At 38.8% G+C, this 144,179-nt stretch overlaps 1 protein-coding gene and 1 long non-coding RNA gene across 3 annotated transcripts in view; both read right to left on the bottom strand.

Annotated features, from left to right (window-relative positions):
• LOC127509015 (uncharacterized) overlaps positions 1 to 276 on the bottom strand; it is a 3,780-nt gene extending 3,504 nt beyond the window's left edge. The window contains exons 1-2 of the long non-coding RNA XR_007929098.1: positions 143 to 276; positions 12 to 54 (exon numbers count right to left, since the gene is read on the bottom strand). This is a non-coding gene — a long non-coding RNA (uncharacterized LOC127509015). The remainder of the gene's footprint in view (positions 1 to 11; positions 55 to 142) is intronic.
• Positions 277 to 80,229: 79,953 nt separating this feature from the next.
• LOC127508905 (prostatic spermine-binding protein-like) lies at positions 80,230 to 128,615 on the bottom strand. Of its 2 annotated transcripts, none has more exons than XM_051887401.1 (5): positions 128,510 to 128,615; positions 116,100 to 116,194; positions 88,527 to 88,604; positions 87,868 to 88,230; positions 80,230 to 80,689 (listed from the first exon to the last, which is right to left on the bottom strand). In XM_051887401.1, exons 2-5 carry the CDS (start codon positions 116,125 to 116,127, stop codon positions 80,433 to 80,435), a joined length of 726 nt encoding a protein of 241 aa, XP_051743361.1. In that variant the 5' UTR covers positions 116,128 to 116,194; positions 128,510 to 128,615; the 3' UTR covers positions 80,230 to 80,432. The 2 variants fall into 2 exon arrangements, with proteins under 2 accessions (XP_051743361.1, XP_051743362.1); XM_051887402.1 differs by having other exon boundaries at positions 116,100 to 116,197; positions 128,510 to 128,599.
• Between the last annotated feature and the right edge of the window lie 15,564 nt (positions 128,616 to 144,179).

Here is a 144,179-nt window from a genome sequence, read left to right as displayed (position 1 = left end):
ATTGTGCTAACCTCAGATTAGAGCGATCTTGACCACATGTGAACAGGAAGTTGACTATAGAAGAAGAAGTCACACAAAGTGGCTATTTGATTTTTGAGATAGAGCCTCTAGTTTTGGAGTTATGAAGAGTGTGACAACTTACCCATGTGACAACTTACCCCGCTCTCCCCTATATTTAAATTATTTATACCTTGTACGATATGATACATGAATTAATTGAATAAGCACAGCAAGATCTCAAACAACCGCGTTTCGTCACTGTGCGGCTCTCAGAATCCAAACTACAGTGAATGCAGAAAAAAACATGTTGCAAACATAGAGGAATGTATGTCTAGTACTGTATCGTTTGTACTGTTATTAAGCCCAAAGTTCAGTGTTTTGTTAGATCAAAGCTGCCAAAGAAAACACAACTTCAATCTGTCAACATTGCATACGTTTGTAAAACATTAAGCCAGCACAATGGTATTTTTTGAGAAACAGTCATATGCTGTAGGCTATTTTGTCTGTCATTGGCTAAATTGTTAATCGTGTGCATTACTGAAGATTATAGTATAAAAGCATTCGATTTGTAGCATTCTGAGCATCCACATACAGCACACACATCTCCAACACGCTTTAGCTAAAGCATTAAGAATGAAGTTAAGAGTAGCAGTTCTTCTGCTTCTGTACAAATGTCTTGTATTCGCTCCGAATGTCATATTCGCGACAGAACCTGCCGACTCAGAATCGACTTGTCCTTTGAAAATATGCACAGATGTACTGAAGCAGCTACAAGATCTGGAAATCAGACTTGCTAAGAGTGAAGCTGAGATTGAGGAAATCAAAAAGGAAAAACAAGGTGAGTCTACCCTAGTGAAAAAATAGTATACTTAAGCACAATTTATTTATATGTACTTTAGTATAACTAAATGTACTTGTGACACGCTATAAATTGGTACACTTAAAGTCTGCTAAATTGGAACAACTAATTTTGTACTAAATGCATTTTATTTGTCCAAAAGCAGTGCTGAAGTTCAACTAAAGTTGTATTAAATATACTTGTTTGTGTTAAAGTGGAACAATTCCAAGTATACTTAAGTACACTTTAAATATACTCTTGTATTTAAGTTTTGAAATGCAGAATTCACTCAGCATAAACTTTAAATGTGTTTTGGTGACATTAGAATTGCAATTCAATTACACTGTAAGAGTGTTGAACATACATTAACATTATACTGATAACAAACTTTTAGTGATTTTAAAACACATTGCAATGGCATTCCAAGTTAACTTTAAGTGTGCTAATGGCATCATTATAGTGTGCTTCAAATAGGCTACAATAAAGTAATCTTTATAAATAAAGTTACAGCTTCAGAATATGCTTTTTACAGACAGCCCCAGTATACCAGTAACTTACTTATCCAGTGAACATCAGTGAGACAATGGGAACAGATTCATATGTATATTGAACGCAGGAAGCAGTACGGGCTGGAAATAAACGTGAAATGACCTGTTGCTATACAACACGAACGTGCATTAAACTTTAAGCTGTTGAAGAAATAAAACCAGCAGATGCAACATTCATTATTAAGAATGTTTTGTTTCCCTTTTACCTGACATGATCTGTCATTAACGCAACATGAAGCAATTTCATAAACCGGCACATTAGTTTTATTCTTGTGCATGCACTAAAACACAGACAGTTCCGTTCATTGGTGGAAAAATGTGAACGTGCAGAACTGCTTGTGTTTCCGTGTGTGCGGATGAAATATAATCATCCGTAACATTCCTCTGCCGATTGTCTCTGCGCGCTTCAACTCTCACTGCACCACAACTGCTCCTGACAAAAACTGACAAAAATCAGTTTAATAAATTTAATTAATAAATTTAATTTAATTTAATTAACTGCAGTCCATATTTTAAAGTGCAAATAAGGGCCATTAAAGTAGCATTAATGGGAAAAGTGTATTACAGTAGGTGCGTTTAAGTATATTAGAAACACACAAATGTAATAAAACTTATGATCAGGTACGTGAATTTCTTTCACGATTTCAAACTGACTATATGTTGTTTTCTTTATTTGTCATAATTACAAATATTTACTTATGTAACTTCTTTCTATATGTATGTATATGTGTTTGCAACCATGCAAAATTGTGAAAAGTGCTATTGAATTAAATTAAACAATAGCCTACCTGATATTCAAAGTGTGAGCAAATTATTAAAAAAAGTAAAGGTCATAATTATAAAACTGACTTATCATTATTTTTTGCAACTCAAAACACATTTCCTGTAAACTTTTATCTAGGCCAATGCTATTTTTTATACTAAACAAGTAGAACTCAAATACTGCTCATTGAATTGGACATTTAATCATAACAGGTCAACATAGTATTCAACAAAAATAAATTACTGAAGCAAAAATGTAACAAATGAAATCATTTTATTAGCAAATTTCTCATGGTTACGTCTGAGCTGTAGGCAAAAGTTGGATTTGAAAATTCTGCCCTTACAGCCAATTAGCAGAAACAAACTAGATGTTTCAGTTCATACCTCATGTTTTCTGTGGTTTACACAAAAAGAAAGTCTCATCTAAAAAAATTATATAGCATCATCTAAAAATAATTTGATCATTCTCGGATTTGAAATACATGATGAGATTTGTGTCTTTAGCTACAATGACTTTCTAGACTCTAAAGTTTCCTTCTGACAAATGTGCCAAACTCTGCAACACAGATTCCCAATAGTGTGTGCTCCAGCGAGTTCGGTTGTTTAGCAAAAGTACAGCAAAACCGATTGTTGGTGAATGTGATGGCATTGGCTTTATGGCGTGTTCAAAACATATCAATCATTGGTTCAACAAATAGGACGTTGGGGCAGGTCAATGGGGGTCAAGGTTTAGCTTCAGCAGTTACAGTTACAGTGAAATGTAAATGCAATTGTAGTACACTTAGCATAAAATAAATGTATTTCAAATAGATTTTAGTATATTTATTTTTCACTAGGGACATCTTGCTCGAGCTGAGTTACTCGTTCACTATGGTCTGAGAGACCCAATTCCATTTCGCTGATGGTTGCTGCCTGTGTTGTCTCTCTGGAACCGGATTGGTTCCAGAGAGATATTTAAAAGACTTGCTCATTTTGAGTATAAATTCCGTAGACGGGGTGTTTCAAACATGAAAAACGGATGTAATGAGTTTGATGTACTGAAAAAATAGGGTATATTATGAAAGGTTTACATTAAACAATCCGGAACTTAGACACCGTGCGTCCTAACGCCGCATTACCAAACCGGAAGTCTTATCAAGGATTCTTGATGCCCATTCATCATACAGAAAACATTTTACTTTTATTCATATTATATAAACTTTTTTCATTTCAAAAGCTTATAAAGTGGCGAATGAAATATCAAAGCCATAAACTGATTTATAAATCACAAATGAAAAATGAGAAATTGGTCAAAATCTCATTTTCCAGTTATTAACCCTTTGAGCGGTACGGTCCCACATATGGGATTTAGTATGTTCAGCGACATCACATAACTGCCAGATTCAAACTGTTTTCGCGCTTTGGCTGTGAGACGGACACACAATGATTCTGTGACTTGTTTAGTTGACAGAGATAATAAAACACCAACGTTTTGTTTTACTTCAGTTAATACTCAATATCAATTAACCTGTGAGCGTTTCTTAAATTTGTAATCCCACAGTCCCCCCTTTGAGAGTTCTAATAACTCTCACATAATACAAATTTAAACCTTCTTAAATCCCTTCTATAACCTATGTTTGTTAACATAGGTCCCATTTTCCAGTCATGCAACTTGCAAGTTTCAGGCACATACATCTTATTCTGTGTCGTGTCCAACATTTACATAAGTGTTTTTTTTTTTACTTAAGGAAACTGTTGACACACATATACAACGCAGGGTGTTATATGAACTACATGATGACACAGAAAACCATGTATCCTAAGTGTGAAAGTCCCAAAAATCAATGGCGCCTGAATCACTGTGGGGTCTGTTTCCTGTAGAGTCCATTTCCAACATTGTTCCAAGCTGCTCAGATGATTCTGTCGTTTCTGTTGTGATTCTCTGTCGTCATGAAGATCATTCATGGATGTCTGAGGTGATGCTTTACACCAGGGTGCCACTTTTGAACCGTCATGTCATATGCACATACCTGCAAATCAAGAAAACAAAGAAACAGCAGACCAGCAGTATTCATGCATAGACTTCATTCTTTCATTTGTCTGTTGATCATACAGTGGTATAGTTTACATCTAAATTAACACAGTAAACTTCTGGTGATCATATAGTTTTTATGTCTAACTCTTATCATAATATACTTCTAGTGATCGTTTAGTGGTTTTGTTGTTCTTGTTCTTAACCTAGTCTTAATCAATTTGACACCTATAGACCAGTAAGGTGGGGATAAACTGAGAGGGGGAAACCTATGAGGATGTCTTCACCACAGGGTTGGCCCCTGAGGCCTGTTACACTTCGGTTCTTCCCTTGGCTCCTCACTGGTCTGTTGTGTCCTATTCTCTCCCTGTAGTTAATTTGCAAACTTTACTGTTCTACATCTCCATCATCCAATGAAACATCAGTCATAGCACTTTAACAAGCTGTTGCTCCAAGAGTTTGGAGTAGAGGGGAGGGGCAGTTTCAATGTAGCAAGTAGCCTGAGTAGGAGCTGAGTAAAGCTGTTCCTTTCTCTAAATGTCTTTTTGTTTTTCCTACACTCTTTCATCCAATGTCCAGGTTTACCACAGTAATGACAACTGCCCTCTCTCTTAGGACATTTGCGTATCTGTCGATTCTCTGTGTTGACCTTAAAGGATGCTGCTGCAATCTTTACCCTTGCCTTGATATCAGAATCTCTTTCCCAAGTAGCTAACCTGTCCATGTTGTTTTGCAGAGTTCCATTGGACCATGTGAGGTCTAAGAAAGGCAGTGCATATTCTGATACAAGACCATCAAACCATGTGCGAGCTAGCGCTCAATTATCCTCTAACACCTTCTCTGTAGTGTCTGCTATTCCACTGTATGCTGCAGCTGACTGACAAAATCTTTCAGTGTACTCACTTACAGTTTCATCCTTCTTCTGTACACAACTAGTGATCTTTGACCAGTCCACCTTTGGTCCAACAAGGTTCTGTAACACTCTCAGAACTCCTTCTCTCAGTTCACCTTTGCTGGAATGCTGAAACTCAGAATTATTTACAGCACTTTCAGCAAAATCACTGAATTCTGACTCTGTCAGGATTTGTGACATTAGCTGGGTGACTTCAGCTAGGGACATATCATGGAGCTTCATTTTCCTGGACAACTCTGTCCTAAACTCAGAAAAATGTCTATGCACTGATGGCAAACTCTCAGCAAGTCCTTCTATGTCTTCAGGACCTAGAGCGGTACTGACTGCTTGTAACTGCAGTATGGGGGTTACAGATGTAACTGTGTCAACCCCTTTTACCCTACTCTGAACCTTTTGTCTTACTCCACACACTTCAACTGCATTTACATCTTTATCCATAAATCCAGTATTGCTATTGCCCTCTAGTCTACAGAAAGACTCTAAGTCAGGATAGCTTTCATCTGACTGTTGGTCTTTTGGGTCACATTTGGTTGAGGTTTGTTAAGGCCCACCTTTTTCATGAGACAGGACACTTGAGTGTGTAACGGTTTGTTCTGCTCTTTTAACTTAGCAATAAACTGAGCTTGTTCATGTGCTAAGGATAAGGTGAATTCTCTGTGGCAACAGATAATGCCTTTCATGTTTTTCTTTCTGATACATGCCAAGTACTTTTCTGCATTCTTCAATTGACCATACTTTTTCTGGGTCAATAACAAATTTCTTTGTCAAATCCAATCTGACTGACTCAGTAACTATTGAGTCCATGTGCTTTCCTAACAATGATTTGAACTCACTGTCTGTCCATAAAGGTGTAGCTAGTCCACCTTTCTCAGTTGTTGGAATCAGCTTAGCATTCCTTCTCACCATATTGTAATGTCTTTTTGTCACAACAGGACACTTCCAACACTTCTCTGACAAAACAGAGGGTAACCTAGTGGCTAATACACGTTTTCAAATTTCCCTGGCAAAGCAGAGGGTAAACTTGTAAATTTGTTAACACAGATCGAAGGTTAACCTTCCCACAGAACAGAGGATACACAAATTATTAGCACTTTACGCTAATTCTTCCCTGCCTAAACAGGATAACAAATATTAGCATGTGATGCTAATCTTCCCTGCCTAAACAGAGGCTAATCTTCATCTCTAAAATAGTCCATGTGACTACAGTGGTTCAACCTTAATGTTATGAAGCGACAAGGCCTTTATCACAATTCCTATATCCGGTAAGTGAAACAGTGTGTCGCTACTTTCGGTCCCATTGCAACGCAATCAAAACTAATGGCTGAATCCTTTTGCCGGTGTTATGCAGCGATCCGGCTGCTCTAATTCTAAACAACGATACCCTTACCTCCGTTTTCACAATTTACTGACAAAAAGATTTGAGGAAAGCATGGGTGAAACTGGTACGACGGAATGAATGTCCTTCTTCTACAATTATACATGGGAGTACGTTCGTTTGTAGTAGGCCTTTCGAAACTGAGGATGTTTACATCTCATATCTTCAACCTGCTGAAATGTTCCCTTCCAAATGTGCATTCTGAATAATAAACAAGTTTATTTCCAAACTACACTCAAAAAAATATTTTGGTCTAAATTTGAATTTTATGTAATTGAATTACATTCCAATTTTCCATCCATTTGGATTACATAATTTTAACAAACTAATAAACTTAATGTGATTCATATTTGTCAGTCATACGTAAATGAAATGGATAAGATTTATGTAATAGTACGCAGAAAAATGCCCAGGTTAATAAACACTGCTTAGTGTTCATGTGTGTGCACACTACTAAGTTAAAGCACCATTGAAGCAGTGTTGGAGTTAATGAGATTAAGTGATGATTGAGCATACCTAGCTTACCTATCCTGTTAAATCTGGGGAGGGCAGGTTTTGCAGACAACAACACTTAGCCCTGAGTTTTCTGCACACACATACACTTCAGGTGGCTGCCGTGTATTGATTGAATCCTGAAGCCTAGCTCACCACATCTTGAGCTTTTACACATTGCAACACAGTAGGCACCACATACAACTAATAGTTGTACCAAGACGAAAAGCATTGGGTGGGAGGACTAGGATCCTGTTGCTCACTCAGTCTGCCCACAAGGCAGTGGCATATTTCCCTCCGCCACATATGGCTTATTAACGCACAGTTATCAACTAATGGCTTAAATCAGGGGTGGGGAACGTTGATCCTGGAGGGCCATTGTCCTGCAGAGTTTAGCTTCAACCCTTAAAAAAAAAAAAAAACACTCACCTGCCTGTAACTTTAGTAATCCTGAAGACCTTGATTAGCTTCAGGTTGGAGCTAAAATCTGCATAACAATGGCTTTCCAGGATCAACTTTCCCCTCACCTGGCTTATCCTTTAAGCCCGAAGTGTCCCGCTGGCAGGACACCACCCCCGTGAAAAAATTCACTAAGCAACCACTGACAGGAATAACACAGCTTAGACACTAAGCTTTTTAATGCATCCAAACATTTTGTTCAACTCTTAACGGGAGCTGAGTCATCACTCTAAAATGGAGTGTACCGCCCGAGGGTACGTGAAACTTTGCAAGACCTATATGTAAATAATAAACCGATGCAGCATTTATGTCACGTTTAGGCTCATAACTTCGTGAAACATGTTCCGATTGTGGAATCTGAGAAATTGACATCATTATTTACAGCAAATTCTCATGATTAAAATGAGTCTGCAAAATCCAGGAAGCCAATCACGAGATATTGCTTACGCAATTACGACACATAAAACCCCAGACGCACAGATGCTAATGTAGCGCTCTTTTGACTCTTTGAAAGAGACAGCGCCCTGAGTTCTAGTCAAATAAATTATTTACCGTTAAATGGTATTCTCCTCAGGTTTCCTAACTTCTATTAAAGTATAACAAAAGTAATGCTATTTTTATCAACTGCAACTAATAAATATAGTAATGAATAAATTATGTTATTCACCTCTATTCAAAAGAATCAAAGTAAATCACTCAGAAAATTTAGTAGATCAAAATAGGATGTATTAAAAATGAAATATTTAAAATGAAAAAAATGTGTTTCTGTTCACAAAAGCACTGTAGAAAATAAACACTACAGTTTCACATATACGGGTATTAAACTCTTCAAATAATAGTGAAACCCATAGTCTTTATAACCATTTCAACCTCGTTGGGGCCCATAAATGAAGATCTGTTCCATTCAGACAAAAAAAATTAATAAACAAACTGTACCTCCAGGTGACTCAAACCAATCAACCAATCAACCGCCGTTCCTGTAGATGATGAGGAGAGCAATGACGTTCATGAATCGGAGCGATGATAGTGAAATAGTTGCTTCGATCTAGTTGAACAGGCCTCCTCACTTGCACAGACAATCGATGACTCAATGACAACGACCAGAGAAATCCCTCGCCTCCAGCGGAACTCCGAGCGTTGCTGGGTAACTCAGAGCACTGTCCGATGTCCTCACTTGGGTAAAGTTGGTTTTATATTCGCACATTTGGACTTCCGCGTTTAAGAACGTTCTAATAATGTGCAATAAAGTTAATGTTTGCAAATTCTAAACAGCGACATGATATTTACAACCAACGATTGTAACCCTACAACATTTTTCACAATCGATCAAAATGGGCAAGTATTATTTTAATGGCATACTTACTTGCGAACGTCCACTGAATGTCCAATGTAGTGTACAAAGTTATTGTAGCCTATGCGGAAGTCCGAATGTGCGAATATAAAACCAAATTTACCCAAGTTCCTCGCGCTATCCTCGTTCGTCGGTAAATAGATTTATAGTCTCTGCGCAACACTCTGCCTTGCGCATTCACTGGGTTAGATCATGCTAACAGAGTATCTGATCAGAACGCACGAGCTGCGTTGTCCACACGAACTCCTGAAATAGGGAGAAATTGTAGAAACTTTGTTTTAAAGTCCCCTCTCCCCTTTCACATTATAAATTAGTTACTCGGCTTTCGTTTTGAAAACCACTAATCTATAATTTCAACACACAAATCTATTCGTGCAATATACAGTTCACCAGCTCACGCTGTCACGTTCTTTCTCATACACCTTCTTCCTTCTGTTCCCTAGCTCCTCCCCTTCACCTCTGCCCTGGACATTCGATTGGCCAAACACAAGGTAAGAAATAAAAATAAAACAAACTAAACACATTTACACTTAATAATTGAAGGTTTTAACATATAATAACAATCATAACAAATAAACAATGAATAAAGAAATTGACAAAAGAAATTTAAACCACATTTTTCCATTGGGTTACACCCTCCCCCTTTTTAATTGTCTAGATGTCCTCACTAGACATTTAACTTAGAATAGGAACAAACTAGAAGAGGATGAACTATCTCATTTCCTCATCAGGACAATCTAAAGAGATCTGATCTTCTTCCACACTTGGATCATTATCATCTAGGCTTTGATCATCCAGCTCTTCTGGACTTAAGGTAAAAGATCTTTCTCATGACACCCTGTTCTGCAATAAATGATCAATGCAGGCCCTAAAATGGCGGTCTGGTCTTTCACCCTCTGACTCAGAAGAAGACTCTGACAACTCAGGTAAGGATTCTGTTTGCCTTTGTGTTCTCTTGTGTCTTTTTTCTAATTGTGACCGTGTTTTCACTCCTTTCAGCGGTTCAACATCAACTGTACTCTCCGGCATCCTTACCCATTGCCCAATGGGTAGGAGGTTATCACGATGGAGAGACCTCACTCCTCCCTGGCCCTGCTCCGGTTTCACCTTGTAAACAGGTAAGTGAGGCATTTTTCCTACAACAACATGGGATATAGGACTCCAGCGGCTCTGGAGTTTGTGCTTACCCCTCAACCCAAGATTTCGGAGCAACACTCAATCACCAACGGCTAGGTTCTGAAACCTCACCTTACTATTGTAATCCTTTTTTTACGTTGGTGCACTTTATCAGCTGCGTTCGATGCCAGCTGATATGCTTCCTGCAAATCACGTTTCAGTTTTGTCACATACTGTGGATGCTGTCTCTCCTCTTGCCCATCAGAGGAAATGGGAAAGCACACATCAACAGGAAGTCTCGCTTCCCTCCCGAACATTAGGTAATAAGGAGAAAATCCCCTAGCGTCAGACTTGATGCTATTATAAGCGTGTACTACACGACCTACATGTTGACTCCATTGCTGTCTTTTCTCCTGTCCCAATGTTCCCAGCATAGAAAGTAGGGTGCGATTAAAACGCTTGGGTTGGGAGTCACCCTGAGGGTGATAGGGAGTGGTGCGAGATTTCCGTATACCCAACAGACTCAGGAGCACTTTAATCAGTTTGCTTTCGAAATCCCGCCCCTGGTCTGAATGAATTCTAGCTGGCAAACCATAGGCCGCATTTACACTGCAGGTCTTGATGCACAATTCTGATTTGGTGACTATATCCGATTTTTTTGACGACCCGCTTACATCATCTTTTAAAAGCGACCCGTATCCGATATTTGCATTTACACTGGGGAAACAGTGTAACAGATGCAGACGAAATGATTATTCAATGTTTTGCTTTCCGCACTATCCTTAAAGGTCAGCAAAACATTGCTCTGAATGCTCTCACAAGGCAGAGAAAAATGAGGAGAGCCCTTGTTGCAGCCTGGGCAAATTTTGCGATTATCGCTGCAACATTGGTTCAGAGGGATGTGTGGATGCAGCAAAGGACTCAAGATTGGTGGGATCGAGTTGTTGGAACCTGGGGCCAGGAACAGTGGGTCAGCAACTTCCGTATGAAACGAGAAACTTTTGATATGTTGTGTGAGCGGTTGTCACCGAGGCTTTCTCACGAGGACACAACTTTTCGCCAGGCAATCTCAGTGCAGAAGCGCGTTGGAGTTGGATTATGGTGGCTTGCGACAGGAGCTGGTTATAGAACACTGGCACATCTGTTTGGCATAAGTGATGCATCAGTATGCCTAATAGTCCGGGAGTTTTCACATGCCGTACGAGATGAGATGATGCGCGAGTACATCAAGCTGCCAGAAGGTGAGGAGCTCCAAACCATCCTTCTTGGATTCAAGAATCGCTGGGGTTTCCCTCAGTGTGCCGGTGCTATTGACGGGAGTCATATCCCGATCATCGCTCCACCTGAGAACCACTAAGATTATTTCAATCACAAAGGGTGGCATTCAGTGATCTTACAAGCAGTTATGGACCACAAATACTGGTAAGGACAGATATGTGTGTGTGTGTGTGTGGTATTAACTTGCGTTTTGTCTCATTTGTTTTTTCACTGTCTTTACTCGTGTATCGTGTTTTTCTCTCAAATAATGAGAAACCTAGGTGGGTTAACCTGATCTGGGTAATAGCTTGACCGGTGGCATGGCCTGGGTGAGGGTGTGGCTGGTACGGTTGTCTTCCTGCAAGAAACTTTGTAAACATTGTCATCATTTTTAATTCGTGGGCGTGCTGGGCTGCCTGAAGTTTCAGCTGTAGCTCACTATCATCTGCCTGGCTGAGGGCTTCTTTGATGTTCTTTGCAAAAATATCCATTGTGGATTCTATCTTATTTTTTCGCTTCCTACGTGTGGCAGGTGCACCTGTAAAAAGACAGTTTTTACATAATGAGCAATTTGTTTATTGAGTACAATATGATTTACTGCACTATGAGTGTGCACCAATATAATTTTAACCGTCTTGCTCTAATATTTATTTTTGGGAAAAAGGATGTCATTTACACCTTGAAAGGATGAAATTACCTATTTGTAACCATTGTAACCAAACATTACATTAATACAAATGACTATTAATTCTACCTGTTAAATTACGCTCCTGTTGGTTTGAACCAGGTGTTGGTGTTGAGGCCCTTGTAGAGACTTCTCTGGTGCTCACACTGGATGAGGCGGTCTCATTGAATGAAGTGTTGGATGAACCACTGCTCTCACTCAAGGCCGTCTGTGGCCTGTCAGGGGGATCATCTGTTTAGGGACAAATGTTGACATGTAATAACTTGTGGCTGATATGAACTAAAGATATTAGAAATTACTAGTATTAGTAGTATTACTAACAGTTAAGTCAGTGTATGATAAACAATGTAATATAATAGACAACTGAAGTACTAGCCTATTGCATATTATCTACACTATTGTAGCATTCATCAAATTAGAAAGTCATGTTAGGTATCATACTTTGTAATGATTATAGCTAGGTAGCCGGTCATATCATACACCCTTGTATCGAATGCTGTATCCTAAAATAATATATAAACTTTTTTAATCTGGTGATTGCTGAAAGAACTTTTGCTAATATATAAGAAAAAAAATAAGTTTATCCTTACCTGTAACGTTAATGTTCTCCGGCTCTTCAAAGTCCAGTGATGACGCGACATCATCTTCTCTGAAACTATCCAGTATTTGAGGTGGTTGGCAGCTCAGCTTGTCCCCTAATATGGCATCCATTTGATCATAAAATGGAAAAGAAATACGGTCATTGCCACTTTTGTTATTGTGGTCTTTCACTGTTTTGTACTTGCATTTTAGGCTTTTGATCTTTTGTTGGCACTGAAGCCACGAGCGCTTAAATCCGCGTCTCCAAAGGCTTAAAAGACATGAAACCTCCGCATTACTCCACTGTGTCGTGCTTTCGTCTTCCATCGCGCCCCCGCCATTAGTATCATGTGATTGCAGTTCATGTCCACCTGAGTTGACGTCATTTGCCTCTGTCCCTTTTTCAATGACATACGACTCGCATTTACTGGGAAATATCTGATTTGACCGCTTACATGGCAGACGCAAATGCACGTATCTGAATCATACCCGATTCATTACCACATATGAGTGAGGCCTGAATCCGATCTGAGAATTTTGGAATTCATGCGTTTTTTTCCTGCTTACACGTTCACATGTCATATCCGATCTGTGCCACATGAGAGGAAAAAAACGGAATTGGGTCACTGGAACCATGCGGTGTAAATGGGGCCATAGTGAACAAAATATTTGTCCACTAGAATTTTGGCAACAGTGAGAGCGGTTTGATTTTTGGACGGAAAGGCCTGTGCGTATCTAGTAAAATGATCAGTAACCACTAGTATATTACTGATCCCCTTGGAGTCAGGCTCCATCGACAAGAAATCGATACAGACAAGATCTAGAATTCCATTACCGGCAATTTGATATATATAGGAGCAGACTTCTTGCAAGGAGTTTTGTATGTAACACACTGTCCACAATTCTTGATATACTGCTCAACATCTTGAGCCATCTTAGGCCAGAAGAACCGATTCCTCACCAGGTCACCAGTGCGTTCCACCCCCAAATGACCCATATCATCATGTAATGATCTCAGCACAGTCTCTCTGAATTTCGATGGCAACACCAACTGCCAAGTCTCTTTACCAGAAGATGTTTTATTACTTCTATAAAGTAGTCCCTCCTTCATGACTAACCGTCCTATCTCTCGCTTCATCAGTCCTAACTCTGACTTTCCTTCTACTTCAACAGGCCATTTTCCATCTTCCAATGCAGAAATTACAGGACCTAAGGTAGCATCATTCTTCTGTGCATGGATCAACTCAGCACGTGACTTCTGCTCCATAGAATTGCAACTCAGGTAGGAAATGCAAAGACTTTAGGAATGCATTCTGGGGAGGCTCCAAATTGCTCAACATATCTAGGTGAACCATCAGAGGAAATGACTGCACCAACCCTCTGGCATATTGATCTGATCTCAACTCCTCTGTGAGACAATAAATCAGCATCAACACTGGTTTTCCCGGGTCGATACTGCACATCAAAATCATACGTGGTTAGGGAAGCCAACCAGCGATGTCCCGTGGCATTTAACTTTGCAGTGGTAAGCACGTAGGTGAGTGGATTAATATCGGACTGTAAATTTAGCTCCATACAGATAATCTTGAAACTTGTCCACGATAGCCCACTTCAGTGCCAGGAACTCTAGCTGGTGGATGGGATACTTCTGTTCAGAATTACTCAGCTTCCGACTAGCAAATGCCACTGGATGCAGACCAGAGGGATGTTCTTGATATAAAACAGCTCCCAACCCATCTAAGCTAGCATCGACATGCAACACATAGGGTTTACTCGGATTGGCGAAAGCCAGGATGGGTGCGGTAGTCAGACACAGAATAATTTGATGAAATGCCTCAGTACAAGATGGGGTCCACCGGTCGCCAAAAGGTTCTGACTCCTTCAGGTAAGTATTGGATTTATGTGCCTCAGCTTTCTTTTTTTTGCTGTGTGGGGGCATATCCCTTAGTGAGCTCTGTAAGGGGTTTAACAATTCTCGCATAGAACCCTAAAAAGGATCTCAAAGACTTCAGGTCTACAGGCTGAGGCCAGTTTGTGACAGCACTAACCTTGTCCGGGTCGGTGGCAATGCCTTCCGCAGACACGATATGCCCAACATATCTCACTTTGGCTTGACAAAACTGACATTTGTCTAATGAGATTTTCAGCCCGACCTCCTCCAGCCTGTCCAAAACCCTAAAGAGCCGCTCCTCATGCTCTTCCAAAGACCTTCCAAAGACCTTCCAAAGACGATGAGATCATCAAGATAGACCAAAACCTGAAGAAGGTTCATATCTCCCACTGCTTTCTCCATCAATCTTTGGAAGGTTGCTGGGGCCCCGGTGACACCCTGAGGCATCCTCTCAAATTGATAAAACCCCAGGGAACATATAAAAGCGGTTTTCTCTTTATCCTCTGGGGCCATAGCAATTTGGTAGTAAAGGCCCCGGTATACTTCAAATGAAGTTCTTTTTCGTTCTTCATTTAGGGGTAAAACGAAGTTCGAAATGCGTGACCAGCGATATACTGTAAACGAACATCTGATGCCGCCCACACTGCTGAGATCGACGTTTAAATGAATATGTAAATATGTGCCGTGCACTTTCTTCTCAGTAACAAAAACAAAAACAAAACAAAAATGAGAAAACAGCAAGGATTTATTATAGTAAGCATAAGAAAAGCGTCTGATCATAACATGGGTATGTTAGCACGAGCTCTGCAAAGTAGCACTCCAGTCACGTCACGTCTTCATATAGCACTTTATTTAATATATTCCTGAAAATCAAGCAGCTTTACAGTATCAAAACGTGAAAAACAGTGTTAGTGCCTCATTTTTTTACGAGCACAACTTCATTTTGTACTATAAAGCGGCTATCCAGTGTGTTCATGTTTTCAACCGCGGAGATCTTACCGCGACAAACTCAAACATACGAAACGAGTCAAAGACGCGTCCCACACGAGTGAAGGCGGAGCCTCAGCGCACACCTCCTATTACGTTATCGTCACTGACCAATGGTAGTACGAAGGTGTTTTGCAGCTGGAGTGAACTTTTCCTGAAAGTTCGCTTTGGCATGCCGTTTCGAACTTCCAAAAAGAACACAAAACGAACTTCGTTTTGGCCTGATTTTGTTCAAAATGACGTCACATCAGTTCGTTCTTTGATTTCGTTTGAAGTATACCGGGGCCTTAACCGCTTCTGAGATCTAGAACTGAAAACCATTGACTCCCAGCTAAACAGTCCAAAGCGTCATCAATACGTGGAGTGGTATATTGGTCTGGAGCTGTTCGACTATTCAAAGTGCGATAATCGATACACATTCTGACACTCCCATTCTTTTTGCGAACTATCACTATGGGGGAAGCATACGGGCTTCGGGATTCTTTTATAATCCCAGCTTTCAGAAGGTCCTGTAAATGCATCTGCCAGAGCTAGCCTTCTCGACCATTCCCGGAAAGGCGTAGAGTCTGACATCCTAATATGATGTTCTACCCCTTTGGCTAAGCCAAAATCCCACTCATGCAAGGAAAATACTCCTGCTCGCTGTGATAACTTCTGTCGAAGCCTGTCCTTCCAAATCTCTGGGATGGGAGAATCACCAAAGTTAATGAGATTGGGGTCAAACTGTTCGGTAACCTGCTCAGCTTTTGCCATTGGCTTCACCGGATCAATTGGATACAAATGTCCCACAACTGTCCCTGCCGGAATTACCGTGCTTCTCTTAGATTCGCTGTGTATCAACACTGTGAAATTGTTTACCTCCACCCCATTACTAGAAACCACCATCGGTTGCAGTAATACCCCTACGGACAGTGTCACGGATGGTGATGCCTCCACCATCAAAACCTCACTTTCCAACGGCACAGTTAACTCCACACTACATATGGCACAACAGTCTCTGTCAGCCGGTAAGTTCAGAGAATCCGGGCCCTGCCAGATGACACTACCCACATGATCTTCAGCAGTAGTACACTCAGAGGTAAGCTTGGCTGTATTTAGCAACAGGTCCTCTGCTGCTGTATCTACAGCAATGCCCAATGTCTGAGCAAGGTCCACCCCCGCCCTGTCCTTACACAGCTGGGCCAACCACTTGAAAAGATTGGCATTTGTACCCAAGATAACAGGAGTCCGATCGGGGCTAGACGGTCCTGGGCAGATTAGGGCAAAGACCGAAATGGTTTCATGAGTTCTGCTGATTTTTTCTGGAAACTCCAGATCTACCATTACATAGCCCAAATAGGGGTAATTGGATTCACTTAACCCCCAAATGGCTAATCCAGTCACTGGATGGATTTTGAGGTCAGACAGATACCGTCTGTACCAATCTTCAAATATTATGGTCACCTGTGAGCCACTGTCCAGTAAGGCATCATATGAATGTCCGTTAACCCTCAACAGTACCACGGAAGTTGGGCCTATTAATCCTTTGAGAATCAGCCTATCTCCCCGTACTTCTACAACACTCCTCTTTACAGAACAGTTAGCTGTCCCCGGATCAACATCTCCTGAATTTGAGTCTCTCCATTTTGCCCTCCGAAGGGATTGTATCAGTTTCTGTATGACTTTGCTCAAATTTTCAGGACTTTTACATTTAGATGAGAAATGTCCATTCTCCCCGCATCGATAGCAATAAAACTCCTCGGAACTGTTGTTAAGCTTGTGGTACTTTACCATTGTATGACCTGTTCGTGATGCTTCTACTGGTAATGTAGTCGCCGGAGTACTTAAACCTCGGACTGTGGCTTTTTGCTGCAGCCTTTTCACTTGTTTTTTAAGACTTACCACTTCAGGATCCAAACTCCCCCTGAACTGACAGGTTTTGGAGTTGGCTCCCCTGTCCCAGTTACAGCAGTTTGCTGCTGAGTGGTAGTCATAGCTGCAAACAAAGCTTTCAACTCTTTGACCTCATTTTTCAGAGCTTGAACATCATGCTGCTGACTGTCTTTATCGGTTCTAGCATGGATTTTGTTCATTGATTAGTTCAATTTAACCCTGGAGGCTTCATATTCCTCCTCAGTACGAATTTCTCTCAGTACGAACCCTCCCAAAAAGTGGGAGGGTGTTCTTTCCTATCTCTTAGTTTGAGATGGACTAGCATCATATCAGAAGCGACAGCACCATGGAGAAGTTGCTCTACTCTGGCTCGATCTACCCCACTCATGGGCAATCCATCTCACTGTACTACTTTGTTCAGGGAATGCTCCAGTCGCCAAAGAAAATCAGATAATTTTTCCCCTGAATGTTGTTGCATCAAGCGAAATGCGAAATACAACTCTTCGCCAGATTCAGTGGGACCGAAGGCACGCTCAATTGCCTCTAAACACTTTTTGGGCGAAATCTCAGTCTGCAGTATGCACAGCTTTAACCACAGCCAAAGCTGGTCCCAAAGATTTTGAGACGACGATAACTGCTACCTTCACCTGGTGGTTTTTCAATCCTAGCCAGCAGATCACCTACTGCACGAATAATAGCTTCAGGGGAGCCCTCAAATGAACCCAACAAGGTTTTAAGACAACCCTCCCTCTCACTCTCATCAGACACAGTGTCACTTCGTACATCTGTTGTTGTGACCTCTATAGGAGTTTCTGATACTATCACTATAGGCCATGTCTGTGTGCCACCTATGGGCAATATTTCAGAGGGCATTTTGTCAATGTCTACTTTCTCTTTGCTTTCACACAACACCGCTAAGCTATCTAGCTTACGATTGTACATTCTTCCACGTACTCGCACGCGCCCTAAACATTTAATGGTTTGTAGATTTTCTTCAATCTGAGCTATCTCCATATCCTCAGGTACAATCAACATTAAGGCATGAGTCACGTCTAAAGCCTCTCCTCGACACCACCCTCGGAGCTCATTTACAAGCTCGGGATATGCACTTTTAGGAACCATCATCACTACCCTTAGACTTCACTTTAGGATATCTTACTATTTTATTTACAGAGGTACAGGATATACATATAGTGGGAAACCAAAAGATCCCAGCAGTGCCTCCATTTTATGTAGCGCTCTTTTGACTCTTTGAAAGAGACAGCGCCCTGAGTTCAAGTCAAATAAATTATTTACCGTTAAATGGTATTCTCCTCAGGTTTCCTAACTTCTATTAAAGTATAACTAAAGTAATGCTATTTTAATCAGCTGCAACTAATAAATATAGTAATGAATAAATTATGTTATTCACCTCTATTCAAAAGAATCAAAGTAAATCACTCAGAAAATTTAGTAGATCAAAATAGGATGTATTAAAAATGAAATAAAAGAAAATACAAAAAATGTGTTTCTGTTCACAAAAGCACTGTAGAAAATAAACACTACAGTTTCACAAATTTGGGTATTAAACTCTTCAAATAATAGTGAAACCCATAGTCTTTATAACCATTTCAACCTCGTTGGGGCCCATAAATGAAGATCTGTTCCATTCAGACAAAAAAAATAAATAAACAAACTGTACCTCCAGGTGACTCAAACCAATCAACCGCCGTTCCTGTAGATGATGAGGAGAGCAATGACGTTCACCAATGACGAAACCACTAATCTATAATTTCAACACACAAATCTATTTGTGCAATATACAGTTCACCAGCTCACGCTGTCACGTTTTCTCATACACCTTCTTCCTTCTCTTCCCTAGCTCCTCCCCTTCACCTCTGCCCTGGACATCCGATTGGCCACACACAAGGTAAGAAATAAAAATAAAACAAACTAAATACATTTACACTTAATAATTGAAGGTTTTAACATATAATACCAATCATAACAAATAAACAATGAATAAAGAAATTGACAACAAAAGAAATTTAAACCACATCTTTTCCATTGGGTTACACTAACTAAAACTAAAATGTAGCTTTCATGTGGAATTTGTGCTTATAACTTCAGGAAACATGCATAGATTGTAGAAAATGGCACATCATTACTTACAGTGAATGCTCCCGATTGAAATTATTCCAAGATCAACATACTCCCATGCGTCAATCACGGGGCGCCAATGGCTAAACAAAAAACTACCTTGGTTCCTAATGCTGTAACTTTTGATTTCTTTACGCGATCACCATAAAATTTGACCCCGATACAGCTCACATATAGAGGAACATCACCACAAGAATTGTGCTCCTACCTTACCTCTGCACTCAAAAAAATGATACGTTGGATTTACTTAATTTTTTTATGTCAACAGGTTCCACATAATTTGGTTATGTTGCATTTAATTAACATTATTTATTTCAGTTAACTTAAATTTATTACATAAGGTTAACTCAATGCCATTTAGTTGAATCAGACTAACATTCTTAATTTTGTCCAAAACCATTAAGTTTAATTATCCAAAAAATTAATATCAAACAGAAATTAAAACAAGTAATCCTGTTTAATTGATTAGTTTATTTAGTGGATGTGACCTAACAATAAGACTCTTATTGTTAGGTATTAGCCAGAAGATGGTTTTATTCTATCTATAGCATGTCCAAAATAGTTGTTTTTATTGTTAAAACAACTTTAATTGTTGTTAGCAGGTCCTCAATCCGAGCACATGTTCTACACTTCACCACAATGGTAACCCCAAAACTATTAACCTAACAGAAAGTTTTAAATACCAATATAATAGAACAGTAAACATTAAAAAGTCTCTCCGTTTTCTCATGTTGCTAAAAACTGCTTAAAATAACACTTTATTTCAACATTTACTCTCCCAGATCAGCCCCTTTGCAAAGCATGATAGGAAGTGAAAGTCCTGTTTGATTGAGTCCTGGTTGAGTTTACTTGATTGAAACATGTTATTTTAATATGAAAACATCAAGTTAAGTCAAAAAGTAATTGTTTCATGTCAATTTAACAAGAAGCAATTAAATTTGAATCAGAAACCTAATACAGTGGTGTTGAATCAAAATAAGTTGTTTAAATAAAGTGAACAGCATCAAAAAATATTTTTTTTGAGTGTGGGTTATTGCATGTCAAATATGAAATACATGTAAAATTTTACTTGAGAAAACATTTTTTTTTTTTTGTCTTTATCAGCAGTTTCTCAGCATGAGAATGTCCAAATTTATTTATTTATTTATTTTTTTTTTTAAATAAGTTTTCTTTCAAATGGTACCAACCTTTTGACTCTCATTGCTAGATATTTGGAGTAATGAGTCATTATTTTTGTGCATGTCACTCAGAAAACTAAAAAATTAAAAATGCCTACCTTTGTTTCAAATGCTGTAACTTTTGATTTCTTTATGCGATCACCACAAAATTTGATCCAAATACAGCTTACATATAGAGGAACATCACCAAAAAAGAATGATCCCACTAACTTATTTCCTTTTTTGCTGTTTATTTGCAGTTTCTCAGCATGAGAACGTCTAAATTTAATCTAGTTTTAGAGTTATGGGTCTTTACTTTTTTGTGTCACTCAGAAAAAACAAAATCTGAAAATACCCTCAGGGCTTGAGGGGTTAAATGAAGGACTACTAGTCGACTAGAAAAATCTTTAGTTACATACAGTGAAATGATTATCAAAATGAAAAATTACAGAATAATGACTAAAATATTTAATTCAAATAAATAAATATGTTGACTCTGATCTTATTCATCAAGTCTCACACACACTGCAGCATTACAGACATTAGTTTAGACGAGCACTGACACCGTGTGGTGAAATAATCGCATCTGTTTACGAGCCACGGCTTTGTCAGATAATTCTGTACAGAGCAATCATCAGAATATCTCTTCTCCTGTCTCTGAAAATGTCCTGATTTTGAAATTATCCTGAGAGGAACTAGGAGTTAACAGCGCATTGAAAATATACATAAGCGGAAGAATCGATGCACTGCTTCAACGAGTACTTCCAGTAATCATTTCTGCTGTCATAAAGGTCTATTAAACTGCCATTCTATGTACTATTTAAAATATGCTAGCAATGTGTTAAAACATGCTAATTTATGTTAGCAATGTTCTAAAACATGCTCATTCTTACTAGCAGTGTGTTAATACATGCTAACAATGTGTTAAAACATGCAAGCAATGTGCTAATTCATGGTAGCAGTGAGCTAATTCATGATAGCAACATGTTAATTAATGGTAACAATGAGTTAAATAATGTTAACAATATGCTAATTCAAGCTAGCAATGTGTTAAAACATGTTAGCAATGTGCTAATTCATGCTAGCAATGTGTTGAATTGTTAAAATCTATCTATCCACAATGACTTGAGTGATGCAACAATTGTCTTATTATTTCATGCATATTTTTATACAGTTATGCAAGTAAACATTTGAACTTGACTAATGCTTGTAATTCAAGAATGCTTTGGAATATAGACATTTGCTCTTGTTTTAAAGAAGACAGTCAGCAGATTATTGCTGAAATCACTTCAAAGAATGAACGTTTGAAAAAGATATGGAAGTTTAAGGGTTAATTATATCATGACATTTCGAGTGTCAAATATGTGGGAGTGAATGTGTTTTGTCATTTAAAAACCTTTATAATGTTGGTTTTACTTGATCTATAACGCTCTATGGGACCGATGTGTTAGTTTGCACCACAATTAAGAGAATCACATCTGTCAGATTTAAATGATTTATTTTCATCAATTTCTCCAGAAATACATAAAAGTAAGTGGCTGGTGAAGTGGGAGAAGAATAGAGTCAACTTTATAGTTTCCTGCACAATGTGTATCTGATATGAATAAAACACTTTGTCAAATTATAATTGAAAGGATCATTATTGCAGCTTCCATCAGTGTAAGAAACTATAAATATCTTTTTTATTGTAATTCATTTAAATGTCTGAAAGCTGAAATATGTGGTTAAAAACTCTGAATAGTTGTGATATATGAAAAGCACATCCGTCTCTGGCTCAGCGCCAATATAGCAGTGACACACTGAGCATTCTGATCACACCGGTGTGATAATACACATCAAAGGGTTCAAATCAATCTTTTCAAGGGTGGAGGAGACAAATTGAAACTGAGGGGGAACACATCAGATCTGAAGGGGCAATGCCCCTTTTTGCCCCCTCATGGTGCTGGTCCTGGCGCAGAGCCAAAGGGCTGACAGGCAGGGTTGGAGAAATGGACCTGGAGACTGAAGATGTAGCTAGATAATCCACTTCACAGAGCTGTGCTGGTGGTGAAGGGTCCCGAGGTGGAGCTAAAGAGCTGGAGAGAGTCAGCGGTGCAGGGCGGAGCCGGGGAGCTGTGAGGCACCAGCGAAGCAGAAGTGAGTCCAGGAGACTGAGTGGAGTGTGGAGTGTGGAGACAATGGGTGGGACAGGGTTATCAATGACAGTGACTGCACCGGGTTAAGAAGAGAAGAGTTTGGGGGTGGGAGCTGCTCCATGTCAAAGTTGATGAGCCAGAACTCCTCGACTGGCTCACGAACAGACTATACCAGTGCTGAACCTGCAGTTGAGAGTGACGCTGCTTCCCACAGACTCTTGATTCACGGATGGACAGAGTCTGAGTCAGAATGATCTCAGCAAAGCCACCTGCCATCACAGCACCATCAGTCAGCGTTACAGTCAAACACGTGATACATGAGAAGAATGTTACAACATTTATAAAGCAGTAGAAAGCAGATGATCAGACCGTTTTCAGTCATTTTTGCTAAGAACGAGTGAGAACAGACGAGACCTGCTGTGTACAGTCCTGACCGGCGGACAGTCCGTCTTAAACACATATTCAAAGCTGCTACCTTTCAGGAGAAAATCTGTGACACTGATTTTTTAAAATTAAATGTAAAAAGTTATCAAATGTAAATTTTCCACTTATTTATACTCCATTATCTGCTGATATTCTTCAAGAGTGATTTCTAATAAACATTCAGCAGTTGACCATCAGTGAATCACCTGGAGTTTAGATTGTAATGTTTAGGTTATATATCATCACCGTCATCTGAAAACATCCTGTGGCACTATATACAAATATGTTTTAACTATTGAATAAGAAATATAAACTACAAAAGAAAATCCTACTATAACATTGCAATTTATCATCATCAAAGAATTATTAAATGCAGTTTTGAATGGTCAAATACAGGTGGTGACAGCATTCGAATGAAGTTAGAATAATTTATTATTATTAAAAGGTTATATGTTAAAAGAATATTTAAGATACAAAAAAATCGATAATAACAAACTTCAGAATGCTGTCTATTAGCGCACAACATTAGGCTATTTATGGCTTATATTACATTGCACGTGAGAGTTGATTATATAGACAGCATTCAAATAATATATTAATATAATCATTTCTTAATTCCGCCCTAATTTTATCATTCTTAATTAAAAATAAATATTATAGGCCTATCCATTTCTGATAATTCCAGGTTGCCATGGTCGCGCAGGTTGTTTATGCATTTAACTCATGGCCATGAAAAATAATGTCATTCCCTCAACATAATGAAGTCATGGCCACGAGAAAAATATGTTGTTCCTTCAACATATGATCTGGGGCCACGACATAAGGATGTCCCTACCTCGACAAAATGATCTCATGGCCACGACAAAGCTAAGTGAACCTAACATGTCCTCTCCTGGTCACCGTAGTACATACATTTATAGTGTATTGATAAACATATGGTAAAAAAAAATATATATTTTCAAATATATTTCAAAATGGCCAAAAAATATATTCGCTAAAATATATTTTCAAATATATTTACATAAATATATTTTGCCCTACATATAGTTCAACCCAAGAAAATACATTCACATGTCACATTTGAAAAACTTTTATTTGTTGTCTATAACACGTGAACATTTGACAGGGTTCCCACTCTTTCATGAACACCAGATTCAAGAACTTTCAAGGACTTTTTAAAGCACCGTTTATTTTATATCAAGCACCTTTCAAATTCACATCACATATGGAGCGTCATGAAAGACCTCTTACAGTTCTTAACATTTTAATCCTCCTATTGCATTTGTATCCATTTTAACCTGGAAGAGGTACAGAATCATTTGTACATTAATTTTGGAAATATATTAAAACCGTTTGCAGCTTTCTTATCCCTAATGTTAACAATTATTCCATACTAGTTTTGGTTTTCATTTTTTATGAATCATTACTTAAGTAAAAACATTATAATATAGAGAGAATATTATAAAAATACATTTTGCAATTGAGTGAAAAAGAAAGGAATATATGGATCATAATTGTGGCTTAAAGTCAAAATATATACAATACATTATAAGTATAAGCTTGCAATTCTGAGAAAAAAAATCAGAATTGCAATTTATATATCACAATTCTGACTTTATAAGACACAATTGTGGCTTTATAATCATGCAGTTCTGGCTTTTTAAAGGGATATTTCACCCAAAAATGAAATTCTGTCATCATTTATTCACCCTCAAGTTGTTCCAAACCTGTTTGAATTATATTGATCTGCTGAACACAAAGAAAGATACAGTGGTATGCGAAAGTTTGGGAACCCCTTGCAGAATCTGAAAATGTGAATAATTTTAACAAAATAAGAGAGATCATACAAAATGCATGTTATTCTTTATTTAGTACTGTCCTGAGTAAGATATTTTACATAAAAGATGTTTACATATAGTCAACAAGACAAAAAAAATAGCTGAATTTATGAAAATAACCCTGTTCAAAGGTTTGTGAACCATTGATTCTTAATACTGTGTGTGGTTACCTGGATGATCTACGACTGTTTTTTTGTTTTGTGATGGTTGTTCATGAGTCTCTTGTTTGTTCTGAGCAGTTCAACTGAGCTCTGTTCTTCAGAAAAATCCTCCAGGTCCTGCAGATTCTTCAGTTTTCAAGGATTTTTTGCATATTTTAACCCTTTCCAGTATGATTCTGAGATCCGTCTTTTCACACTGAGGACAACTGAGGGACTCAAACACAACTAATAAAAAAGGTTCAAACATTAACTGATGCTCCAGATGGAAACACAATGCATTAAGAGCCGGGGGGTGAAAACTTTTGAATTTGAAGTTTAAGGTATATTGTACTTAATTTGTCTTCAGGGAAACATAAAGTATCTTCTGTTGCTTCTGAAGGGCAGTACTCAATGAAAAAAATGATATTTCAACAAAAAAAGAAAAATTTGGACATCTGCATCCTGTTCAAAAGTTTTAACCCCCCGACTCTTAATGCATCGTGTTTCAAATGAAACTCTAAATTCTTTAGAACTTGAAAATTACATAAAATATTCAATTGTTGCATCAGAATTGTCTGACTATAAAACCATTGTGTATCTAATGGATCCTCTGACCAGAGTGTTAAATCTCATTTATATACAATTTTAGTAGATGTGTATAATAAATTATTCATTTATTATTTTATTTCGAATAAATGTATTTTGTTCCAACATGTTTATTGTCTAAACTCATTCATCACAAATCAGCAACAACTAACTCTGTATGTCCATCTCTGGGTCTTGAGTTCAAACAGCACAAAGGCTGTTTCAGACTGCATACTGTGTTTTTCCAGGAAGCTGGTCCGTCATGCTCTGGGCCAGAAATGCATCTTCTCCAGGGCTTTGAGGAGCAGATGAAGGTAAAGAGGGCACAGGCAGTGTGGGGTTAGGGAGGACTGGAGGTTTGTTTGTTACCACTAAGCCCTTCTTTTGCATCTCGTCTAACAACCTGAGGAAATTAAACAGTAGTGAATACACAAACATTTGAATAAATATTGAATATTGTCCTGCAACATGACAAAGCAGCGAAGCATAACATGTAATTTACACACCTGGCAAGAGGATCAGCAGTTGCCAAAATGTCTTGAATACGCTGGTACTCCCAGAAACGTTCCCTGTGGGTAAATTCAGACATCTCTTTCTTGGCTTCAATCACAGTGGCCTGTATCTCTGCCTCTGCGCGGTCGTGCATGCACGCCGTCCTGAGGTGCACAGGAAGAGAGCGTGGAGCCTTCTTGCAGTGAGGGCAGAGGAAGTAGATCCTGCTGTGGAAAGATCTGTGTGAACAATAAGAAGACAAAATAGTTATATAATACATATCGCTAAGTTAAATAACAAGTAGGCATCATGTCGTGAGACTCTTATTCTGCAGCACAACTTTCAAAAACAGCAAACGGCATCAGATTACACAAGGTCGAAGGAGCTTTCCAAACAAAGGAATATACGTAGAAAGACCTGTAGTGCTACAGTAAGTTATAGAGAAAAGTGCATTGTTCCCAATAGATTATACTACATTTTCTAGCCAATACGAAATGACATTCAATAAGGCAGAAACCATTATTTTATTCCAAGAAACCTCTACCCATCAATTTTAACAGACTTGTTATTTACTCGTTCACAAAGACTATTTTGACTTGCTATCTACAAATTGAGCTGACTCCACTGACAACAAGCTATATAAAAACTTTTAGGTGACTGCTACACTGCAAAAAACAATGCTTTTCTCACTTATTATATTTGTCTGGTATCCAGTCCAATAATATTTTTATTTTTTTTTTAAACTAAGAAGCATTTACTAGATGAGTAAAAAGTATTGTCTTGGTTTCTGATGACCCAATAAATCAAAATAAGCAAAATAATCTACCAGTGGGGTAAAAAGAAAAATATTGTTTTCAGTTTGAATTAAGATCTTAAACCATTGGCAGATAATTTAGCTTGTTTTAAGCAAAAACTCTCTTAATTTGGATTTATTTCTTCAGAAAACAAGACAATACTGCTTATATATCTAGGAAATGCTTCTTTGTTTAAGAATTTTAGATACTTGGACTGGAAACAAGACAAAAATACTAAGTAAAACATTCTTGTTCATAAGGCAAACAGATAGAAAGTTAGATAATAGATAGAAAGTATGTACCCTTGGGAAGCCATTTCAAATGCTGAATATCCAAAACAAGCAGTGACTGGTCACAAACAATAGATGATCTCCAGATGATACTGAAAAACAACTGTAACCTTTCACAGCAGACAGGCTCCTTTAAACAGACCTCAGGTCAAACAGCCAATCAGCTCTCAGCACCCAAGAGCCCCCAGATAAAACAACCAATCAGGCTGAATCCTGCAGCCCCTGCCCAGGTGTTGATGGCCCATCATGCTCTAGTGCTGTAGTTTAGCTTAGCTTAGTAAGAAACCAACAACAACAAAAATCTCTTCACCTCCTTAACTGTTTTAAAGTATATGTAGATACCATAAATAAATGAAGATGGAACTTAGTTTATATATATATAGTGTCAACATGTAATGTATATAATTATATAGTTTGACTGTTGTCTTAAATACTTTATCACAAAGCTTTTTGAGTGTTTCACGTATTTTGATGTTATTCCATTACTTTGACTGTAAACAGTGTTTTGAGTTATAGCTGGTCAAAGTTGTGCTACTTTAAAATGACAGAAACATGTTTTGTGAGCTGGTTTATGTGTGACTCATTAACACTGCAGTCATCATTAGTACAGGTCCTGTCGTTTACACATTAGAGATGATGTGCTGTAAATCACTGCATCATGTGATCATGACAGTCACATGATCTGCTGCTACATAACAAAGACTTTATGTGACTCCATTAACACTGCAGTCATCATTAGTACAGGTCACTGTCGTTTACACATTAGATGTGCTGTAAATCACTGATCATGACACATTCAGATGCTCTGCTTCTACATAACAAAGGCTCTTTATGTGTGAAAACATCATCTGTTTAATTAATCATCTATACTGAGGATATTTTCAACTTAGTACAAACTTTGAAAACAATGTTTTCTTACCTCAAGTGGCAGATAATTTAGCTCGTTTTAAACAAAAAGACTCACTTAAGGTTTTCCCCCACAGAAAACAAGACATAATATCTTATGCAATTTTACTTATCTAGTAAATGCTTCTTGATTTAAGAATTTATAGATATTTGGATTGGAAACAAAACAAAAATACTGAGTAAGAAAAGCTTTTTCTCCCAGTGTAGACAGTGTCTTGGATTGGATCTCTAATTCATGTATGATGCTAACTGCAAATTTTAAACTATTAAACATTGCAAATAAAAGATAAAAGCTATCATGATCGTCTATTCAGTTTTTTTTTGAAGCCTTAGAAAACAGTAAGTTCTGTAGTATGAGCTTGTCCTATCTAGCGAGTGCTGATCAGTCTTACTTTTCTTATTCAAATTTGACCGATCTACGTTTTCATGTAACTGAAAAAGTCACTGGGAACTAGGGTTGCAAAGGGGCAGGAAGTTTCCAGTAAATTTCTGGAAACTTTCCGGAAAATTTCCATAGGAACTTAACCTGGGAAATTTTGGAAATATTCCAATTTGGAACCTTAACCAGAATTTATGGGAAATTTATATAAATTTGATATAAATCATATACAAACATAAATATAATAACATGAAATAACAGTTATTTCTCTTTTTCGCATCCAATTAATTCTAATTTAGTAAATATGTAAAATAAATATATTTTTACTGCAGCAATTGTTATGTTATTTATTTCAGTGTCACATGATCATTCAGAAATCATTCTTAATATGCTGATTTGATACTCAATTATCAATGTTGTGCTGCTTAATTTTTTTTGGAACCTGTGATTCATTTTTTTAGGATTCTTTGATAAATGAAAATTGTGTAAGAGAACAGCAATTATTTAAAATAGAAACTTTTCTAGCAATACAAATCTTTAATATACTTTTTTTTTTAATCAATTTAAAATATCCTTGCTGAATAAAAGTATTAATTTCTATTTAAAAAAAAAAGAAAAGAAAAAAAAAAAAATTACTGGCCCCCAAATTTTGAACAGTAGCGTATATTGCAGAGATGTTCACAAGTCCCAAAGGTCCAAGTCAAGTCTCAAGTCTTTGTTTAGCAATAATTCGTTCAGCTAGCTATTTTAGGAGTGTATGAGGCTAAATAAATTTACACAATCAAAAAACAACAATTACTTTCAAACTATTACATCTGATCCACTTCATTTAATTTAAAATGCAGATCTACATTGTCTAATAAGACATGCAAATATATTTTCAAATTTATGAGATGAGAATATGGTAAACATATAATTTTCATTTAAAATTTTCATATAATTTCGATTCAAAAGAATCAATGAAACAGAACATTTACATTTTCAGAGAAATTCATTGTAAAATGTTTTATGCAGGTATGCATAACACTAAAATATTTACAATACAGTACTGTTTTCTTCTACTGTGACAAAAGAAGATCTTTTCATGTCCAAAGACAAAGTTTTACACAGACTGGTTACATTTCAGAAAGATTAAATTTGATAGTGTTTTTGCACTTAGCCTGGAGCGACGAGGAAGTATAATGAGTCCACCTTGGCTAAACACCCTCTCCACTGGGGCACTGGAAGCAGGAACTGCCAACACTCTCACAGCCACCTGTTTAAGCCTCGGAAAGTCTTTATCATGGATTCTCCAAAATTCCAGACAATCAACATCATCTTCATTAGAAGATGCCTGAATGTAGCACATTAGCTCTGCTCGGACAGACAAGCTTATGTCTCCTTTCTTTTTGCTGGCTTTGTTCTGGTAATTAGAGAAGAGTTTAGGCATTTTGGCAGGTGGCTGCTCATCTTCATCATTACTGCTCTAAGCAATGCAGACTGGTTTTTGGGCTTCAGCCACACTGTGATCTGAAAATATATGATAGAATAATGGTTAGCAGCGATAATATTAATGTTATACCTTATTCACAACTAGAGCTGCACAATTCTTGATAAATTGAGAATCACAATTCTTTTTTTAAAATAAAAATTAAACATGTAATTTATTTGGTTTTGACAAAGTGTTAATTACTGCAGTCTAACTAAAAATTGGTTTGAATGAATGATTCAAGGACTCACTCATAAAGACTTCACTTGTTCAATTAATAAATCGAAATAAATCAGCGTTTTGAATGAATCTCTAGAATGAATGATTAATGTTTTTTTAATGTTTTTTGTTTTTTTAATGTTTTTTAACAGTCACTTGTCTCCACCTACTGGTGGGACAATGTAATTGATATAGTCTTTATTTAAAGGAACACTCCACTTTTTTTGAAAATAGGCTCATTTTCCAACTCCCCTAGAGTTAAACAGTTGAGTTTTACCATTTTCGAATCCATTCAGCTGATCTCCGGCCACTTTTAGCATAGCTTAGCATAGTTCATTGAATCTGATTAGACCGTTAGCATCTCGCTCAAAAATGACCAAAGAGTTTCGATATTATTCCTATTCAAAACTTGACTCTTCTGTAGTTACATCGTGTACTAAGACCGAAGGAAAATTAAAAGTTGCAATTTTCTAGGCCGATATGGCTAGGAACTATACTCTCATTCCGGAGTAATAATCAAGGAACTTTGCTGCCGTACCATGGGTGCAGCAGGTGCAATAATATTACACAGCGTCTCTCACAAATGTAATGAGAGCACACACCTATAGTTATGTCTATACTCATTTGGATGTTTGTCCGGATTTCTGTTATTTTGGCTCTGTACCACAGTAAAGAATTTGAAATTAAATGAGAATATATATATATATATATTATATATATATATATATATACACATATACACAAACCACTATTGTTATTTAAATTTTTATTCTTATACAATAACACAATGGAAGAAGAATTTGCTCACCCAACAAATTATGCAAATAAAGGAAAATAATTTTTTGTAGCATTATGATACCATATGTACAAAGCTCAGCCATAAATTCTGTTTTTATGTTTCTATAATGTTTTTTTATGCTGTCATAGAGGTGTAAACTCAATTACATGTTTTAGCACTGAAGTAATAGTTTGGGGTGGACAAAGAAGAAAAAAAAAAAAAACTCTGAATGTAACGCAACATTACCATTAACTATTGGCCACCACTGACATGGGCAGCCCTAATCGGGCAATGTGGAAGGCATTTGGCGTGGATCACAACAAAACATCTGTCCCACATCCTGTAAGATCAGACAGGAGGCTATACTTTATGCCAGACGTTCCACATCTTGCTAAGAACTTGAAGAGTGGCCTGGTCCGTGGACAGACGTTCACAATTCCTCCGGAGACGGTAGAGAAGGAGAAACTCTTCTTCAATGAAGTTTCCGTTGGTCCACTGAAAGATCTGGTGGATTTTCAAGAGGGCATGACATTGAAAATTGCTCCAAATCTATCAAGTAAAACCCTTCAACCCAGTCATTTTGAGAAGATGAAGGTGGGCCCTGCGATGAATATCTTTAGCAAGGCAACCAGTGCAGGCCTGAAATACATGGTGGAGCAGGAACAAAGACCACCCGCTTACCAGACCACAGCATGGTTTCTGGAGCAGGAGGACCACTGGTTTGACATCATGTCCTCTCACCACCCAGTAATGGCACTCAGCACACACAAGATCGAGGAGTACCAAAAGGCCATCAAGTTCCTTCAGGACACCGTCCAACTCTTCCGTGGGCTGAAGATTGGACGAACGGGTAGCTGGAAGCCTGTGCAAACAGGAATTGTGATGGCAACATCTTCAATTCTATCAATTCAGCAAGACATGCTGGCCCAGGGACACATGTTTGTGTTGACCAGCAGGTTTACCCAAGACTGTCTTGAAAACCTATTCAGCTGCATAAGACAGAGGAATCCAGTCCCAACTCCAGTAGAGTTTCAACAGGCACTGAAATCAATAGGAAGTTATCAGGAGGATGACAACAGCCTTTTGGCCGACTTCCTGGACACAAAGCAGTCACTTCCCAGTCCTGGCCTCAGAGTGGAGGAGCTGATGGCACGCAGAGCTGCTCCTGACCTCACGAATACTGAGATCAGTGCTCTCTACCACCTTACAGGCTACATCGTGCATAAAGTGATTAAATATTCCAAGATTTGTGAGGGTTGCCAAAGTGCAATTAAGCACAATGATGACAGTCCTGAAGAAAAGCACAGTGTTTTACTGAAGCTGAAAGAGTTCAGTCACAAGAGGCCTTCGATTTAGTCCGGCAAATTGAGGAGCTGTTCCGAACTAGGACCAGTGGCTCCTTTATGGATCCAAATGCCATGGATATGCTGGAGAGAGAGGGTAGGCTCTTGGACAGCAGGCTTCCTTCATGCCATGATCTGCAAAAAAAATAACCAACAGATACATTAGGCTGAGGTTGTCTGATGGTCATCTTGGAAGCAAAAGCCAGATAAAAAGGGCAAAAAGGAACCAGCAAGGCCAAGAAACATCCAAACCTACAACAAGCAGGCCAAACACCTTGCTTGTTGCCATGGAGGAGTTTGGTCTGACCTTTGCTCCTACAAATGTCCCACCACCTAGCATGGCTTCAGCATCAATAGGTATGGAGGGTCTGTTTTGCCTGTTTTCTGGTCTCTTGTCTTATGTTTATACAAGTTTCATTGATTGTATATGTGTTATTCATATATTAGTCCAACATATCTGCTTAAGGAAATTTTGAGAAAGATGCGACTTGTTTGTGGTAACTCTGGCACTTGACAATATTTTTCTGACTAATTATAGACAATATTATGTTCTTACACTTCCAGCCTCACCATCACTCCACCAGCTTCAGCACTCCACTGTTCAAATTCAAACCAGCTTCATCATCACTCCATTGCTTACAGGAACGACAAGCTCCCCCAGCCTGGCCACTGCTCCACTCCCCACCGATAATCCATCCTGTTGAAAACAAACAAAACAACACACACATACAGTGATTGTGTATGGATTTGCAAATTAAATCCCACCTGTTCGACAGCTGGAACTTACTTAACGTACTGAGAGTTATTTTTATCTAGGTTTAAGTCTTGGTTTAGACTTCTTTTTCACCTCCTAAAAGAGAGAAAAAAGTTAAATATTGTAAAATTAAATGTCATCCAAAAATACTTAATATTTACAAAGATGTGTATACGTTCCATTACACACACGGGACTGTTAGATTAAAGTTCAATGTGTCACCAAAGCAGCAGTGTACATGTGCTTCTTTCATCAAAATTTTTAAGAGCCATGAACATGAGTTATGCAGCTGAAATTCTTCACTGTATACTTAATAACAACTATTAAAATCATGACTTCAGTTTTTTTGGTCAAATGTCAGTCTCAAATGGTTTCACATATCTCACATGCCTCTTCAATTTAAAAATAGATTAATGACCTTTCTTTTTGCAATTATACTTATTTGCTGGGATCATCCACATTTATGCTACATATCCTATCACTCATCACAATGCACTGTCTAACAAACAGTCTGTGTAACTTCAATGACTAAATTAACCAAGGAACAACCTTGCTAGATACAAGCTAGCCATGTTATCTAGTTGAGCTAGCAAAAATAAATAAAAAACAAAAAATTCTAGTTAAGCTATCTAAAGTTAATTGTAATCAGGTGTACTAATACGGTGATTAACAAGTGTTAATCACTTTAACAACAAATCTAAAAACCGACGATAAACGTTGTATGCCAACGAACTTGAAGAAAATTTGAGGTAAATATAGCCCAATATCAGATTATGGTAGCTAATATTAGTTAAGTGTTTGTTACTTAAGTTAGCAACAATTAAGAGTCTACCTACCTCCAATAAACATTAACTACAGCTGGCTGCATAAAATACAACTATTATATAGATTCATGAGAGGTCGGCTAATGCGTTCAAATGTCGAAAATACAGTAATTTCATCAACTTACCAGCGAGCGTACTTCAGAAACATTGAAAATGTGTGGAGTTCAGTGCTGGAACTATCAGTGTTTGGAACTATTAGCTGCTCCACGACACGCGTTACTTCCGCATTCCAAGGTTCCTATGGCAGTCTATGGGAGTGTCGCAACTCTGTTTTTCAACGGATCTGGTCACACCTAATATAGAGACAGAGTGACAAGATCATAATCTGAAAACCACGGCCACCGGGGGGAAAACAATCCAACCATCTCCATTGACATTGTATAGCATGATGCTGCCTCCTTGTCATTTCTGACCTATAACAAAAAATAGAACAATGTCTAAAAGCTGCTGTGTGACAAGGTGTGCAGCAAATATATAAGCTGTCGAAAAAACTAATGTTTAAGGACACAAAAGTAGATACAGGCAGTGAGAGAGAGCGAAACGGGTCATATTAATATTTAACTACATTGGAGGGGAACGTAATCGGCGACAGGTGAAATAATTCTTTGACATGGTTAAAAATAATGAATGTTTTCTTTGTTTGTTTGTTTAGCATAACCTGTAGCTGATTACGTTCCCCTCCAATGTTTTCCCTCCGGTGTGGGCTCTGTCTCTATACTGAAATAATACATGAACCCGCCTCCTGTGGGCGATTTCTCGATCACCCCAGAACTGAACTAGAGACACGCTGACAGGCAGGAGTGGACTCTATTGACCAGCCGCCACTGAAACACGTATAAGAACATTTTGATGTGTACTGACCTAACATTACATTTCCTCTAAAGCTGAATGCAGTTATGTTCACATTATGTAGTGATACGCTACTTAAATCATCTTTGAGAGAAAATGAGCCCCTGGTGGTGACCGGCACTGATAACTAGTTAAAAACGGCTCATAAACTGGACAAATCACACTGTTAAATGCCGCTGTAGATTTAGCAGCACATTACTGTAAAAACCTACAGTACAATACTGCATTTTATATTAGAGTAAAATACTGTAATTTGCATTGCATTCTGGGTAATTTTGTTTGAGCGGGAACATTTTACAGTATATTTTAGTGTTGCTGTAAGCTACCTGTAATTTGGCTGTAATATGCCAGGCAATAATACAGGATTGCTGTAAAAAGCACGCCACCTGACTGACGGTGTCAGAACTCAACCGCAGCAGCTCACTCATGGTCACGAATATCTGTATCTCTCAGTGGAAATCTGGAGGTTTGATGAATTGATTTTAAATTTTATAATTATGTTTTAGGATTTTACACTATAAATGATAGTGGAAGTTTAGCCAGCGAACATTGCAAAAACACAGTCACAGATTTAACTTTAGACGTCAAACGTTAAGTTACCCACTGTTTCCCGCTTGTCCCGTCATTTTCAAACCTAACTCGGTGAATTACACCTGGTTTATTTTGACCAAACCAGACCTAGTGGTTGTTGAAAGATGAAAAGATAAATCAAGATGGTTTTCGTGAGTTTCATTTTATTTCTGTCGAGTTTGAATGTACTGTGTTTTACGATGGTCTGTGAGGTAAAATTACTGCATTTGCTAATGGAGTCTAGTAGGTTTGAAGGATCATATGATAACTAAAATGTCTATCTCTGTAGGGATCCTTTCCATAATGTCCGAACCAAGCCTGTCAGCAAGAACTTATAGCCTAGTATTATAATTAGGGATGGGTACCGAAACCCGGTATTAAATTGGCCCCGGGGCTAAATTATGAAAGACCGGTGTATCGATAAGCTCTGACGTTAACGGTTCTGCTATCGGTAACTGTTACTGGAGAAATTATGAAGAAAATATGCATACATTTATTATTGCTATATAGACATTATCTTGCGAATTCTATCTCGCCAGAGTCGCCAGCTGTGTCTGTATGCAATAATATTAGGACATTTGTCTATGATGCATTTTTACTTTGGCAATCCAGAAGAGAGATCGCGCTCACGCAGAGAAGCTACAGCGCGCGCAGCCGCTCACAACATGAAAGCCCTGTTTAATGGTTACGACGGAGGAGAGAACGTACTCAGTTACTAATGTAACCTCGGTTCCCTGAGATACGGAACAAGTACTGCGTATGGGGAAAGGTCTCCTTTTTCCCCGTTACTGAAGCCTTTTTCAATAACGCAGTGTAACTGCATCGTCATTGGTTCACTCATAGAAAGTTGTTGAACCAATGACGGCGCGGCATAGGCCGCGCAGCTATGCTGCGCCGTCATTGGTTCAACAACTTTCTATGAGAAAGGGAACTAAACGTCTGCTTACACTGTAGGCCTGTGATATTAAGCTAATTTTATTTCCAAGGATCAAAAAGAAGATATCTGGGGTAAAACTATTAAAAACTAGCCGTGTTTTGTCTAGCACACTTTCATTCTATTCACAGCTGTGGTTATTTACCTTAGAATATCCGATTACCACGGCATACCTTTCTGCACCGTCTTAAAAAATAAATTATCTTCGCAAAAACAAAGTTGTCACTGCTTTTCTCCGGTCGTAAATAAAACCGGTGTTTAGTCAATATACTGTTTTTTCAAAATTAAATGTCTATTTTTCTGTATTAAATATTTATGATTTTTGTATGTCTGTGTTTTTTTTCATAAAATAGCCGCTGACCAACTCAGAATCCAGAATTCGGATGCTGGTTCCGATCCTGCTCAAGGTAATTTACCTTTGGAAATTCTTGGTCTATCCAGGGCGCGAACCCAAACTGTCTTGGACCGCAGACGAACGTGCTATCAACTTAGCTATCATCCATGTCTGAATGACTTCTATATCTGTTTGTCGAGTTTTTTCACAGGTGAAATGTTCTACATGTGTCTTTCGTGTTTTCACAGATATATATTGTTAATGTGTCAGGAAAACGTGGAATAACCTAACGAAAACTTGTTTTTTCTTTGTTTAGACATCCAACAGTTTTTGACTCAGCCGGGTTTTGTCGATTCAATAGTATCCAGCTGCAGACCCGCAGCACCACAGTTTCAGAACCGCAGCCACAGAACGGAAGTGAGGGGCGGGGCTTAAACAGTCATATTTGCGCTACCCATACATGTCATTTTCTTTTGTTAAATATAAGTTGTTTTTACCTGGATTTTGATCGGATCGATGTCTACAGTATTTAACAACAATACTTTTAATTAAAGTAATTTTTCTGTTCATATAGGCCTAATATGCATAAGATATCATGATGTACAAAGAGCAAAATTTTAAAACAGCCTATGCTTAATGTCAATGAATGGATACAAACACAGTAGTGTATACTGCGAGGATATAGGCTACAACTATGCCGTTTTTATTTTAAATTATTTTCTCCACGTTCCAAATAATACGATGACACAGAGTTTGAGAAGATCTTCTTACCTTACAAAAAAATCCTGCAGGAAGAATCCTGCAGGACCTACACAACACATACCTGCACAATCCTACAGGATTTTGTGACCATTTTCTTGTAGGAATCCTACAGGAACCATGCAGGACTCCTTCAGGAAACCTACAGGAACCATGCAGGACTCCTTCAGGAATCCTACAGGAACCATGCAGGACTCCTTCAGGAATCCTACAGGAACCATGCAGGACTCCTTCAGGAATCATGCAGGACTCCTTCAGGAATCCTATAGGAATCATGCAGGAATCCTACAGGAACCATGCAGGAATCCTACAGGAATCATGCAGGACTCCTTCAGGAATCTAAGCCTACAGGAAACCAAGCATTATAGTGCAATAGTATCAGTTCCTATAGGACTTGTGCAGGAATTCTGATGAACTATTATGTATACTCATCCTGTTGGACGGCTGAAGGGATGCAGGCCCTGATGTATAAAAAATCACTTTCAAAAAAGCAATGTTGTGTGTCTCAAATTTAAATACCAACAAAAAATTAAAAACAACTTCAGAAGATGTTAATTGTTAATTATTTATTATAAGTGTGAAGAAAATGAACTCTGAACAGAAAGTGGCCCTTCACTCTGGAGAAACCGATAACTCTGGCCTCTAGAAAAAAAGAGACATTTTTGCCTTAACTTAGCTAATAAAACATTTATAAATATAATTACATGCATATGTTCTAATGAATTTGCCCTCACCTCTTATATGTACTTCACCACTCAATGTTGCAGTGTAAAAGTGTCCTTCTTATGCTGCATGAGAAATATAAGTATACAAAACATACATAAATACTAAAATAAAAGGTCTACTGCAATTATAAGAACTGTAAATGATCATCTTACAGATTAGTTCATATGTGAAACAAAATGTGTAATAAATAATACTTAAAATCCAAAAATTGAATGTAAAAACCTGGTGAGGAGTTTATGTTCATCATTCATTTTTTCTCGTAAAGCAGCCCAAATAAACTTTCATGGAGTTGACGGAAATTTCTTCAGAACCGTGTCTGAAAAAGAAATGTAAAGTTTAGTGTCAGATACTTGTTATGAGAGCATATATGCTTAAAAACCTTTAACACTTTTATACCTATAATGAGTTCCACTTTTGTGGGGTCCAAAGGAGGCTTGGGTTGGGATTCTTTGTTGGCATTTCCAATTTTTCCTGAAAGGCTGTGGGTAGCCAACATCCTCCTTCCAAAAACAGCCACAGCCAAATCCTTAACCATGGCTGACCATGATGTGCCTCCTCTACCACATGCCTACCCCTAAACCTACCCATCACAGGAAACTTTCTGCATTTTTACATTTGAAAAAAAAAAAACTTTAATTACTTTATTTTAAACCAGTTTTACAAATGAGGACGTCCCTAAAGGGAGGTTGTGGAGATTTTGTCAGGTTTTGATCACTTCTGGGTACAAAATTGTCCCCAAAATATGGTTAAGTAGACACACACACACACACACACACAAAAACTGAATTGACTTATTTAAATGGTGTGAAAAGAAATCTAAAAATAGTATTGTCACATGGTCAAGTTCAGAAGAACTGAGATGTGAAGAGTCGGCTGGTTGAAGGGCAGCACTGCAAGCTGCACTTGTTACAGAGGTTGGCACAGCATGCTTGTTTACACTGTTAGGCAGCAACTCTCCAAATCTGTTAATAATCTCTACATAAAGAAGAACAGTGTTTAAATAAACTCATTTATTCATAGCAAAAACTATATAACCATGTATATAAATAGCTTACCATTTTGCAATTTAAAGTTAAGAGCCTTTAGTTGCTGATTCTCTATTCTCAAAGCTTTGATTTCTTTTCTCAAATCATTTAATTTTTCATTTTCTTTGTTTTTTTCTTCTATTATCTTAAGCAATAGTGTGTCATTTTATGTTATTTCCACCTAAGTTGAGAGACAAAATTAAAGTCACATAACAGCAAAAACACATGATACACAAAAATAACAGTAAAAGATATTAATATAATTTATCAAGAAGTTTTACTTTTTTAAATCTCTTCTGGACTTGATGATGGGGTGTTTTCTAGACTAAATATTCTTTTTCTTTCTATTGTTCTTTTTTCAGGCAGCTTGCACACTTCTTTCTGCCTTTTCTCTGACTCCATCTGATTCAGTCGTTTCAGCCATTTCGGTCCATTCAATTAATGCCCACATTTTGTCTATAATGGCAAAAATATTACAATTTTAAACACAGATAGATAGATAGATAGATAGATTTAATCATTTGTCTGAATAGCAACACAAAACCGTTAACTTCATTGTTGCTTAATGTTTCCACGGTAACATATTTACCTACAGTTAACTATGTTAAGAAATGTAACCAATGTATCCAAGTAGTAATTAATGAACTTTCCCCAGATATGAGAAGTAGGCATGTGCTCCTGGCTGGTTTGTGGTTTGGTGCTTCTAAGCCTAAAATGAATTTCTTTTTGCAGTCGTTTGTTGATGAGTGCATTCAGGTCTAACCGTACAGCACACAGGACAAAGTACACAGATGTATGTGTTTAATCTTGTCTGTGTATGTGACTCGGTGGCTCGCTGCTCTGTCCAAAACACTAAGCAATTTAATGGTGAATATGGATGCAACTGGTGTTACGAGAAGGGAGAAGTAGCAGCTAAAGGAAATGGATTCACTAGGGTGTATGTGTCACAAACAAGAGATGTGAGACCACGTACCCACAGCCAACATTTTGATGATGTTAAAACAGCAGTCGAAACAGGCACATGTGTTAAGGGAGTCAAAGGGCCATCCCCTTTAATGCTTTTAACATTTTTCAATATAATTCTGGGCTTTGCTTTTGACTATATGCATGGCATTTTACTGGGTGTCAGTCGGCAATTAACAACTTTATGGTTTGAATCAAAATATCATGGAGAGAGATGGTATTTGGGGAGAGAGATAATCACCATTGATAAACTACTACTTCAAACCAAGCTGCCAGTTAATATTACAAGACCTCCACGCTCTGTAAGGTTGCGCAAATATTGGAAGGCCTCAGAGTGCAGGAATTTTCTTTTGTTTTACAGCCTTCCATGCTTGAGTGGCATTTTATCATGTGATTACCTAGAACACCTACTACTCCTTGTCCAAGCAACGTACTTACTATTAAAAGATGACATGAGTTCTCATGACATAGATGTAGCTGAAAACCTGTTAAAAACTTTTGTGAGCCGCTTTGAGAGACTGTATGGGAAATGTCATGCTAGTTTTAATGCACACATTTTACAGCATGCAGCACAGTCAGTACGAAACTGGGGTCCACTATGGTGCCAAAGTGCATTTATTTTTGAAAGCCACAATGGTAACTTGCAAAAGCTCTTCCATGGCACCCAGGCAGTTACAGAACAAATAGCTAATAGCTTTTCTCTTTTTCAAAGTATTCCCCGGCTTCTATCTACTGTTTATGATAAGAGTGTTAAAAAACAAGCACAGATTTTGTTGACCGTATGCTACGTGGGTATAGACTTGCCACAAACTGTGTAAAAAAGACAAACATAATCTTTCTGGGCTTACCAACAGTAAGAATGCCAACACCTAGGGAGGCATTTCTGTTCAGAGAACAGGACATTGATGTTCACCAATGTGCATTTTTTTTATTCAAGAGCTATAATTAATGGAAACAGGATTCATTCAAAGACAAGCACAACACTGTCAAGAAGGATCAACCATGCAGTTGTAACAGAACAAGGCTCAATGGCATTGGTGAGATCATTTGTTGATGTGGGTTTTGATAAAAGTTTTGCCTTTATTGATCCAATTATTACAGCCAAGTTCAATATGGTTAAAGATAGACAAACAGGAACTGCTTTCTCTGGGATAGTTAGGGAAAATTATATTTCAACTGATGTTAAATTAATCAACTGCAATGAGATTAGAACAACTTGTGTGTACTTAAAGGATGTGGGGACAACTGTAAGAATATCCTGATGGATCTAGAAACTACTTGTGATCTCCAAAGTGACCCCGAACCAGAACCAGATAGCTCAGAGTCATACCAGTAGAAAACAAAAAATGCGAGTAACGAAAAGGATACTGTGGATATTCTTGGCCAAAGTAAATCCCCAACCAAATCAGCAAAATTCCTTAAAAGCCACATCAATTATTGTTTTGTATGTGGAAAACCTCAAACAAAATTTGCACATCATCTCGAGAGGCATGTAAATGAAAATGCTGAAATCGCACAGGCACTCCAGTTCCCCAAATCATCAAAGGACAGAAAGGTTCTTCTTGAGAAATTCCGAAACCTTGGCAACTTCAAGCACAACTCAGTTGTTAAAATCACAGGATCAGGCTGTCTTAAAGTAAAAAAGAGTTCCAAACAGAGCAGCAGCCCTGAGATGTATGATTACTGCTTGTACTGTAAAGGTATGTTATCCAGAAAAGAGCTTTCTCGACATATGAAAAGATGTGCTCTAAGACCAGAGAATAATGTTGAAGAGGGACCTGAGTTGAGAGAGAGAGTCTTTGGTATAGCATTTGCTCAATCCACAATGTCTCAGCCAATTTCAAGTCAACTTTGGTCAGTGCTGGGCAAAATGCACAAGGATGACATGTCCACTGCAATAAGGAATGATCATTATCTCATGCAGTTTTACCAGTCCCTCTTTAATAAGCATGGAAGTGACAGATCAAAGCATGAGTGTAGCGTCCAGTCGAAAGAAGTTAGCCAGAACTGATGGTTTAGTGACTCTTTAATGAGTTTTCTTGCAGGTCATAAACCAGCGTAAGAGCTGAACACAGAACAAACAAAACAACGTGTCACTCTCACTCAAACATTAGCCATTTTCATTAACATTTTATCAGTATGTACCAAAGCTTAACAAAACACATCCTCTACACTGTAATACCTTGTTGCCACTTTCGACTGAGGCTATATTCCTTATCTCTTTAACCTTTGTTGCCGTTTCACCTTCTCTTTATCGCTAGCGATCTTTTTCTTTTGCCTTTTTTTTTTGTATTAGATCTCCCCGCGCACACCGTTCTTTCAAAATAAAAGCCAGATTTGGCTAAACAGGAAGTGTCAAAATAAAAGCATATAAATGAATGTAATCGTCATACTTTGAGGTCCTTTACACCGTACACCATATACATGTATAGTTACACCCCTACCTACAACATAAACTAATACAAAAGATTACTGACTTACCATTAGGCTCTGGTGACACAACTGATTGAGTGGCCCCTTTCTGTTCTTCGATAGAGGATTCTGGATATACGGAGAAAGCCTAGTAAATAATAAAAAGTAACAACGAAACATTACAAGCAATAAACAAAGAGTGCTTTCAGAACATTTTCCATTCAAGAGCTGTGAGTGATTTTTCACTTTCTCAGCTTTATGTTTGTTTGATTATTACTGATGACATAGTGGGAGATCTAATAAGCTGCATCCAGACTAACGCACAGATCTCTTTTGAAATATAAGAAGTTTCTGTCCTGTCTGTTTAATACTTTAAGACATAACTGACTGTGTCTATATTAATTTTGTGTCATAAAAGCATTTTAAGAAGTACATTTAAGCACTGACAATCAAAAAATCATTCACAACATTAATGCTTTGATCTCTCCAAAACTTTTTGGAAACATACTTTTTTTGGGGGGGGGGCTTTTTCTTTAAATGAACATGCCACAGCAGTCCAATTCCACCATAATCATATGTAACCTCCTCCCCTTTATTTATGTCCATTATAGCGAACAAACATAAATGGGGGAGGCCACTGACTTCGATTTTCTTCATTTTCGCATTAGGTTTTGCATCATCATTGGAAGCCTGCCAAGGGACCCATCATCATCTGAAGCATCGATACTGAAAAGGAGTAAATAATAAAATATTTTCATAAATAAGCTATTTCTCAGGCATGGCTCCATCTTTCTGGAAAATGCTCACTGTTAATATAAAGTGTTATATGTATGTATCCAAAATAAAGGCACCTTTCGGTATAGCTCTTCTGGTAAATACTGCCAAAAACAAATAGCTATTATTAAACATCACTAAGGTATTCAGATGCCTTGGGGATGAAAGAGAGTGCAAATCAGTTGGCAGAATTACCTTAGTTGACTGTTTTTAGTTATTTTTATGTACAACATTGTTATCAGGTAGGTGTTTCTGTTAGTTCATGTCAATGTTTCACAACACACACATATTTTGTGCAGCTTTGGTTGTGTGGATTTTCAAGCGAGGGACAAAAATTTCATTTTCTCATCAAAATCAAATTTCATTAAAACATCCTCATTTGTGTTTCATAGATAAACTGATATCTTACAGGTTTGAAATGATATGACAGAATTTTCATTTTTGAGTGAACTATCCCTTTGAACTCCAGTTAATACCAAGTGTAAGCAGGGTACAGAATGCAAATAACATTCCTGGATTTAAATTAGTTGATGTTAATTGATAAATATTAATGAAATATAGGACTGTCACGATTCCTTGATTAAATTCGAGTACCCAATATTTAAAAATCCTAGATTGCAATTTCCCTGTGTGGAGTAACTGGCAAAATACCAGAAGTGGAGCATTCCACAGACAAGAATCCATGAACCACATTATTAGACTGTTTTCTAAGGCTGCACAATGTATTAAAACCATTTAAAAATCACAATATAGCATGGTGCTATTGTGAATTCACAATGACTGCATTTAGATTAACCTTAAACAAATATATGCACTGCTGGTTTAATAGCCTATAAGTTATATCCCTCCAGAAACTTGCCCTCAGTCCCAATGTGCATACTATCCAACGTCCAACCTATCTGCCCCAAATAGTGTTGAAAATGACTAATGTCACATACTTTTAGGATGGATAGTATGCACATTGGGACGCAGGCTCGAGACCGCTGCTTTAAAGACAACTCAATACCAAGCATAAACCCAGCAAACACAGTACGTTGCGACGACGTCGTCATTTGGTCAGCGTGACATTACTTTATGACAACGTTATGAGGACGTCGTGGTAATGTTCCATTTTTTAGAATTTTGGCTAACGTTCCAGAAACGTTGTGGACACGTCCTCAAAAGACGTCGCTGGTTGATCCCATGGAGAACGTTGTAGCAACCCAGATAGCAGGGTGACATTGATTCAATGTTGAAATTCCTTCAGAATCATCATTTTGGTTGAGATTGAAAATTCAATGCTAAATAATATTGAATCAACGTTGAAATTTCAATGCTTTCCAGTGTTGAAAAAGACAACATTGAATCAATGGATTCCCGCGTCAGACGTTTTTCTGACGTCACGACGCACGAGCTCTTGAACTTTCTGCTCGAATCGATCGATTTTCTCGGACTGAAAGGTAGATTGACTTTGGAAATTTGTTTTACTTTATATATTAGATAATGCAGCGTTTGAATGTGTGTTTTGTAGTTCATTAACGTTGTTTGTGGACATGAATCCTAACAGAATCGTAATTAATCGAATTTAAAATGAATTCCTCCTTTACCGTGTAGCAGCGCGAGATATTTGAAATGCTGTGGGCGGGAAGTGCGCGTGATGCAGGAGAAAACGCCCGAGGCTGTGGGGATTCCTGCGTTATAATATTGAGTTAAGTTTTTAAATTAATATTTGTCTGTTCTTTTATTTGTCTTTGACATGTTAGCTCTGATTTGATGTATATGTTTGCCCAAAATGATGATCCAAATCTGTAAGAAAAAACATTGAGAGCTAACGTTACGGATTTTTTTAGGATCATGATTTTTTTAGTAGTAGTAGAAATAGTAGATTATAATAGTAGTATTTGCACAACTAATTAATTGACCTGGCAAACAACTATCGACCACTTGGGTAAATTTGGTTTTATATTCGCACATTCGGACTTCCGCATAGGCTACAATAACTTTGTACACTACATTGGACATTCAGTAAGTATGCCATATAATACTTAACCATTTTGATCGATTGTGAAAAATGTTGTAGGGTTACAGTTGTTGGTTGTAAATATCATGTCGCTGTTCAGAATTTGCAAACATTTACTTTATTGCACATTATTAGAACGTTCTTAAACGCGGAAGTCCGAATGTGCGAATATAAAACCAACTTTACCCAAGTATATCGACCACTAATAATGCTGTAAAAATGTTTCTCCCATTAGGACCTAAAGCTTTTCAATGATGTTTGATGACTGAGGACACTTTACAATACATGGTAAGTAATTTCTATAAAAACTGATATAGTTGTTAATAGATAATGAATTACTAATGTCCAAACCAGATGTTAATTAACTCACCTTTATGCCATCCCAAATGCATGTGACTTTTGTGTTGTTGTTTTTTTTTCTGGAAAATATCTGTTTTGTAATAATTTTGTTTTGCCTGTGTTCCCATGTGTTATTTTTTCAGAAAAAGTATACATTTGTTTATTTTGTAGTTATTCTAGCAAAAGGCAATGAAACTGGTTTGTTTTATGTACACAACTTTAGTATACCCAGACAGATGATTGTGAGGGTGACCTTGAGCAGCTCTTCGTGATGGTGTTCATTATCTGAAGGAGGGGGAGAACTTCATGAACCACCTGCTGACATTGACATTGTGATCGAGGGAGTTAAAGTTTTGAATCAGCTCACTTCAGTCACATCAGCTTGTGCCCTGCTTCTGGGTATGATATACATCAACCTATAATGGTTTATATTAAATAGTCATAAATGTGAATTCAGTGTGTTTTAACTCTTTTTATTTATCATATTTTAAGTTTCACTTAATTTTGTAGTACATTGTAACAGTCACATTTCCAAATATTTATGACCCACCTTCTGTCAGTCATGCACTACTACCGATCAAATGTTTAAGAACATTGTGCAGTTCTAACTTCCTGTTTGTTTTTGTTTTCTTTAGATGTCTTACAACAAGTGAGGGCTGAAAAAAATAGGAGGCCTCAAAGTTTGTATTTGCTGTTACTGCAAAACTGGCTCTGTTATACTCCTGATCAGCTTGCGGGCGTTGCTCGTGGTGGAAATCCCTGAGTTCGTCAGAGTATCAATTTAATGAATAAGGACATACTTTTTGCATTAGAAGAGTAGCTTCAATCCTTAAAGCTTCAAGTCCTGAACAGTGAACTGTGGCAGTGTTTCAGTCTGTAGTACTGAGTTTCTGTCTTCATTGGCGAGTTTCCATGTGTATTTACTTCCATTTTACAGATGCAGGTTGCATTCATGTTGTCACAGTTTTCCAGGCTCTTTTTCCAACGATTAAAATGCATGTTTGAGCTGTTTTAACTGAAAGTAACTTGCACTTAGTGATGGGGAGTCGACTCCAAAAGAGTCAATTCCTCAACTCTGAATAGCCCCAGAGTCGGGGTCGACTCCAGCACAGGAATGTTGTGTCGACTCTGTTGCTATGTCCGAAACCACTCACTTGTTTACTGATTCTTGAATCCATAGCTTTTATAAAGTAAGGAGTGAACGAAATGAAGCGAGGAATTCGGACACTGACGAATTGCATTAGAGAGCTGTCGCAGAAACTTTGTCACATACATTTATCCTACATGTAGCTTACTTTAGAAATAGATAACAGTCATAGTGACTTTAGTTTGTAATTCTACATATCTCCGTGCCAGCTTTAGTATTGATGGGAGCTTATAATGCAATATAGATTTGATTTTCCATGGTTAACCGTGTTCATAATCATTAAACTAACCATATATAATAAAAAAAACTCACATCAACAATAAACACATCAATAGCTGTACATTATTGTATGCATTTCTGTATGTATTGTATTAATTTTATTATCTTTAACTCTCCTGTCCAAGCACTTTTAAGACTATGATGTGTTTAGCGCCATCACCCGACCATTATAATGAGATGAATTCATTAAAGAATCCCTTCTTGTTTATTTAATTCTGACATAATATTCGACCACAGCTGTGTTTCGTGACTTTTCTCTCTGTAAAATTAGGTGTCTGCAATTAGCTAGGTAGCAACATTGATACTCGTCAAGCATTGCTAAATTTGACTAATTTGGACAGTCTCGTTAAACGTGTTGTTTTAATGAGGGGATTTTAACGCTTCACGTTGGGGAAAGATAAACTAATTAAGTGTGTAAGGACTGCCATCTTGCCTTATTTATGACCCTGTTTTGATGTACAGTAAATGGAGTCGAGGTGTCGATTCCATCGACTCCTACAGTGGGCGTCGGAGTCGACTCCAAAAAACCTGGAATCGAACACCCCTACTTGCACTGACATCTTACAATTTGTCTGTGCTATTGTTTTGTCTCAAGATGAACGCCAATAATGTTTTATTTTTCTTTACTGCTTAACCCCTTTCACAGACAAGGCTTAAATCTAGTCCCAGACTAAAATGCATGTCTGAGCTGTTTTAACTGAAAACACATCTTAAAATATGTCACTGCCATTGTTTTGTCTCAAGATAAACACTTTTCTAAGGCGTGTCTATAAAATCTACTTAAATAATTGAACTAAGGTCTGATCCTGGCTTAGCCTAAGCCCTGTCTGTGAAACCAGGTCTATTTGTCACCATGAAATGCCATTTTTACAGACACTTGTTTTTCCTGAATGTGATGTTAACTCCTGTTCAAACAGTGTGTGGTTATAAATGAATACATTTGTATGTAAACTGAAGGAAGTTGTGAATTGTTCATTAAAACCATATTAACTGCAGCCTAACATTGTCTCTGATTGAAATGAGTAGAAATAGACATTTAACTGGCTTAGAATCTTGCTGTATGTAACCCAGGTTACTAGTGGTTAGTGACTGAGAAAAAAATATAAATAAACCTTTGAATTAAACAAACTATATATAAAACAATATATTAAACTAAGTATAAGAGGCTGAAACCATAAATTATGATGTAATTAATTTTACTAATTACATAAAATTGTACATAATATAAATATATATGTATAAAATATTGAAGGTTTCAAAATTCTCCGATAATATTCTCACATTATGAAGTATCCAATCAGATCGCGCCTGTCGTCACTAATCCTCCGTCGCGCGATTATTATATCCTGCGCGTTCGCGATCTTCCTCTTTTCTCTCTGACCTCTGATGCTTCTCGCTATCCCGGGAGATTCAGTGCCTCGAAGTCAGAGAAAAGTAATGTAAGGATGATTTCTAAGCCTCTAAATTATTTGTATGTTGATTATGTAGAGATCAGTGTGAAACGAGCAGAAGTGCGATGTTTACTCGTATGTCCGTGTCATTACAAATGAATGTTAATGAGGTGTTTTAGCATTAGCTTAAGCTAATGTGAGGTGGTGTACATGTATATCCCTGACAAAAAGGTTCAGAGAGAAGCAGATTGTGCGGAAAGTGACACTTTGGAAGTCGTATGTTCTGGAAACTTCCTGTTTGGCCGATGTACATGTGATGAATGAGTTTAGGCCTTCTTTATTTTCAATTCAGTACTTTACAAAGTCACATTGAGTGTTTCATCAAATGACCTTTGTGTGTAAACTTAAAGCAGAAAAGACGCTGTATATATGTTGTATGAAATGTTAAAGTGCAGTTTGTGTGTTAACTGAAAAGCAAGTGCACAAGGGTTAAATGAAATGCCTTTAATGGTAAGGGAAATAGTTCCACAAAGAGGAAATTTGTTATACAAATTGATGTAACAAGATACAAGTGGATATTATTTGTTTTATTAGGAATTGAGTTCGAACGGAGTAATGTGCTTTTATAGCATCAGTTATTAATTGTTCTTGTGGCCTTGTGTGTTCAAGGCCAGGTTTTTTTCTTCCTGTGACGTCTGTTTGAGTTTCGTGGAGCCAGCCGCTGAATGTTGCCTGATCTGGATGTGGATTAATCAAAGTGTGGATCCTTGTGAATCGTCTCAACTCCTTCCTGCACTTTCTATGTGCATCTTGGTGGAGTTGGACTGGCGGGCCACCTGTAGAGTGAATCCTTAACTTCTTGTGAACTTAACCGTGTGGTCGTCGAACGGTAGGACGGGAATTGCACATCAAACTTTGTTTTGTTTTTTTTGTATTCGTCCTAATCCTGGATCAACTGCACAGACTGTGAATTACACCACATTCCAGGAACTGAACTGAATTCATGGACTGATTTTGATTTTTATATTTTATTTTCCTTCATTTTGAGGTCTTCCATTTTATGGTGAATGAACCCTGTGGTTACTGGTTATTCAGTCCAATAACTGAAATTTTATTTGTTCATGTTAAACTGATTGGATGTTAATGTGTAAAGAGTGAAAACTAAATAGGGTTAAATTCAAGAACAAGTAATCCAGACAGAAAGGGCAGTGAAAGTTTATTTTATTTAGTCTCAATTTATACACAAACAAAGTACATTTGCCCTAATTGAATTCTGAGCTGAAAATTAATTGTAATAAGTGAAACAACTATCAAATTCCTGGAAAGGAGGAAAGGTACAAATTAGTGTAACGTGAATATTCCTATGTCACTGCATTTAAATGAAATCAATTATTTCTTGTGTTCAATACAGTCAAAACTTGCTCTTACCGAAAACCTTGAACGTCTGAATTTGTTCACTCTTGTTGCATCATCTCTCTCAGTGGACAAACCTAGTCTTCTGAGCACATTGGTCCAGTTGTAGAGTCAACATAAAATTTACACCTCAGGTGTGGGTTGCATGAAGCATGTGAGCATAGTGTGCATGGCAGAGGTTCCTGTAATATTAGGTTCCCTTGTGGATACAGGCAAGCAAAGTCATAATTATTCTGAGATAACAACCGGTTGGATGTACATTGTCCCTTATGTAACAATACTTTGTGGAAATCTCCTCTTTATTACAGCATTTTCAGGTGTTGCATTAACCTTAATCTTGAACAATTATCAAAACTATCAAAATCTTTGAAAGCTGCAGACCGTAAGACCTCTTTGTCACCATCTCTGTTTGAAACCTGCAATTGCAGTGATTTGTGGAATTATCTTTACGTGGTTTGTGCTTCGGCACAGCTCCTCAGTGCGATAAGCGTGGATGAATCTAATGTTCTGAGGTGCAGCTATGTGTGGGGGTTGTCAGTCAACGCACCAGTGTGGATCTTCACAGTACATCGTAATTACAGATGCTACGTTTCGTATGTATGTCCAAAATAAGAAGTTTCACCAGAAAACGTCATCTGAAGAAGTAACATCATCCACTTTAGTTCAGACCAACTGAAAAATGTTTTACAATAAAATATGAAACCTATGAATGTGTGGTTCAGGCAATATATGCATATGTACTCTGATTATCCTTACTGTATGTAGCCTATAATAAAAAGAAATAAGACAAAACAACCTTCTCTTTTTGTTAAAATCAGTTTTAATTATCAATAATAACCATTATAAAAGTATAAAGTCTGAGAAGCTATACGATAAGAAATAAAGACAATTCAGTTAAATGTACAGCGCTCTAAGTACAACGTTAAAGTTAAATAAAAATATTGTCGGTGCTGATGGCCTCATGGGCAGCGCGCCGACATATAGCGCCACATAATGCGCTTCGGGTGACCCCGGCTCGTGGTCCTTTCCCGTTCCTGTTCCCGTCCCCCTCCTACTCCCACTTTGCTTCCTGTCTAGTCACTGGTCTGTCATAATAAAGGTAAAAACGCCAAAAATAAATCTAAAAAAAAAAAGTTTAAAAAAAAAAATAAAGTTATGAAACTTCACTAATTGTCATTACAAAACCTGTCTAAACAACTGTCATGTTAGTTGTAGTATGTAAATATAGCCTACTTGAAATTGCAAACAAAAAATTATTTTAGTTCATATAAATTGAATGTGATTCACTTGTGGTTGTCAGTTTGTATAAGCACACATTATGCAATGCAATATTAATCATGAATTTAAAAAATGCTTTTGAGCAGGTGTAGTGAAATTTTTGAATTGGGTCAAATAAAAAAACATTAACAGTCAAAATTAGATTTATAAAGATAGGTGTGTGTGTGTGTACGTGTTTGTGCATGTTTTTGTGACATATCGGGACACAAATTTGTATGGGTATGACAGGTATTAAAAGGAGAGGGTGACTTATTTCAAAAGGCTTAAAAATCATACAGAATGAGTTTTTGTGAGGAATTAAATCTGGTCTCCAGGGAAACCAGGTCTGATCATAGCATGTAACTTTGTTATTATGGCAAAATAATGATTTATTTAGTTTTAAAGAAAACGATCGTAATCCTGATAGTATCCCCCATTTTCAAAATGTAACGGTAATCTGATTACTACATTTTTTGATGTAACTGTAACGAATTACAGTTACTGGATTTTTGTATCCTGATTACGTAACGCTGTTACATGTCTTCCGTTACTCCCCAACCCTGTCCATAATGTTAGATGAAGACTGAAACTGCTGACCAGGAGTTGCTGTGTTTGAACGCATCAGCGAAGCACACTCCAGTGTGATGTGCTTTTCAGCCTCCTGGGCTTTGGCAGGATTTCCAAAAGCCACATTTTTGAACCTTGGGTCCAGCAGTGTAGCCGGGCACATCTGGGGCCTCATTTATAACCGTTGCGTACACACAAAACAGGCCCTGAAAGAGGCAAATGCCAGTTCCTACGCATAAGTTATGTTTTATAAAAAACAAACTTGACGGGAAAATGTGCGCCGCACCACGCAAACTCTGGAGACAGAGCAGTTTGGCGACACCGATGGTGAGCTGAGGGACTGACGGCAGATGAAGGAAAACCACTTTAAATCCTCATTATGAGTCCTAATCATAAATACAGTGCATGTTCACAATCACAGTTTAAATAAATAAAAGAATGATTTAAACTCGCGTGGAAACTCACTTTTTCATTTTGATATACACATTTACATTAATATTACACTTTGATAAGCGATAAGCACTGAAATTACATTACGCAGAAGTTAAACAAAAAATGATATGAATTTAGGTAGTAGATGTGCTGCTTTCGAGCACTTTTCCTGTGACACGAGGAGTGATAGGAGGAGCACAATCATTCCTCTTTAAACTAAACTGCAGATGATATGACTAAATATTTTAGCGAGAACATTGATCAGTGATGCACACTTAACTTCGATATTATGCAAGACACTGCTGGATTCAGTGGTCAAACGGTCTGTTGTCCAGTTTGAAGAGGTCCAATGATAATAGCTTACTGTATAACCACAGCTGCACGGAGGTGTTGATGTCGTGTGAAGGATCTTCAAACAATTACCACTGTATTTGAAGGATATAATTTGAGGAAAACTGTAAGATTTGCATGTTTCCTTTTTAAAATACTTTATCAGTGACGCGCTTAGACAGACAATTGTATTTACACTGCAATAAATAAGTAGGCCGATCTGTTTCCACTAAAAATAGCTTATAAACATGTTCACCTTTTCAGCAAAACTGCATAAATTTGATTTGAATTGTTTAAAACTATTAAAATACTATTTGGCCAGTGGAAATGAATCATCTCTATTCTAAAACCTTTATCTTAAGTATTTGATACAATTTTATGGATATTTTGATATATTTATTCTAAAACATAAAGAGGATATTGGATGCTTTTTATCAATGTATTATACTGCACAAATGGCATTTAAAGTCCATATCTAATATTTTCCAATGTCTTGTACCTTTGACGGTGTTAACCATGGTGTCACGTGGATGGGAACATGCATGGAAATGATATGCAGATGAGGTTATGCATAGTAAAACATAAGCTCCATATATGGTGATTTCGGGGTGGAGATGCACGTACGCACAATCTTCCACTGACTGGGATTTATAAAGGGATTTGTGTGCAGGTTCTGGCACATGGTTTTATAAATCTGATTTTTTTTGTTTACGCAGAATCTATCTTTTGCACGTACGTACACTTTTAGGATGAAATGTACGCAAAGTTTTATAAATGAGGCCCCAGAAGCCAATTCAAATGTTCAGAGTTCAAAACAAGCAGTGACTGGATACAAACAATAGATGATCTCCAGATGAATCTGAAAGACAACTGTATCTTTCACAGCAGACAGGCTCCTTTAAATAGACCTCAGGTCAAACAAACAATCAGACCTGAACAACAAACTCTTTACCTCCTTAATTTTAGATATTTATAAATGAAGATGGAACTTAGTTCAAATATGTCAACAATACATACATATTTATATATACATGTAATCTGGGTGAAATTTTTCAGATATATATGGTGTAATTAATGTATTTAATATGTATGCTGTGTTTAATTTTATTCTCAATTACCCATACAGTTTGATTGCTGTTACTTTACAAGTTTTTTGTCATTTGTTTGGTTGAAATGTACTTGCTGGAAAATGTGGTTTTTACAATCAAGTTTGATCATCTTTTTTGTTATTAAACGAGGAATCGTAAATCCCTCCTGCTAGAAATGTATCCATGACAGGGATTGGCTGTTGTGAGAAAGGAGGGGGAGAAATACAAAAGGTGAAACGGAGAAATCCAGATCGGATTGAAGCCGTTTCGTTGTTTTGTTTACTAACTAACCGTTAGTAAGAGATTTTTGCCTACTGTTTGGGTAATATAATGTGAAAGACCTTTCTTTTGTTAAGCTTTGATGCAACGAGACTGAGCAAAATCCCACTATTTTGCTGTGCAGTCTCTGAGGTGCAGCTCCTTCTAATGGATAGTCATCGTGTAAAGCGGGATGAAGAACCAGATGGGCAATTCCAGCATTATGGACGTGACATTTGGAGTCAAAACTTAAAATATAAACGCTCAAATAATGCATTTAAGAGCAACATATTGAACCGTCAATTAATATATTCAAAATCCCTTACTAAAGGAGTCTAGACATTAGAAAAATGTCAGTCTATACAATCATTTTATATTTTACGTGGAAATAAACAGCGTTACGGACGTGACAAAAAAGTCACTACGTTTTGGGTGACAACATATTTTTTTAAGAATTCCGTGAATTACACTGCGTGAACCAAAAGTAATACTGCCCACCGAATGAAGAAGGGTTGGCTCTCCACATAGCATGAAATAATAATTTCATTTCATTTTTTGTGTTTGCATAAATGAGGAAAAAACAACGTTATGGATGTGACTGGTGAAGCAGCCGATTGTGTTCCCTTTGGAATGTGTGTTCCCCCTGCTGACAGCGCATGATTCATGAAACACAGCTGGATGAACGGAAAGCGAAAAAGGCCAAAAGTATTGGCGCTACATTTAAATGTCTTGCACTGTGGCATAATAAAATGATTCTCACAGTCCAGTTTTATTTCTGTGAATTGAGTTAATCTTGAACTTGTTCATAGTTTATGTAATATGCCTGAATTTATTCAGTTGAATTGTGCCTACACAAATTAGCCTATGTCCATGCTGATGTCCAAACTTGATGCCTCATATTACTGCCTTTATTTTATTTTTTAGCATTATTATTATTATTATTGCAAAAATACAGAGATGACATGTTTATGATATACAACTACAGTATACAAAATGTATTAACAATGTTCACTGTTACCAAAGTACACATGATGAAATTTGAGTTCCTCAAATTATTGTCACAAGGGAAACACATTGTTATATTTTGTTCCTTATATGAAATAAAAATGAATAAATAAATATGGATAAAACTATATGTTGTCATTATTGCCTTCTTTAATATTTTTCACATGCAAGATGCAAGGGTGCAATATAACATCCTTATCATAATTAAAATATAATTTCAAAGGGCACTAATGAAATCAATCAATCAATCAGTCAATTAGGTTAATAAATGGTGTTATAAATTGGGAAGATAATGACACAACGTTGTCACCAGAATATCTATTCTTGCTGGCACATTTCTGAAAATGTTTGAGGAAATAATGAGTTATAAAACTCAGGGCTCATACCCAATTGGCATAAAAAAGAGTATAAATATATCATTCGCAGATAATTTTGCTCCAAATTCCAAGTTGATGGTGAGAAATTATTCTAAATTATTCTTTAGACAGTGGAGATAACTCTAGATAACTCCACAGACAGGAGTGAGTTATAGTGATACACCAAGAAAAAGTACTATATGAACTACTCAATGAACTATATGATTGACTTGCCAGCAACTAGAACATAAAAAATAACCTGTTGTCCAATTTCAGTTTAAATGAGCATGTTTCTTTCACTGGGCCTTCAGAACCTCCTTGCAGGTTATTGTTTAGATTCTACTAATAATAAAGCTAATTCAATAGATGGCAAACTATACCACATCTCCTCAAGAAATGGTATGGGTTTGAGAAGAAAAGTGGTTGTTGGACAAAAAGAGGCCAACCAAATATTCTCAGAAGTTCATGCCAGCCCCTACGGAGCCCACTTTGGGACAGAAAAAACAAAGCTTGCATTTCAGCTAGGCTCTACTGGCCTGGAATGGGGGTGGACATTGACAAATGGGTAAATACTAAATCATTCCTTTGAACATTACTGTGAAACATACAAATGGATTATGTTTTGGAATCCATTACTCATGTGATTATTTCTTAACATCAGGTTTTGCAGTGTGCCCAGTGCCAATATAGCAGACTGTCCATCAAGCAGGAGCCCAATATATGTATATATGCTTGTCCACAAATGTGCATGGGTTTTGAGACAGGTAATTCATGAGTTCACAGAATTTAAATGTATTTGTTGTGCTATTTTAATTTTAAGGTGGACAAGCCTCTGGAACTAGTGGGCATGGATTTAGTGGGGAAAATCACCAGGACCAACCAGGGAAATGAGTACATTTGTGTCCTCGTTGACTATTACACCAAATGGTCCGAGGCCTATGCAATTCCCAATAAATCTGCAGCAGTTGTCTTGCGCTGCATCGTTAACTTTTTCTACAGGTTTGGGGCACCAAAGAGAATACTCACTGACCAAGGCACTGAGTTTGTGAACCAGGTTTGTAGTTTGAATTAATCAAATTCAGTATACATGAGTAATTTCATGTGCACAAAAGATTTGTTGGATTCTGATATGCACACAACATTTATGATTCTTTGTAGATTCATTTTAATATATGTTTTGCAAACAGATTAATGAAGAACTCTGTGCATTCCTCAGTGTGGAGAGAAGCCTCTGTGCACCATACCATCCACAAACAAACGGGCTTGTGGAAAAACTTAATGGAACCATTCAGAGGTGAACCTTCATTAATGGGTTGCTTTGTGGGTGTGCGATATTCAAAGAAATATTGGTGTGTTTGTAATGGGTTACTCATAACTTTAAACTATTTTTGGTTATGACTCTAAAGATAAGCCTTTCAAACAGCTTTATTAATAATCTGTATTAATGTTTATAATTCTGTTATGTTTGTCAAGGTTATAATGCATATGTCACCGAAGGTGAGGCAGCACAATATCACCTCTCCGGGTAAAGCATGCCACATGGACACATCTACCATGACAGATGTGTGGAAGGGAAAACATGAGAAGCTCAAGGTGTCCTGCAAATTTTAATGCTCTGTTATTTTGCACTTTATTACTTGTGCTTATGCCTATTTTGATCTGGCTGTGTGTAAATTAATTTGTGTTGTTGGTACATACTCAAGGTTTTCATTAGCAAGGTATAGATCATAATGTTTTTTTGTTTGTTTGTTTGTTTTTTTCTCAGTTGGACCCAGCAAACTATGAGCTAATAGTGGGCATTGTAAATGAGGGCAACCACTGGTTCCTGGTTGTAAGTATTTGTGGTATAGAACAGTTTCTCTTGAGTTTTACCTTATCCCCTTAATGTTGATTTGCACTAAAATCGTGTTGTCTGGGTATTTTTCCATATAATCTAGGCTATTTACCCATCCCAACAAAAAAACATTCTGCTTGACTCACTCGGAGAGTCACGCATCAAGAAGAAAAGGTGTTTGGAGGCAATAAGGTATTTTTCATGCACCACAATCAGATGTACTGTTATTGTGAAACATGTATGCTTGAAAGAAAACTCTGCTATCTTGTTTGTAGAGCCCTGATGATGGAAAAGGGTGTTTCAGTTTCACACTGGGTTTGTGAAAGCCTGCCTCACCCACTTCAGAGGGACGCTATTTCATGTGGCGTGTTCGCTTTGAAGGTGTGATAGCATTATATAAAAATATTAAATGTTCATAAAATGGTACAATACTTTAAAGTTAATTTGTCTTGTTATTACTTAAGTTTGCAGAACACATTCTACAATTAACTTTTGACAGTGAATAACAGTGAGCCACAAGACGTAACTTGTTTTTTAACTTTCTTTAACGCTGCTACGCCAATCTGGTATGGCTTTGAACTCATGAATGCTACTGATGTGCTTTTTGGTGTGCATCACTTTCATTAGTGTTGTACTGTACCTCATAGATGACCTAAGTGAACTGTGCCACATTTGTGGAGAGACAGAAACATTTGAAGACTCTGAAGAAGAGGCAGAAACATTGAAAGACACTGAAGAAGAGGCAGAAACATTAAAAGACAGTGGAGGAGAGGCAGAAACATTTGACTCTGAAGAAGTTCTTTGGGTAACTATGGCAGAGCATTTTTGGTTTGTGTAGCATACATCAAGTAATAATGAATGGACTATTGCTTTAAAGGTGCCCCAGAACGCTTTTTCACAAGATGTAATATAAGTCTAAGGTGTCCCCAGAATGTGTCTGTGAAGTTTCAGCTCAAAATACTCCATAGATTTTTTTATTATTCAATTTTTTAACTGCCTATTTCGGGGCATAATTAGAAGTACGCCGTTTCAGCGCGTCCCCTTTAAATGCTCGCGCTCCCCGCCCCCAAGCTCACAACTCTATAATACATTGCGTAAACAAAGTTCACACAGCTAATATAATCCTCAGAATGGATGTTTACAAAGTGTTCGTCATGCAGCATATCAGATCATGTAAGTATAGTATTTATTTGGATGTTTACATTTGATTTTGAATGAGTTTGTATGCTGCGGCTAACGGGGCTAAAGCTAACATTACACACTGTTGGAGAGATTTATAATAATGAAGTTGTGTTTATGAATTATACAGACTGCAAGTGTTTAATAATGAAAATAAGGACATGGCTCTGGTCTCTGTGAATACAGTAAGAAACAATGGTAACTTTAATCACATTAGCAGTACATTAGCAACATGCTAACGAAACATTTAGAAAGACAATTTACAAATATCACTAAAAATAACATGATATCATGGATCATGTCAGTTATTATCTGTCATTTTCCATTATTGTCCTTGCTTGCTTACCTGCATAAAGTCTGTTGATTCGCTGTGCTGCTCCAGTTAATACTGGCTTGTGTAATGTCTTGAACATGGGCTGGCATATGCAAAAGTTGGGGGCGTACATATTAATGATCCCGACTGTTGCGTCACAGTCGGTGTCATGTTGAGATTCGCCTGTTCTTCGGAGGTCTTTTGCACAAATCAAATTTACATAAGAAGGAGGAAACAATGGTGTTTGAGACTCACTGTATGTCATTTCCATGTACTGAACTCAACTATGCCAAGGTAAATTCAATCTCCAATTCTAGGGCACCTTTAAAACAATTTTTATTTTTACAGATTGCCTGTGATTACTGTGGGCGACGGTTCCACTTAAAATGTGTGGGCAATCCATCCACGGAGGATGAATACAAATGTGTTTCATGCAATAAATGACTCAATTATGAAGCCTTTGTTTTTGGAGTTTGAGTTTTATTTTCCCCTTAATTTTCACTTTGGGTAAACTGTTACACCTACTCAAATCAGTCTCTGAAAATCATTGTCTTTCTGTACTAACCAAAGCCTTAATAAACATGGCATTGAAATCGGTAATACATTTTAAATTGGAAAAGGAATAAGGATCGAATTGACAGATGGAAAAATCTCACTTATAAAAAAAAAAAATTATATATATATATATATATATTATATATATATGTGTAATTATATAATAAACCCACCACCTTCAAGTTTCGGGAAAAAATACGTACTTTTTGAACCTTTTGGGTTCCCGTACATCCAGTTGTGCTTGCGTAAATGGGAACACAGATTCCAAAGGGAACAGAATCAAATTTTGCAATAATAATAATGCTAAAAAAAAAAAAGGCAGTAATATGAGGCATCAAGTTTGGACATCAGCATGGACATAGGCTAATTTGTGTAGGCACAATTCAACTGAATAAATTCAGGCATATTACATAAACTGTCAGCAGGGGGAACACACATTCCAAAGGGAACACAATCGGCTGCTTCGCCAGTCTGAAAGCAGCACAGAAGACTGCTTTAAAACTGCTTTAAAACTTTCACAGAGACCTAAAACAGGCATTTAAACCACCAAATATTGAAATCTGGGATACCAGTATGGTAAGACTGGACAATTTATCAACTTTTTACTAAACTTATACTCTGTATTGTAAAAGGTTATGGATTAGACCTATTTTTCATGTTGACAAGCGTGTGCATTGTTCAAGAATCAGTTTAGAGACCATGATTTTCCTTCTTACAGAACTGCTTGCTGAAATACATTGACAAATATTAATGTTTATCATAAATCAGTTTAAAATCGCATGTTTTCCCCACAGGTGAACCGATTAACACTTTGTCACTCGCAATCATGTCAGTTTTATGTTTTGTGTATGAATGATCACACTGTTTTCGGGTAGTTTTCACAGTTTAAAGCAGAGTCTTGAGTCAGAATGAACAAACTTCAAAAGATCAAGTCAAAATTATTGCAATCTTACACTGAAAAAAGTGTTTCGTTGGAACAAAGTAAACATTTTGCGTCAACTTGTTACATCTAATTACTTTACTTTTTATCAACTTTAAATTTTTACTTTGCAAAGAATTAACTATCCATTACTTAAAGCAAAATGTATCTTTGAATCAAATAAAGTTTTTAAGTTTAATGAAATCTCAATTTATACTTTAATATTAATTAATATTAATGTAATATAAAGAAATTTATTTACTTTCAGAATGTGTAATTTTATCGTCTAAGATGAATGACTTCAAGCATCAAACTTTTGACAATTTATTTTGTCATAATACAAAATAAAAGTTTTTTACAATGTGTACAGTATCCTCATACAAATACACACTGTCTAACAATGTAAACATTATAAACTTGAAACATTTCTACAATGTGTATAGTACTGTTATAAAAACACATACTGTATAACATTTTTTAGTATCCATACACATAGACACACTGGATACAATGTAAATTCACCATAAGAATCAGTTATGGTTTCGAAGAGAAACATGCAATCTTTCCATGAACAGTCACTTAGAACTGACTACACAATCAAACCTTTAGAATTCTTCTGAAGTTAAAACAAGTTTGGCCCAAAAACTGCTTTAAAATGGGCAGTGTAAAACCAAACACTTTTAATAAAACACCTACCAAATTAGCCAATGGTAGAAAAAAAAAAAAAAGACAGTCTTTTCACCTTCATGGAATAGTTTACTCAAAAATGAAACTTCTCTCATAATTGTCATAAAATGTCTCTGAACCAAATTTAATTAAAGTTAAATACTTGAATAGCTTAAGGATGAGTAAACAACATAAGAATTTTCATTTTTGGGTAAACTATTTAACTTACCCTAGATAAAACACAACTTAACCAAGACAAAAAAAAAAAAATCAGGTTTAGTAAACAGTAGTACAGTTAACTTTGTATAAAAGGCTTTATACAGTCCAACATCTTCAAAGAAATTTAGCATCAGCTGAACATTGTAGCTGGGTCAAAGGAAACATTTACTCCTGCAGCTTTGAAGAGAGGTTCTGCACCCTTTGGCTCATCTTCTTACTCTCTATGTCCATGATTACTTTTTGAAAGGCCTCAAAGGTATATTTGAGTCCTTCAGGATATTTTAAGTTCAGTGCATAAATGAGTCCAAACATCATGGCACAGGCACATGCAACAGAGGGCAACTCATTTAGTATTTCCACACCGTCAATGACAATGGAAATGTCCAGTGCACGACTAAGAGCATCACTTTCACGGATCACAAAAAATGCCAATGGTGGTCTTTTCAAATTCTCTCTCCGCTTCCTCCCTCTGGTCAGCCTAAAAACATACAAGAACAGAGAGTAATTGAGGGACTGTGGAAGGAAAAAAAACACCCCTTCATCTGAAAATTACAAAATTTAGTTAGCTTTCCTACTATGGAGGTCAATGTAGAGCCCAAACGTCTGTTGCTAACTTTCATTAAAATATCTTCATTTGTGTTCAGCGTAAAAATAAAATTTGTACGGTTTATTACAAGAGTAGAGTAAGTGATGACAAAATTTTCATTTTTGGGTGAAGACGTACTTTTACACTCTCTTTGGCTTTGAAAATGCTTTTAAACACTTAACCACATGTACAATCAAACGCTCCCATGGGTTGACCATTGTAGACAATCACAGACATATTTGTTGAGTGCAGTACCACAATGGCCAATCAGAGACATTTATCAATCTACTCAACAGTGTTCAAAATGCATTTTTGGGTGAACCAACCCCTTTTAAAGGAGTAGTTCACATTCAAAATTTTGTCATCATTTACACGCATTTCAAACCTGTATGAATTACTGTTCTCTGCAGAATTTTGAACAATGTTGGTAACAGAACAGCACAGCCCCCATTCACTATTATTGTATGGACACAAAACCACTGCAAGTGAATGGGGGGCTCTTAACAACATCCTTCAAAATATATTCTTTTGTGTTCTGTGGAAGAAAGTCACACAGGCTGATGTGTAAATGATAACACAATAGCTTGAACTACTTTAAAGCGATATGTCACTACCAAATCAAAATTTCCCCACGTTTTACTCACCCTCAAGGCTTGAGAAGACCTTTGTTAAGACCACAGAGCCGTGTCGAGCAGTTCTTTGATCGATGGATGCACTATTTAAAGCTTAAAGTCAACAATTCACTCCCATTCTCCTGCTTGGAAGTAAAATGATACGTAGGATTATAACTTTGCCTGTATTGTTCTTCAAGAATATAACCATATTCAGTTAGGATGCCTTGAGGGTGTGTAAAACATGGGGAAATGTTGATTTGGTAGTGAAATATCACTTTAAGGCAAACATGGTTGGAGAAAATTTCAGTGGTTTGCATTGTCTACATTACCTGGTATTCTTTGATAAGACAGCTTGCATCTTCACCAAGGTACATGATCAGGCACTTCAGTAGGCTCTCTCTTCTGATGTCTATGTCCAGACTCTACAAAATGTTCAAGATGTATTGTTTTTATTAGACCAAAACACTACTAAATTGATTGCCACAAGCAATTTTGTTCGCATACAACCAATACCTGATCCATAACTTTAATAGTGTCCTTAGTTTTTTCACGGAGGACTCCACCTTTGCTCCTAATAACCTGGAGAAGCTGAGAGCTGTCTGTCCAAAGGGGCCATAAATCTCGATTGTGAAGGTAAGGTCGTGATGCGCAAAAATTCGGTATTAATCTGTAAGAAAGAGAAACAGAAAATAGACTTCTGAAAAAAAATATTTTACTTTGAGAACTAGTTGTAAAAATACTTATACACACAAAGCATTAAACAAAAGGTATAATTAGGGCATCTAAGACATTTTCAAAAACACTACATACTAAAATCCCATGGTAAAAACTATGGTAAATTCAGGATTAGTCACTTTTTAACATTTTTCAATAAAATAAATGCTTTTAACTCCTCTTGTTGAAACAGAGCTGGCCATCTTTCTTGCAGTTCTTGAACACTAGGTTGGTTTTCCACAATCTCTTGTCTGCGTAAGGCAAACGTCTTTGTCATTTTTTCTCTGACTGTCAATGCATTGTTTCTTTTCTTCACTTCCTTTAAAAGTATCAGGCGCTCAATTTCAAGGTTTGCTGATGTCTCTCCAGCAGGTAGGGATGGGATGTGATTGGCCTCACCACGTTTAGGTTGTTTAACATTTTTTTGCTGGAAAAGCATGGTCTGAGGCTTTGGTTTTCAGAGAATTTACCAAATACTCAGAGCATCCAAGACCTTTCAACTGTGTGCGTAGGTTTCCCATCTTCATCTTCAGGATCCTTTTTCTGCTAAGCAAGGGTGCTTCTTGATAAGTGCCTCTGAAACTTCACAGAAGTTTGCACTGTTGGGATAAGATTTATACTTGTATATCTCATCACAAACCTTCTCCAGAATATCAGACTTCATCTTTGGAGTGACAGTCAGTCTTGTTCCGTTAGCCTTAAAAAGAGCATTTCCTCTCTCTAATTGGAGTTCAGTGACATAAGAAAAGCGTGGAATATTAAATTCTTTTGGCCACTGTTGATTTCTTGTAGAAACTGTTTCTGAGCCAGGGGGTGAGAGGATGATTGTATCATCAGTGTCGCCAGAGCCAACGGAGGACAGAGCATCATCATTAGACTGGGTCCCATCATTTGTTTGAGCAGTGAATGAGTCTTCATCTGGCAACGGGATAATCTTTAGAGTGCCAAGACTCTGAAGTTCTCCAGTGTTCGTCAAATTTACAAATACATCCCCAAAATCTTTGTCCTGATACTGTAGTCTGAATCTACCATTTAATCCAAAAACTTCCCTCACTTTTTCAATGAGCTCATCCACTGATTCGGGAGTCCCATCTGGCAGAAGCAACTTTCTTGAATCATCTTGACTCACAAATCACCAAAAGCTTGGCAGATCTTCTTACTGACATGCTAACAGATTCTGGAAAAAAGAAAATAAATAAGATTAGATACAGTACAAGTAATAGATAAATTGCTAGACATTTACATGTTCATTACATCTTGTGCACTTTTCTTAGAATTTATAAACAATTCTAACCTCAAACACGTATATATCTCTTCAGAGCCACAATGCGTCTCCCCCCAATTGTGTACTGAACAAGTGGATATGGGTCTGTAAGGTCATGGTGCTCTAAAAGTTAAATTTTCTTGTCAGATGACTGGACCAAGACATAGGCTCTATAATGTTCAGTATACCATGCATCAGGTCTTCTGACAATGAACATTGGTTTGTCCTGCAACACAATAATTTGCTGAATTTTGCCAAACTCTGGAAGTCTTGAACATTCTCCATGAGCAATGACCATACTTTCTCTGTAGGTGAAGCCTTTAAATGTTACTTCCTTGGCCAAGCACACAACATCCAGGTTTTGGTCTTTCTGTTGTACAGTCCATGATATGTCTTCATTCAGAACATCAATGGGAAGATTAGAAACATGTGATACTTCAAATCTTGGTGTAAGAGAGCTGCACTGATACAGATGATATGCCATATGAAACTGATGTCTTTGTGACAATGAGAGGAGCACATTCTTGCAGCAGTTGGTGTGATGCACAACTCTTTTATAGAAGCTATGCTTAGCCTCGAATCACATTGTCCACAGAGCAACCAGAGGGCCAAATTTCTCAATTAGCTCAGGATAATGCTCCAAGTAGTGGTGTTTGGGCAAAAGTTTAGTCTCAGGAAAACCTCTTGGAATCTGATTCTATGCTCCGATATCTTGAAGGCCAGACATGCTATAGAAGCTTTTGTGTGTGAAGGAGCGACAACAAGATCTACAATATCTTTCAAATCATTTAGAATCTGCCATGCAGGTTCATTGGCAGGCACTCTGTCTCCAATCAAAAAAGGAAAAAACCTGAACAGGCTCCAATTTTCATGGGCATTACCCCCTTCTGTTCTTCTTGCAGAAAATGTGAGAGGAACAGTATGTGGACGATTTGTCTTGTCATTCCATTTGAATGGAAAGTTCTGAATTGCTTTATTCAGGTGTTCCAAGGTGAAATACTTTTTAGATGAAAAGACTGTCAAGGACAAAGCTATCTCAAAAGGGACAATACCCTCAAAGAGATCATGCACAACATCAGCCGGGAGTCCTGTGCAAACTTTGAAGTGTGATAATTTTTCTGAAAACACACACCCCCCTTTCACACCAAAATGGTGAGGCAAGTCAATGTCTTTCATAAACTGAAGATGAGCAGAATGTAGTTCTTCAGTTCTGATGCAGAATGTTTCAGATCCAACTTCTTGAGTCTGGTATTGTTCTTTCTCTGCTGTACAAAATCTGCAGACATATTTTCCAGAGAAATTTTCCACAAATCCTGCAATACTGTGAGCACCAAGATTGTCAGCAACAATACAGTGAACTGTGCCCTTCACAGTCTTTCCCAGTTTTTCAATGAAAAGTCCATGTCTTTCCAACGTGACAAGGTCATCAATCAATGGTTCCAGCACTTTGTCATACCCAAAATGCTTAACATCACTGCTTTTAATTAAAGCAGCTAAATTTATAGCAGACAGGGATGACTGACATCCTTCATGTAAATTGACTAATATCCAATAAACTCCAAAAACGTGTTTTTTCTTGGACGTGCCAAGGATTCCTCATCGTACAAAATTAAAGCGATAGCAGGTTCAGAAAGCAGTTCATTCCTTTGGAAGTTGAGTGAATAAAAAAAAAAAACATGTATATTTACATTCATCTCCTTTATACACTGATTTTAAATAAAGTGTATTATCAAGTATTGGCTGGCAACTCAGAAGTTGCTACAGGGATTGTAGAATTGGAACGTACTGAAATGTCCTTCCATCACTCCGATCAAGCACATAATCTACAGGCTTTACTACTGAAAAATGGGCTTTGTAGTATGCCTTCTCTTTCCATGTAGTGGAAAGTGGACCTTGCTCTCTGATTGCTGTTTGAATTGGATGTGACTGGCAAAGAAAGGTGGCTAACTCATCTACAACAACTTTATCAACCTGCAAATTATGTTCCTGCAGTACCTGGTGAATAGTTTGATTAACAACTGGAACTGAAACTGTACTAATTAAATACTGCAACTCCTGCAAAAGGTCATCAATGGCCACACCAGGTACAAGAAAAACGTGCTCTAACTTTAATAGGACTGAGGCTAATTTGTGCTCTATAGCTTTGGATAAGTCTTCAGTATTTTCTGTTATTACACCAGAGGATGTAGGTACATCAAGTGAGACATCTTCATCTGATTCAATGTCATCTTCTGCAGAAAAAATAGGGACTGATCTTTCACTGACAACAATGCCAGGCTTTAAGTCCTCTTCAGAGAATGATTTGTGTTTTCTTGCCTTGTGTGTTCTAAATGATACATAAATATTGGTTTTGTATGAGCACCCACTAAAAACACAAGGAACAGTTTCATTATTTTTTAGGTGCTGCCCAATGTGATGGAAGTAGTCTTTAAACGATGATGTGTTTGTATTCACAAAGCAAGCATTTATAAGTTGTCAGTGCATCTTTTTGAGGGGGATGCTGAGGATGCCTCCTTGACACATGGCTCTTCAGAGAACTCCAAGTTTTAAATGAACAAGGACAGTCTGAATAAACACAAGGATAAGGATGACGACGTCCAAAATTCCTTTGATCAAGCTTAAAATGCTTGAGAAGCTCAGAACGCTTGGCTTTGGAGACGCCACAATCTTTGCATTTCCACATTGAGTTACTTGCCAACGAGAATGGTGAGGTAGAGCAGAGATAAATTACAAAACTGACCCTCCAAAGCAATAATTAAAAAGTGCAAATTACTTAGGTTTTTCATGTGACTGGGTTATTCAAAACCTGTCATAATTGTTGTTCAGCAGTACCCCATCCTACAAATGACAAAGAAATAACAAACTGGCTCACATAAAAGTAAACAGACGACTTCTTTACCGGGTATGCTGGTCGACGCAATACTTTAAAATAAGTGTTTAGGCACGTCACTAAAGACGTGTTTGGGCCTTCATGTAAAGCTAACGTTATGTGTTAACATAAATCATAAATGAGAGACCATACAATTAAGCAGAGCGAATACCTTGCGAACACGAGCTTAATAATAAATCAATAAAAATCATCATAAAAATAAAGCTTCATAACTACGTTAAGTCCATACAAAGTGTCTGAAGCGTGCATGTACTTTATACATGGCGCCAGACAGTATCGCACTCCAGCATACCCGAAACAGTCTTCTACGTATACTACGTTTCAATATCAATCCATCTCACCTCAAGCAGTTTACTTGTATTATTATTATTTTATTTCCATTCGGTTTAACATCATGATGAGGGAAACTTGTAAATCTTCTAGCCGAGTTAGAGCCATCAAACTAGTAATACTAACCGTATGTAAAACAACAGTACAACATAATATTTTATGAAATCATACACGTATAATGTTAATAATATGCCCAAACGTATGTTTAAAATTACTTACCAATTTTCTTGATTCCCGTTTTACCACGCCGAGTTCATCCATGCGGTGTAACAAGATGGCAGAAAGCTGAACGTCATCTCGCATGACAATGGGAAGCAATAGTTTTTATTTAATTTACAGAAATGTATTTACTTTACACTAACAAGACTTACTTTTAATTTAAATCAACCAAACTTTTTACATAACACTGATGGCTAGATAGAAAATTAAATGTTTTGAGTTAGATCAAGTATAACAACTTCTTTAGAGTAATGACATGTCTTGTGCACTTTTTTATTATTTTTGTCAGCTTGATCGCACGGATTGTTATCAATAGGCTATTCATTTTTTAACCAATGTAAAAACTCGACATCCCGAGGGAAGTGTCCTATGAGACACAATGATCTTCTGTAAGTTGTACTGTATCATATAGGCCTACCTTTTGATGTTCATATTTCATTCTGTAACTGGCAAGAGGAAGAGAAGATCGGTTCATGTGTGTCTGATCCGCTTGATCTGCCGCTTACAGGCACTGCAGTAGCTAATCTGTCACACGCAGTAGGCTATTAAAGAGCGACATCTATTGTTTAAATTTTGTTATAAAATCGACTGAATTTGAAAGTTGAACCAGACCCAGCGCCAGACACAAATTCACGGACGGGCATTACATTTTTTTCAGGGGGGCACAAATGAGATCAACCTCATTGCATAATAACATTAATTATGAATTAAATGGACAAAAAGAAAAAAAATGAGGAAGAACTAAAAACACGTCGCAGGGCTCGACATTAACGCTTGTCCGCTTACCCGGGACAAATTGATTTTTTAAAGGGGCAAGTGAAAGAGAATTTTACTTGCCTGGCCTGATTAAAACGCTAATAAAAAAAAATGACTAGGGAATCACCAAAACACGATAATGCTTCTGCATTCATTTAGTCTAAGTGGCTTAGTGCATAATAATATTGATATTATCGATAGTGCATAATAATATATAGGCTGATGTAATGTACTGACGCTAACAAAATGCTTGCGCTGCATCTCGTGGAGAAATCGAAACAAATAAGCGCAGCAGAAACAAAGAAACTCAGTTAACACACTGCCAGTAGCAGCTCCTGGCCATAAATTTAGGTAGGGCAGATTCTGGGTCTTAGTGCTAGTTTATGATAAACATTTTGTAAGCTTTATATCCTAATCGCTGAACACATCAGACACACTTTTGGCAGAATTCTAATGTCCTTGCTTTATTCAGCCTTAGGGTGGCGCTCTAATGATGTTTGACAGACTTTCGTACACATGACAAATGCATTAAAATGTCATCTGAATTGCCTTAATGTAGAATAAAAGAAAATTCCTAAGACAATTAAGCTCATAATTTATTCACGCAGCAATGCATGATGGGAGCCATGGATGAATTTTGATTGGTGGCACCCAGAATGCACTGCAACATGCTTTATTATTCTTACCATTGTTGAGATTGACAGGCTGATTCTTGATGTCTGTGTCTCTAAATGAAAGATTTTTTTTATTTTATCAGAACAACTTTTAAGGAATTCTTTGGATTATATTGAAAAAGCTGGATTTTCTGCTGTAGAATCACAGTGCTGCTATAATCAGTAATGAGATTAGGCTCTAAATGAGTTCAGTGATTCAGGTCAAATAATGATTATGTGAAAACATAACCAACACCACCTGACCATCTTTTTTCTTTGCTTGTCTGGCTGTTATAACTCAGTTACAACAGCCAAACAAAATCAAATATTGAAAAGTCAAGGGTCAAGACCTCAACTAAAGCACACCCTGTTCTCCATGATGGTGACTTAAAAATTGTGATTTTTCTCCTTTGGTGATTCTGCTTGTTAGCAGCAGGTGTCTTCAATAATGGTCAATAATGGTCAATCATCACTCAATCACTTAATTATCTCATTAACTTTAACAATGCTTCAGTGTGTGAAATAAACATATGAACTTTTACTTTCTGACCGCTGGACTTTCCACCTCTGGTAGTTGCTGATGCAGTGACAATCTCTTAGCTAATTTTAATCACACATGTGTTGTTGTTAGCTAGCAGTTATCTGCAAGAGATTTAAGCTGTCTTGATGTTTCTAGTTTTAATGATTTTGTTTAATTTTGTTATTTTTACTTTAGTAATGTTCTTTTTTAGTGGACTCAAATGAAATAAGTTCAAGTGAACAATATGCTCATATAGTTATAAATATTAGTTTATTAATTTAAATGACAATCAGCCAATTTAAGGCAGTTGACTCGAGTTTTAATTGAGTGCATGGTACTTTTACAGCAACATACTATAATGTAGATTATGGTAAATAACTGTAAAAGTAACAGTAAATTATTGGCAACTATTTTGCGAGTATTTTACTGTAAATTCGCAATTTTTTACAGTGTACCACCTGTCGTTGATTTTTGATATTCTAGGCATTATCAATTGACCTGAATTCTAAGATCGCAAAAGACGGTAAGGACTATAATGCGTTAACAGCTCGCTCAGATAATGGGGAGCTAAACCATTTAGAGCTTTGTAAGTGATTAGCAAGATTTTAAAATCTATGCATTGTTGTCAGAACTGGGTTAATATGGTCATACTTCCTAGTTCTAGTAAGAACTCCAGCTGCTGCATTTTGGACCAGCTGTAGTTTGTTTATCAAGCAAGCAGGGCATCCACCCAATAGAGCGTTACAGTAATCTAGCCTTGAGGTCATGAACACATGAACTGTTCTGCATTTGTCAATGAGAGCATATGTCGTAGTTTATATATATATTTTTTAGAAAAAATATATTTTTTAGAAACATGGCTTTCAAATGAAAGATTGGTATCAAAGAGCACACCCAGGTTCCTAACTGACGACGAAGACTTAACAGAGCAGCCATCAAGTGTTAGACAGTATTCTAGGTTATTAAATGCAGAGGTTTTAGGTCTTATAATTATAATCTCTGTTTTTTCTGAATTTAGTAGTAGGAAATTACTGGTCATCTAATTTTTTATATCAGAAAGTGAAAGCTAACGCCATGCTTCCTAATGATATCTCCTAAGGGTAGCATGTACAGAGTGAAAAGCAACGGTCCTAGTACTGAGCCTTGTGGCTGTAAGGAACCCCGCATCGGCCCAAAAACAGAATCCGACGGCCTGGGCGAAGGTTAACGCGTGTATGTCTTTTCAGCGCCTCTGTGAAGTTCACTTAATTTCACTCGTTTAATCTGACTCCAATTTTAAATGATTATTACTCTTAGGTTGTGTTCCCAATTAGAAATTAATCATTTGTTATGTATTAATTCAGATTTTTGATTATTCTGGGTATCTCATATTTTCAATTATTCGTTCATTACGGACCCATAACACTTAGAAAAGTCACTTCGGCTGGTGAGTGCCTTTCACAATCACAAACTCGCTAGTTCTGATTCTTAGTCAGAGGGTGCAGAGTTTACTAATGCATTTGAGTCGAACCGCCACATGCTTGTTCATACAAAAACACCGTTTTCTTAGTCACGATACTGCAACTTGCTAAGCCAGTTGATAGACAAAAATCAAAAAGTCCCATGATGTGCTCACATGCTCCTTTCATGGGCCTTTAGTTTGAATCTATCCTGACGCAGATTTGCGGAAATATGGACTCCAATAATCTACTGCTCATAATGATTTCAGAAGAATCCAGAGTAAATCAAATATAACATTTTATTTGTCAAGTAAAAATGTACCATGTCAATTTCATAGTTGGACAATTAGAAGCCATTTCAGAAATAATAAATGCATAACATTAATTGAAATGCACATGCACACAGTGGTGGATTAGTGTTTGAAGACACTTGTCCATCACTGTGTGGGGGTCTCTGGCTACAGAAAATCCTGCATGACTGCTTTGCACTTTACCTTATATACAGACCAGAACAAAAGGGTTGTAAATATTTATTACACCAACACCTGTTTTGGGGGAGAGGAGTGGGTGTTTCAATACCCAAAAGGAGGACAGAATTCTCCTTAGTTTTCAATCTTCTTCATAATACTAGTGACTGCTGTGAAATTGAGACCATTTTACCAATCGCATTTAAAATGATACCAACATTTAAAATGATACCAAACATGAAAGGGAAAAAACAATAGGTATACAAGTTACATTATTGCATCCTGTAGATGTGTGAGGGCAAGGCGTTGTCCTATGCTATTTCTTTGAGATCTTCTCTCCAGATGAGTTTTATTGCTTTATTGCAGGGTTCTTGTTCTCAGTTTTTGTCTTAGCAGGAAAATCAAGTCTTACATGGCACTCCATATTGAACTTGTGATCGATATGACATCTCTTCATTTACTACTACAAACTGATAACGGTCAGAAAAGTATGATTTGAACCATGCCAATGCAATTCCACTAACACTAACATAATTTTCGAGTCTATTTAAAAGAATATTGTGATCAATAGTGTCGAATGCAGCACTAAGATCCAGTTACACTAATAGAGATATACAAGCACGATCTGATGATAAGAGCAAATCATTAGTAACTCTAATGAGAGCAGTCTCATACTATGGTACGGTCTGAATCCTGACTGGAAATCCTCACAGATACCATTTCTTTCTAAAAAGGAACATAGTTGTGATGAAACTGCCTTTTCTAGTATCTTTGACAGAAAAGGTATATTCGATATCGGCCTGTAATTAACTAATTATCTAGGATCAAGTTGTGTTTTTTTTAATAAGAGATTTAATAATAGCCAGCTTAAAAGTTTTCAGTTTGTATCCCAGTAACAAAGATGTATTAACGATATTAAGAAGAGGATCTATGACCTCTGAAAGCGTCTTCAATTCAATAGCTTAGTCTGTATAGGGTCTAACATACATGTTGTTGATTTTGATGATTTAACAAGTTTAGACAATTCTTGCTCTCCTATTGCAGCGAATGAATAGAATTTTTCCTCAGGGACACTACAATGCACTGTCTGACGCGATACTGTAGTAGACGGTTTCATGGTTATAATTTTCTCTCTAATATTATCAATCATGCAAGTAAAGAAGTTCATAAAGTAATTACTGCTGTGCTGTTTGGAAATATCAGATGTTGAAAATTTATTTGTTGTTAATTTGTATCAAATAAATACCTAGGATTGTGTTTGTTTTCTTCTAAGACATTAGAAAAATAAGTAGATCTAGCAGTTTTTAAGGCATAACTGTATGTAAAAAATGTGTTCTTTTCACGAAATACGGAAAACTTCTAGTTGTTTTCTTCCAGCTGCTCTCTTAAGGGCCTGAGTGTGCTTGCTGTACCATGGCGTTGGACTAATTTCCTTAATTTTATTTAAGTTTCTGTTGCAACATTGAGGTCTTCTAATTTATCTGGTATGCTAAAGAGATGAAACTGATCAGGAAGATTATTTTTAAAGCAATCTTTAGTGGTAGAAGTGATAGTTCTACCATATTTGTGGCAGGGTGGTGGGTTTGCCACCTTGGCTAAATGTAGTATACACAAGACTAGATAATGATCTGAGATGTCGTCACTTTGCTGCAGAATTTCAACAGCATCAATATCGATTCCATGTGACAATATTAGATCTAAAGTATGATTACGACAATGAGTGGGTCCCGACACGTGTTGTTTAACTCCAATAGAGTTTAGAATGTCTGTAAATGCCAATCCTAATGCGTCTTTTTCATTATCTACATGGATATTAAAATCACCAAAAATTAGGACTTTATTTAAAGCCAGTACTAACTCTGATAGAAAATCTTCTTTTAGCAAATTATTTGATAAAGTCTGTATGGTGCCCTGGTGGCCTGTATACAGTAGCCAGCATAAATGTTAAACAGGATTTGTCGCTTACATTACACAATGTTACATAAAGCACCATTACTTTGAAGGAATTATATTTGAAAGACTTTTGAGAAATACAGAAGATATAACTAGAAATTACAGCAACAACTCCCCCTTTTTAGATTATTGTCTGTTATAATATCATTTACAATAAGTGCTTTTGAAGAAAGGGATCTAATATTCAGCAACCCAAGCTTTATCATTTGTTCATCAGTATTATATCTGTTTTTTATTTGTTGAACATCAATTAAATTTTTACCCTTAAATGGGTTTGAGAGTTTTTTGTATTTACTAATTCAGGGTACAGACACAGTCTCTGTTTCAGCACAATGGTGACACACAAAACTTAATTTTACAGTAAACTACTGGCAACAGTGTTTTTTTTTTTTTTAAACTTAGTTTGTTACTGTTAAAATACATTTTGTGGGTGTGTCTTTTTATCTTACACCTTTAACCCTTTTAACTCCACAGGAACATCCTCTAGTGTCCACACTACAAAGAGTAAATGCTGTGATGCTGTTGCAATAATTAAGTGAATGTGTAAGTGATGATTGAGCATTTTTGATGAACACCTGCTTTTAATAAGCAGAATCACTCAAGAGAAGAGGAACAATGAGAACAGACAAAAAAATGAAGAAGCAGAAACATAAGAACTACAACTTCCAGCCATTACACATTATTACACTTATTACTGACCAGATTGACTTAACTTCTACTGAAGATCTTCTTGAGATCTTCTTGACTTAACAGAAATTTATCTGAAATTCAAAAATGTTGATGTTTAATTGAAAATGTTTGGTTTGATGTCACCATTAAGGAGATCAGCATTTGCTTTAGTTGAGCTCTTGACCTTTGCCTTAACTGTTTTTGCAAGGCACATGATGGCACAAACAAATGTGAAGAAAAAAGTGATCATTGAATGCTGATAGTTATGTATTGATGAAGATATAACCATCACATAGTCTCTCGATTCACTGAACTCATACTGTCTTTAATCTTTTGAATTACAGTACTAACAGACTAAAATTTTACATTATCGCCACTGTGAAACAGCAAGAGTTCCAACAATAATCAGTTACAATGAAGGATTTTTTTAAACACCATGCACTTAGATACACACAGATATCAAAAATCAGCACATGAATCTCAACAATGGTGGCAATAAAAAAGACTATTCAGCTGCATAATTTATTCATGCTGCAGTGCATGCTGGGAGCTTTGTACTATGCTGACACCCAGCATGCATTGCGACATAAAATTTTTAAATGTCACCATTGTTGAGATTTATATTCTGATTGTTGATGTTTGTGTGTGTCTTGAAGTTATGCAGGAGCTCAAAATGTTTTATGCACTGTATGACTTCAGCATATTGTTGGGTGTTATGCTGTTGAATCGCAGACATAGTATAATCAATAAATATGAAATCACAATACCCTTGAAATCAAAGATTAGACACAGAAAGAGATCAGTGAATTCGACAAGCCCAAGATGACTACAACATCATCACAACAGCCAAAACACATGATCAACTTTCTCTTGGCTTCTTCTTGCCATAACAAGTGAGCTTTATAAACATTAGGGTTTTTTTGGCTGCTGTAACTGACTGTTAAAGAGTCAAGAGCCCAACTAAAGCAAACACTGGTTACCATGATGGTGACTACAAAATGTATTATTTTGAATTAAACATCAACATCCAAATCTGTTAATTGTCAACAAGAACTTATGTACATGTATGAAAGAAATAATGTCAAACTAGTTTGTAAACTGGTTTCACACAGTGTGGCTGAAGTCAGCTGAAGTTCTTCTGTTTCTGCTCTTCTCTTCTCTTTTTTCTGGTCTTGTTTCTCTGTCCTTCAGTGATTCTGCTTATCAGGTGTTCATCAGTGTCTGAATTCACTCAATTTTTGCATTCACTCTGTCAAGTGGACTATATTAATGAACCAATGTAGGGAATAGTGAATGAGGATATAGGGCGTGATTTAGAACACAGCCTCTGAGTGTCGACTTTGAGCACTGTAAACTCTCAGTATATTCCTTAAGGCTATTTTCTCGAAAATGACAAATATTACCCAGTATGCATTGTTTTCTATGGTATATAACTGTTTTAATGGAAAATGGTTTGTTACTGTCAGAATTTGGTCGTTTTTTTACAGCAAGGTTTAACAGTGTGCTAACATTCCTTGAGAGAAGACAATAGAGTTGTGAATGGGCAGACATTAGAGTTATAGGGGCCATAAATAATTTCATTAGCATTTTTATTGTCCTTCTCTACATGACATAATCTCAGCAAATGATTAATAAAATGCATAGTTTTAGAGATATATTCCTCAATTTTGAAATTAAGCATGGCCAGACTTGTGGCTTCACTTTAATTGGTTATAAGTTGTTATACCACATTTATATAATATTTTTATACATACAATTATTTTCTTAATATTTTTGTTTTTATGTTTGAGCTTATATATCTCCATATTAATAAGTCAATTCTGAGTATTACACTGTAAACTCTCAAGTGTTGGCTTTCTTAATATGTTGATTATGTGTCTATCTAGAATGACTTATGAGCAGCAAACTTTTTATTTTGGGTATGTCATTTATGCCACACCTGCCAAAATGTGGGGTGTGCAGTAAAGGGGTTTAAATCTCTCAAGAACTCAGCAGAGGAGGATTAAACAACTCCACAAACAACATTACCAGCTTCACTTATTACTAATCAGACTAACATATTTTCTTTCACGCATCTACTGAAGTTCCTATTAAAAATTAACAGAGGTTTGTTGCTACAGTAAGCACTGACTGCATAAGAAATAATTAAAACATGAAACATGAAAATGCTGTTATCTCTATCCCCATGATCCTTGAACGACATATGATTAATTAAATTGAGCTTTGTGTTTACGTCTGTTCCCTTTTGATACTTTGTTTGTACTGCATCACTAGACATGATGGAAAAACTCCTTTTTCTCAGATTACTGAAGCCTTTTTCATAACATAGTGAAAACTGCATGGTTTGTGCAGTTCAGATAAAATGAACCAATGACGAGGCAGCGGAGCTGCACAATTCTATGGAGATGAAGCCTGCCAAAGCCTGCCAAAATGGGCGGGGTCATCTGGCTATATGAATGGGCATTCTGTCATAGGATCCTCATATTTATTCTCCTTCAGCAACGACAAGCTTCTTCTCTTCACTGCACAACGAGACTCAAAGCCTTCTCGCCGTTGACATGCCTTGCAGCATATTAAGCTGACACAGGTGCCTGTGAGCAGATGTTTCAGCGCATCCCCTGCCGCCATCCGGCGAGTTCAAAGAGCATTTTCCTAAGAGCAAATTTCTGTGGCGTCTATACAAATGTCGCGTCACAATTGTGGCTCATGCAGAACACCCCTGCACGCTGATGACGGGCACAGTGAGTGTGTTTCCTGCTAGGGGAAATCCCACGTGGAAGCTGCGCTCACAGAGATGGATTGCTCTCACTGCGAGAGCATGAGTCTCACCTCTCTGCATCTGCGGATCGCTTTCTTTGCAGAGAGCGACCCTGTGACAATACACACCATGGCTGTCCTCCAGGTACCTTTCAGGCCAAACTCCTCTGTTCCATGGATGAGTCTGGACCCGACCCAGCTGCATTTAAAGAGCTGTGCAGCGCCACCAACCTGGTCCTGCGTGCTACAAAAGTGACGGCTCAGGTCATCGGCTAGCTTAGTGGTGCTGGAGCACCATTTATGGTTAAACCTGATTGAGATTAAGGAAGCAGACAAGACCCTTTTCCTTGACTCCCTGGTTTCCCCCACTGGTCTTTTTGGACCTGCCATCGATGGCTTCACAGAACGCTTCACCACTGCACAGAAGTCATCCCAAGCAGTGCGACACTTCCTGCCCAAGCGTTCCAGCTCTGCAGCTGCATCCCAGTCGCACTTTTGACCGCTCAGCCTATTACACAGCCTGAGCCTCGACAGCACTCCCGCTCTGCAAAGCGCCATACCTTCCGAAGCGTCAGGGACCCCGGCCCAAGATAGCGCTGGACCCTACACCTCAGAAGTCATCCCACTGTGGCCGGACCACCCCCCAAACAACCTTGTTTATGCCTGCAAACACCCCGTTCAGTTCTGAGTGCTGGAGACAATGTGTTTGTTGTGAGCACTGGGCCCGTTCAAGCGCCTGTGCAACAAACCACTGCGATAGCGGACAAAATAAAAAACAACAAAGTCAAAAAGAGAACGTTTTTTTCTTCCACTTATCATGAGCATCAGGTCCCCTCTCAGTGACCTGTCACTCGAGCTAATTCAACCCCTTGCCACAAGGGCTGAGGCCTGACAGGCCATTCCTGGAGTGTCAAAATTGGTTTCAGGGATAATAAAGCAAGGTTACTCACTTCAATTCGCTCGAAGACTCCCGCGATTCAGTGGCGTGATTGCCACCTCAGTGGGGAGCAAGGATGCTCATGTTCTGTGCTCCGAGGTGAGGAATTTACTTGCCAAAGGAGCTGTAGAGAGGGTTCTGCCAGCTCAGAGCAAGTAAGACTTTTACAGTCATTGTCCCCAAGAAGGATGTGGGGCCTCAGACAAATCCTCTACTTTAGGCACCTGAATCATGCCCTGATCGTTCAGGATGACTACTTTGAAGCAGATCCTCTCCACTGGTTCTTCTCTCTAGACCTGAAAGATGCTTACTTTCATATCCAGATAGCCCAGGCAATTCTTAAAATTCGCCTTCAAGGGAGTGGCATATCAATATACAGGCCTTCCATTCGGGCTGTCTCTAGATCCTCACACTTTTACAAAGTGCATGGACGTGGCTCTTTCCCCTCTGAGACAGATGGAAATTCGTATTCTAAACTACCTTGATGACTGGCTCATCTTAACCCAGTCAGAGGCCGAGCTAGTATCCCACAGGTCCCTTCTCCTCAGCCACTTAGAGTGCCTGGGGCTCAGGGTCAATTTTGCCAAGAGCTCAATGTCCCCTAGCCAACAGATTTCATTCCTGGGAACAGTATTCAATCCAACCCAAATGAGGGCTGTAGTTTGTTGAGCACTTCAGACCTTCCTGCCAGACCTAGAGGAACACCACGTTCTGGTCCACTTGGACAGCATGACGGTGATATATAAACCATATAAAACTATATAATAGTGGTATATAAAACTATATAAACTGCCAAGGCAGTCTCACCTCAAAGCGTCTCTTCAATTTGGTAAAATGCCTCTTGGAATGGGCACACCCCAACTTGCGTTCCCTGTGGGCAATGCATGTGCTGGGCAAACTGAACCTGAGAGCAGTCACGCTCTCCCGGAGAAGAGTGGATGCTCCATCCTCAAACGGTTCAGAGAATTTGGAAAATCTTCAGAAGGGCAGAGGTCAAGCTCTTCATCTCAGAAGACAAATTTTATTGCCCAACTTACTTTTCGAAAGGCAGAATGGACTGGCCCACGACTGCTATAACAGCTTCTCACGCTCCTGTAGCCGGACAGTTGTTAGGCAGGAACAACTTGGTTGTTTGCTTTTTAAAGGGATCTAGGAGGGTCAACCCGCCTCACTCTCTTACTGTCCCTACATGGGACCTGTCTACGGTTCTCAGGGCTCTTAGGAGTCCCCCCTTTAAGCCATTCCAGTCAGCTGACCTTTGACCCCTGTCGATTAAGGCTTTTCTGCTACTAGCTTTAGCATCAGTCAAGCAAGTAGGAGACTTACTGGTGCTCTCTGTGAGCCCTACCTGCCTTGAGTTTGGGCCCAATGACTCCAAAGTCGTCCTAAAGCCAAGGCATGGTTATGTACCTAAAGTGTTCTCCACTCCGTTCAGAGCAGAGGTTACCACAGTCTCTGCTCTACCCTGTCAGGGCTTTGAGAATTTACATTGAGCGTTCTGCCCTGTTCAGGCTCTGTTCTGCCCTGTTCAACTCTATTTATGCTTCGGAGGCTGCCCCAAAGGGCATCCGGTCATGAAGCAGAGACCATCCCGATGGATAGTTGATGCGATTGTGCTAGCATACACCTCGTTGGCCCTGCAATGTCCTATTGGAGTATGAGCCCACTTCACCAGAAGCATAGCCTCATCCTGGGCACGGTCCAAATCTGTGCGGCGGTCGGCTGGGCCTCGCCGTCCACTTTTGCCAGGTTCTATAACCTGGACGTCCCTGCCTTGCAGGCTTGGGTACTTTCTGCATAATAAAATGGCCTCTTGGAGCCTGACTCACTGGGAACCACGCGCCTGCCTCGGGGCAGGACCAGTTCTGAGCAGAGCTTGACCTTAACGTGTTCAAACTCGCTAAAACTGTCTGCGACCCCGATTAGATCCAGGTTGCTGGCTTCAGGCATTTGCCTTTACCACTTGTATGCTCTTGGCTCTCCCTAAGTGCCTAGGCTGTACAGAGTTTAGCCTGATTTGCCTCCTGCAGGGCCCCAACTTAAGTCTGAGACACTATTATGGCTTTGCCCTGCTATACTATCCCCGTAGGTGCTTAAGGTGAATTCACATATTAATCGTTCCTCTATCATAGCACGCCGTGATTGTACTGGTTCCGCATCACGTCTAGCGATGTAGTATGAGTGAAGTATCGAAAGGAAATGTATTTAGTTACTAACTTAACCTCAGTTCCCTGAGATACGGGAACGAGTACTGCGTTGCTAGCCGTGCTATGTCGCTGCACGACTCGGTGTCATTGCTTCAGTCGAACCTGAGGATCCTATGTCAGAATGCCCGCTTATATAGCCAGATGACCCTGCCCGTTTTGGCAGGCTCTGGTGGGCTTCACCGCCATAGGCTCATGCAGCTCCACTGCCTCGTCATTGATTCGTTTTATCTGAATTGCACAAACCAATGGCCATGCAGTTTTCACTGTGTTATGAAAAAGGCTTCTGTAATCGGAGAAAAAGGAGTTTTCCCATCGTGTGTAGCAAAGCAGTACTTGTTCCCGTATCACTGGGAACCACGGTTACGTTAATAACCGAGTACGTTATTTTTTTAATATAAAACTGACAGTTTTTTATTTATTTTAATTATTTATTTAACAAAATGTGTATTTATTTAAAACAAATAACGTAGATCATACCTGCAGTTCATAGTTGTAAAGACAGTTACATAAAGCAGAACTGGGAACAACTGAACAAAATAATGCAAAAATAAATATTCATATGTCATTTCATATGAATTATTGCAAGCTTTTATTTGCTGAATAAAGACAACACAACACACACTGACTAGTGACCATTCAGGACACCATGACAATAATGGGAGATCAAAGACCTTTGTACAGAAGGATGCAACTTATCAGGTTAGCATGACAAATAAGTGTGGGAAAACTATATATAAACTCTCATGTCCTAGTAAGTCAAATTATTTATTTTGTACGTTTTTTGCAGCTTTTTTTTCCCTTCTTCTTCTTAATTGCATGTTTAAGTGCAGCTTTACCTGCGACCAAAGCAGCTACACCTCCTCCACCACCAGTAGCCACGGTTAAAGCTGCAACTGCTACTATACCGACTCCAACTGCAACCCCCATCAGGATCTTCTTCTGTCTTTTCCTTTTCTTCTTCTTCTTCCTCTTTTTCTCCTCTTCCAATTGCCGTCTCCGCTCCTTCTCATACTTATTCTCCTCTTATTCACATGTGGGTGGTAAAAGCATGATGTTAACTGCATTAGCATAAAGTTGTGAAAAGATGCAATCTATAGTGAGCTAAATTCATTTAAAAAGAAAGCGTGTTTGTGCTAAAGAGACTGACAGCGACTCAGTACCAGTCCGATTTAGCACTTTACACTAAAGATAAATTTGATGTAGAAGTTTCACTCAGAAAAACAAAGAAATAGCAAGTGACACATTCAATTAAAAAAAAATTTTGAAGTAGAAAAACATTGTTAACAATTTGTCTCACACACTGTAAAAAAAAAAAAAAGTAAATTTCTAACTTAACTTTTTGAGTTAAGTTGTATTTACTTAGAATTTTAAGTACTTTCAACTTGACAAATGTAGTTATTTGAACTTATAAAGTTTAGTTAGAATAACGAAAGTAAAGTGAACACCACAGCTCATGTTCATTTACACTAATTTAACCTAATTTGACTTATTTCTTAGTTAATCTTTTTTTATTCAAATTTATTTCTATCGTAAATAATAGTTGATCAGATGTCAGCCAATGGAATATCAACTGCAAACATTTAAATTAAATCTCTCAAGATCTCAACAGAGGATGATCAAACAACTAAAAAACAAAACAAAAAACAAAAAAACAGCTTTGCCAGCTTCACTTATTTATTTATTTATTTATTTATAATTGAAAATTAAATATTTTTTAAGTCACCATTTTGTTGAATGGAGATTCATTTCGTTGTGCTCTTAAACCTTGATTTTTCCAATTAGCTTTTGTTGGTTGTTTTAACACTGTGTTTAGAACACACATGTGTTGTGTTAAAAAAAAGCCAGAAATCAGATGCCTTTTACTTATTAATTATGAAAGCATCTGAGCATTATCTCATCACTGACTGTTGGGGTTTAGTGTTATTATCGTCTCTAAACTTTTGAAAGTCTTTTGAGAAAATCCAAGGGTCAAGTGCAGTGATCTCACTACATGGTCACATGATCTAAAAGTGTAACCTCACAGTGCACTCACTGTGTGCTCATACTATGGCCACAATGTGAGACTACCTCAGCTAGAAATTTTATTGAACGTGGACTCCAACATCGTTCAGATGTCAAATTTTGGTTGAAAATCACAATTGGGTTGACGTCTAAACATTTGTGTGACGTCAGTCTCCAACGTCATTAAACAACTCCAAAAACAGCATTAACAAGCCAGACTGACTTTATTTCTGTCATATGTGTAGAAAAGTTCTTATTGAGATTTTTTTTTTTTTTTTTTGCTTTGGTACTATTTTCACAAGTAAGGTGTATATTTTCAAAACTCTTAGTACAAAAGTAATTGCATTTGTAACACAGCTTTCTTTCAAAACCTGATCTCATGCTTTCGTTCTAGTTCTACAAATTTTCATTCCACATAATCAGTTTCAAAACTCAAGATAATTGTGATATGTAATGAGAACATTTGGTTTAATCACTGAAACACAACAGTACGATCTTCTTTCAATTTAGTACTTTTAACAATCAGTTAATACAATAGCCAACAATGCAAGATACATGTTTCAAATCACTCTTGTTGCTGAAATAATTAGTTACACAGGCTACAAATGTCTTACATTATCTAAATTACATAAAATCCATAATGTTTGTAATAATATCTATTCAGTGTGTTATCAAAAGGTGTGAAGTATGACACAGTCATAATGTTCTGTGCTAGAGCAGAGTGTGCTGCCAATATAGTAAATGATCTCACTGTACCATATGACTGAATCTATACTGTAGTTGATCTTTACAGATGAAGGGTGAGTTACAGTAATGTGGCAGTCTCTATTATGGTAATATGTTTACAGTATCACATGGCATACTATCATGTAAAATGATGATTTTATACAGTCATTGACTGTTTCTTTTCCCTTGTACTCTATCCATCTGTCTCTCTCTCTCACACACACACACACACACACACACACAGAGAGAGAGATAAGTGAACTGTAAAAGTGAAAAGTTTGATAGTACGGTGACCAGGAGGGGACATGTTTGGTTCACTTAGTTTTATCATGTTCCCATGACATATAAACTCGTGGGAACGTGATAAGAAGTTGTGGCCACGAGATCATTTTGTTGAGGTAATGACATCCTTATGTTGTGGCCAAATGATGTAAAGTCGTGGCCTCGAGATCATATGGTGAGGGAACGATATATTTTTCTCGTGGCCACGAATCAAATGTGTAAACAACCTGTGCAACCATAGCAACCTGGAATTATCAGAAATGGATAAGATTATGTAGAGGAATTTTTATTGTTTATCATTAATTTTCTTGATTTATAAAATTATGCATTGAAATTTGTTTTCTCTCTGTCTTATGTGACATTTAAAACAGCTTGTTCAGTGGTAAATTACTGCTTATGCTGTATTTTAAGAAGCACTTCTAACTGACAAAGGAAGTGAGGAAAAGAAAAAAAAATGCAAAGAAAGAAAAAAAAATGTGTTTGTCTAGACATCTTGGAGTTCAATAGTGCATTTGCTAAATTTTAGACCCATTTACTTTTTCTTATTCTTCTGATCTGTATATGGTAACGTGTTATGATTGGTTTGGGGTGACAAGGAACAATAAGGGGGGGTATATAAGTCAGCCAGCACTGGATGAGGGTGTTCTTCTCTGTGGAGCTCTGTGTCTGCATTGAATGACCTCTTGCAAGAATAAAATCAACAAAGACATCTCTTAAGTGTTTGTTTCATTACATTCTCACCACTAAACAACAAAGGATTTTTTTTCCAAAACAGATTATAATAATATTTATTTTTAATTAAGGAAAAGTGTGATATTAACATATTGACATATGAACATATTGCGGCCTATTGTATTGTGCGCGATGTTGCCTAGACAGCATTCGAATGAAGTTTATCAATAAATGTTTAAAGAATAGGCCTATGCCTTGTACATTTTTAATCTCATCCAACAGTCTTTTTTATTTAAAATGGTTAGTTCACCCAAAAATGAAAATTCTGTCATTAATTACTCACCCTCGTGCCGTTTTACACCCGTAAGACCTTCGTTGATCTTCGGAACACAAATTAAGATATTTTTGTTTAAATCCGATGGCTCCGTGAGGCCTACATAGGGAGAAATGACATTTCCTCCCTCAAGATCCATAAAGGTACTAAAAACATATTTAAATCAGTTCATGTGAGGACAGTGGTTCAATATTAATATTATAAAAATTATTATATTTCTGGTGCACCAAAAAAAACAAAATAACGACTTACTTAGTGATGGCCGATTTCAAAACAATGCTTCAGGAAGATTCGGAGCATAATGAATCAGAGTGTCGAATCATGATTTGGATCGCATGTCAAACTGTCAAACTGCTGAAATCATGTGACTTTGGCACTCCGAACTGCGGATTCGACACGCTGATTCATAATGCTCCGAAGCTTCCTGAAGCAGTGTTTTGAAATCGGCCATCACTAAATAATTCGTTATTTTGTTTTTTTTGGCGCACCAAAAATATTCTCGTCGCTTTATAATATTAATATTGAACCACTGTACTCATATGAACTGATTTAAATATGTTTTTAGTACCTTTATGGATCTTGAGAGAGGAAATGTCATTGCTCCCTATGTAGGCCTCACGGAGCCATCGGATTTCAACAAAAATATCTCAATTTGCGTTCCAAAGGTTAACAAAGGTCTTATGGGTGTGGAGTGTGAGTAATAAATGACAGAATTTTCATTTTTGGGTGAAATAACCCTTTAATATTGTTATATTACACTGTTGGACCTTGCTGTAAAAATATGACCAAATTCTGACAGTAACATACCATTTTCCATTAAAACAGATATATACTGTAGAAAACAATGCATTCTGGGTAATATTTGTCATTTTCGAGAAAATAGCCTACAGGAATATACTGAGAGTTAACATCGCTCAAAGTCGACACTGTGTTCTAAATCACACCCTATATCCTCATTCACTATTCCCTACATTAGTTCACGAATATAGTCCACTTGACAGAGTGAATGAAATGAAGGTAGTGAATTCAGACACTGATGAACACCTGATGAGCAGAATCACCGAAGGACAGAGAAACAAGACCAGAAAAAAAAGAGATGAGAAGAGCAGAAACACAAGAACTACAACTGAATTCAGCCACACTGAGTGTGAAACCAGTTTACAAACCAGTTTGACATTATTTCTTTCATGTATACATGTACAGAAGTTCTTGTTGAGAATTAAAAGATTTGGATGTTGATGTTTTAAAGAAAATAATAAAGTTTGTAGTCACCATCATGGTGACCAGTGTTTGCTTTAGTTGGGCTCTTGAATCTTTGTCATTTGTTTTTCTGCTGTAACTGAGTGTTTATAAAACACATTTGTTATGGCAACAAAAAGCCAGGTTGATCAGGTGTTTTTGGCTGTTGTGATGATGTTGTAGTCATCTTGGGCTTATCGAATTCACTGATCTCTTTCTGTGTCTAATCTTTGATTTCATGGGTATTTTATATTTATTGATTATACTATGTCTGTGATTTAAAAGCATGAGAGCCAGCAATGTTTCAATAATCAGATATTTAGAAGAATACTGAAGTCATGTAGTGCATAAGACACTGCATGACTTAGACACACACAGACATCAACAATCAGCATATGAATCTCAACAATGGTGACATTTAAAGGCGTAATGTCGCAATGCATGCTGGGTGCCAGCATAGTACAAAACTCCCTGCATGCACTGCAGCGTGAATAAAATATTCAACTGAATGGTCCTTTTTATTGCCACCATTGTTGAGATTGGTGTGCTGATTTTTGATATCTGTGTGTGTCTAACTGTTGTAGCTGTTTTTTTTTTTTTTGCATGGTGTTTAAAAAAGTTCTTCATTGTAACGAATTGTTGTTGGAATTCTTGTTGTAGTTTCACAGTGGTGATAATAATGTAAAACTTTAGTCTGATAAAAATGTAACACAAGGGATTAAACACAGTGAATCAAGAAACTATATGATAGTTATACATTTTCATCAATACATAACTATCAGCACTCAATGACCACTTTTTTCCCTCCACATTTGTTTCTGCCATAATAAATGTGGTTTGCAAAAACAGTTAAAGCAGCCAGAGGAGAAAAAAAAACTGATATTAAAAAGTCAAGGGTCAAGATCTCAACTAAAGCAAACACTGATCTCCTTAATGGTGACATCAAACCAAACATTTTCAATTAAACATCAACATCTAAACTTCTGTTAAATCTCAAGATCTTCTAGAAATAAAGTCAATCTGGTCAGTAGTAAGTGTAATAATGTGTAAAGGCCAGAACACACCAAGCCAACGGTCTAGGTTTTCTCAGTGTGTTCCACACCGTCGGCTGAAGTTGGTCCTCGTCGGCTTTTTTTCGGCCGATTCGAAATGTTGAATTGGCATTGGAGCTCGTCGGTCATCTGATCATTCTGATTGGCCGTTCAGCTACTGCCACCTGCTGGTACGGAAAGACATTTCTTCTTACACAGGCGCAGAATGACGTGCTACTCGGCCGTCGGGTGTCGAGCATCGGTTTGGTGTGTCAGGGCAACTTTGGACCCAGACGCTGCGGACGTGAGCCAACCCCGCAGTCTGCTTTCGTCGCCACCGGCTTGGTGTGTTCCGGCCTTAATGGCTGGAAGACAGTTGTAGTTGTGTTTCTGCTCATCTTTTTTTTCTGTTCTTGTTGTTCCTCTTCTCTTTAGAGATTCTGCTTGTTAACAGCAGGTGTTCATCATAAATGCTCAATCATCACTTACACATTCACTTAATTATTGCAACACAGCATCAATGTTACTTTTACTCTTTGTAGTGTGGACACTAGAGGATGTTCCTGTGGAGTTGAAAGTGTTAAAGGTGTAAGATAAAAAGACACACCCACAAAATGTATTTTAACAGTAACAAACTGTAAGTTAAGAAACAGTTATATACTGGCAATCACTGTTGCCAGTAGTTTACTGTAAAATTAAGTTTTGTGTGTCACCATTGTGCTGAAGAGTAGAGCCTGTGCTTAAGTTCAGGAGAAGATCAAGAAATGTTGATGAAATGCTGCATGTTGCTTTATTTAAGAGATGATGATTATGTTGTTGCTAATGCAGTGAAAATCTCTTCGTTTAAAATATTTTCTGTGGGCACTAATGAAATTAGTTCACAGTAATAAAATGCTCACATGATTAAAATATAAATATTAGTTTATAAATTTAAATGGCAGTGGGACAATTTAAGGCAGTCGGTTTCTGCAAATGAAATTTGTTAACGAGTTTTAATTTAGTTCATGGTATCTTTACAGTAACATACTGTAGTTTACAGTAAATAACTGTACAATCAACAGTAAATCACTCGCAACAGTGTTGCCAGTATTTTACTGTAAAAAAGCCCAGCAAGGTCTAACAGTGTAGATGAGATACTTTGTGACTTTGTGTATTGTACTAACACAATTGAAAATATGCTGAAATGATCCGTTGTGATTTTAGTACTAAGAGTTTTAAAATGTACCAATTGCTTGTGAAAATGGCACCAAAGCAGAAAAAAAAATGTAATGATTTATTGAAAATAATAGTTTGGTTTGATGTTACCATTATGGTGATGTTTGACTTTCAAAACTTCAACATCTAAACTTGTTTTAATCTCAATAAGAACTTCTGTACACATTTGACAAAAATAAAGTCTATCTCGTTTGTAATAACTGAATCTGCTAGTGCTGTTTTTGGAGTTGTTTAATGGCGATGGAGCTTGATTTCAACCATATTTTCACTTTCAACCAAAATTTGACATCTGAATGACATTGGAGTCCAGTGCCTGCTGGGAAACTTCCTTCTAAAACTTTACAAGAAAGTTAGGGGATAGCAATCCATCAATGTTACCACTAAACATGTTTAGAATGTTTTAGAGAATGTTATCCTACCTTTTAGCAAAACATTCTGGTAACAAAAATAAAACTAGCTACTGAAAACATTACAAGAACATAACATAACGTTCTCAGAACACTCTTAAAACAATAACATGGGTGGGTCTAAAACATCACAGCGCTTTCACTGTGTGCTCATACTATGGCTACAATATGAGCTCACCCCAAACAGTGTGACCTCACAGTTTGACCACATGGTGATATCACTGTGAGACAAATTGTTGACTGGGTAATAATCATTGTTTTATTTACAACTTAGAAATTTTTTTCCCACATACCGGAGGATAATTCTGAGCTCTCATAATCATCATCTTCATCGTCGTCGTCGTCATCTTCATCATCATCATCATCATCGTCATCATCGTCATCTTCATCATCATCATCTTCATCATCGTCGTCTTCATCATCGTCGTCATCATCATCATCATCTTCATCATCATCATCATCGTCATCTTCATCATCGTCATCTTCATCATCGTCGTCTTCATCATCGTCGTCATCTTCATCATCATCTTCATCATCATCATCATCGTCATCATCCTCATCATCGTCATCATCCTCATCACCTTCTTCATTATCTTCATCTTCACCATCATCATCTTCACCTTCATAATCTTCTTCATCATCATCATCATCATCACCTTCAAAATATTCTTTTTCATTATCATCATATTCAAATTCTTCATTATCATCATCATCCGACATTTCCTCTTCTGCTTGTATAAATTTCATGCAGGAAAAAAATCTAATTAAACTAAATGTCACTGCATACAGCAGTTTGCCTGAGTTTCTTTAATTCATTTGGCTTAATAATGGATTGACACTGGTTTAAGTAAATCCAATGTTTTTTGTTTTTTTCTAACATGAGTCAAATCTCAAATTAGAATAGCATCATTACACATAGTGTGGTCATTTACATTAAATGCATTATCATCACCTGTTGTCTGAATGTTTGCATTTCTTTCACCTACGTCTCCATCCAATGAAAGGTGGTCCAGGTCCTTTGCAATGTCATCTGAAATCACAAAAGAGACATTTGCTATTAAATACATGGCTACTATTCTCTCTCTCGCTTTGCATGTTTGGGTTATGGGAGCAACAAACGGGTGAGTGGAGTGTTGGGTTTTTCTACTACTTTGCTAAGATTTTTAATTTTATTTTTCCTTTCTTTTATGTTTTATTTTGTTTAGTTTATAGATTAATTTAATTTCGAGTATTATACATTTCGTTTTCGGGAAGTTTTAGACTTTGTGGCGGAGGCCTGAGATGAAGGCTCACCCAAGTGGGGGTGTTGCCTCACTCTCGCTCCTTCATGGAATCAGGTGAGTACCTGATGCTGATTCAAGTGTGGAAGACGTGCTTGTTGTGGTTGGTGAGCAAATTGGATACGAATATATTAATTCAGCGTGAAGAATGAACAAAGCTGTGGTGATTTTCCTTAAAGACGAAAGTATGGTGAGTAAACTAATTGAAATTGGGGTTTGGATAAATGGAGCGTTTACTGTTGTTTCACCGCTTGTTAGTGATGTCCGGTTCGCGAACAAATCGTTCTTTTTAACCAGTTCTTTTCAGTCAACCTGTCGAACCAGTTCACCAAATCGATCTGAATCGTTTCAAACAGTTTGCATCTCCAGTAAACAAACACTAATCCACAAATTACTAAAGTTATTCACTTTTTGACGTGCCTGACACTACCTCGAAATAAACCAACATCCCGGAGTTATTCAGTTACTCCAACCATACACTGACTTAACCTGCTGTGAAGAACTGATGATGATGAGCACGAGCAGCAGCTGATATGAGTGAGCATGTGCGGCGTACACGAACGAACGTACACGGCCTGTCACCGTTCTCGTTCTCGAGCCAAGAATCTGTTGCAACGGTTTTCAGATCATCAGTGCACAACCGAGAACTGCTTCTTTCGGACATGTCCAATTTGAGAACCGATGAGCTGATGATACTGCGCATGCGTGTAATTTTCCAAGAGAATGAAAAGTTCATTAGTCAAGTTTTGGTACAGCGCATGCGTGATTCAGCGTGTAATCTGAAGCTACCGAACAGTATGACTGTCACAGCACCGGTTAACTAGGACAACTGATGCTATGAGAGGACTAAAATGAGGGGCCAATATGGCGAAACGTAAGTTTATTTAATTACAAATAAATCATAATGTAAGAGGATCATGGTTTCTGCGCTGATGAAGACTAATTTATTCACATTATGACTGTAAAATGTAGTTTGCACATCACTGCCTGTATATGTTTGAATGCTTTAGATGCAAAACTAAATTGTAAGAAACGCTTCAGATTATAATGATGTTTTAGTTGACTGATGTTATGATTACTGACTTTATATATTTGAATGTGTTAAGTGTTTTTTCATCCTGGCCCGCGATAGACATTGTCATCGTGTATGATGTCATTACGCCGGAGCGTAAAAGAACCAGTAAACCGTTTTTTTCAACCGGTTTATTGAATCAAACTGTCTGAAAGAACCGGTTTGCGGAGAAAGAACCGAACTTCCCATTACTACCGCTTGTGTCGCAATCTGTATAAGTTACGATCTCTAACGTACCCCCTTTATACCAAACAGTGCTATTGAAAAAGAATTGTTGAGGTTTGGAAAAATGGCCAGAAAAATGAAAATGATTGCGTTGAGGTGTAGGAATGAAGCATTGAAACACGTGTTGTCTTTTAGGCGTCATGTGTTTGTTTCTTGATCAACCATCGCTTGATATTTCTTTCCAAATTAAACATGAAGGTAAATCATATATGATTTATGCGAGTACCGGAAACTTGAAATATTTCAAATGTGGTGACATTGGGCATAAAAAGATTGCTTGCTCACATAATAAAATGCACCTGGAAAACAATGTAAATGATACTGAAGTCATTCTTAGTGTACAGACTGGAGAAAAGTCAAGTCAAGTCACCTTTATTTATATAGCGCTTTTTACAATGCAGATTGTGTCAAAGCAGCTTTACAGTGATAACTGGTATATAATTTTGGCTGCACAGCAGCTCTTAAAGAAAATGGTGTCAATGGTATGGACAGTTTGTTGAGGAACTGTGCCACTGGCTGTCGTGTCGATGAGGCCTTCACAATGGATGATCTAGTTGACTCAATCTCTGCTGATACTTCAGGGGTGCGTTGTGGTCGTGTCAAGGCGTAGGTCCTCAATCTCACCTGGATACGGCCCGGATCCGGTCGACTATGGTAAACCTCGGGATAAACAGAGAGACTAATATAAGCGTAGATGCCATTCTTCTTCTGATGTAATGAGTACATCTGGTGTTATAGGAAGTGTTCCCGGTTCCGGCTGACCTAATTTATGCAGCCTAATAATCCTTTAACAGATTTGAAAATATAAATTGATAATGTGTTATGTGTATGCCAGGTTAAAGAGATGCGTTTTTAGATTTAAACTGACAGAGTGTGTCTGCTTCCCGAACAATGCTAGGAAGATTGTTCCAGAGTTTAGGTGCCAAATAGGAGAAGGATCTACCGTCTGCAGTTGATTTTGATATTCTAGGTATTATCAGCTGGCCTGAATTCTGAGATTGCAATAGACGTGAAGGACTATAATGCATTAAGAGCTTGCTCAGGTACTGGGGAGCTAAACCATTTAGTGCTTTGTAAGTAATTAGCAAGATTGTAAAATCTATACGATGTTTAACAGGAAGCCAATGCAGTGTTGACAGAACTGGGCTAATATGGTCATACTTCCTAGTTCTAGTAAGAACTCTAGTTGCTGCATTTTGTACGAGCTGTAGTTTATTTATCAAGCGAGCAGAACAACCACCCAGTAGAGCGTTACAGTAATCTAGCCTTGAGGTCATGAACGCATGAACTAACTGTTCTGCATTTTTCATTGAGAGCATATGTCGTAGTTTAGATATATTTTTAAGATGGAAGAATGCGGTTTTACAGATGCTAGAAACATGGCCTTCAAATGAAAGATTGGTATCAAAGAGCACACCCAGGTTCCTAACTGATGATGAAGACTTAACAGAGCAGCCATCAAGTGTTAGACAGTATTCTAGGTTATTACGTGAAGACGTTTTTGGTCCAAAAATTAGAATCTCTGTTTTTTCTGAATTTAGTAGTAGGAAATTACTGGTCATCCAATTTTTTATATCAGCTATGCATTCCGTTAATTTTGTGAATTGGTAAGTTTCGTCATGGCGCGAAGAAATATAGAGCTGAGTATCATCAGCGTAACAGTGAAAACTAACGCCATGCTTCCTAATGATATCTCCCAAGGGTAGCATGTACAGAGTGAACAGCAATGGTCCTAGTACTGAGCCTTGCGGTACTCCATATTGAACTTCTGATCGATATGACATCTCTTCCTTTACTACTACAAACTGATAACGGTCAGTTAAGTATGATTTGAACCATGACAATGCAGTTCCACTAATGCCAACATAATTTTCGAGTCTATTTAAAAGAATATTGTGATCAATAGTGTTAAATGCAGCACTAAGATCCAGTAACACTAATAGAGAGATACAACCACGATCTGATGATAAGAGCAAATCATTAGTAACTCTAATGAGAGTAGTCTCAGTACTATGGTACGGTCTAAATCCTGACTGGAAATCCTCACAGATACTATTTCTTTCTAAAAAGGAACATAGTTGTGAGGATACTGGCTTTTCTAGTATTTTTGACAGAAACGTGAGATTTGAGATCGGCCTGTAATTGACTAATTCTCTAGGATCAAGTTGTGGTTTTTTAATAAGAGGTTTAATAATAGCCAGCTTAAAAGTTTTTGGTACGTATCCTAGTGATAAAGATAAATTAACGATATTAAGAAAAGGATCTATGACCTCTGGAAGCATCTCTTTCAATAGCTTAGTCGGTATAGGGTCTAGCATACATGTTGTTGATTTTGATGATTTAACAAGTTTAGACAATTCTTCCTCTCCTAAAGCAGTAAATGAATTGAATTTTTCCTCAGGGACACTACAATGCACTGTCTGACATGATACTGTAGTAGACGGTTGCATGGTTATAATTTTCTTGCAAGTAAAGAAGTTCATAAAGTCATTACTGCTGTGCTCTTTGGAAACATCAGAAGTTGAAGTTTTATTTCTTGTTAATTTAGCCACTGTATCAAATACATACCTAGGGTTGTGCTTGTTTTCTTCTAAAAGTTTTGAAAAATAGGCAGATCTAGCAGTTTTTAAGGCAAAGGAGCAACTGAGTCTAATGTGCTGGAAAAGACAGAGGCAATAGTTTCTGTTGCAACATCGAGGTCTTCTAAGCTGTCTGGTATGCTAAGGCGATGAAACTGATCAGGAAGATTATTTATAAAGCGATCTTTAGTGGTAGAAGTGATGGTTCTACCATATTTATGGCAGGGAGGCAGTTTAGCAGCCTTGACTAAATGTAGTATACACGAGACTAGATAATGACCTGAGATGTCGTTGCTCTGCTGCAGAATTTCAACGGCATCAATATCGATTCCATGTGACAATATTAGATCTAAAGTATGATTACGACAATGAGTGGGTCCTGACACATGTTGTCTAACACCAATAGAATTTAGAATGTCTGTAAATGCCAATCCTAATGTGTCTTTTTCATTATCTACAGGTGCTGGTCATATAATTAGAATATCATCAAAAAGTTGATTTATTTCACTAATTCCATTCAAAAAGTGAAAGTTTTATATTATATTCATTCATTACACACAGACTGATATATTTCAAATGTTTATTTATTTTAATTTTGATGATTATAACTGACAACTAAGGAAAATCCCAAATTCAGTATCTCAGAAAATTAGAATATTGTGAAAAGGTTCAATATTGAAGACACCTGGTGCCACACTCTAATCAGCTAATTAACTCAAAACACCTGCAAAGGCCTTTAAATGGTCTCTCAGTCTAGTTCTGTAGGCTACACAATCATGGGGAAGACTGCTGACTTGACAGTTGTCCAAAAGACGACCACTGACACCTTGCACAAGGAGGGCAAGACACAAAAGGTCATTGCAAAAGAGGCTGGCTGTTCACAGAACTCTGTGTCCAAGCACATTAATAGAGAGGCGAAGGGAAGGAAAAGATGTGGTAGAAAAAAAGTGTACAAGCAATAGGGATAACCGCACCCTGGAGAGGATTGTGAAACAAGACCCATTCAAAAATGTGGAGGAGATTCACGAAGAGTGGACTGCAGCTGGAGTCAGTGCTTCAAGAACCACTACGCACAGACGTATGCAAGACATGGGTTTCAGTTGTCGCATTCCTTGTGTCAAGCCACTCTTGAACAACAGACAGCGTCAGAAACGTCTCGCCTGGGCTAAAGACAAAAAGGACTGGACTGCTGCTGAGTGGTCCAAAGTTATGTTCTCTGATGAAAGTAAATTTTGCATTTCCTTTGGAAATCAGGGTCCCAGAGTCTAGAGGAAGAGAGGAGAGGCACACATTCCACGTTGCTTGAGGTCCAGTGTAAAGTTTCCACAGTCAGTGATGGTTTGGGGTGCCATGTCATCTGCTGGTGTTGGTCCACTGTGTTTTCTGAGGTCCAAGGTCAACGCAGCCGTATACCAGGAAGTTTTAGAGCGCTTCATGCTTCCTGCTGCTGACCAACTGGAGATGCAGATTTCATTTTCCAACAGGACTTGGCACCTGCACACAGTGCCAAAGCTACCAGTACCTGGTTTAAGGACCATGGTATCCCTGTTCTTAATTGGCCAGCAAACTCGCCTGACCTTAACCCCATAGAAAATCTATGGGGTATTGTGAAGAGGAAGATGCGATTTGCCAGATCCAACAATGCAGAAGAGTTGAAGGCCACTATCAGAGCAACCTGGGCTCTTATAACACCTGAGCAGTGCCACAGACTGATCGACTCCATGCCACGCTACATTGCTGCAGTAATTCAGACAAAAAGAGCCCCAATTAAGTATTGAGTGCTGTACATGCTCATACTTTTCATGTTCATACTTTTCAGTTGGCCAAGATTTCTAAAAATACTTTCTTTGTATTGGTCTTAAGTAATATTCTAATTTTCTGAGATACTGAATTTGGGATTTTCCTTAGTTGTCAGTTATAATCATCAAAATTAAAAGAAATAAACATTTGAAATATATCAGTCTGTGTGTAATGAATGAATATAATATACAAGTTTCACTTTTTGAATGGAATTAGTGAAATAAATCAACTTTTTGATGATATTCTAATTATATGACCAGCACCTGTACATGGATATTAAAATCACCAACAACAAGGACTTTATCTGCAGCTAGTACTAACTCCGATAGAAAATCAGCAAATTCTTTGATAAAGTCTGTATGGTGTCCTGGTGGCCTGTATACAGTAGCCAGCACAAATGTCAATTTACATAATGTTACATAAAGTACCATCACTTTGAAGGAATTATATTTGAAAGACTTTTGACTAATACTGTAAATATTACTATAAATTACAGCAACACCTCCCACTTTGCCTTTCTGATGAGGATTGTGTCGGTAATCATAACCTTGAGGGCTAGACTCATTTAAAGTAATGTAATCGTCTGATTTTAGCCAAGTTTCTGTCAAACACAGCAAATCTAGATTATTGTCTGTGATATCATTTACAATAAGTGCTTTTGAAGAAAGGGATATAATATTTAACAACCCAAGCTTTATCATTTGTTAATCAGTATTATCTCTATTTTTTATTTGTTGAACATCAATTAAATTTTTACCATTAAATGGGTTTGGAAGTTTTGTGTTTTTACTAATTCGGGGTACAGACACAGTCTCTATGTGATAATATCTAGGTGAAAGAGTTTCTATGTGTTGGGAATTATCTGACTTCTGTAACGTGAGGCAGCTAGCAGACGGTCGGTTTAGCCAGTCTGTCTGCTTCCTGACCTGGGCCGTAGTTTGTCATGTTTCAGCTCTAAGACTATGTGCCATATTACTAGAGAGGAGAGCAGCACCATCCCAGGAGGGATGAATACCATCTTTTCAACAGGTCAGGTCTCCCCCAAAAACTTTTCCATTTGTCTATGAAACCTATATTATTCTGCGGACACCACTTAGATAGCCAGCCATTGAGTGATGATAATCTGCTAACTATCTCATCACTCCGACGAACAGGAAGGGGACCAGAGCAGATTACTTTTCCTGACATTGTACTTGCGAGTTTACACACCTCTTTAATGTTAATTTTAGTGATCTCCGAATGGTGAAGTCGAACATCATTAGTGCCGATGTGAATAATAATTTTAGAGTATTTACGATTAGCATTAGCCAGCACTTGTAAATTTGCTTTGATGTCAGGTGCTCTGGCTCCCGGCAAACATGTGACTATGGTGGCTGGTGTCTCTATTTTCACATTTCGTGTAATAGAATTGCCAATAACTAGGGCACTTTCAACAGGATTCTCAGTGGGTGTATCACTGAGTGGGGAGAACCGGTTTGATGTTCTTACTGGAATGGAAGAGTGGTGTTTTCCGTGGCTAGGCCGCCTCACTGTTACCCAAGTGCCCTGCTGCGCGGGCTCTACAGCCAGAACCGAACAATGTACAGAGTTCACTAAGCTAGTAGCATCCAAAACAGTATCTGAAGCCCTTACATTCTTACTATCCTCAATTAAAGTTTGGACGCGTGTCTCTAATTCTGAGATTTTCTCTGTCAGCCTGACTATTTCCCTACATTTATGACATGTAAATCCCTCGTCGCTGACAGAGAAAGCTATGCTGAACATGTGGCAAACAGAACAGGATATAACACTAGGAGAGGATGACATGACTCACCGTGTTTGTAGACTGTCCGACTTACCACAGCTGTTTGATGAACGCGTTGAAAAGAAAATGAGCGCGCGAGAGACTGATGACAAGTTAACAAGCTAGCAAGATGCAAACGCGTTGTAATAGCGATTTAGATTCAAAGATTAAAAGCTAGCAACGTCAAATTAATGTGGTAGGCAATATTATATATAAGGTAATGATGATATAAGCAACAATGAATGAAAGTAAGAGATTCAAGACAAAGCTATACAGAGTTATAGACACAAACCACTCTAAGCAGCAGGCAGACAGGAGCAATCGATCGTAGAAAGAACCAATGTCCACTGAAAATGTAGAGATTAGTGAAGAACCAAACAAAACAACAATTGATGGGAAAAACAAAGATGAAAATGCAGATGAAGGGATGAGTAATCAGAAGAAAAGAAATTTAACTGGAAGTGTAGTTGGTAGTGGCACTGAAAAGAGAAAATGTGTGTGTAGGTGCTGGTGATAATGGAGATGAAGAGGGTCTTCATGCTAAGTTACCAAAGGTTGTGACAAAGGATGCACAATGTCACGGAGACACAGACAGCACCATCGTCACCAGACATCCACGCTCCTCCCACTCATTCACAATCCCCTGAGTTCTGATCACCTGCACCTCATCACCAGACACACTTAAAAGACGTTCACTTCCCACACAGTCTTCCTTATGTCTTCCTGTGATTCCCTCCTTTCGTCTCCTATCTCCAGTCTCCAGCCCCACTCCGGATATCCATTCCTGCAATAGAGACTCTATTTATACTCAGTTAAGTGACTGTTGCATAGTGCTTGTTCATCTACTTACCTGTCATCTACCATCCCTGTGTTTGTGCCTCTGTGTCAATAAATTTGTGTGTTCAACTTACCCATCTGCCTCCGTCTGTGTCCTGACAGAAGACCAGACCTCATGCAGAGCACCTCGGACACAGGTGGGGATCGTACTGCGGATCCATTCGCCACCTTGGTCAACGCAGTACGATCCTCATTTCCACAGCCGATCACAAACACTGCACCCTTTGTCACAACCTTTGGTAACTTAGCGGGTGGCATTTGTGATCTCACTACTCGCTGGACGAGCGCTACAATGGGCACAACCTCTCTGGGTATCCCATGCTCAAGTAACTGCCTCCATTACTACCTCCTTCGCCCATTTCAGAGAGGTTTTCGGACAAAACACCGCCGAGCTTTCTGTACACGACCAATTATTCAACCTACGCCAGAAAGATGAATCTGTGAGTATGTATGCCCTCCGTTTCCGTACCCTGGTGGCTGCCAGCGGTTGGAATGAAACTGCCTTAATAACTGCTTTTCGCCAGGGCTTAAATAACAATGTCAAACAAATAATGTTAAACAACGATGATACTATGGGCTTAGAAAATCTAATTCAGAAAACCATCCGGGTCACCCAATGATTCTCTGCGGGTCATCTCAACTTACCCGCTGTTAATCCTCTGCCCACTACACCATCTGTTGCCCTTCCAGCACCTGAACCCATGCAGGTGGATTCTACTCGATTAACCCGTGCGGAGCATCAGAAAAGATTACAACTTCGTCTGTGCTTATACTGTGGGGGAGAGGACCAACTGATAGCTATTTGTCCGGTTTGACCACCACGCCTAACGGTGAGTACTATCCAGCTACCAGCTCGCATTGCACCCCTTACCAGAACACCTGTACATCTTCTTAATTCTCATGTCTGTATTTCAGCGCAAGCCCTCATCGACTCTGGCTCTGCCAGGAATTTCATCAGCAACCAGATTCTCCAGAAACTAAACATACGTCACAAGCGATGCCAACAGGATCTCCGCATCCACACCATACAAGGAAAACCGCTGGGCCGTGGTCATGTTCGTCATTTCTCCCCCACACTGACGCTCTGCATTGGCTGCATGCACTCCAAGGAAGTCACATTCATGGTGCTGGAAGGTTCCACCACGGATATCATCCTGGGACGCCCATGGCTCAATCAACACCAACCTTGTATCCAATGGAACACTGGTGAGATTCTCAAATGGAGTGCTGAATGTTTTTCCAAGTGTTTAACTATTCCCAGAAAATCCTCTTCGAAGTCACCACCTTCTTCCTCCTCTTCCAAGGTTCTACCTGTCCTCTCCACTTCCATCGAAAGTCGTGAAACAGACCTCAAAGTGGAAATTCCTCATGAATACCGGGCGTTCCAGGATGTGTTCAGCAAACGGTTGGCTACACAATTACCACCTCATTGGCCATGGGACTGTGTCATCGACCTACTGCCTGGGGCTACCCTACCCAAAGGTAGGGTTTACCCTTTGTCCATCCCGGAGCAGAAGGCCATGGAGGAGTACAATCAGGAGGGTCTCAATCAACGCTTCATCAGACCATCAACGTCCCCTGCCGCTTCAAGTTTCTTCTTCGTGGCCAAGAAGGACAGAGGCTTGAGGCCGTGCATAGATTACCGCCACCTGAACTCCCAAACTGTCACCCTCTGTGTTGCAGAACTACATGAACGAGGTGTTCCGAGAATTCCTCAACTGATTCGTAGTGGTCTACATCGATGACATTCTCATCTACTCCCGTAATTTGGCTGAACATCGTCAACATGTTTCCCAGGTCCTAGAAAAGCTCCGCCAATGTCATCTCTATTTGAAGCTGGAGAAATGCGAGTTCCACACCACCTCTGTGCACTTCCTAGGATACATCATAGATCAACATGGCATCCAGATGGACCAGAGGAAGGTGGAATCCATCCTGGCTTTTACCCACCACCGTCAAGGAGCTACAATGATTCCTGGGGTTTGCAAATTTCTACCGTCGCTTCATCCACAACTACAGTCTCCTCAGTGCACCCCTTACCTCTCTCCTCAAAGGCCGGCCCAAGTCTCTATCCTGGACTCCATCTGCCCAAGAATCATTCCATCATCTACAAGAAGCTTTCCTCACCGCTCCGAACCTGGTTCATCCTGATCCAGATCTTCCGTTCTCCATCAAAGGTCTATGCATCCTCCACCGGGGTCGGAGTGGTTCTTTTACAGCGGCAGGGTGACCGACCACCACTCCATCCATGTGCCTTCTTCTCCAAAAAGCTATCCCCGGCAGAGCAAAATTATGATACTGGGAACAGAGAGCTTCTCGCCATCAAGTTAGCTTTGGAGGAATGGAGACACTGGCTGGAGGGAGCAAAACATCCGTTCGAGATCATCACAGATCATCGCAACCTGGAATATCTCCGTGAAGCCAAACGTTTGAACCCACGGCAAGCCCGCTGGGCCCTCTTCTTCACAAGATTCAATTTCACGGTCTCCTACCGCCCTGGGAACAAGAACAGCAAAGCTGATGCTCTCTCCCATCTGTATTAACCTGATCCCAAGAATTCCAACCCCGAGCCTATCCTCCCTCCAGCCATGATCGTCAAGTCCCATACAGTGGTACATCAACCAACGCATCACCGAAGTTAACCACCTGGAACCAGCTCCGCCAGGAGGTCCTGAGGGGCTCCTCTACATTCCACCAGTCCATCGTCAGCCCCTCATGGACTTAGCTCATACCTCTCCGGGCTCTGCACACCCAGGCAGGGCACATACCCTCTCGCTCCTGCAACAACAATACTGGTGGCCCTCCATGTCTCAGGATATCTCCCGCTACATCAAGGGTTGCTCAGTCTGCACCGTTGCAGACACTCCTAGGAGGTTACCTGAAGGTAAACTGGTACCACTGCCAATTCCATGAAGACCATGGATATATCTGGGCATAGACTTTATGACCGACCTGCCTGCCTCCAAAGGCTTCACTTGTAGTGGTAGACAGATTCTCCAAGGCCTGTAAACTCATACCCCTCAAGGGTCTTCCCACTGTGTTTGAAGCCGCTGAAGCTTTGTCCCATAATGTCTTTCGACACTTCGGCATCCTGAAGACATTGTCTCCGACCGGGGTCCTCAGTTCATTTCTAGAGTGTGGCAAGCCTTCTTCAGATTCCTAGGGGTGTCCATCAGCCTGCCCTCTGGATACCATCCACAAACCAACAGCCAGACTGACCGGAAGATCCAGGAAATCGGGAGGTACCTGAGAGTTTACTGCCCCCGGAACCAGGACAGCTGGAGCCAATACCTCTCCTGGGCGGAATATGCCCAAAATTCCCTTCGACAAACCACCACAGGGCTCACCCCTTTCCAATGCGTTCTGGGCTACCAACCTCCTCTCTTCCCTTGGTCGGGTGAGCACTCGGAGATTCCAGCTGTCAACCACTGGTTACAGCAGAGCGTTAGAGTGTGGGACTCAGCGCATGTCCATCTCTAGCAGGTAGTCCGGAGACACAAAATACACACGGATGCCAGAAGAGGCCCTACTCCTCAGTACCAACCCGGCCAGAAGGTTTGGCTCTCCACGAGGGACATCCATCTCCGGCTGCCTTGCTGCAAGCTGAGTCTCCGGTACATAGATCCCTTCACCATACAGAGGCAGCTCAACGAAGTCACCTACCGACTCAACCTCCCAGCACAGTATTGTATCTCACCATCATTTCATGTATCCCTGTTAAAACCCTCACACTGATCCCTTGCCTTCTCCCTCCACAGATTCTGGTGACGATGTGGTACCTTCTCCTCCCAAAATCACTGAGAAGGAGAACATATTCCGGGTGGGGGCGATCCTCGACTCCTGACGACGGGGTTCCCAACTGGAATACCTTGTGGACTGGGAATCCTACGGCCCAGAGGAACGCTCCTGGGTAAACCGTCACAACATCCTCGACCCCTCTCTCCTTACGCAATTCCACACAGACCACCCGGATCGTCCTGCTCCCCGGGGTCGAGGTAGACCCCATCGTCTTCGTCCCATCCAGTCGTCAGGAGCCGCCCGTGGAGGAGGGGGTACTGTCACAGAGACACAACCAGCACCATCGTCACCAGACATCCACGCTCCTCCCACTCATTCACAATCCCTTGAGTTCTGATCACCTGCACCTCATCACCAGACAGAGTTAAAAGACGTTCACTCCCCACACACAGTGTCTGGTCTGGTCAGACTTACATGGACTCCTTACCTGTGACTTACCTACGTCTTCCTGTGATTCCCTCCTTTCGTCTCCTGTCTCCAGTCTCCAGTCTCCAGCCCCACTCTGGATATCCATTCCTGCAATAGAGACTCTATTTATACTCAGCTAAGTGACTGTTGCATAGTGCTTGTTCATCTACTTACCTGCCATCTACCATCCCTGTGTTCGTGCCATCTACCATCCCTGTGTTAATAAATTTGTGTGTTCAACTTACCCATATGCCTCTGTCTGTGTCCTGACACACAAGATACCGGGCAGATTTTTTTGTCCCTGATACTACTGATGAGCAAGAAGTATCAGATATTTTTTCTCAGATTGGTGAAGATCAGTTATATACAGTGAACGAGGTTAATGACTTCTTGGATGCGACATTTGGAAAAACTGTTGAGATTAGTGAATTCTTCCCTGATGCAAAAAATTTTTTGCAATCAGCTGTGAAAATTCAACAGACAGCAAGCTATGATGAATTAAGTAGAAGAAAAAACTTAACGAAATTGTGAAGAAAAACGGCCCTTGAAAAAGATTTAATAACTCCTTAATAACTTCTTAAGTCATTTGGGGTGTTTACTCTGTCTTTTTCTTTTTTTCTTTCTTGATCTTTCCTTTCTTTTGATGGGGAGTATTAAGATGGGAACAATTAACATTAATGGAGGAAGGGATGGTAAAAGAAGAGCAGTGTTGAGAGAATACATTGAAAATAAAGATATGGATATAATTTTCTTACAAGAGACACATAGTGACTTAGCTAATGAATTAGAATGGAAAAAGTGGTGGGGAAAACATGTTTTTTTTTTTTAAGTCATGGCTTTAATACAAAAGGGGGTGTCGCCATTTTATTCTCAAGGAAAATTAATATGACTTTTGTATCTAGTGATGAAATTGAGAAAGGTCGAATTTTGGCAGTTCAGGTTAATTTGTTGGGTTTTCCATTTGTGTTTGTTAATGTATATGCACCCAATAGTGGTGCAGAAAGGATAAAGGTTTTTAAAAATTGTCAAAATATGTTGGGGAAATATATAAATACTTGTCTTGTTTTGGGTGGTGACTGGAATTGCACATTAGATTTTTACCTTAGACAGGAATGGAGAAGGACCGTGTCCTCTTTCTGCTACTGGTTTAAATGATGTAATAAGCAGTTTTGATTTGTGTGATGTTTGGAGATCACAACATCCGGTAGAAAAACAATATAGCCTACTTGGTGTAAATCTTCAAGTGACTACATCAGCTTTGCTAGATTAGATCATTTTTATATTAATAAAGACTGGTGTAATAGAATTTTAAAGGCCTGTATTTACCCCACTGGTTTTTCAGATCATCATTTATGTGTGATTGTTTTTAATTTACAGAAGACAAGATGTCATAGTTATTATTGGCATTTTAATGTAAAATTGCTGCAAGATTTTTTTGTGAAAAATTTTATTTATTTTGTGCAAAATGGAGAGAGTGAAAGACTGATTTTGGTGATGTTGTGCATTGGTGAGATGTTGGAAAGGCACACATCAGGATCTTTTGCCAAAATTATACAGCAAATGCAAATCGTTGTTTTAAAAAAACTGTTATGGAGTTGGAAAATGAAATCAAATCAATTTTAAGAAGTTTAATTAACCGAAATGGTGAATCAACTGAAAGAATGAATGAATAAAAGAAAGCTCTGGCCTCACTTTTTCATGAACGAGCAAAGGGAGCATTAATAAGAGCTCGTTTCCTTTCCTTGAGAGAGTTGGATGCACCAAGTTCTTTCTTTTTTAATTTTGAACAGAGGGAAGGAGCACGGAAAGCAATGTTACATTTAAAGAAATTAGATGGATCAGTAGCAACTAATCCTAAAGAAATGAGAACAATGGCTATTGCTTTTTATACAGAACTGTTTTCAGATAGGCCATGTGATTTTGGCTGTATGGATGAACTTTTCAAAGACTTACCAAAGTTGACTGATAAACAGAGGAATCAACTGGACTTTGAAATTGATATTGATGAATTAACAAAGGCTGTTTGATGAAGGATTGATGGACTTCCAGACGATTTTTATAATTTAAATAGAATTTAAATAGACTAAAATAAAAAAAAAAACAAGAATAAATTTTCTGATTTTTATTTAGAAAAAAAGAGAAAAATGATGATCGAAAGAATCTAACACTTCAAACTTGAAAATTCAACTATATTACATATATATAAGTTTTTTTGTGACACTTGGTTGTACAGTTTTCATTCAGGAGAAATTTTTTTCATACACACATCCATCATACATGCATGCATACATTTACCGCACGGACACATTATACAGATGCACACACCAAATGCGAAATGCGAGTCTCACTTAGCCTCCTCCCAAATCTTATCAAAAATCATCCCAATCGACTGTGTACTCCTTTGCCATGTTTTTGTTTGTTTCTTCTATTATTTATGCGATCCAAAACTCCCTAAACTGCCGCGCTCCATATCTCTCCGTTCAAATTCTCCTTCCACCCGCTCTCCCTGAAAGCGGCTGCCATTTGCTGATGGTAGGCACGAAATTACCGTAATAACCCATATATTGCCGAAAAGCCCATGTTGTGAACTGTCTGTAGCAATTTGAATTATTACGATAGTGCAAACGGTTGAAGAGTTACGGTAACATGAATACAGCTTGGTTGGATGTGTCGCCGACGACACATCCGGTTTTAAAGGGTTAAGAAAGTAATAGAATAGTAAATGATTATCAAACTTATTGCATTCTGGACAGAACTATAATGGATAATATCTTTCTTGTTCGTGATATAATAGATATTGCAAAAAGAGATGGTGACAATATTGGAATATTTGCAACTGATGCTTTAAAGAAGCATGAAAATGCATCTTTAACAAAGGTAAATGAAGGAAAAAAGGAAAAAAGTGAAGGTTTTATTTTAGGAATTTGGTGTAGAGAAGAACAACCAGTTCCCATTCAGTCAGTCACGTTCGACGTTACGTCGATACTGACGTAATGGGGTCTCGCTTGGGAGCCCAATCACCTCCAAGGGATACAAAACAAGCCAATGGGAATTGGCCAGTGAGATTTACATGCCGGGCCACACCCCCAGCAAATAGGACTGGCATACTTACTTCCATTCATACTTTTGCTTCGGAGCCGATCGGTTCGGATCTTCCTTTCATCTCTGAAGAGTGAATTTCTACTTTGAGAGCAAAAACAGCAATTTTAATTGCTTGGACTAGCTCCAACAACAGCAATTTTAATTGCTTTTATTGTTTTTGTTCCGGTGGCTGCAGCTCGGATCTCTCTAGCTGGTGGGAAGGCACGCTCAGCGGTGGGTGTGACGGCGCGCTGCCACAGGACGGTGCAGCACTCATCTCTGTGTGCTTCAGCTGGTGGAGGTTTCTGAAAGAGCAAGCATGGGCGATCAGCGTCTTTTTCAAGATGTCTTTTTGTCCATGTGTTTCTGGATGCGGTCGTTTCCTGACCTCGTCTGACGGCCACGATCGCTGTCTCAAATGTCTGGGTAAACAGCATGCTGAGTCAGCGCTCGTGGATGGTACATGCCCTCATTGCGAGGGCATGTCCATGTTGGTGTTGAGATTGCGACTCTCCTTTTTTAACACGGAGGTACGAGTCCCCTCTGCTGCTACCCAGCCACCCGCAGCTGTAAAGGCTGCTGGTCTGGTTAGCACTCTGGGAGATCTGAGGGTTACAGTGGGAGCTTTCCGTCGGGCCCGCCCCCACAAACCTCCCACTCCTCCGCAACGCCATGTGCCGTCGAGTTGCCGGCTGCTGCCGTGGGACCCTCTACGGAGGTTCCCCGCATCACTTTCGGCGCTCCGGAGGAGGATCAGTTGTCAATTGCTGCATCGGGGAGTGGGCTGTTGGACTCTGAGGATGAGGACACCGAGCTTCCGCCCTCCAGCGTGGTTGCTCTGGCGGAGTCAGATTCAGAGTTGACGGACATGCTTGCCCGGGCCGCCGCGGGCATCGGGCTCGTGTGGAACCCTCCACCGTGTCCAGAGCTCTCGCGGTTGGATGATTGTTTTCTGGGTTCGGGGCGTGGTGCTCAGCCATGTCCCGCCCTAGTGCCTTTCTTCCCGGAGGTGCATGGGGAGCTCCAGAAGACTTGGCACTCACTGCCAGAATTCGTTCTTCTGCCTCCTCCACTCTCACTACCTTCGATGGTGGGGCGCCAAGGGTTACGTGGACATTCCAGGTGGAACGTGCGATTGCGGTGCACTTATGCCCGCAGTCCATGGCCACCTGGTGGAATCGTCTGCGCCTCCCGTCCAAGGCATGTAAGACGACAGCAGCTCTGGCTGCTAAGGCTTACTCTGCCACTGGACAGGCGGCCTCCGCCCTGCACGCCATGGCCATCTTGCAGGTCCATCAGGCGAAAGCTCTTAAGGAGCTGCACGAGGGTAGTTCTGAGCCAGGGCTCTTGCAAGAACTGCGTACGGCGACTGACCTCGCCCTCCGGGCGACGAAAGTCACGGTGCGGGCCCTGGGTCAGACGATGTCCACCCTGGTGGTCCAGGAATGGCATCTTTGGTTGGACCTGGCCGAAATGAAGGACGCTGAAAAAGTCTGCTTTCTCGACGCCCCCATTTCCCAGGCCGGCCTCTTCGGCGACACTGTCGAGGACATCGCGCAGCAGTTCTCGGCAGTGCAAAAGCAGACAGAGGTCATCAAACACATCTTGCCCCGGCGTGATGTTGCCACCAATCCGCCGCGGGCCGCCCTTCCGCCTGCTCCTCGCCGAGGGCGTCCCCCTGCGGCTCAGGCTTCCGGGAGATCGGAATCTTCTCATCCCCCCCCCGAGCCGCCCGCAGAAAGACGACGCCACCCACTCAGGCCGCCAAGCCCTCTAAGAAGAAAGCCAAGAAGCGGTCCTGAGGATGATGGCCCAGAGACGGAGGCGACTGCTCTGTTCCAGGAGACGGTGAGGGCACCGCTCCTTCCCCTGGGAGAGGGCCAGGTGGAGAATCCTGTTTTTCCTTTTATTTCTGTTCCGCTGCTGGCCAGCGGTACCCACCTTTTCAATAAAAGAGCAGTTTCCAAAATCTCTGGGCCATACAGGGTCTGTGCTGACAGTGGGCGACGCACCGCTTCCTCACTCTCAGCAACACCTTCCTTCTATAAACAGAAACTTAAACAACACCCGCACTCTTTTTGCTACTGTAGACAGACTAACAAACCCCCAAGTCAGATTCCCAGTGAAATGCTCTCAGACAGCAAATGCTGTGAGTTTGCTTCCTTCTTCTCTGAGAAAATCAATAATATCAGAAAGGCGATCAGCACATATTTATACTTGTTTTTCTATATGTACCACATTCCTATATCATTAAAGTATAGTCTTATTGGACAGTTGCTACACCACCCCTTGAACATGTATAAAAGCCATGTACTGAAGTAAGATTGGAAGGAGGATTTGTGAATGGATTGGCTTCATGTTCATGACTCTTTCCCATAGGCCTATGCATTCACTGAATGAAAAAGACAAACTGAGACAATAAACGGGACAATAAACAGAGATTAAAATAATCTTACAATGTATCAGAATTAGTTCATGTTGTAGGCTCTCTAAGAGGGAGCCTCCATGATTTGTGTGCCTACAGTATGATCTACCTGTTAGGTTGAGCCCAGTACTCCCCTCGTCTGGTCAGTGGTTGAAGGCCTGTATAAGGCCTCCCTGTTGAAGACCAGCCCTTAAGCTGGTTGTACTCCCCTTGTTTGGATCCCTTTAGAGTGCACAGCCTCCTCAGTGCATATATAAACAAGCACTGAGTAGATCCTAGTTGGCCAAGACTAGGTTACTGTTAGACTAGGACAGCCTCCCTGGTGGCAATCAGGGTCGAATATGTTCCCCTGACAAGTGACTGGCTAGGGTTCCTTCGGGCCCCCTGGCTACAGGGTCATGAAACCCCCCTGTTTTAGCCTGGTCGTTCACACCTCTGAGCTGAAAAAAGTCTGTTAAAATGGGCGTGTAAAGCTCTGGAAAAGTTGGAGTGTAGAGGGGGGGAAGAGGGGAGAGAACAACCAATGAAGCACAGACCTACAACACACTCATTATACAGAATAATGAATATTGATATATGAGCACGGAGAAAAGGACAACAAACTCCCAAGCACAAGGAAGAAATGCGAAAGTATTTAATAGGGCTAATAATAGGCACTACAGTCTCAAAATCAGTCTTTTGTCTATTAGAATATTCGTGTCGTCGTGTTCAGATAGGCTACACCACTGTATCAGTGTCCAGTTTGCACATATAATTCATTTGAAGAAGACTTGATGAAATATGTGTGCATAACTACACCGTGCTGGTTAATGTTTGGTGCAGGAGAATGTGTGAAATAAAAACATTAAACACGGATACTTTATGAGCTATGAGCCACGTGGCTAGTGTTATTAAACACAAAGCGGAGCTCCGTGCTGAAACCGATCATATGCGTGCTCCGCCTGTATATCATAACAGTCGTATTTTTCATGTGTTCGTTTTCAAACTCCAGTTCTGACCGCATTGCGAGCAAAATACAAACTGTGCTGAAGGAAACATAGCCTACGGCTCGCGTGTTTGAATGCAGCTAGAGCAGGCAGAGGTGAATGATCAGCACTTTTGTGACATTTGAATTCTCCGCTGTAATGCGATCTCACGCGAACATATTTTCTATCTGTGCTGGTAGATTACAGCAAAACAATCCACATGCACCCAAACTTCTGCTCTGGTCGCATCTCAGGAAAACACATTTTTGTGTTGTAGCACTGAGGAACACCAACGATACGTCTCTGAATGACAAGAGACCAAGGCGAGAGAAGTGATGCTTCCTCATGCATAATACCGCAATTATAACCTTATGCATACTACAGCGCAGTGATTGGATTAAATGAGCTTTATGTCATGAATATATGTTGAGAATCGCTCGAAACGGTCTACGTCAACATGTTCGAACATGCCCATACTTGGGCCGAAAGTACACGATTACGTCAGATTTTGTGATGTTGCTCCGACTCAGCTTTTCAAACCGGAAGACAGAAATTGCACTGAAAAATGGAAAAATAACTATTTTTCACTTATGAATAACATTAATGAGTACCTTTAGTGTTTTCAATGATGTTCAGCCTATACATATCTGTTCACATCTCAAAAAAAGTGTTTTGGGGTTTCATGACCCTTTAAAGGTACCCTCTTTCTTTGAATAGAAGCTTGGTTCCAGAAGCCTTTGAGCGGCCTTGGTAGGTCTTCTGTGGAAGGCCTTTTTGAGGCTTATAGCTTGGGCTGTTGGCCTCAGGGAATGCTGTCACTGACAGCCTATGTATGACCCGTAGGGGGAGTGGTTCTGACATTTCAATTTAAACTTCTAGTTCTGACGTTTGTCTAGCCATTCTTTGGCATGCACTCCCCTCAAGCATGGCGGCATTGGTATATCGTTCCCCAAAGCGTTTCAAGCACAGTGTGGAGTTCCGTTTCGAAAGGGAACATCTAAGGCAGTGGTTCTCAACCTTTTTTCCCAGTGGGCCACACAATGGTCCAAGTGCAAGTGTCATGGGCCGCATATAATTTACATATGACGTCACCAATGCAAACCAATCAGATTTAATGTTATGGTATTAGCAAATAATACTATTATTATACCTAGATGTTGTACACAATAAATAACAAATAAAAACTAACTTACTGAGATTAGCTTTACAATAATAATCAGATAGTAATGCTCAATGAGCATACACAAACTATACATTCACTTTAAGTTGCTATTTAATTCTGTATGACTTTAACTCTCTTCAACAGCATCGCAATAGTCACCAAACAATCACACAAACCAAACGCCTTAATAAGCAAATGTTACTCAGCTCTTTTTACAAACAACATTGAGCACATTGTAATTTCAATCTCTGACGATATCAATTATTCTGTCACGTTCCAATCCCTCGCGCAGCATCGAATCCGCAAGCGCGTGCAGAGTTGGGCTCATTCCAGCCGCGGTTGCGCTGATGCAGTTATTTTTATTGATTTAAAATACAAGTACATCAAATAAACACATCGAATTCACAGTTCAGTCTTTAGAAATTGTAGGTTTTGCATATGTCAAGTTAGTACTTTACTACAGAGCAAACAGGAAGGCTGCCCATCTCGCTCATTAACAGCAAACTGATTCTTCCATTCTTCTTACCTTTGCTGCTAATGCTGCGACTCTTCTTGTTTGCATGTGTTCCCTCATTGTATGTTCCTCATTTCGTTTTTTTCCTCTAATAACAAATTTGACCATTTTGAGCCCTAAATTTACAAAAATAATGGCTACTGTTGGAATTCTTCCAAAGCACACGCTTGTAAGTGTTCGTTTCATTTACTGAGTGATTGTGTCATTACATTGCCTGATGTCTGAAAAAAAATGCTCATCAAAATGATTTTATATAACAAATAAAGCATTATAGCTCATTTACATTTGTTTAATTCACTTTAATTTAAATTTAAAAACAAATAAATTGTAAAGCTATCATTTATTTTTTAATTGTGGTCGGCATATTGCGGGCCGCATTTACATTCGTGACGGGCCGCAGATTGAGAATCACTGGTCTAAGGTAACGTATGTAACCATGGTTCCCTAAAAACAGGGAATGAGACACTGCGTTTCCTAGCCATGCATCAGGGCTGCCTGCTGAACAGTCCCTTCAGATATGGTACTGACTGGTTCTCTAGGCGCTCCTTATATACTTCTGGGTCTCGCCAATTATGACGTCATAGGCTGTCGCCGGCCAATAGGATTGTCGTGAGTTGATAATTGTTTTCAGACACCGGTTTACGAGGAGGCGTTCCCCTAAGTGTTTCAAACGCAGTTTCTTGTTCCCTGTTCTCAGGGAACCACGGTTACATACGTAACCTGAAATGTTTTCCTCCCCTGGTTTCCGTTTCGCCTCCACATCCTTATGCACCAATGATTCATCCATCTCACCGATAATCGTAGGTTCTTCCCAAGTTTTCTTTTGAGGGCACGTAAGTCTTTTATGTCTGTACTCCCCGCATTCAAAACATTGCAGACTCTCCGTACTAGCAAAAATCATGTACGAGCTATCGCCATCATTCACTCTAAATGACATATCCAGTAATTTATCTGGAGAATTCAGAAACAAACAATTGTCTTCTAAAAGACATCACGTTTAAGCGCAGGGTTTTTACATCCTAAACAAACTGTTTTAACCTTGTTTACCACTTTTCTGAATCTCGCAAGTTCTATCACTATGACTTCATTTTCAATGAATGGAGGGACATTTGAAATTAACACCTTTGTTGCTGGAGCAAACAGCGGAGTCGTATTAACGAAGATTTCTTTCACCCACAAGCCATTTTCACTGACCTTGTTAACCAGTTATTCTGTTTTGAGAAAAACCACTACGGCTTTATTCATTCTCGATGCCGTAACGATATCTGCTCACCAACTGCTAGCAAAACATCTTCAACTGTAGCACTCGCCTCTGACACGCACCCGAAACCATGGCGGAGAGATAATAGTGTGCTTCCACCTGTGGACGCCGTACCTAACGCCAGGTGATCCGTGCAAAGCATGACACTACTTACAAGAACCCTATATTAATTAACAAACAATAAACTATAAAGATAAAGAATAAAAGAAAGAGATAGAATTATTAATTAATTAATTTATTTGTTTGACATTAGGTTGCAATTATATCAATTTTTTCACTCCATTAGTTATTCTAAATTTAAATGTACTTTAGGTTGGCCGTGCCCTGCCCCCACCCCTACTTAGAGTGGCATCAATTAGTCTACATGTAAAATACTTTAATGTATATCCAAAAATGTCAAAATGAATAAAACTATCAGGACATGAGTACAAAAGACGACGGATTTTAAAAGAACAAGCACTGGAAAAATTCATCGCCTCTGGAAGTCAAGATTACAGGGTAGGCATCAGCAGCGACCATGTGGAAATTACTAGTAATGTACTGGAGAAGGCAGACAGCTTAGCCATAACTAGCTCATCTGATGAGGGACAGACGGAACAACAGGGAGTAATATTATCCTCAGAAGGTGAGGAAATATGTCACTATCCCGGCTAGGGGTGTCGCAATATACCGGTATTGACGATAATCGTGATATTCAATGCATGAAATGTCGATATCGTGTTAATTTAGGGTGTGGCAATATCCCGGTATTGGCGATAACCACAATATTTAAAATGAATAGGACGTTTATGATATCATGACATGTAAATACTCCAGCGCCAGTACCTGTTTGACCTCTCTGGTGGCAGTATTGCACCTTAACGCTGACACCTGTCAAACAAGAAGAAGACGCAGCGCACGCAGCTATTCACTATGTCGTCCAAGCGGGACAGTGAGAGGCTCTGTCCACACCGAAAAAAGTAAAGTAAGCTCGACAGTATGGGAGTTTTTCGGCTTCCAATTAAACAGCTCCTTAGCGAAGGGTGGCAACACCACCAACCTTTTTACCCACTTCCGTGTCCATCACCCTGCGGATTACGCCATTTTACAGAGAGTATGTTGCAATTATTTTACTAGTCATGGAATGGGAAATGTTATATTAACCTGTTAATAGTGATTTTCTGTGTTCATATATATATAAATAAAGTGTGATTCTTTTAATAAGTAGCCTACCGCGTTTTCTTTACTCAGCATGATGTAGCTATGCATGCAGTTATATGCATTCAACATTCAAGATACACAAGCATTTTTGCCCCGATGAGTTTTTGTCATTATATTATATGATGTAGTTGTATTACAATATCACATGAGCAAGAGTGCCATTTCCCCCAAATCAGCACAAATGCAATGTTCATTTAACCTATTGTTAAATGAACAATGTGAGTTACATTTTGTTTTTTTCTTTATTTCGGCAACGAAAATTTCTAAATTATGAACAGCAGAATAGAGTTCCTGTGCAATAGACAGAAATGTTTTTATACTGACTGAATCCACGTTTAGAACGAATCAGTTTGATGATTAAATGAACCATTCAATAAAGATGGTCACTTGCTTGCTTCCTGAATGAATCAGTCATTTGAACAAATCGGTTGACTCACTCATTAAGACAGTGACTTGCTGCCACCTACTGGCAGTTTAGTTTCATATTTAAAGTACATTTTAATTAAAAAGTTAAAATTGGAAAAAATTCTATATTTGAATACTGAATTAAATTTATGTAGACAAATTGTAAATCACGCTCTGACAACAGAAGTGATGTCTCACACTAATTGAAGTATAAGCGCGAGACATCACTTCTGCTGTCAGAGCGCAGTCAGACCTCACTAACCAAGTGCGGAACGCAGTTGGACATAGTGGTGTATTAGAGGTAAAAAATGATATAAATACTGTTCGGTTTCTTGCACAAACTGATCGTTTCGTGTCTTAGGACATCAATGTGTCGTCATGAGCCGCAGGGTTTAATTTGGATTTGTCTGTGCATGTTTTTCTGACTCTTATAGATTGTGTTACCATTCAAAAGCTTTATACGACTGACAGACTGCAACGGTTGGAGTTAAAAACCATCATTTGTGTTCTACTGAAGAAACAAAGTCACCTACATCTTGGATGTCCTGGGGGTAAGCAGATAAACATCAAATTTTCATTTTTGGGTGAACTATCCCTTTAATGCCACTTCTCATTCTGTGTCACCTCTGTATTGCAAAGATGGATTTTGTTGATAATGATTTCATTTGATTGATAACAGTCATAATGTATAGGCTACTAGGCTAGTATTAATTTTTATTTCTTCAGGTCTTAAAAAGTCTTAAATTTGACTTTAAAAAATGCGCAGCAACCCTGAAAGAGAAAAACTAAATAAACAAAGTAAAAATTATTTAGACTGATATATTTTTCCCCCCAAGGATTCTATAGATATCGCGATATATCGATATTGTGAATTCTTTTGGCCACAATAACCGTGGTGTGAAAAATCTAATATCGTGACAGCCCTAATCCTGGCAAATGGCCAGCAGTAATAAATCCTGGACTTAACCCTCAAAAACCAAGACCTCCACTGGCAGCCAAAACTAAAAACTATCGCTGTAAAATGTTTAATGGCTAATCCAATCTGTATGCTTTAAATGTACCGTAAAGAGGAGATTCTCTGCTTTCCAGTGATATCGCATTTATTTCATTCTGACATTCAGAGGCTCCGTGATTAGACTGGTTACGTCATCAAAATCTGCAGCATTGGCTGCGTTTACACTTGGCATTAACATGCGACCTGTATCTGGATGTTGTCCACATGCGCATTGAAAAGACAAGTGTGAACGCGATCCAGCCATCGTATCTACATTCAGAGGGCGACGTCATTTAAATCCCCGCCCAGTCTCTCCGCGTGGCTGTCAGAAAATAATGGACAGATGCAGTTTTGACAAGAAATTCAACTTCTTAGAACTTAACAATAAACGTCTCTCTTTAAAACAGTTTATTTAGACTTACATGAAACCTTGTGTCATTTTTCATTTTAATTGTGCAACATTATCTAAACGAGGCGACCGCGTATGTTTTTATTGTTTCAGTTTATTTCAATACACGCTTAACTTTAAACCTGGATGATGTGACTTGTTTAACATGATCAACCCAGTTATTTTTCAACTCTGGAAGTATTTTTTCTTTTAAAAAAATTAATTTGATCAAAGACTGGAGATTGCATCGGAAAGTAAAGTGAGTGAAAGCAATAGGACATTGCTTAATTTGTATCATCTTTACTCTTATCTGGTGTCGTACAGCCTACCCTTGTTTAGTTCTAATTAATGTGATGTGCGTTCTTTTATTTCTTTAATACAAAGTGTTTGGATTACACAAACAAACCCTTTCAAGGGAACTCGCGCTGCGTCAGTCGCTATGGGAACGACAATCCCAACGCCACCATATGAGCAAGTGACCATTCGTGTAAAATCAAAAGCGCACACTAAAACGATAACACCTGCGCCCCTGGAGTGGAGCCGAGGTCTAGCTTGTAGACCCTCACGAATGTGTGCGGTGAGGACTAGCCTGCCACATCACAAACTTGAAGAGAAACTCCGAAAGTAATGCCTTAAAGGCAGCCATACTCCTAGTCGAGTGAGTTCGAACAGCCAATGGTGAAGGCTGACCAGCCGACTCGTAAGCAAGTGAGATAGCCTCGACCGCCCACTTGCTCATTCTCTGCTTGGATGCAGGGAGACCTTCCTGGGTGACCCAAAACAAACAAATAATTGCTCAGATTTCTCCACATGACTTAGATCTGTGGACATAAGAATCCAAAGCCCTAACTGGGCACAGCAGATTAAGCTTTTCCTGGTCTGACGTCGTAAAAGGAGGAGGGCAGAAGGCCTGCAGCACAATAGGTCTCACAGTATTAGTGAGGATCTTAGAAATATATCCCGGTCTTGGATGCAAGAAAGCCTTGACCGAACCTGGCGCAAATTCCAAGAATGATGGAGATACCGAGAGGGCTTGAATGTCTCCAATTCTCTTGAGAGACGTAATAGCAGGAGAAACACTGTTTTAAGTGTGAGAAACTTCTCAGAGACTTCTTCGATAGGCTTGAAGGGGGCCATAGAAAGGCCTTGTAATACAATGGCCAGATCCCAAGTCGGTACTCTCGTGCAAACTGCAGGTCTACGCCTCAAAGTGCCACGAAGGAAACAAGTTATAAGCGGGTGTCTCCCCAAAGATACACCACTAAAGGAGCATGGTAGGCAGCTAAGGCCGCCACGTACACCTTTAGTGTGGAGGGGGATAGCCCTGTGGAAATCTTTCCTGCAGGAACTCCAGCACCACGCCAACGGGGCAGTTAACTGGGTCCCACTGGTGATTTTCATACCAAGAAGTGAAAAATATCCACTTCAAGGCGTAGAGTTTCCTCGTGGAGGGAGCTCTGGATTGGAGAATGGTCTCAACAACCTCGGTTGAGTGACATGAACTTATGAGCTGGGCCCTCTCAGAGGCCAAGCCCACAGTTTCCATAACTCCGGGCGGGGGTGAAGGATCGATCCGCTCGCCCGTGGCGAACTCTCTCCAGAACTCCCGGGAGCAGCACAATAGGGGGAAAACATACAGGCGTAGCCTCAGCCACGGCTGTACCATAACAACCAGCCCCAAAAGTGCTGGGTTGTAATGGAGAACCATAATGGACAGTGAGTCGTCTCTCGAGACGCAAACAGATCCACTTCGGCACTGCCAAAGTTCTCCCATAAGAGCTTCACCACCTAGGGGTGAAGTCTCCATTCCCCGGGCCTCGGCCCCTGCCTCGACAGGATGTCTGCTCCCAAATTGAGGTACCCTGGGATGTAAACTGCCTGAATGAGAGCAGTTTCCCTAGGGTCAGTTTCCCCTTGCTTTAGTGTTCTGTTGTATAACATTTTTTTGTATTTATTTTACTCCCTGGTCTTTTTTGGACACACATTATCAATAAATAAAGTACACCTGTTTATCCCTAAAGAGTAATATTGTAGTTTTCTCTAGAGTAATATTGTAACAAATGGCTATAACTTGCTTAGAGATTGTTACATTTAGACAAAATTTCATCTGAAAGTTTAAAACATCTAAATATAACTTTTTAAAAGAGAAAAAAGCAAACTTCAGGTTTTGGGTGAGTTTACAGTTCATTTTTTTTTCCTGAAACTGAAACTTCAAGTTGTCCTGTTTAAAATGATATATGGCACTTGATGCTGACTGCTAGAATGGGTTAGAAAACCAAAGAAAAGTGCAGGCGAGTCAGGAGCCCCAAAAATGCTCTAGGTCTGTAAGGGTTAATGCATGTGCTTACCAGACTTTTCAGGGACTTTGCGGCTCATATTTTCTCGTGGTCTGATCACAAGATCCCCAATCCAATGGAATTTTTCAGTGCTGCTTCCTACTGTGCTGCTTAAAAACAACAACAAAAACATGCATATATATCATTAATATAATCATCACAGCAAAATCCTAAAATTAACATTGTCTATATGGATCCTGTCACCATTCTGTTTAGTTTTGTTCATGGACTTTCAGTTTGTTTTAATTTGTCACGTTTCTTTGTCAGATTCCCGCCACTCATCTGTATCCATAGTTACCGTCATTATGAGTTCATATGTGTCAACTGTGTCTAAGTAATTGACCCTTCGCCGTGAGTTTGATTGACAAGCGATCTATCCAATTAGAACGCCGAATCCGCCATTTTGTCCGACAAAGCAGTCAGGAGTTGGAAGATTAACCTCGGTGGAGTTAAACTCAAAAAATTGTGTATATTAATGTCTTTCCGCGTTTGAAACAACATTCCTTCTCATGTTCATTCATGTTTATTTGATGCTATAAATGAACTAGTAGGAAGAGACGATTGGTTTACGAACCTCTTGAGCTGAGGCGCTACAGCAATCTGTCACGACACATTAAAGAGCCACAAAACAGTTTTTATTGTTTGAATTTCTTAAAAAAATACACAGTTTGAAAGCTGGGACTTTGTTTAATATCATAAGTAACCTGGTTTGTCTTGTCTGTTGATGTATTGTCCGTATCCTCTTTGCTCTGCGATGTATTTTTCACTGTGTGTGGCGTGACAGTGCCATGGCTTGTCGGACAAAGCAACAGTAACTAAGGGGGGTGGGTCTTTGTGAAGCTGTTCCTTCTGCTACACTCCTTGTCTGGTCACCGTAATACCTACACGTATGTGTAAAGCTTGTACCTGTTTGGATCGTTATTAGTAAAGTTACCTGTTTGAATCTTCTGTGTCTAATGTTTATGTTTTAATGAAAATAATGGGATCATTTGATGGTTCATTATGGTGATAAGTGTTTTCCTTAGTTGGGCATCGATAGAGAAAGATACCATGGATGTTGCTGTGTTATGGTTATGGCTTTTTATTACATTATTTCAATTTTATTATTTAAATGTTTTAATGGTTTTCATATAGAGAACTGCACATTCCACCTGTCTAAGGCTTTGTATCAACTATTTATTCTGAATTTGATATGATTGTATACAGTATATTTTACATTAAATGGCCATACTCTGTCTTTAAGTACTATTTGTAACAACATGACCATGAAGGAAATAATATCACATATTACAGTCAGATGGGAAACTCTTTATAATAGGTTCAGTTAGTTAACTGCATTGGTTAAAATGAATGTCAATAAGCACTGTTTACAGCATTTGTTAATTTTGGTTAATATAAATTAAACACTTATTAATGTTTTTTTTGTTTGTTTGTTTGTTTTTATTAATAGTTGTATATGCTCTCATACGTTCATGCAATATAAACTATCAAACTGCTGGCACTGCAGGACTGCAGCTGGATATCAGTTACTCTGTCTTTCTTACTCTATTGCCAGACTCCTGCCACAAAGTCTGAATTTGGTGAAGATCTGTCTCTGCTTTGCATCTCTAGCGGTATACAGATATTCTGCCAGATCATGTTTTCTTTTTAGAGCCCAATAACATTTCAGTTCACTAGTCTAAATATGAATTTTTGCTTTCTTTTATGATTTGGTTTAGCAGTGCTTATCTGAAACTGGTTTTTCTAGAGTTTGAGAGCCAGCTGACAAACGGGACTGGTTTTAGGCCTCAGTTCTCGTGTGTGTGTGTTATTTTATTTGCAGTTTATTTCATCTAAAGCTGGGCACACACTGCTGCTGGACCTGACGGCAACTCAGGACTAGTCCACACTTACACAGGTATTTTTATAAACAAGTTTTTCCTCCTTCGCTTAAAAAAAAAAAACAAAGTTCACATGCGCTGTCAAGAACATGCCAAACCAACAGGTGGTAATATAAACCAAAACTGTAAAGCCTCCTCCATATTCTTCTTTTTTTTCACTGCAAACCATCATGCATGATCTTGCATTATTTTCTGCAACACTTCTCGCATGTGTTGGTTGTGAAACTTAGAGCCAGACGGAGTTGTCTGTGTTCCCCCCCCCCCCCCCCCCGCTATTGTAAAGGTGTGTAATGCATAATCCAGTTTGATCCGTTGTGTAGTGTGCACATAACAGCAACTATCTAGTACTTCCTTAAAAGTTTCCCCAGTACTGATGAAAGGCTAGAAACACCTGTTAATTGTGTCAATGAAGCCAAAATGCTGTAACAGCATGGTTCAATCACAAAAAAGAGATCAAATTCTGATAATTAGTCTTTTAATAATAAACTAAAACACTCTGGAGAAAATGCAATAAGGCAGGAGTAGTTCATGAAAACAAAATGAAAACCTGTGAATGTGGAGACATTTGGATTTGTGCTGAATAAGAGGTACGTGAGCCAAATGCTGTTTCAATTTCACTTCATATAAATTCATTGTAACTTGATATTTATGTTTATAATGACGTCACTATAATTTGTTTTATTTTACAATTTTATGTAATACAATACCACAGTTTTATAGCTACTTGTATTTTTCATTCTTGTTCTGTTCTGAATACCGTTAAATTTAAAGGATCTGTTTATGTTTGTGTCACACTTATGTTCAGTTTGTTTAGCTTTCACTGACTTTTAGTATGTTTTCATTAGTTTCCTGTTTCCTTTGTTCAGTTTTCTCGCTCCACATTTGTTTCCATGGTCACCATCATTTTGAGTTTGTTGTATCAGCAGTGTTTCATTAATTATCTCGTTTGTGTCTGCTTTATAAGTTGTACTGTCACAGTTACATTAGATATGTTTGCAACTGCCTGTCTTTTGGTATTTATCATTAAACTTTGAGTTGTTTGGAACTTCATCTGTCTGCCCGTGACAGTTTGTAAATGTTTAATTTTATTTGTATGTATTTTACATTATTTCTGAATGTAATAATGTGACATCTGTATTTTTTCTTTAAAAAATGCAATTTTGACTGTGTATCATTTTTTTTTTTTAACCATGTAAAGCAAATGTTTTTAAAATAACTTGAAAATTTTTACTTTAAAAATTACTTAAATTACCTTTTAACCATTTCACTGATTAAATGGTCAAAATTCTTACTGACAGTTAATGTTTAATCAGTTAATTATGGTCATTCCTAATAAATAGCTACAGGTACACAATATTCACAAAAAGCATGTTTTTCAAATTGTATGGAATTACCTTTTGTGGCAATAAAAATGAAAAAACAAAAAAACAACAACTAATGAATATAAATTGAAACTGAAAAATGTTTGACTTTGTTTTTAATACACTGCATATTTTGCTGTTATCTCCTTTCTTTCGCTAATCTGTACTTACAAATGCATTTCTGGTTTTCATTTACGATATAAAGATAGGTGTTTTATCTGTATTTATCTGCTGCTACACTATGTTAAGATGATTTCTTAGGAATAGCACAGACGAATGACATAATCATCATTATCATCAATCATCTGGATACTCACGCTAAGTCAGTATTTTTTAAGTTTAAAAAATCCATATATGTACTTGCTTTTGCTTTTTCAGGTGGAGAGGTATTTTAGAGCTCATTTAGAGCACACAACATTATACAGCCCAATCATTACAGGACCTGGTTATGTACATACAGTTACAGTCTTCGATTAGATCATATTTAAATGGAAAAGAAGTAGTGTTAAATAATATATGTCCAAATGCAAAACCTAATGCATGCAAGTAATTATATATATATATATATATATATATATATATATATATATATATATATATATGTGTGTGTGTGTGTGTGTGTGATGTGATCTGCGAAAACCCATCACATGGTGAAATTGTCACAGGTTTCAATACCATATGAAAGCTATACCATGATTCGATCCCTTTCCAAATCTGCTTTTTCGTCTTTCATAGCTTGTCTGTAAAAAAAGTTTATGGTTATCTTAAGTCGGCTGATCGATTTTCAGGAACGGAATTTAGAAAAAAACGGGTTTAAAAAAACTGTCACCCCCTTTTTCACATAGACATGAAAATGCACTATACAAACATAAATAGTTGTAACTCAAGAATGCTTTGGAATATAGACCTAAGGTTGGTCTTGATTTAAAGAAGACACTTGTCAGATTATTGTATAAGTGAAATAAATTATGAAAGTGAAACTAAAAAAAATAAGTTAAAAGTTTATAATTTTAAGTTTATGAAAATTTAAAAAATATAATTGTTTATATTTTATAATAATATATTACAAAGCATGTTTAACTCGTGAACTGCAAGAAAATAAAAGCCAAAAATGTCAACATTCAAAATTTTAGGTTGAAATATTTCAAAAATGAGCTTTCAGTAAGATTTTGTTTGGGCGCAGTACCAAACATTTTCACTAGATGACACCCAAGCTCCATATCTGACCATTTAAGGGCGCCTCATTTATTTGAGTGATCTGAACCATATATTTCCATATTTTCATACATTTTTTTATGAAGTAGACATACTATTCAGAAGTAGTACGTGTAAAATTCAAGAAACCATAAAGAAACAAGAAGAACGAGGTTTAGCTAGTGCGGGCATCTTTATTCCACTTGGAACATCCATCATATACAAATTACCACACCACTCCTTAGTAAATGCACTTAACTTTATACTATCAATTACTGCCACCTAGTGGGCTAAATAACACCCCACTCATGTACCCTTTTCCTTAGATATTAAAAAATAATTTAACCTCATTAACATCACAATTAACAATTCACAATAGACAAGCTCAACAGTACAACAATCCATTTCACCATTTACAATTCATAATTTCTTTTTTTTCTTTATACAAAATACAATTCATTCATTCAAACAGGTGGTTTTCTAACACGATTAGATCTCCGTAAGATTGGACTGTCAGTGTTTGGCACAAAAGAATCAAGTTCAGAGGACTGTTCAGAGAGTTGAACTTCAGAAGGAGACACAGCAACATTTTAGAAGACTGCACTTCCAGAGATGGCATCTCATAAGTAGGCACATCCAAGGGAGACAATTCTGTATTTAACTTACATATTTCTGAAGACTTGAGCAAACTCCGCCCATTTCTTCCTAGTATCTGCCCATCTTCTGTTTGGATTTACTTCTTTTAGGACAGTAGCTTTGTTTCTCCATCCTGTTGGCCCCTCAACTCTTACCACATCTTGTTCAGAAAGAGGTTTTAGTTGCCAAGCTCCCTTGTCATAATATTCTTTCTGTTTCCTTTTCTGATGTTGCATCACTTTCAATGTCAAACTTTTGTTTTCTCTTTTTAGGGACAATTTTGGCCAAGTGTAACGCAGTTTATGGTTCATCAGTAATTCCGCAGGAGACAATCCACAACTGAGTGGAGAGGAATGGTAACTCAACAGAGCCAGTCGCTTTTTTCAACAGTCTTTTTACAATTTGCACCCCTTTTTCTGCTTTTCCATTTGCTTTTGGATAAAGGGGGTAAGACGTTGTATGCTTAAAGCCGTACTGTTCTGCAAACAGTCTGAATTCCTGACTACTATACTGAGGACCATTATCATTTTGCACAATGAGGGGAATTCCATGTCTTTTGCAAAAATACATTTCATGTGATGAATCACATCATTCGTTGTTGTATAACGGAGTTGTTCAATTTCAGGATAATTGGAATAGTACTCAATAACCACCAAAAAATCCTTGCCATTCAACTGGAAGAGATCAGTTCCTACTTTTTGCCATGGTTGAGTAGGCACATCAGCTATTGGTTCTTTAGCCAGTTTATAATGATGACTCAAACAGACGTCACACTTGCTGATTAGTTCTTGATCATGTAGGGAAGACCACACAAACTCTTTGTCATTTTTTAACAACGCTCTCATGTGTGTGGTTTTGGCAGAAATATTCAGAGAAAAGTTGCCATACCCAAGGCACGCACCCCTTTCTTGTCACTAGGTGGAGGCATATCCACTAAGGCTTGTATTTTAGCTGGATCTGGTTCCACACCTTTGGCAGAAAGCTCTTCACCTATGAAAGTTATTTCTGTGACTCCAAACTGACACTTTTTCCTGTTTAACTTTAAATCATTTGCTCTCATTCTTTCCATCAGTTTTAATAGTCGCTGATTCAAGGGTAGACCCCCATACCACGAGATCATCAATACATACACGAACACCCTCGAGATCTTCAAAATGTTTCCATTGCTCAATGAAAAACTTTAGGAGCTGACTTGATCCCAAAAGGAAGATGAAGAAAACAATATCTTCCAAAGGGAGTATTAAAGGTGCAATATTTGCTACTCTCAGAATTCAATCGGATCTGCCAGAAACCATGGGATGCATCCAATTTACTAAAAAATTGGGCACCGGACATTTCACTAAGAATCTCTTCACGTGTGGGTATCTGACAGTGTTCTCTTTTGATGTTATCATTAAGATCTTTAGGATCTAAGCAAACTCTTAATTCACCATTACTCTTTTTTACACACACGTGATGTTGGTTATTAGATCCTTTTTTATTACCCCTAATTGGGTGATGCGATCCAATTCCTGTTTCAAGGGCTCTCGCAGAGGGGCAGGAACCCGTCGAGGAGCGTGGATGACTTGGTGTAGCATCTTCCTTCAGTTGTATTTTGTAAGTAAATGGCAACGTTCCTTGACCTTCAAAAAACATCTGGAAATTGATTCACAATATCAGTAACACGATCACAGATAGTCTGAACGACTACATTTTCTTTGTTAACTTGAGATATTCTTTTAACCGACTGAAGGTCTTCACATGCTCTGTCTCCTAGAAGGGGATTCATGGCCATTTGGAACCACAACAAACATTACATTTTGTGTCTTTCCTTTGACTTGTACTTTTAGTCTACAAACTCCTTGTGTTTTAATTGGTTGTCCATTATAGGCTTTAAGGAAAAACTGTGCATTTTTTAATTAGGGGTCTTTCTTTCAATGCTTTCACATCTCGAATGTTAATCAAGTTAACTTTGGCACCAGTGTCCACTTTAATTGTCCCATTAGCCACAAGAGGAACAATCCACTTGGATGACAGCACAGAATCCATAATGGATGCCCATTTTTCCTCAGAAATTGCATCATCATCAGAAACCATCTGAACGTAAAAGGAATCACTCAAGGTATCACTATCATCTGGATCTTCCACTACATGCACTCTGTGTTCTGTTTTGGATTCTTTCGAAAAACATTTTTGCAAAATAGTTCAGACCTTTACACTTAGAACACCTTTTACCAAATGCTGGACACTGTCTGAACTTATGTTTAGTCCCACAACGTTTGCAAAGAAATGTCTCATTTTCAGTGCCTGTAACGAGGAGTCAGAAGCCATGGGATCCATGTGCAGCTTTATTGTTGACAGTCGTAGTACAACAGGCAAGGGTAAATCACCGGCAACAGCAGTATCACAGGCAAGGCAGAAATGTAACGAAGGGACAGGCACAGGGTCGAGGCAGGCAGCAAACAGAACAGGCAATATCCAGATAAACGGGCAAAAGGTCAGATGGGTAGGCAGCAAGACGTCGAACAGTATAAACAATCCAAGGTCATACACGGGAAAACAATACACACGGGAAAACAATACACATGGGAAAACGCTCAGAAATGTCAGCCGTGCCAAAACAAGACTTCGCAGTGTGTGTGTGTGAGAGTGCGTGTTTTATAGTCCACCGGAAGGGGATCAGGTGAGCGCGTAATCAGCACCAGGCAGTGGGTTATGGGAAATGAAGTCCAAAGTTGTTAGTACTCCGGTGATGGAGCCCTCAGGTGGTGATCGGAGGGAGCCACAGAGGCCGAATTCGTGACAGTGCCTCTTCTACGTCTTGCATTACCTCGTTTCTTGTCTCTGAAAGAAATGGCATCTATTGCTGCGGCTGCATTCTGAGAGGACGTCGCTGCAGAAACATCAAACTGCATCACTTGCTGTCTCGCTAATTCACTGGACTGGCACAATTCAATAGCATGATTCAAGGTGAGTTCAGATTCTCGTAGCAATCTTTCTCATAATTTCTTATCACAGGTACCAAAAACAATCTGATCTCGAATCATGGAATCTCTCAATTCATTAAAATTACAGGTTTTTGCCTTGATCTGGAGGTCCGTAAGAAAGCAATCAAAAGCCTTTCCTTCATGCTGCATTCAAGTTCTAAATACATATTGTTTGTCAAATAAGAATGAGACATATGAACGATGAACATCAAATTGCGTGCCATAGTTTATACAGGACTGGTGAGAAATTTGCATTAATACACCTTCATTCTACATGTTATGTTGTTTATTTTGATAGGTGAACTGTCTTTGTAGTGTTAAGAGAGGGAAAGTTATGGGCGTCGAGAGGGAAATCTATAGGCATTTTTTTTTTTTTTTTTACCTGTTCTTAAACAGTAATGTTAGAAAGACAGTCTTGCCACTATAAATCGCTATTTTTCTGCACTAAACAGGTTTTGACTTTACTGAAAAAGTTCCACGGCAACATCCGACAGGTAGATCGCATCACACACACATTTTATATATATATATATATATATATATATATATATACATAGTTGCAAGAAAAAGTATGTGAACCACTTGCAGAATCTGTGAAAATGTGAATAATTTTAACAAAATAAGAGAGATCATACAAAATGCAAGTTATTTTTTATTCAGTACTGTCCTGAGTAAGATATTTTACATAAAAGATGTTTACATATAATCCATAAGACAAAAAAGTAGCTGAATTTATTAAAATGACCCAGTTCAAAGGTTTGTGAACCCTTGATTCTTAATACTGTGTGTGGTTACCTGGATGATCTACGACTGTTTTTTTGTTTTGTGATGGTTGTTCATGAGTCTCTTGTTTGTTCTGAGCAGTTAAACTGAGTTTTCCACCATCTTTTGTATATTTGAACCCTTTACGGCAGTAACTGTATGATTTTAAGATCCATCTTTTCACACTGAGGACAATTGAGGGACTCAAACACAACGTTTAAAAAAGGTTCAAACATTCACTGATGCTCCAGAAGGAAACACGATGCATTAAGACCCGGGGGTTTGGCGCGAGCCCCTATGCGCTCGCACACTTGGCACAGCCCTTGCGACGGTTCTGTTATTAATATGAATTAATATGATTAGCCTTTTGCTTGACTACGTTACTAAACAGCTAATAATGTGTTGCTAATTTTACACACACAGTTCCTGTTCTTCATCTCAGAGTCAGACAGCTGCCTTCTAACGATCAGTATCCTTACAAATGCTTTGAACAACTCAGAACGTCAGTGTAGAAAGGCATATAGTTCATCATAACATCGTAATAGACTCGCTATATTGATGAATCTACAAAAAAATTTCATATCAACAGAAAATTTACCTGGATAACCTGGCTTCTCTCAAGACTCTCCTGCTTCAGAGCGCTCATAGTTAATGATATGCTAAAGCCTGCCGGCACGTTGTTGTGATTGGTTACAAGGTAGTCTGTGACGTCACAAACACCACCGATTTCAAACCGCGGGTTTTTGGTTTACGGCAGTTTCAAACCTAAAATACTCAGCAATGGTGCTGACTTATGAATTTGCACATGGTTTGTCTTAAAGCATATTAAAAACACTACATAGATATATAAACAACATTAAAAACTTGATTTTCACCACAGGGGGTCTTTAAATTAATTTTACAAGAATAATAAACACAAAAAGGACTGTTTGAGTTGAGTATTGTGCATTGTGTGTGTGTGTGTGTGTATACATATATATTTTGTGTGTGTATATATATATATATATATATATATATATACAGGTGCTGGTCATATAATTAGAATATCATCAAAAAGTTGATTTATTTCACTAATTCCATTCAAAAAGTGAAACTTGTATATTATATTCATTCATTACACACAGACTGATATATTTCAAATGTTTATTTCTTTTAATTTTGATGATTATAACTGACAACTAAGGAAAATCCCAAATTCAGTATCTCAGAAAATTAGAATATTACTTAAGACCAATACAAAGAAAGGATTTTTAGAAATCTTGGCCAACTGAAAAGTATGAACATGAAAAGTATGATCATGTACAGCACTTAATACTTAGTTATGGCTCCTTTTGCCTGAATTACTGCAGCAATGCGGCGTGGCATGGAGTCGATCAGTCTGTGGCACTGCTCAGGTGTTATAAGAGCCCAGGTTGCTCTGATAGTGGCCTTCAGCTCTTCTGCATTGTTGGGTCTGGCATATCGCATCTTCCTCTTCACAATACCCCATAGATTTTCTATGGGGTTAAGGTCAGGCGAGTTTGCTGGCCAATTAAGAACAGGGATACCATGGTCTTTAAACCAGGTACTGGTAGCTTTGGCACTGTGTGCGGGTGCCAAGTCCTGTTGGAAAATGAAATCTGCATCTCCATAAAGTTGGTCAGCAGCAGGAAGCATGAAGTGCTCTAAAACTTCCTGGTATACGGCTGCGTTGACCTTGGACCTCAAAAAACACAGTGGACCAACACCAGCAGATGACATGGCACCCCAAACCATCACTGACTGTGGAAACTTTACACTGGACTTCAAGCAACGTGGATTGTGTGCCTCTCCTCTCTTCCTCCAGACTCTGGGACCCTGATTTCCAAAGGAAATGCAAAATTTACTTTCATCAGAGAACATAACTTTGGACCACTCAGCAGCAGTCCAGTCCGTTTTTGTCTTTAGCCCAGGCGAGACGCTTCTGACGCTGTCTATTGTTCAAGAGAGGCTTGACACAAGGAATGAAACCCATGTCTTGCATACGTCTGTGCGTAGTGGTTCTTGAAGCACTGACTCCAGCTGCAGTCCACTCTTTGTGAATCTCCCCCACATTTTTGAATGGGTTTTGTTTCACAATCCTCTCCAGGGTGCGGTTATCCCTATTGCTTGTACACTTTTTTTCTACCACATCTTTTCCTTCCCTTCGCCTCTCTATTAATGTGCTTGGACACAGAGCTCTGTGAACAGCCAGCTTCTTTTGCAATGACATTTTGTGTCTTGCCCTCCTTGTGCAAGGTGTCAATGGTCGTCTTTTGGACAACTGTCAAGTCAGCAGTCTTCCCCATGATTGTGTAGCCTACAGAACTAGACTGAGAGACCATTTAAAGGCCTTTGCAGGTCTTTTGAGTTAATTAGCTGATTAGAGTGTGGCACCAGGTGTCTTCAATATTGAACCTTTTCACAATATTCTAATTTTCTGAGATACTGAATTTGGGATTTTCCTTAGTTGTCAGATATAATCATCAAAATTAAAAGAAATAAACATTTGAAATATTTCAGTCTGTGTATAATGAATGAATTTAATATACAAGTTTCACTTTTTGAATGGAATTAGTGAAATAAATCAACTTTTTGATGATATACCTGAGCGAGCTCCTAATTCATTATAGTCCTTCACGTCTATTGCGATCTCAGAATTCAGGCCAGCTGATAATACCTAGAATATCAAAATCAACCGCAGGCGGTAGATCCTTCTCCTATTTGGCACCTAAACTCTGGAACAATCTTCCTAGCATTGTTCAGGAAGCAGACACACTCTGTCAGTTTAAATCTAGACTAAAAACGCATTTCTTTAACCTGGCATACACATAACACATTACCAATTTATATTTTCAAATCTGTTAAAGGATTATTAGGCTGCATAAATTAGGTCGGCCGGAACCGGGAACACTTCCTATAACACCTGATGTACTCGTTACATCAGAAGAAGAATGGCATCTACGCTAATATTAGTCTTTCTGGTTATCCCGAGGTTCACCGTAGTCAACCGGATCCGGGCCGTATCCAGGTGAGACCAAGGACCTGCACCTTGACACGACCACAACGCAGCCCTGAAGTATCAGCAGAGATTGAGTCAACTAGATCATCCACTGTGAGGGCTTCATCGACACGACAGCCACAACACAGTTCCTCAACAACCGTCCATACCGCCGTGATGAATACGATCCTCAATTGGATGGAACTGGAATAAATACTTTGAATGTTGCGATCCTGTCGGACTTATGATAGCTACCTGAATTGTAACAAAGCACTGTTGGCCAGAGGAGAACTGGCCCCCCGACTAAGCCTGGTTTCTCCCAAGGTTTTTTTCTCCATTTAAACACCTATTTGCCACTTGTCTGCCACCTGATGTCACCTGATGGAGTTTGGGTTCCTTGCCGCTGTCGCCTTTGTCTTGCTTAGTTGGGGACACTTGATATTTGACTTGACATTTGATATTCAACAGTGCTTTGATCTGCCTGCATTGACACTATTCTTTTAAGAGCTGCTGTGCAGCCAAATAATGTACCAGTTATTAATGTAAAGCTGCTTTGACACAATCTACATTGTAAAAAACGCTATATAAATAAAGGTGACTTGACTTGACTATTGTTTTTGCTTACCGCTTGAAGACAGTCTGAGCTGTAGTTTGTGCTGGTGCTTCTGATGTCTGCTGTACAAGTGGTTGATCTCTAACACACTGCTACTGTTGCTACAATTGAGGCTCTTACTGGACAGAAAGCAACAGCAAGCCTTTATAGGCTGCTAAAACTGTGGTTTGGGTGGTTTCCACCTCTGCCCCACAGGAACACACACACACACAGAGAGAGAGAGAGAGAGAGAGAGTATATCCCTAATTACATTTAATAAAAGTTACATTTATATTTTAATATTTATCTACAATTAAAACTTTTTTAATGATCTACTTACCTGTTTTTGTAAACAATTTTATAGAACTGTATGTAAGTGTCATGACTTCGGTCTGATTTGCCATGTCTTGTCTCTGTGTTTGCGTTCCCTGTTGTCTTTAAGCTCATCAGTTTTGTTTTGACAGCTCTCCATGTGCTCTGCTGTCAGTGTGGCGTTTTCCCCTCCCACTCGTTATCCTCATCCTTAATTGTGTTCTGTCTCACCTGTTGCCACTTATCCCTTGTCTGTTTTCCCCTATTTTAGATCCCCTTGTGCTCAGTCTTTTGTCAGACCGTTGTTGTATGTTTGAGCTAATGCTTCGCTCGTGACCTTCTCTTCTTGTTGCCTAGTCTTGCCGTGTTGTGTCTATTAGGCTCCAAGTGTTGTTCTGTTTTGTTTCTTTTGTTTTTGAACAGTTCTTTCTCATTCCGCCAGACTTTTTGTTCTCCTCCCTGCCCTGGCTATCTTTGTGTCCATTGAGACTTGGATGCATCGCTCCAGCCCCTCTCTGCATTCTCAACGCTCTCACCTTGAGCTTGGTGAGACTTCAACGCTGCGTCACGGACAGCGCTCTAGGCAGAGTGACTTCTACGCTGCGTCACAAGCGACTCTAGGACTTTGTTTTGGACGTTCTCTCTCTTGTGTTCCTGTTGTTTTTTCCCCCTGTGCTCAGTGAGAGCAAAATAAAACTTTTCTGTTACCTGCAACTGAATCCGTGTTTTTCCCTGACAGAACGGTCTGACCAAAAGATGGATTCAGCAGGTGCAGACCAAGTCAGAGCTGCAGTAAGTCAACAGGGAATTCTTCTGGGACAGCATTCCAGTCAGTTAACTACCACTTCAAGGGAGGTTGAGTGCCTGACAGCTCAAGTAGCAGATCTCAATCTACAGATACAAGAACTCCAGCGGGAAGCTTTGGCCAGCAGGTCAGCTGCTACTTTTGCCCATTCGCCATCTCATGCTGAGCCTGAACCCCATGCCAATAATCCGCCGCCCTATGACGGGGATCCCAACTCCTGCCGGGCCTTCTTGTCCCAGTGCTCTCTTGTCTTCGCACTCCAGCCTCGCCGCTATGTTACTGAGGAGTCCCAGGTAGCATTCGTTATCACTCTCTTGAAAGGAAGGGCCCGTGACTGGGCAACGGCAGTGTGGGATGCTCGAGCTTCATTCTGTGCAACATTCAAGGACTTCCGAGCTGAGATGATAAAGCTATTTGACCGCTCTGCTCAGGGCGATGAGGCAGCCTCCCAGTTGGCGCGGTTGAGTCAGGGCAGACGTTCAGTTACCGACTACTCAATTCAGTTCAGAACTCTTGCGGCCGCCTGTGACTGGAACGAGGCGGCTTTACGTGTAAGGTTTCGGGAGGGGTTGAATGACGACATCCAGGATGAGATTGTCACTCACGAGCTGCCTCATGATTTTGACACCCTTGTGGAGCTGGCGCTTCGTGTGGAGGGGCGTCTTCAACGTCGACGCTAGCGGTGGACAACTCAATCTCCCTGGATGTTGGAGGAGGGTGTCACCGGTGCTGCTTCCTCCTCCTCGTCTCCTTCAGCGGACCCTGAGCCCATGCAAGTGGGGAGTCTTTGACTCACCCCTAAGGAGAAGCAGGATCGTTTGACTCGAGGCCTTTGCCTCTACTGCGGGAAGCCAGGCCATCGGGCTATCCTTTAAAAGCCGGAGCCCATCAGTAACCCGGGGGATCCTGGTGGGCACTACTCCTTGTCACGACTCCCCCATCTCACGTACACTACTAAAGGTCTCTGTTCAGTATAAGGACACCGTCCATTCCTGTTCTGCTCTGATTGACTCAGGTGCCGAAGGCAACTTCCTGGATGTCTCGGTTGCTGCGCTGTGGGGTATTCCTGCCATTCCCCTTCCCTCTCCTATCTCTGTCCGCTCCCTCAATGGTCTCCTCATTTCCTCCATTACCCACTCCACACCCTCCATAAGTCTTATTGTATCTGGCAATCACCGTGAGGTGATTGAGCTGTACCTCCTAAATTCCCCGGGCGCTCCTGTTGTCCTTGGACACCCGTGGCTGGTGCAGCACAACCCTCACGTGGATTGGTCTAGTAATTCTGTGTTCTCTTGGAGTCAGTCTTGTCTTGCGTCGTGTTTGGGTGCTGCCTTGTCTCCTGGCTCTGTGTCTTCTGTTTTTCAGGTTGAGGAGGTCGATCTCACCAGGGTCCTGGAGGAGTACTGCGATCTTTGTCAGGTCTTCAGTAAGTCCCGGGCCACATCTCTACCTCCTCATCGGCCGTATGACTGTGCCATCGATCTCCTCCCAGGCACTTCTCCACCCAAGGGTCGTCTGTACTCCCTATCTGGTCCTGAGAGAGAGGCCATGGACAAGTATATTCAGGAATCTTTAAATGCCGGCCTCATCCGTCCCTCTTCCTCACCCGCTGGGGCTGGGTTCTTCTTTGTCAAGAAGAAGGATGGCTCCCTGCGACCATGCATTGACTACCGGGGTCTTAATGACATCACCATAAGAAACAGGTATCCTCTGCCTCTGATGTCGTCAGCCTTCGAATTGCTACAGGGAGCCAGGGTCTTTACCAAGCTAGACCTCCATAATGCCTACCATTTAGTCCGCATACGCGAGGGGGATGAGTGGAAGACAGCATTTAACACCCCTACGGGACACTTTGAATACCGGGTTCTACCCTTCGGGCTTACCAACGCCCCAGCAGTCTTCCAGGCCCTGGTGAACGACGTGTTGAGAGACATGGTGAACAGATTTGTCTTTGTGTACCTTGATGATATTCTCATCTTTTCTCTCTCCTTGCAGGTACACACTCAACATGTCCGTCAGTTGCTACAACGGCTGCTGGAGAACCAGCTTTACGTCAAAGCGGAGAAGTGCGTGTTCCATGCCAAGTCTGTTTTGTTCTTGGGGCATATAATCTCGACGGAGGGGATCAAGGCTGATCCCGCTAAGGTAAGGGCCGTGGCTGAGTGGCCAACCCCTGACTCTCGGAAGGCGCTGCAGCGGTTCTTGGGGTTTGCCAACTTCTAAAGGCGATTCATCCGGAACTTTAGCCTGGTTGCTGCACCCTTAACAGCACTCACCTCACCTAAGGTACCGTTCAGATGGAATGCCCAGGCTCAGGAGGCCTTTGATGCTCTTAAGTCCCGTTTCATCTCTGCTCCTGTTCTTTGTCTTCCAGATCCTGAACGGCAATTCATTGTTGAGGTGGATGCCTCCGATGTCGGGGTAGGCGCGGTCCTGTCCCAGCGGTTCCCCAGAGATGGGAAGGTGCACCCTTGTGCCTTCTTTTCTCACCGTCTGAGCCCTGCCGAGCGAAATTATGACATAGGTAACAAGGAGCTGCTGGCAGTCAGGCTGGCTCTGGGGGAGTGGCGCCACTGGTTGGAGGGAGCAGCGCAGCCCTTCTTGGTCTGGACGGACCACAAGAATTTGGAGTACGTCCGTTCGGCCAAGAGGTTGAATGCTTGCCAGGCCCGCTGGGCACTCTTCTTTGGGCGGTTTAATTTCTCCCTCTCGTATCGGCCAGGCTCCAAAAATGTTAAGCCTGACGCCCTTTCTTGTTTGTTTGAGGATCCTGGGGAGGAGGCGACCCCTGAAGCCATTCTCTCAAGGGAGGTGGTGGTAGGGTCCCTTTCCTGGGATGTCGAGCGGCGGGTGGGGGAGGCCGTGCGGAGGGAGGAAGTCCCGGGGGGGTGTCCGGGGGGTCGGTTGTTTGTGCCAGCTGCACTGCGCCCTGAGGTCCTTCGGTGGGGGCATGAGTCCAGAGTAGCCTGTCATCCTGGGGTTCGGAGGTCGCTGGCTGCCATCCGTCAGCGATTTTGGTGGCCATCCATGGCCCAAGATGTCAGGCAGTTCGTGTTGGCTTGCTCAGTGTGCACTCAAAATAAGACATCTAACCATTCTCCTGTTGGTCTGTTACAGCCTTTGCCTATTCCCTCTCGTCCATGGTCACACCTGGCCCTTGATTTCGTCACTGGTCTTCCCCCGTCGAGAGGTAACACCGTGATTCTGACGGTGCTGGACCGCTTCTCCAAGGCGGCCCATTTTATCCCCTTAACTAAACTCCCTTCTGCCAAGGAGACAGCGCAGGTGGTGGTGGACCACGTCTTCCGGATCCATGGTCTTCCGGTTGATGTGGTCTCCAGCAGAGGACCACAATTTGTCTCCCGGTTCTGGAAAGAGTTCTGTAGACAGATCGGGGCCTCAACGAGTCTGTCTTCAGGTTTTCACCCTCAGACCAACGGGCAGGCTGAGCGAGCCAACCAGGATCTCGAGCGAGCTCTCCGCTGCCTGGCATCACATAGTCCGAGCTCCTGGAGTCAGCAGCTATCGTGGGTCGAATATTCCCACAACTCCCTCCCGGTGGCGTCTACGGGTATGTCTCCTTTTCTATGTTCTGTGGGTTATCTACCTCCTCTTTTCCCTGCACAGGAACCCGAAACCGTGGTCCCGTCTGCCTTGGCCTTTGTCCGTCGGTGTCGACGCACCTGGAGGAGGCCTGAGGAGGGGGGTACTGTCATGACTTCGGTCTGATTTGCCATGTTTTGTTGTCTTGTCTCTGTGTTTGCGTGTCCTGTTGTCTTTAAGCTCATCAGTTTTGTTTTGACAGCTCTCCATGTGCTCTGCTGTCAGTGTGGCGTTTTCCCCTCCCACTCGTTATCCTCATCCTTAATTGTGTTCTGTCTCACCTGTTGCCACTTATCCCTCGTCTGCTTTCCCCTATTTTAGATCCCCTTGTGCTCAGTCTTTTGTCAGACCGTTGTTGTATGTTTGAGCTAACGCTTCGCTCGTGACCTTCTCTTCTTGTTGCCTAGTCTTGCTGTGTTGTCTTTTAGGCTCCAAGTGTTGTTCTGTTTTGTTTCTTTTGTTTTTGAACAGTTCTTTCTCATTCCGCCAGACTTTTTGTTCTCCTCCCTGCCCTGGCTATCTTTGTGTCCATTGACGCATCTACGCTGCGTCACAAGCGACGCTAGGACTTTGTTTTGGACGTTCTCTCTCTTGTGTTCCTGTTGTTTTTTCCCCCTGTGCTCAGTGAGAGCAAAATAAAACTTTTCTGTTACCTGCAACTGAATCTGTGTTTTTCCCTGACAGTAAGAGTTGAGAAGAGGAATGTTTAGAATAGCAAGTTCCCATACTTTCCTGAGCCTACCAGGCTTTTACAGGAAACAGAAACTGAAAGGGATTTCCACTGTTATTCTGATGACATTCAAATTTATTTTAGCATATCTCCCACCTCAGTGTTTTTTCCGCCTACACTAACAGTTTGCATCAAGGAACTCAAGCTTTGGCTTGAGGCAAAATACCTTAAATTTAACTAAAGTAAAACAGATCAAATACCGATCAGCTCTAAATCAGTTGAATCTAAATTATCCGGTTCAGTGATTTATTTGGATGGTGACTTGAAAATACCCTCTACGACAGTTTGAAATCTTGGTGTTTTCATTGATTCCACTCTTTCATTTAAGGACCACATTAGTAAAGTGGTAAAGACAGCTTTTTCTCACCTACGTAATATATCTCACATTCGATCCTCTCTTAGTCAGCAGGATGCTGAAACCATAATACATGTCTTTGTCACATCTCAACTGGATTATTGTAACTCACTACTTTATGGCCTTTCAGCTAAAAATATCAAAAGATTACAATACGTTCAAAACTCTGCTGCTTGCCTGATCACGCATACAAGAAAGAATGAGCAAATTACTCTAATCCTCTATCACCTTAACTGGCTTCCGGTTTCCTAGATAAACTTCAAGGTACTAATTCTCACTTACAAAGCCCTCCATAGCCTTGGTCCTACATACTTATCTGACTTGCAGCCTTATGCTCCTGTTCGTTCCTTACGTTCTTCTAGTGCAGGACTGTTAGTCACCTTGAAGTTTAGTCTGTGACTATGGGAGCTAGGTCTTTTAGCATTGTGGCTTCCAGGCTGTAGAACGCTCTTCCTTAAGACATCCGTCAAGCATTCACCCTGCTCTCCTTCAAAAACCTCTTAAAAACACATTTTTGTCTGAATATTACTCCTCAGCTCTCAGTCTGTAAATTGCACTTTGTTGTGGATATGTTATTTGTTTGAACCCCTCTTTGTTTGTATCTTTAACCTATCTTTTGTAAGTGACTTTGTAAAGGGTGTTGGAAAGGCGCTATATAAATAGAATTATTATTATTATTATTTGCTCTTAAAGCTAAAGTTGATTTAGCACATTCCTGCCCCCTACAGTTCATAACATGAAGGCTGTCAATACAATAAAATGAATGCATATATGAAATATATGCAAATATATATTCGGATTAATTCTTTTTTTTTTTTTTTTTAAAGGATGGTTCCACTACAACTAACTAATCACAGCTCATCACTTTATCAACCTTATCATAGTGTGAGAAGACACATTTTCATGCAGTTCTCTTTAAATAATATAATATGTTAATAAATTCAAAATTGTCACACCTTCTGAACTACACACAGAATTATCTTTACATTTCTAATTGGGGTTCGAGGAGAATTAAAGTATACAAAAGAATGCAGAGTAAACATTAATTACAAGAACATACTGACCTTCCCAGAAACCGAAACTGAAAGTGATTTAGAAGGCTTATGTAAGATTTTTTGTCCAAGGAGGTGAGGGATTTTATAAAATGACTGAATTGCAATGTTTGTTTCTTTAACTAAATAATAATAGTAATTAATACAAATTTAAAAGCAGTAAAACATGAATGAGGATGGAGGTAAACTGCTATTTTATTTTTAGAATCATCTTTACTTTCCTCTCTGTGAAAAGTGTCTTCATATAAGTGTCTTTATAAATTAAGTTTGTCCTTTTGGATTTGTTGTTGTTTAGTGTTTCATCAGAAATTGCACAGAACTTTTACAACACATTGCAAATGTTTTATTAAAAGTACAAATCTATTAAATGCAATTAAACTAATCATCAAATACCATTAAATATGAAGTGTCTGTTTGTTCATTTGTTTGTTTATTTATTTATTTAAAAAAAAGAAAGTTTATTTTATGGAGGGCTTGTCTAATCAGGCCAAATAACAATAAGATACTATTAACTACTCTTCCTTTTAATTACATGAATGTCTCATTAAAATATCTGCAAAATAATTGTAACATAATCATAATATATATTATTATTATTATTATTATTATTAATTTACTATTTATGGAAGCTTGTTTATGCCATGAAATAAAAAATAAAAAAGGTAATTGTGAATTATCTCACAACTCTGACTTTTTTCCCTCGCAATTGCGAGTTATAAAGGCAGAATTGTGAGACAGAAAGGCAGAATTGTGAGTTATAAAGTCAGAATTGTGAGATAGTGTTACAATCACAGAAGGGCACAGACACTGGATGTATAAAAGTAAGGTGTTTATTTTCACAACCAGATGCAACAACAGCAAGCAGGTGAGCATATGGCAATACTGAAGTAGAATGTAGATGAATAGAGAGAGAATACTGTCCTTAGTAGTTGCAGAATGATGAATGACGATCGGAGGTAGTATTCCACACAACACGAGGCTGAGGGCCTTCATGCACATCTAACAAGAGTTGAAACATATAGGACAGGAGACGAACAGAGTTACATATAGATTCCCAACAAGGTCCTTGTGGGGAGCATACTAGTAAGATGCTAACAAGACAGGACAATGAGTGTGACTGAGAGTGGGTCCTTTATACTGAACGTAATGAGTGAGATAATGACGTGCAGGTGTGCGTGATCAGTACTCCGGTGACAGGGAGCGTTGTGATTGGTTGATGGTGGAGCCTGGCGTGTCTGTGACAGATAGAAAGGCAGAATTGTGAGATATAGTCAGAATTGTGAGATATAAAGGCAGAATTGCGAGATATAAAGGCAGAATTGCGAGATATAGTCAGAATTGTGAGATATAAAGGCAGAATTGCGAGATATAAAGGCAGAATTGTGTTATAAAGTCAGAATTGTGAGATATAAAGGCAGAATTGTGAGATATAAAGACAGAATTGCGAGATATAGTCAGAATTGTGACATAGAAAGGCAGAATTGTGTTATAAAGTCAGAATTGCGAGATATAAAGGCAGAATTGCGAGATATAGTCAGAATCGTGAGATAGAAAGGCAGAATTGCGTTATAAAGTCAGAATTGTGTGATATAAAGGCAGAATTGTGAGATATAAACTCGCAATTCAGAGAAAAAAAACAATCTTTTTCCCCTCACAACTGCAGACTGTTTTTTTCTCAGAATTGTGAGTTTATATCTCACAGTTCTAACTTTATATCTCGCAATTCTGACTTTATAACTCGCAATTGCATGTTATAAAGTCAGAAAATTACCTTTTTTATTTTTTTATTTAGTGGCGGAAACAAGCTTCCATAAACTGCGGTCAAGCGGGCCGCGCGTCAAAAATACACGGTCAAGCCAGCCGCACTTTTTTTTGTTGTTGTTTGCGCGTCTAGCCCTGCACTTACGGCATGGGTGCTGGAAACAGTCAAAACGGATTTACATACGGCGTTTCCTTTATACTTTTGCATTTACCCCAAAAAAGGGCAAGACATCAGAAAAGTTATTTGTTGCTATTTTCCATCTTATTAGGACTCAAATAATTTTTTATTTGAAACAACATGACTTTATTTTCGATTTTAATGCATGTATTATGCTATACATTATTAATTGTAATGTTAATAGTAATGGTAATTATTATAAGTCATTTATTAATTTTATTTTTTTTTAATTTTAATGTTTGATTTTAATGTTTTTATATATGTGATGTGATCTGCAAAAACTGAAATTTTACTTATCACAGGGTATGGTCAATACCATGAAAGCTATACCATGATTCGAGCTCTTTCCAAAATCTGTTTTTACTTCTTTCATAGCTAGTCTGTAAAAAAGGTTATGGTTATCTGAATTTGGCTGATCACTCTGATTTTCAGGAACGGAATTCTGAGAAAAACAGGTTTAAATAACTGTCACCCCCTTTTTCGCATATACATGAAAATGCACTATCCAAACATAAATGGTTGTAATTCAAGAATGCTTTGGAATATAGACCTAAGGTTGGTCTTGAGACACTTGTCAAATTATTGTAGACGTGAAATAAATTATGAAAGTGAAATAAAAAAAAAAGTTATAGAAGTTTAGGTTTATGAAAATGTAAAAATATAATTGTTTATATTTTATAATAATATATTACAAAGCATATTTTACTCTTGAACTGCAAGAAACTAAAAGCCAAAAATGTCAACATTCCCAGTTTTAGGTTGAAATATATTTAAAAAATTAGCTTTCAGTAAGATTTTGTTTGGGCGCAGTACCACACTTTTTCACTAGATGACACCCACTCCATACCTGACCATTTGAAGGCGCCTCCATTTATTTGAGTGACCAGGGGCCTCATTTATAAAACTTTGCGTACGAACAAAACAGGCCCTGAAAGTGCGTACGCCACTTCTGACGCATAAGTTGTGATTTGTAAAAACAAACTTGACGGGAAAATTTGCACACCTCCACGCAAACTCTGACCCATGCATACAAACATTTTGGAGACAAGGCAGTTTGGCGACACCGATGGTGAGCTGAGGGACTGACGGTAGATGAAGGAAAACCACTTTAAATCCTCATTGTGAGTCCTAATTATAAATACAATGCATGTTCACAATAACAGTTTAAATAATAATAATAATAAAAAGATATAAACTCGCATGGAAACACGTTTTCATTTTGATATACACATTTACATTATTATTACATGTTCACTAATGGCGTTAAGCACTGAAATTACATTACGCAGTCATTACGCAGAAGTTAAACAAAAATGATATGAATTTAGATAGTGGATGTGCTACTTTCGATCAGTTTTCCTGTGACACGCTGTTTTAATGACAGCGAGAAGTGATAGGCGCACAATCTTTAAACTAAACTGCAGATGTTATGACAAAATATTTTATCGAGAACAACAATCAGTGAAGCACACTTAACTTGGATATTATGGAAGACACTGCTGGATTCGGTGGTCGAACGGTCCGTTGTCCAGTTTGAAGAGGTCCAATGATAATAGCTTACTGTACAACCACAGCTGCACGGGGGTCTTTATGTCGTGTGAAGGATCTTCAAACAATTACCACTGTATTTGAAGGATACAATTTGAGGAAAACGGTAAGATTTGCATGTTTTCTTTTTAAAATACTTTGTCAGTGACACGCTTAGACAGACAATTGTATTTACACTGAAATAACCCAGATAGCAAAATACAATCGGTCCAGTTCCTGGGTCATTCCACGAAATCTGTGCCTTTTCAACTTTGAAAAATTAAAAAATAAAACAAGTTTAATTTTTAAAAAAAATTATATCTATGAAATGAAGACAACTTAAAATGACAAGAAATTGTATTGTTGTTACGGTGTAGCAGTGTGAAGAGATGATGCGTACACGGAGATCCACAATGATGGGTATTTTAATGACAACAAAGGAGAATAACCACATACACATATTAAACAACATTAAGGACAGACAAGGGAGTGAGTCCATTATATAGGGAGTGCTGATGATCAGGAACAGGTGCAGGTGATCCGTGATGATGGGAAGAAGACGAGGGAAGTGAGTGCAGGTGTGGAGACAGGAGGATTCTGGGAAATGGAGTCCGGGAGACAAGGGAACTGTGACAATTGTGCCATCTCAGGCTATATAATTTTTTATTTTATTACTACTTTTCTTAATGTTTGTCAGTCCCCTTAAACCAGGATTGAGGCTAGGTTTGTGTGTTGTGTGTAAAAGTGGCCTCATAAACCAGGTGTCCTCATAAACCACAATTTGGCCCGACCCCGCAAGACTGTGAAATGTCACAAATTTATTATCTGTGTGTTATGAAAGTGAAATTCTTTTTTTGAAGCCTGATTTGTCTTTTGTAGATCAAATGAAATTTTTTGACACAACTTTTATGTCGATTGGATGTTGGTAAAGGTGTGTCCCCGTAAACCACCAAAAAGTCACAATGACCTCATAAACCACATATGCCAGTATGTGTGTATGTGTGTGTGTGTGTGTGGTTTCCTACAAAGAAATGTAGAAAACCCAATAGGTTACACACTATCACTGAATTAAATGATAGGCCGCTACACATCTTTACACAGCTATAAATCATATTTCTTATCAATATACATTGAGTGACACAGTGAGGTAAACAAACACTGAAACTGCGATGGTTAAAATGACATCTTAAAGATTCACAATAAGGTCAAACAGAACACTATACAGTGACATCAAAATTAGTTTTAATACACAATAAGTTCAGAATCACACCGAACACTATTGCGGTCGTGAAACTGTGATCATGAATCCAGCAGAACGTAACGATAACAGACACATTTTCACCCAAAATAATCATTTTCAAACATTTAACATTAGTTAAGTTAATTACTTACACACACAATACTGCACAAATTAAAGAGATCATGAAGAAGTGAGATCTTCACTCTCTCTGTCCCAAACTCTGGGCCAATATGAACTAACACAGTAAGGTGGATATATACCGCACCCCATCAGTTATATTTGGTGCTATACTGCCACCTGTTGGCACATTTGTGTAACTTAGAGGAGATTAAAGGGTTAAAATGAACCCAAAAATGAAAATATTGTCATTAATTACTCACCCTCATGTTGTTCCACACTGTAAGACCTTCGATCATCTTCAGAACACAAATTAAGATATTTTTGATGAAATCTGATGGCTCAATGAGGCCTGCATTGAGAGCAAAGCCATTGAAATGCTCAAGATCCAGAAACTTGACTTCCGGTTTCATAATGAGTGGGTAGCAGGCGTTCTACGATAGCTCCGCACTAAATCCAGTATAATTCGTTCAGAACATCTTTAATAGCCACTTATTGTTAAGAAAGGAACCAAGTTTTGAGTTATAATTGATCTATCCGTATTGACAGTTTGGTATATTCATAGTTAAACGTGCCAGCCAAGCCTCGTAAACCAGCGGATCAGGCCGCGCCCGCGCCTGCCTCCACCTCGGACTCTGCTACAGAAGACGCACCGGCTGAAAATACTCAGGACACGGGCAACGTAGCGATTCTTAGCACAATCTCCTCTCTGCGCTCTGAAATACGCTCAATCTAATCTGATATCGGGGATATAATAGACTCCAAGATTGAACAACTTGCTGTCTCTATAAGAGGAGAGCTCACCGCGTTCCAACAGGAGGCCAGCTCTGCGATTTCAGCTGTTAAAATCACTGTGGATGAGCATGCTTCAAAACTGGCTGGCTTGGAAGCTAACGCTTCAACCTCTTCGGATACGGTAGCCAAGCTTGAACAAGAAATGGGCCGTTTAAAGCAGGTCTGGAATGAAGTCTGGAATGAAACCAAGGGACTTTATCGCGCAACTTTTGATGGAGGCATTATCGCTAGATAATCTGCCGTTTGTTGATCGCGCACATCGGGCACTGCGAAATCGTCCCGGAGATGATGAACCACCGCGAGCTTTCATCATTCGGCTACACTACACCCATGAAATGGAAGAAATCCTGCAAAAGGCGGCCAAGATGAAGCAAGTCACTTTCAGGGGGCAAAGAATTAACATCTTCCCAGATTACCCTCCAGCAGTTGTGAAACGCCGCGCGCTTTTCAAACGAGCAAGGGAGTTGCTAAAAGACAAACCTGGTGTCAAGTACGGTCTACAGTACCCAGCAAAGTTAAGGGTTTCTTTGGTCTAATTCATCCTGATCAGAATGGATTTATTCCTGGCAGGAATGTCTCTCAAAACACTAGGCGTCTTTTTAATATAATGCATCACTCCAAAGCTATTCAAGACAATCTGGTTATAATTTCTCTCGATGCCGAAAAAGCATTTGATCGAGTGGAGTGGCAATATCTTTTCGCAGTGCTAAAAAAATTTGACGTGGGTGATAAATTTATAGATTGGGTTAAGATTTTGTATAAAAGTCCTACAGCTCAGGTAATAACCAATAATACCTTATCTGGTTCCTTTAATCTCAAGAGAGGGACTAGGCAAGGTTGCCCCCTTTCTCTTCTCTTATTTGCATTGACCGTAGAGCCCCTTGCTCAGTCTATTCGTTCTGACCCTTCTATTCATGGCTTTAACACTTTAAAAACAGAAAATAAAATATCATTATATGCAGACGACATCCTGCTATATATTACCAAACCACATGTGACTCTGCCGGTTATTGTTTTAACACTATTAATGTTTTGGGACCTTTTCAGGGTTTAAAGTTAATTTAAATAAAAGTGAGCTAATGCCCATTGGATTAAAAGATCTGTCTTCGATATGGTCTTCTCCGTTTAAAGTTTCTATGGAAAAATGTACATATCTTGGAATTGTAGTTAACAATAAATATTCTTTGCTTTTAAAGGCTAACTTTACCCCTTTAATTTCCAAACTGCAAGGTAATATAATTTTGGAGAGCACTCCCGATCTCTTTATTCAGCAGAATAAATGCAATTAAAATGATATTCTTACCACAGATACTGTATCTATTCCAGAACATTCCTATCTTTCTACCTAAATCATTTTTTAAGCAATTAGATTCGATTATTCTTCCGTTCTTATGGGGATATAAAAATCACAGAGTTAAGAAGGCACACCTTTGTAAACCTAAACGAGAGGGAGGTCTGGCACTCCCAGACTTTTGTCTTTATTACTGGGCTTCTTACATCAGATTAATTTCATTGTGGTTGGATGATCATAACACCCCTCCAAATTGGCTCCAAATAGTTTGTGATCAGTGTTATCCCTACAATCCAGGAGCGGTGATTCTTTCCCCTGTAACTTTAGACCACTCAACCTTCCATAATAGTATAGTAATTCGGAATATACTGCGTATCTGGAAACAGATAAAAGAACACTTCAAGATAAAGTCCCTTTCTTTTTTTAACTCCCATCGCTAAGAATCCATCATTTAAACCATCAATATTGGACAGGACCTTTATGCAATGGAAAGAAATGGGTCTATGTACTATTGGGGACCTTTTCGTTGATGGGGTTCTGGCATCCTTTAGTCAGCTGCAACAGAAATTTAAACTTCCCCAAAATCATTTTTTTTTTTTTTTTTTAGATTTCTACAGATTAGGAATTATATACGTGCTCATATACCTTCATCGGATAATACTTCACCCTCAATTATTGATAAGTGTCTTGATCAATGTGAAGGAAGTAAAAAAGCATTATCAATAATTTATGATCTGCTGCAATCTTTTAATTCCCCCTCTACTAGATTTCTTAAGGAAGAATGGGAGAAAGAACTCGGAGTGGAAATTTCTGAGGAAATATGGCTAAAGAGTTTAAAGGATATTAATGAACATTCTATCAATTCTAGACACTGCCTTATTCAATTTAAGGTCATTCACAGACTACATTATTCAAAAAAGAAACTGCACAGAATTTTCCCAAATGTCTCACCTCTTTGTGACAAATGTAACTCAGTAGATGCTGATTTGTGCATGGAGATGACTTCCACTCTACATTTGGAAAAAATGTGCTACTATTTGAATGGCAAAATAGAGCAGTTTGACAAAATCTGGCGCTCTTTTCTCTGTTATCTTGATGGAAACCCTATGGACTAATGCATCATTTATTATTGTAATATTTTAATATTTTTTCACCATATTTCACAATTTAATGTACACAGGTCTGGTAAGGGATGGTTGGTGATGTTTTTTTTTCTCTGTCTTTTGTTCATTTGTCTTGTATTTTAGGTAAAAGAGTCTGTAATATTGCAATCCTTCTTTAAATCTGTCTTTTAATAAAACTTATTTGTTAAAAAAAAAAAACGTCAAAGACAATGGTGCAGTATGTATATACAGAAACATATAGATATATGCTAAAGTTTTTTCCTTGTCTTGTCATTAGATTGAGGCTTTTACACTCATACATTTTATTTTCCACAGAATCGTCCCCAGAAAACGGTGTGCCAAGCGTGATTAATGCAGATATCTGGGATGATGAGATGCTGCATGCATGGACCATTTCTGATTTTTCATATGGTTTACCAGATGCATCTGTAGGAAACTTTTTCCTCGTCGAAGCAGAGACCAGGAGACGTTGGGATACCTTTCAAGCAGAAGTTACTCTTTATTGAGAAACACGTTGTGCGTCGCTGTAGTCATCCAAGTCCAACTAAGGCAGTGTACTTGGTAGTTCATATACATTCAAGGGGGAGGGATACATAGAGTAGAGGTGGAGACAATCTAAACAAAGCATGCAAATGCAGTGCAGGAATCAGCCCATTCCCTACATTTCCCAGCCATGATCTAATCAGCATAACGGTGTCATTTAAATGCATAGGTGCTAATCCAATCAGTCTGGCAGTATCGCCCATACCTTTACATTATCATAAAGACAAAGGCACAGCTGTGCTTTGAGCTTGTTCTGCCAAATGGTTAGGA

Source organism: Ctenopharyngodon idella, chromosome 3 (assembly GCF_019924925.1).
Source record: "Ctenopharyngodon idella isolate HZGC_01 chromosome 3, HZGC01, whole genome shotgun sequence".
NCBI classification, from domain to species: domain Eukaryota; kingdom Metazoa; phylum Chordata; class Actinopteri; order Cypriniformes; family Xenocyprididae; genus Ctenopharyngodon; species Ctenopharyngodon idella.
The sequence above is the reverse complement of the archived record's forward strand: the minus strand, read 5'-3'. Positions and strand labels throughout refer to the sequence as shown.

Coding starts and splice junctions, on each gene's coding strand:
- LOC127508905 (XM_051887401.1), bottom strand. CDS start 116,127: ATGAGCCGCAAAGTCCCTGAAAAGTCTG. Junction 88,605..116,099: donor CAAAGTCCCTGAAAAGTCTG/GTAAGCACATGC, acceptor TTGTGATTTCAG/ATGACATTGCAAAGGACCTG. Junction 80,690..87,867: donor GAGCTCAGAATTATCCTCCG/GTATGTGGGAAA, acceptor CATGTGAATAAG/AGGAGAATAAGTATGAGAAG.